This window comes from Amblyomma americanum, chromosome 5 (assembly GCF_052857255.1).
Source record: "Amblyomma americanum isolate KBUSLIRL-KWMA chromosome 5, ASM5285725v1, whole genome shotgun sequence".
Classification (NCBI taxonomy): Eukaryota; Metazoa; Arthropoda; class Arachnida; order Ixodida; family Ixodidae; genus Amblyomma; species Amblyomma americanum.
Window position 1 is genome coordinate 180,881,148 of NC_135501.1, and position 126,794 is coordinate 181,007,941.

General features: G+C 45.8%; 4 protein-coding genes across 4 annotated transcripts in view; 2 read left to right on the top strand and 2 right to left on the bottom strand.

Annotated features, from left to right (window-relative positions):
* Positions 1 to 2,275, top strand: part of LOC144134430 (uncharacterized) — a 3,399-nt gene extending 1,124 nt beyond the window's left edge. Inside the window, exons 2-3 of the mRNA XM_077667346.1 lie at positions 465 to 741; positions 2,086 to 2,275. Of these exons, the coding sequence (XP_077523472.1) occupies positions 482 to 741; positions 2,086 to 2,275 (450 nt within the window). The 5' untranslated portion in view covers positions 465 to 481. The remainder of the gene's footprint in view (positions 1 to 464; positions 742 to 2,085) is intronic.
* A 14,506-nt stretch (positions 2,276 to 16,781) lies between these two features.
* On the bottom strand, positions 16,782 to 45,524 carry LOC144134432 (uncharacterized). The gene is made up of 8 exons (XM_077667347.1): positions 45,357 to 45,524; positions 41,798 to 42,101; positions 38,632 to 38,788; positions 37,709 to 37,833; positions 35,716 to 35,833; positions 34,447 to 34,614; positions 32,642 to 32,773; positions 16,782 to 16,950 (listed from the first exon to the last, which is right to left on the bottom strand). Exons 2-8 carry the CDS (start codon positions 42,061 to 42,063, stop codon positions 16,783 to 16,785), a joined length of 1,134 nt encoding a protein of 377 aa, XP_077523473.1. The 5' UTR covers positions 42,064 to 42,101; positions 45,357 to 45,524; the 3' UTR covers position 16,782.
* Positions 45,525 to 54,136: 8,612 nt separating this feature from the next.
* On the top strand, positions 54,137 to 97,573 carry LOC144134433 (uncharacterized). Its single transcript, XM_077667348.1, has 13 exons — positions 54,137 to 54,181; positions 60,353 to 60,506; positions 61,892 to 61,942; positions 62,837 to 62,854; positions 69,371 to 69,561; positions 75,341 to 75,515; positions 78,469 to 78,697; positions 80,469 to 80,616; positions 83,440 to 83,558; positions 87,375 to 87,498; positions 89,636 to 89,800; positions 93,270 to 93,386; positions 97,342 to 97,573. The coding sequence occupies exons 1-13, from the start codon at positions 54,137 to 54,139 to the stop codon at positions 97,504 to 97,506; spliced, it is 1,701 nt and encodes a 566-aa protein (XP_077523474.1). The 3' UTR covers positions 97,507 to 97,573.
* A 5,178-nt stretch (positions 97,574 to 102,751) lies between these two features.
* LOC144134434 (uncharacterized) lies at positions 102,752 to 113,234 on the bottom strand. The gene is made up of 8 exons (XM_077667349.1): positions 113,177 to 113,234; positions 111,466 to 111,835; positions 110,370 to 110,526; positions 108,238 to 108,356; positions 106,581 to 106,698; positions 105,912 to 106,079; positions 105,311 to 105,442; positions 102,752 to 103,017 (listed from the first exon to the last, which is right to left on the bottom strand). Exons 1-8 carry the CDS (start codon positions 113,232 to 113,234, stop codon positions 102,850 to 102,852), a joined length of 1,290 nt encoding a protein of 429 aa, XP_077523475.1. The 3' UTR covers positions 102,752 to 102,849.
* Positions 113,235 to 126,794: the final 13,560 nt, after the last annotated feature.

Sequence of the window (126,794 nt, forward strand, 5' to 3'; positions counted from 1 at the left end):
AGCACCGTTCTTGCGTTCATTTATCACCCCAGTTAACGCTTTTGCAATGCCACACGCATTCTCCTGCAGTCGAAATGTCACTCCGTTGGGTTTCAAACTTGGAACAGCTACCAGTATGAAGAGTTTTTCTTATTATTAGAGGCGCTTGCTCGTTTACAAATGAACAACGTCCTGAAGCCGCAGAACACGTTATTCACTTGCTTTCAAGCTGAAAAAAAAGGAATAGCCGCCAAATGAAGAGATCTTGCTTGATTTGTTTTATTCTGTTATCTTTAAATTTTCAAGTCCATAAGTTTAGGTCACTTCCCAGTAAAAAAAATCATTACAACACACACTTCTCATAAAAGCACCTAAACACACGATGAGAAAAAGATTGATGGCCCCAAGCAAAGATAATATAGATGTTTTTTTCATTGAAATCTTTTGTTTTTATCCCATGTCTTGGACGGCGGCCCAACATGCAGGTCCGCCGATCACTACAATGCCGACAATTACAACGACACCGACGACCACTACTATGAAGCCGATCCAGCCTCCGCCACTGCTGTGCTCAGTGAGCTACATTGTGGGGATCCCTTCGCTGTACACACCGGACAAGACTTGCGATATCGTGATGTACACCCACGTCTACTTCGAGAGCGGAAAGGTGCTCGCTGTGGACAGCGAAGCCAGCTATGGGGTATTCAAGAATGTCTGCAGCCTTTACACTGACACCACCTGCGGCCTCTCGTTCGATATCCGGTATGTGTTTTGCAGAATTATTGGCAAAATGGTTCATTTTTCGAAGTCGTAATAGCGAGCCAGTAATAGGCATCGCTCATGCCCTTTATGTATGTACTTTCATTTGTCGCTCCCAGGTGCATTGGTCTCCATTATTATCGATAGATTAGACACATTTTGGTTACTCTCGGCACCGCGGATAGTTTTTCGTTTTTCAAATAAGGCGCAACATTGGCACATGTCATGCGGAATTCAATCTCCTTTGCCGCCGGAAACTCACTGGTTTTGTAAAGGTGCAAGCTTTCCCTTGTCCTGGCATTCGGCTTGTCAGGGGTGAAAGGCTTGAAAAAAGGATCTTGACGCCTCCTTAAGAAGACAAAGAAAATATTGCCAGCTGACAGCGTTTGTTAGGCCATTCGCTTCGCATTGCGGAAGTGCTAGGTTTTATTCTGAGTGCCGCCAAACACACACCAGTTTTCTAATGGGCGCATGCTTTCGTCTGTCCTGAACCAACCGAATGTATTAGTTAACTGCTTAACGGGTGGCAATTCTTTCCCTAGACGATCAGCGGTAGGGGCTAGGAGAATTTGGCTTGAGGACGCATCGAAAGGTGGTGAGATTGATTTTATGCCGTGGAGGCAGCATTATTCCGAAGCTGAACTGGAGAAACCTCCACGGCATCACTTAAGTTGCGTCCAAATCAGAAGAGTGGTTTGCCGCATATCAGGGTGTAATAAATTGCTCTTTACTGTTAACGCAGTTATTTGGTTAATATATCCTGTGGATGGGGAGGTTATATGTTTTTTTAAATTATGAAACATCATTTCAGCGCACAGAAACACACGGACAGACAGACACCACGGCCAAAATATTTTTTTTTGTTTTTTGGTACAATCGGTCGAGAGAAATACCCTGTTTCAAAGAAGACGTTTTTAACAATGGCCTTCAGTTGAAAATGCAGAGCTCTCAGAAGCAATCGTCACCGATGGATGGCGCAGATTGTTGGTGTCGGAGATTCCTGGGCTTGAAGATATTCAGCGGGTGGAAATGTCATATATCAAGCTGGCCACTCATTGAATTCAGCATCAGTGAAAACTAAGACTGCGGAATTGAGAACATCGCCCTGCTGCTAAAATAAGCTGTCGAGGCTTCGAAACACGTCGCGTGCTTTGCATGCAGATAGGTGGGCGTTTAGCTCGTACTATCCGCCGAGGTTGTAAACACTTGTAAACACTGCTGAGGTTGCAATGCCTTATCGAACTGCGGGTTTGTCAAATGCATTCTCATTACACGTACGGACTGGGCGAACTTACGGTTGCAAAAACAATTAAGCAATTACCGTTTCAATCTCATTTTCTTTCCCAGCTATTTGTCCGTGGACATATTCCGTACGGTGGAACTACGGGACGAGCTGGAGGCTCTTATGCGTACGTCGAGGATCAACCACTACGGAATCCTGAACCTTTACGGAACGCAAGAAATTGTAGGGAGATTCGCTGTGACGGCGGCTGCAACATTCAAGGCAAGTCGTTCGCGTAATTCGGTTCGTGCCTGAAAAAAAATAATGCGTTAGTTTGTCGCTATCTCTCCGTATGACAGAAACGAAGATAGGGCGCTCGGGGTCTTCGGCAACGCTCCTAAAAAGCGGGCACCCAGGAGCAGGAAAAAAGCCGCCGCAGTGGCTCAGCAGTTATGGCGCTTGACTGCTGACCGGAGGCGCGGTTTCGATCCCGACCGCGGCGGTCGAGCTTCGATGGAGGCGAAATTCTAGAGGCCCGTGTACTGTCCGATGTCGGTGCACGTTAAAGAGCCCAAGCTAGTCAAAATTTCGAGAGCCCTTCACTACGTACGGCGTCCCTCATAGCCTGAGTCGCTTTGGGACGTTAAATCCCCATAACGCAAAGTAAAGCAAATCAACAGGAGGAAAATCTCCATTGATGGTTATCTTTGCCTCTCTAATAGAGATTGAAAAATAAGCCATTGGTTGCACTCCTGATATCGTCGTGCTTAGGAACCGGCTTTGCTCACTTTTCGGTAGGCCCTGCATAAGCTATTAAACGGGGAATTTAAAGCACCCGTACTGGATTAACTATAGTAGGGCATAACATTTGGACCGTTGGTCAGACACACAGAGGGAAGTGAAGCGCTGCTTAATTGTACCTAAGTAAATATGTATATATGACTAGGTTTACTAGAAACTGCGCAGTCTGGTTTAAGTTACACGCGCAAGCTAATATTGCGCTTCTTGGAACGATTACATAAATACAAGATGCGAAAGTGGCGCGGGCGATCTTTCTGGAAATTATTTCACAGTAAGTAGAAGCAAGAACAAGTAGAAGTATAACAAAAAGCGGTTATTTTGGGCTCATGTAAAAAATCCTCTTTTTCGAGAAGTACCACCGAAGGGCGTGCTTATGAACGAGTTGTGTCCTACATCCCGATGACTTCAGGTTCCAGGACCTCTCTATCAAGTCTTATGTTCCCAATTTTAAATTCCAATGAACTTTACACTAGCTAGTAGCGCTAGTTCTCTCTGCATCTTCCTTACATCCTGTCTTAAGTCGCACTTTCCTTTCTTTAACATGCGATTACCACGTCGGCTCCTGTACTGGATGTGTTCAGAGTGATGAGCAGTCAGAGAAACAGTCCTATTCTTAGTCGAATAAATTATTGATACAACGTAACGATAGTCTTGGACAACTCGCCTGTCAGCTTGGTAATCAGCTAAAGCGGTAAATATTTTGCTGATTAATTTAACTAATACTGAATTACGTGACAGGTACAATCACCGGCATAAATATGAAATACCCGCATGAACGTGACTAAGCATCTGAGGGGTGGCATGCTGTTCCTGGCTCGCTTTCGTCATAGAGAATGCCAAACTTTCTTTAAAGCACAGTAAAGGCACGAAGTGACCGAAGCTAGTTCACCATTGTGCAACAGGGACTCTATTAAACGACCCCCTGAATGGGTGTCCTGCTGTCCCTACTTCAGAAAAAAATTTTGAATTCTTCGCTATACACTGTGTCAAAAATATGGACGTAGTAATCCGCCCAGCTTCCTGCTCTCTTCGTTTCTAACTATCAGACACTGGCGACAACACTGTCGTAAGGTAAGGAAGGAAGGTAAGGTAAGGAAGTATCCGCCGCGGTGGCTCAGTGGTTAGGGCACTCGGCTACTGATCCGGGGTTCCCGTGTTCGAACCAGACCGCGGCAGCTGCGTTTTTATGGAGGAAAAACTCTAAGGCGCCTGTCTGCTGTGCGATGTCAGTGCACGTTAAAGATCTTCAGGTGGTCGAAATTATTCCAGAGCCCTCCACTACGGCAGTCTTTCTTCCTTTCTTCTTTCACTCTCTCCTTTATCCCTTCCCTTACGGCGCGATTCAGGTACTGCGCGAGACAGATACTGCGCCATTTCCTTTCTCCAGAAAAAAACAATTATTATTATTATTATTATTATTAGATAAGGAATTGAACGCAATACAGCCAACAACTGACTTGAAAATTTTCTGTACTCGCACACGGAGATTTCTTTGGAGCATTTTGGTCTTGAATCTGGTGTAACGACTGGCATTCATGTCGTACTGAAAAAAATCTACAATGCCAGAGCTTTTCGTAGCATTGAACCTTCGCCGTTTGTAAAGATAGAACTGACTTTGTCAGGGAGCTAATAGTGGCGCCATGGCGCACCATTCTTACTTTCCGAAAGGGTTAAAAAAATGTTTGTTTTATTTTTATTTCACCAATGTGTCTTTTTGAATGGTAAGGGCTTTCGATTAAGGGTTAATAGATCGCAGGCCTCAAGAATTCTGCATTATATGTCCATCCCACAGCTATTCCTTTTAAAGCACAGCGATCTTTCGAAGCAAACAATGATGTTTTCATTTGCAGGGATTTCGAAAACTCTTGGGAGAGGACAGAGAAAACCACAAATTTATGTTCGCCATTGGATACTTCAGCTACGAAGGCAACGCTTGGGGCCAGCTCCGATACATCGCCGAGAACACTGCCTCGTAAGTGTGGCGCAGCTTAGCACAGGGACAAAACATAAGCGTACAGCCTGCAAGGAAGATATTGAAGGAATTAACTCCTGGGACACGATTCGACAGTTAGCCTCGTTGAGCGATGAACTAACATCGAAAGCGTTATCCACTTCGCTGTGGTTGCAACAAATCAGGGATGCAGAACAGGTATATGGAAATAAAGGCTATGTTTTGCCTAAGCAATCAAGTTTCAAGGAGCTGTGTTGCTAAGTGATAAAGTGATAGAAAAAACACAATTTTGTTCTTGCTGTGTAAGTTTGGACTGTGCATCCTTACGCGGTTTAATCCTTTATAGCATTAACAAACTAGGTAACTTGATGCTTTTACCATGCGGTGGAAATATACTCTGTCTGAAGTGGTGAATAAAATAAGTGTATAAAACACTTTAGTTATCGTTCTTATGCTGATACGTGAGTAAAAATGTAACGCTGGGAGTTCAGACGTTCTGCGCCATATTTATTTCTCGTACATTTGTGGTTATACTTCCATGTGGACTGCACTATACCGTGTGTTTCAGCGAACACATTCAAAAATTCGCAAAAAAAATTAGGTCTAGTATCATACTCTCTGCCCCGGCGGACACATTATGCCGCAAAACACATCTAATTACCCGGAAATTAACAAAAGCGCACTAATTAACTGTTTAATTATCTTAACCGGGTGGTTAGTCCCAGTTGGGAGTTTTATTCCGTGGACAAGACGATGTCATACCAGTTATTGAACAGAAAAAAACAATTTCTAGAGCCCTGCAGCGCGAAGAAATCCGACGTTTTCTGCTGCACGCGACCGAAACTGAGCACACGGAGAACGCCGGAGGTATGACGTAAGCTATGCGTCCGCTGGTGCGTGTGCGTGTGCTAACTTTCCTCGCTAGAGAACCTCGGCGCCCAGCTTAGACCGCGGCCGGTGTTATCGTCTGATTCGTCGCTCGGAGTAAGAAAAATTAGTCGTCGTCTGCTGCGCGGCCGTCACTTTTGGGAACACTGATAAGCGCACCTGGCGCTCTGCCTGTCTGTTCAATTCCGGAAAGAGTTTTTTTTACCTTTATTTTTGTCACCAAGCTCGTGAAAGGCATAAACGTGCTGTCCTCTTGACTATTTCTTTTAAGCGGTATCGGCTTGAGTGCTAAAATAAATGAGAATGACATTGTAGGTGAGAATATTTTAACTGAAAATATTGCAATGTTAGCACTAAGGTGCTCCCTTCCGGCTGGCACAATACGGTTGCCATGTGCTGGATCAGACGCGTCCCGTGCTGTGAGAAGTGCTTGTACTTAATTAGGAAACCTTATCCGCAAATGTTTAGCACTTTCTAGTTGTATAACAAACAGGAACTAATGAAATTTGTACCTTTTATGCGCTTAGTTGGTTGCAGCCTCACTTGTATCCTCCAGGAAATAACTAGCCCATGGGATGAAAAGAAGCCGTTTTCACATCACGTATTAAAAATGCTTGCCGTCCATTGCGGTACATAGTAGAATGCGGTATTTGATGAAATTCACAGCAGAAATAAGCAGCTCTCGGGAAATCTTTTCAGTTGATATCTAGATACGCTCCTTCAGGCATTCGAGGTTCACTGGCTTCGTATTGAAAACATCGTTCTTAACTTGTCCCCTGAGGAAGGTGTCCAGTGGTGACAAATCGGGCGATCTTGGAGACCCCTCCCCCTCACCTACCGCCCAAACCATTTGGTTCGGAAAGGTGATCTCCAGGAGTTGCACCAAGGAACAAAAAAAAATGTGGCGGGGCTGCGTCATGATGAAACCGCATTTTTTTTCAACCCAGCCAGCGGTAGCTCTGAGACAAATTCAGAGACGGCGCATTTTAGGACGCAGTCTGTGTACTTTTTCCCAGTGAGGTTTCCGTCGATGAAGTAAGGACCGACAATAAGGCCGTAATGAAAGCCACAAAAACATTTGCTGACCATCTTACTTGGTGCCTGTGCTAGCGTAGCCAATGTGGGTTTTTATCGCGCCAGTAATGCGCATTGTGCAAGTTGACATTGGAGTCCCTAAAAAATTGGGCCTCTTCTGTCCAAAGCACAGTGTGCAGAAATTCCGGGTTTTCATAACATTTAATTAGGCACCAGTTGTAAAAATTGAGCCGTTTCTGAAAGTCATTCGGTGTCAGTTCCTGGTGAAGACACACATGATAGGGGTGGCAGCTGTCTCTTGAATGTGACCTCCAAACTGATGGGCTGGCTCTGTACGCGTTGAGGATTTCCCTGACACTTGCTTCTGGCCTGACAGAACCGTACGCGAGGATGCCAATGCGAAAATCGTCGGTTGCGCTCCCTGCTCTCTTCCTTTTCTGTACATGAACTGATCCAGTAGACTTAAATTGATTAAATATCGATACGAACGTGGGACGAGTCGGCACACAGCTACCAGCAAGTTGGGCAGCATACAGTCTGGATACCAGCTCCACGTCGATTTGTGCGCTCACATAAGCGATTACAATGTCCGCCTGCTTGGCAGTGGAGCCGCCGCGGTGGCCGAGTGGTCATGGCGCTCGGCTGCGGACCCGAAAGACCCGGGTTCGATCCCGGCCGCTTCGGTCGAATTTCGATGGAGGCGAAATGCTAGAGGCCCGTGTATTCTGCGATGTAAGCGCACGTTAAAAAACCCCAGGTGGTCGAAATTCTCGGAGCCCTTCAATACGGCGGCCTGAGCCGCTTTGGGACGTTAAATCCCTATAAACCTAAACCAAACCTTCTCGGCAGTGGGGTTTTGGAGTTGCGCAGGCGCGGCCATTCTCACAATTCACGCAATGTGGTGTGACATTTTAATTTTAGGCGGCACTTCCACACATTCAAGTGATTTGAAACACTGGCACTGCAATGGCCTTTCACACGCGCACTTCCAAGGCAAGCACCTGAAATGCAAACGCCTGCGCACTATTGGGAAAATGAAATTAACACACGCTAACACAGCCGCATGAACAACAGCTCGATACCCCACAGCCATTGCTGCTTAAGCTCTCCTTGCCACGCTGACAAAGCTCTTCTTTTTCGGGCTTCGTTCCCGATGCGCAGTGATTATAAGAAAACAGAAGATCGACCTTATGAGTTAATTAATTCTTGAAGACGCACAAAAACAAGCCCGTCGGGAATCCATAACAGAATTGGCGCACACAACCACACAAAAACGCTTGCAGATGCGCCCATCAGGGCTCTCAAAATCGACGTTCTCGTAACTGACGATGACTATAAATTTCTTTACTCCAAGCGACAAAGCAGTCGCTAAGGTCGGCCGGGGTCTAAGCTGAGCGCCGAGGTTCTCAATACTCGCGGGCAGCTTTTTGTGGCTATGCAGTGGAAGCTACGAGGGCTGGGCGCAAGGCTTTCTCAAGCGCCCTCTTATCACGCTCTCCCTAGGTAGAGAGATAGGCATTTAAGCTGGCGGCGCGCACCCGTAGCTTCCGCAGCATAGCTACAAAAAGCTGTCCGCTACTATAGCGAGGAAAGTTAGCACACGCGTTCCGAATTGGGCGCTGCTTTCATTACGACACGTCACAAGCGGATGCTTCACTTATGCCATACTTCCGGCGCTCCTCGTGCGCACATTTTCTGTGGCGTGCGGGAAAAAGCGTCGGATTTCTTCGCGCCAGAGGGCTCCAGAACTTTAACTTTTTCTTCGTTTCAAAAACTGATATGACATCCTCTTGTTCACGGCATCAAACTCCCACTTGGGACTAACCACCCAGCTACGGCAATTGAAAAGTTAATTAGTGGGTTTTTGTTACTTACCAAGATAATTAGAGGGGTGTTGCTGCATATTTTGTCCGCCTGGGCAGGGTGTGTGATCCTACACTTAATTTTTTGCTGTATTAAACCCAATATTTTCAGAAATTTTTGAAAATGTTCGCTGAAACACCCAGTTACCCAGTATATATTAGACTGCAATCATTTACGGGCCCCGCGGAATGTACCTCATATTCATTATATGCGTAATAAGCGCCTTACCTGGAAAGTTCCTTGCTTAAAGCTTTCCCCTGGTGAGCACTGGATGTCAGGATGGAACACCGCTCGCGATGTCCGCTTTTTATGGTTTCGAAATCCCAATACACTCGTCTCTTGTGTTATGCCAGCGCATGCTAGGAGACCCCAGGTGGCATGAAATATTATTCGGCTGCGCACTGCTCGCTACTCGAGATAAGCTTGACGCAACTTACCAACCCTGTGATTATTTTCTTGGAAGATATACACCCACCTAGCTTCCTTCCCGTAATTGCAGTTATGATGCTAATTTATCTAATGATCGTGTTATAACAAGTGCCGCTGCCATATTTAGCAGCCGCTGGCTTACTTGCTTCGCCTGTCGTAAATCTTTCCCGGTTTTTAATTTTGTTGTGTTCCTCTCGGCTGCAGGGAGGAAGTTGACATCGTAGTGATAATAACCAGCGTGTTGACAATACCAAACAGAGAAGCGTGTCTGGCCCTGCCTGCGAACGCACTGAGGAGCCCGAATGAGAATGCGCCTGCTATGGTGAGCGCGCCAATACCACAAACGCCGTGTCGTTTGGTTTTATTCTTCTGAGTTTATTGTTTACTTTGGACTAGACGGCAGCCAGTCATCACTCTTATTCTATACATCGCTAAGCGTAGAGAGCTGGGCTAGTTGGTTCTGGATAATATTTTGAGACATCGTTCTAGCGCAGAAAAAAAACAAACGGACGAAGAGACTAGACACCACGAAAGCCGTGTTGACTACTCTCTTCATCCGTGTGTTTTTTGTGCGCTGCAATGATGTCTCATTACTATGCCCATTAACTACATAATCAAAAGTGAACGAAAACTGATGCAACCTAGCTTCTTTAAACACCTTTCGTCATTTCTATCAAAAATATACTTACACCTAAATATTGTGCGTTAGACTTACGGACGCTTATTATTTTTGCAAAACAACACAGGTCTCACTTCTTAGAGCATGTTCAGAGTCGGCACTAAGAGGGGAGTGGTTTGGAAATTACAGCGTCGAAACATGAGCAATTCTTAGGTGGCGATTTGGAGAAAGATGTAATAACCTGTTTCTTTGCCCATTCACATGATGCTGGAAAGCCAAAGTACAAGGGCATCATTACCTGCTGCAAAGACTACCTGCATAGCTTCCCTCTGTTTGGTGTATTATCATTAACTGTCTTAATCATTAGAATTCCCCGTAGTTGATCTAACAACAACTCTAAATCCGACTCAAATGATTATCTATCTTGCTTGTAATTTCTAGCATAATTCAAACAAACCGGTGAAGTCGCAATATGTACAGCTATCAGTAAGACTTCGACGCGTTCAGTCTAGGTGAGATTTATCTAGAAGCATCTGCATTTCTTTTTAGCATTATGTAAAGACGTCTACAAAGAGTCACAGAAATATCTAAACTTGCAGGCGTCACGTGGTGAGGTGCATTGTTTGCCTCCTGTGCAGCATTATCAGTGTATACCGAATCACACCAGGGACAAGCTCGCGAGATCATCCATGTCGTCTGTTTTAGCGACCATACCGTCGACATGAAGAAAGCACTCACGTGACGGTTGAGAGGAGTAGAGTATATAGGAGACAAACATTTGAAGTGAAGGTATTACTCCTAAACAAAATCACGAATACACCTTTATGAAAGTAAAAAGAAGTAAGCTGTCCTTTAGCGCACACCCTTCTGCAAAAGAGTGCATGCTAGGGGACAACTTAAACCATTTTTACTCCTTTATGTTTAAAGTGCAAAGATATCTAAAAATCCATGATGAAGCCCCATTCGCTAATGAGCTCGCTTCGTATTTACCCTGACGCAGCTTAGTGTTCGTGTTTATTATTTGGTTAATATTTTTAAGCATTTCCAACCGAAAAAAAATTTTGCCTTTTCATGACATGCATTCTAAGTAAAAAAAAACAATAAATAGATACCTAATAAGAGCGAAGACATATGAGGTGAGACATATGAGGTAATCTGTAGCGTTCTTCAGTAAATGTTCCTACACCGATCTCTTCGGATGGTCTTCGAAAGCGTGTTTGAACCCAACAGGACAAGTCTTTGCCGATCGCGCTGGAGGACTTCGGGACGCGTAGGCTCACCGTGGCTTTCTCCTTCCAAATGGGCGTGACCACGTTCTTCATGAAGACGCGCTACGACACGCCGTTCGACGCCCTCTACAAGGAGTGCATGAGCATGGCTGTCTCCGACTACTCGCAGGCAGGTGCCACCCACTTGGTCTCTTTGTTTGGGAGGGCACGGTGCACTTTCTGAAGAGTTTCAAATTTGTGTTGGTGAGGAAAGAAGCATGAACTTTCGCGCCAGTTCTACACGGCATGCGAACTATATCTCCGAGTGCAAGGTACCCGTTCTTATTTCGAAAGCTTGGTCGCGGGTTAATGACATCCTAGTCGAAATGGGCTTGGGCTGGTCATGTTGTGCGAAGGCAAGATAACCGCTAAACCTGAAGGGTAACGGAGTGGATTCCACGTGGCAGAAAGTTAGGTGGGCGGATGAGATTAAGAAGTTTGCGGCCATATACGGTGGGCACAGCGGGCAAAGGATAGGGCTAATTGTAGAGACATGGGAGAGACCTTTTCCCTGCAATGGGCGAAGTGAGGCTGATGATGATGGTGATGAGCAAAAGCCAGCAATGATGTTTTAAGATCACAATAATAGTGTCCTGCGGAAGGGATGGTGACAAGTGCAGCCTTGACAAGCAAAAATTATGGCACTTGGATACGGGAACAAACTTGAGTCCAATGCACTCTGTCTGCTTCGCCGGGCGAAGACCAATTTGGTTTTCACTCTTCACAAATGTTACCAACCTTGCAGTACAACATGTACATTGGGAGCTGGAGGGCTTTGAAGCGGCGTAGTGAGTAGGGGTGAGAGAACCACTATGACGTTGGTTGGTGGTTGTTGCAATTAAATGATAAAGGCAACGGAACTCTTTATTAAACTATTTCCCTCACTTACTAAGCCGATACTGCAAATTTTGCTGTTCATAAGTAAACTGAAAATTTTCAGGGACGTCTGCAGGAAGAATGTGTTTTACCACATTTGTTTTAATCACGCGCCTATCCACTAGCCGAAATTACTCACGGAGGACATCCTGTAAAACTGGGTGGCGCCCCTAGGCGCAAGAAACGCGTTCTGAATTGGTTGAACGTTTCAGTAGATACCGAGGATGTACTGTTTTTTCGTTTAAATAAACTGATTCAGAATATTATTCTGATGAAGTCTGTCCAAGCAAGGGACAACCAGCACTTTTTTTTTCATTTCATGGCCATTCTTCTCTTCTAGGCATGTCAGACAAGCCAAGGATTTCTTCATAGTGAAAAAATTGCGGTTGGCCTCAGCCTTCCGCAGTGGTTCCAGATATTTAACAGAACTGTTTTTCATTCGTTCGACACACTGGACTTCATGAAAGATAAGGTATGTTGTCTTGTTTACCCGCCTTGGTCACAACTGTCTGTGAATTCATTTTTAAGGTCCTAGGAAGCTGGCCGCTTCCAATCATTCATAAGCCGCCCTAATAGAAATGGTCTATAGACAGTCTGTAGACATCTTATAGAGTCTGTTGCCTTCCTATAGATATTCCTTTTTGTCTATTCATAGTGTATAGATGGTCTATAGACAAAAGTCTACAAAAGTGTATTGTTAAAAATATATAGATTGTCTATAGACTGCCTATAGCATTTGTATTGCCTATAGACTGTTCTCTAGGATTTTTCTATAGACAGTCTATAGACTTTGTAGACAGAAGTCTATAAGCAGTCTAAAAAGTTTTGTAAGGGCGGCTTCGTGATTAAGAATATAATATTTTAATTGCTCCCATGTGTGCAGGTAATTTTGAAAGCGGGAATGAGAAAAGCGTATAACATAGTACTGAGACCGCGAAGGCAACCATAAGAAAAAGAAAATTACCCAAGAAAGAGGACTACTGCGCGCGAAAGCAAAAATCAGATTACAAGGTTTATAAATGGTCTTGACTGGAGCATTAAACTATTCCAGCAGGCAATCTGCTCCAATCGCCGATCACGAGCTGGAGTTAAAGGTGTTGAAAATCGCTTGCCTCGAGCTTAATCCAACGGGATTTTCGACAGTAGTATCTTGCGTAGATAAACGATGAACTTGGCATAAAGACCAGTATTATTAAGTGAAAGTGCTTCATCTGCTTCTAAAAGGGATAATAACCGCCACAGTCCCATAGATTTGTGTTACTAGCTGAAAAATTAACTGTAAGTTTACCGTTGTCCTAATGTGAGTTTCAAAGTCAGCTAGGTAGCGTGAAATGGCAATGCCAGTTTATGACATCTGTGCAGCGGTACCGTTTCTTAATTGAGGGTGGTGGATGAGCCGGGTGACGCAACCGGGTGCTGTTAGTAATAAAAGTTGGGATAGACGTCATGCACCGTCACGTGCGATTAACTACATATCCATTCATGCGTGACAGACGCAGCGACAACGAGCGAGCACAGGAGAGGAAGGGCGGAGAGGGAAATCTCTAGATATGAGTGTCAACTTTGCGTTCGGGCCAATCGCTGACTTGCATTCCGGCCAATCAGTGAAGCGCGTTGTCACGGAGTTTTCTGTTACAAGAAGGAACGAGCATAAACGATAAACGTGAGCTTGAAAGTTATAATGCACGAACACGACGTTCTTTTATATAAAAAAACAGCTCATGCATAAGAGGGGCGAAGGCAAAAAAGTGATGCCAGTTCTTTTTTCGTCCCTCGTGCGCTCGCACTGTTCTCTTCTATCTTCTAAGATGCAGTACCGAGAAGCTCAATGTTAAGTATTACTAGGTGCGAATGTTGGGCGCATTCAATAATATTGAAGAAATAAGGAAACAGGGGAGTCAGAAGCCGCGTAGATCTACTGTTAAATACGCCTTATGTGAGTGGAACACAGGATTTTTTATATTACATGGGGGTTTGAAGTAGCACCCTTAAAGCGCAGGTATTAAAAATGGTGGTTATGTTCGAGACTGTTGTTATTTACAATCGTTCGCTACTTGGCTGAAATACGACGCTTGTCGCCTACTCATTTGTAGAGTGAAGTCCAGCTTTCTCGGGCAAAACTTTTGAAAATTGTAAAATTTTAAGGCACTGCTATAGAAAGATTGAAGGTAATGGTCCATTATTGTAATATGTAGCAAAATATTTCTTTTAAAGTGTCTCCAGCAATCGCATCGAACAGTTAAGACTGCCATAAAAAACCAATGGGGAACGCTTTTGACGCTAGTGAAAACGTGGACAGGAAAAAAAAAATACAATACTGCCTTCCCGTTATCTGCCGATACGTTGCCTGTTTCAGTGAAATCTTGCGTTATAAGAAAAAATTTACGTTGATGAACGGTTTCCCGCTGAAAAATTCTCTTGGCAAGAATTGCTGGGTATGGAATGCAGGAGAGCGATTTAAAGTGGCGTTCAGCCCAGCAGCGGCTGTGCTTCAGGTGCTGGGAGAAAGGGACGATCTCTTGATTAGTGGGCAGAGCATCGTTCATGAAATATTAGGTCCGCTTTCGTAACGCGGTATTGCCCTCGCGTGTCTTTCCAGGCCACGTTTGTCATGAACACACACAACAGGCGGCAAAACTTCACCTGGTTTCTGTTCAATGTGCACCTGACGGACAACACCGGGCGCTGCTTTGCAAGAGGCTCCTTCGAACGCGTGACGGGATTCAGGGACTTCTACCTGGCAGAATGGCAGAAGACTTCCAAAGGATAAGGAAGAGATAGCTCTGTTCGCAGTACCTGTAACTCCCGCGGATGTTTATGTATATTCCCTCTCGCACTACATTGAGTGTGTTGTGTTCAGAGTTCAAAGACAGACCCGCAGAATAAATTATGTATATTAAAAGTAGGTTCAATATTGCACCTCAAATACACGAGGTGTGTCCAAAAAGATGCAAAACCCAGCATGTGTATGGATAAAAATTACATTTATTTATCTTTAACACATCCACAGCCATTATTAAAGCACTTCTTTAGCATTGGAACCACATTTTTTATAGTGATCACGAAAGTCTCCCGCCGGTATTATTAACCACGTCTTATACTTCTTTTGTCCTGACAATATTTACTTGCAAATCGTCGTCCGTTGAGATATTTCTTCAGATACATAGCAACGAAAATCATTGGGCGCCAGGACGATGTCATACCGGGTATGCTCCCTGTGTTCAAATGTAGTCGGAATAGGCGGTGGTCCGTGCAGAGTGCAACGAGGCCTTGTAGCGAAGTCTACGTATGCCGCTTCTCATGTGTGCCCTCCACTTATTTTTAAAAGACCACCGTCATTTTTTACACTTCGGAAAGAGATGAAAAGTTAACACGCTTTATCTAACATATTTAGTATTCGGTTCTACTAAGACCCTTGGTGAAAACAGACAGCAGCCGCATAATTTTTTCATGAAGATCCTTTCTGCCTCCCGAGAATTCGCGGCACCCATTCGCTACATTCCGTTCATTAGCAGCCCGTAGACTGCACGAACCTATCCGTGAATCTTTGCCGATGGGAACCTAAATCACTTGAAATATTTTTTAAGCATGCTATTCAGAACTGCAAACTGCAGGGGAGCGCCATATTTTGGGCACGAAATACTCACTTTTCTGAAAACCGTTGCAGTGCTAAATGTATGGATGAGGCACTCATGGCCGAATTATTGCTCTAGTTTTATTTCTGTGGTAGGCAACAGGGCAAGTGGGTCTCAGTACGCATGAAACACTTGGCCATTCAGTATTCTTTGAGAAATATAAGTGCGAACATCTCCTATGCAGACGCATGCTTCGTGGCACTGGTTTTGTGAACCTGTACCTACCTTCATGAGTTGCGACGAGGTTTTCCAAAACGCCAGATAATAAACTTCACGTCAAAAACACACTTGAAATACTGTGTTCCTCCCACTGTATTGAACCAGGATTTCACATCTTGAGCAGCCCCGTTACATTCACCCTCATGAACCCGGATGGTAACCTGGGGGCTGTTTGCAAAACGTTTTCGCCTCCTTTGTTCCGCCCAACATGGCTTTCTAGCGTACAGTTTGAAGCATGAATGTATATACAGCCCATTTCCAGAAATCCCAATTCTTGAAAGCGGCGGAGAAACAAATGGTCTCTCATGTAGAAGTTTGGACTCAGCAGTACGTACCACTTCTAACAAAAACTTTTTTCCAAAAAAGTTTTTGGAACGCGATTCCGGACAATGGCGATGAAATCAGATAGATGCGCCTTCGGACGGCTGGCCGCACTGCATCAATGGCACAGCTATGGACCAAAGGGTTCTCATAGTTATAGCACAGATAGTGCTAGTCATTAGCAAATGGCATGCTTCCAACCGATGGCACCACACTGTGTGCATTGATTGCTACTGCTCTAGGCTGACACAAAGGGGTAAACATAGATCATCACCGTCAGAGTCCTTGATGAAAGCTTCGTTTGAGGACTGTGGAGAAGAATACTTGGCAGTATAGGCAGTGGCCGGCTTCCCCATCCAAGAACGAGAACGAGCAGTAGGGGCAAGCAGCCAAAACCATCTCTAAGGCAGACGAAACGTTGTTTTAACCTGCGTTTATAGGGTGAGCCAACCGGATTTGATACTCCATACTATTGACGATGACTACTAGTTGTTACTTCGTTGATGAATAATTATTTAAGAAATTGCTCTAATTGCTTGCTAAGAGATAACTACCAGTTGCCCGTTATTACACGCAGACAGAGAAGAAGAGTACGTAATTATCTAGGAGACATCAGCTGATGGTCGCATGCCCCAAACATCAGCAGGCCAAATAATTCACCAATGTAGCGAAAAAATGTCCTTTACCAACTGGCGTTTTGCGTTCGGCGGAGCGAAATTTCAATTAAAGAACGTCACAGTGGCTGAAAGTTCACAGTGCAAGGGAAGAAGCACAGGCGGTTCCTGTTCCTGTTTCCGTTATGTAGTATTCATTTCGACGCAGAAAACAAAAACAAAACGCACTGCCAGTAGGATGAAGCAACGTGCCGAAACGTGCTATGGAAGCTGGAATCGTTGCAACGGTCCGAAGCCTGCGTTTCATTGGTTCAACCGTTGCCATTGCAACCTGTAGAAGTCCCTAAAGCCCTTCACACGATCGAAGGGACCCCGGGTGAGGCAGCGTCCTGTGAGGTCCGTCAGGTGCACGTTGAACAGGAACCACGTGAAATTGGCCCGGATGCCTGGCGTCCCCATGATTACGTTGGCCTGGATGACAGCGACGCAAAACGAAAAGTTTTTAACGCTTGTACTGGCTCAACAAGTGAGAGAATATTCAACAGTACAACGAAAGTGTTAATTAATGCCATATTTCTATGGCCGATTTTCCCAGAGGCTCAGTCACGAGTTGACGTCATTGCACTCTTCCCATTTCTTTGCGCTGCAGGGTGAAATCAAGACATCTGGGAAGCTATAGATTTTTCTGCACACGTCAGAACAAAGAGCATAATTATCAGCAGCTGTTGATTAATGCGTATTAAATTGATATAGAAGAAGTTAGCGCAAAACTTAGACGAAGACAGAGAAGAAACACACAAGACGACTGTCTGTCGTCTTGTGTGTTTCTTCTCTGTCTTCGTCTAAGTTTTGCGCTAACTTCTTCTCTGTCTTCGTCTAAGTTTTGCGCTAACTTCTTCTATATCATGCTAAGCCAACTTGCCCGACAACACGCTCTTCTGTATTAAATTAAGTTTCATCTGCTGCGTTGTAAAGGCTAGCCGTCTTCTGCACAAGCCAGTGTGCAAGCCTGTATGCAAGCCTGTATGCAAGCCTGTGTGCAAGTCTGTATGCAAGCCTGTGTGGAAGCCTGTGTGTAAGCCTGTGTGCAAGCCTGTATGCAAGCCTGTGTGCAAGAATGTAGGCAAGCTTGTGTGCAAGCCTGTAGGCAAGCCTGTGCGCGAGCCTGTATGCAAGCCTGTGTGGAAGCCTGTGTGCAAGCCTGTGTAGAATCCTGTGTGGAAGCTTCTGTGCAAGCCTGTGTGCAAGCCTGTATGCAAGCCTGTGTGCAAGCCTGTAGGCAAGGTTGTGTGCAAGCCTGTGTGCATTGTGTGCCTGGTTGTTGCCAGTAGCGTGTGTGCGGTGCTACTAGGTACAAATCAGACGATCATTCTCTGTTATTTCCAGTTTTTCAAAATTTATTTAGGCTAGACCAATTGAATAGAAAGGGTACACAGAAAGAAAACAAGCATGCTCTTGTGTTACATCCTTGGTAGCGCTGTTTTCCAAACAAGCTTCTGGTCGCCTCTCAGGCAGTGCGTGGAAAGTATGTGGTGCTCATGACGCCGTGTGAGAATAATCAGTATACAGAAACAGGACGGTTTTCTATAGCTTAATTTAAATTTTTCTGAGTTGAAGTCCACTTGACAAAATAATAAAAAAAGTCTTCACTGTTAAGGAGGCACATGTCGTAGATAAAGAATAATTAGTATTGTCACGGACGCCGGTAGGACGTTCAATCCCTGGCAGAACAGTACCTGGCGAGCACACTGCGCAGAGCGTAGCCGGCAGGGCCTAGCACCGAGCAGAAGAGGACGAAGTCCGGCGCGCGACAAAGGTCGAAGACAGACCGCACGGGGGAGCCGGTAGCGTGATGGCTAAACTAAGTGCGGCATTGCCCCTCCTCTCTGGAAAGGCATCGACTCGATGCCTGACAGTGAGGGGAGCCACGTGTTGGTGTTAACAGAATCCCAGGCACCGAACGTGGTGAGAGTTGTCCTAGCGGGCATGGTATGGCTTGAGTCTTGCGACGTGCACAATTTCGGATGGCGGCGGGCGTCTGGAAGAACGAACACTCCCTTGCGGGCGCACTTCATACGTAACGTCGCTGAGTTGGCGGAGTACCTCGTAGGGGCCGAAGTAACGGCGCAAAAGCTTCTCGGAGCGACCGCGCAGACGGATGGGGCTCCAAACCCACACTTGATCGCCAGGCTGGAAAATGACTTCGCGGTGACGGAGGTTATAGCGGTGAGCATCGACTTCTTGCCGCACGCAGGTTCGTTGCCGAGCCAGCCGGCGGGCAGCCTCTGCATGGCGAACGAATGCATCAGCGTCGGCAACGGATGGGCGGGCAATATCGGGCAACAACATCGTGTCCAACATAGTCACGACTTCACGACCGTGTACCAAACGAAATGGCGTGAACCCCGTCGTCTCTTGAAGGGCAGTATTGTAGGCAAACGTGACGTACGGAAGGATTTCGTCCCAGTTCTTATGGTCGTCGTCGACGTACATAGAAATCATATCAGCGATAGTCTTATTGAGGCGCTCGGTTAGGCCGTTGGTTTGAGGATGGTAAGCTGAGGTCTTACGATGACTTGTGCCACTGAGCCGCATAACTTCCTGAGTAAGCGTGGACGTGAACGCTGTGCCTCGGTCAGTTAAAACGACATAAGGGGCGCCATGGCGGAGGACTATGCTGATGATGAAAAAGTCAGCAATTTCAGCAGCAGTGGCGCGGGAAGGGCTTTCGTCTCACATTGCCGGGTGAGGTAGTCGGTGGCAACCACAATATACCGGTTACCCAATGATGACGTGGGAAATGGGCCCAGTAAGTCCATGCCGACTTGGTGGAAAGGAATTCTCGGCGGAACAATGGGTTGGAGCAAGCCAGCCGGCTTGAAAGGTGGTTTCTTCCGACGTGACACTCGCGGCAAGTACGTACATAACGCTTGACAGTCGCAGAAAGCCTGGGCCAGTAATAACGGTGACGAACTCGTGCCATCGTTCGAGAAAACCCGAGGTGGCCGCAAGGACGCTCGTCGTGGCATGCCTGCAAAACGTCAGTGCGGGGCGCCATTGGAACCACGAGCAGGTAACCAGAGTCCGTCGGGGCGTAATTTCGTTTGTAGAGGGCGCCATCTCGCAAGCAAAACGACGACAAGCCATGCGCAAATAGACGAGGCGGTAACGAGGCGGTACCCTCAAGATAATCGATGAGTGGCCGCAATTCCGTGTCGTCCCTCTGGTGTTGAGCGAGGTCGGACGTGGTCAGAGCACCAATAAAGAGGGGGTCATCTTCGAGGTCATCAGAGCTGGACGGGATAGGAGCACGGACAAGCAGTCTGCATCGCTGTGTTTGTTGCCCGACTTGTAGACAACTGTTACATCTAATTCTTGCAAGCGAAGGCTCCAACGAGCTAGCCGGCCCGAGGTGTCTTTAAGATTCGCGAGCCAGCACAGTGAGTGGTGGTCACTCACGACCCGAAACGGGCGACCATTACAAGTAGGGCCGGAACTTCGTTATCGCCCACACAACAGCTAGGCACTCCTTTTCAGTGGTTGAGTAATTGGCCTCGGACCGAGACAGCGTGCGGCTGCCGTAAGCAATCACACGCTCAACACCATCTTGCCACTGGACGAGGACTGCACCGAGGCCAATGTTGCTGGCATCGGTGTGAAGTTCTGTATCCGCCTCCTCGTCAAAATGGGCAAGAATGGGCGTTGTTTGTAGGCGTTTGCGGAGCTTTTCGAAGGCGTCCTGCTGTTCCTGTGCCCAGACGAAAGGCTGATCGTCTTTTGTCAGCCGTGTGAGAGTCTCAGCCAGCCTGGAGAAGTCTTGCACGAAGCGTCGGTAATATTGCCGCGAAGCTTGCTTTTTGTCTGATCTTATCGCGGCAGGCACGCCGCATTATCAATTTTCTGGGACGCGAGACGCGACCAGAGTTATCTCGATTTTTCCTAGCCTCGCGCAAGTGTGCCTACTATGTTCTGGAACTTTCCTTGCCGCCTTTAAAATCGAGCACGGCTAAGAGCGGCGGGCATTCTGTTAGTCGACGACCGCCGAGCACGTTCGCTGCTATCGCCGCCGCTCAGTTTTCAGAGCTGTTCTTAGTGGGCGTAAGCCAGCCTATTAAAGTGTTCTCTTACGAGCTGCTCTGTGCCTTCCTCAAGACCGGACCCCAGTCGGTGCTACGTGACCCCGGCGGAGTTCCCGTCACCACCTCGTGACATCTGGTGGAGGTGCGGGGTACATGCACCCAACCCAACCTGGAAGATCCACCGTAGAGAACGAGAGCCAAGAAGATCCCGAGGTACGACACAGCCGCCGTCTTCAAGGCCTGCAAGCTCAGCACGGATTACTACCGGATCCTACTCGACAACGACAACAAGCTCCAGCGCCCACCATGACCGAGCCAGCGACGTCCACCCCTGTCATGCTCCACCAGCCACGGGTGCCTCCAACCTTCCACGGCTACCCTGGCGACGATCCGGAAGATTGAATAGACAACTTTGAGCGCGTGGCTACATTTAACAGGTGGGAAGATGACATGAAGCTCCGCTATGTTTTCTTTTCCCTTGATGGTCCTGCAAGAACGTGGTACGAAAACCACGAGACTACCTTGAAGACCTGGAAATTATTCAAGTCTGAAGTCGTGAAGGCGTTTACCAACATTCTCCGGAAGGAAAAGGCGCAGATGCTGCTGGACTCACGGATGCAGCACCCAAACGAAACTGTCAGTATGTACGTCGAAGAAATGCAGCGTCTTTTCCGCCGAGCTGACCCGAATATGACGGAGGAGAAGAAAACCGGATATCTAATGCGGGGCGTAAAGGAGTCTCTTTTCGCTGGACTCGTACGAAATCCGCCCAAGACTGTCGCCGAATTCGCCGAAGAAGCGTCAACGATTCAGAAGACCCTGGACGCCCGCACAAGGCAGTACAACCGACCACCACAGGTCTGCTCCAGCTTTCCGGACACGACGACTATAACCAGCGACTTGCGGGAGATCATCCGTGAAATCGCCCGCGAAGAACTACGCCGGCTGCTGCCATCATCTTCACAACCTCAAGTAGCGAGCCTGACGGAAGTCGTCCGTGAAGAAGTGCGGCATGCGCTTGGCTCCCCTTCTGCGACGACTGAACCTCAAGCTCCAGCCATGAGTTACGTCGCTGCAGTACGCAAGCCCGCGCCTCGACGTGCCACCCCAAGCCCTATTCGATGTGAGCCAGCAGTGCTGGACCACCGCCCTCCGGGCCCCGCCCACCCGACCTACGAACAACGTTCGGGCCCAAGGAAATGCGACACCTGGAGAACCCGTGACAACCGACCGCTGTGCTTCCACTGCGGTGAAGCCGGTCACGTCCTGCGTCACTGCCCGTTCCGACGCATCGGTCTTCGCGGATTCGCCGTTGGCGCACCACGACCACGCTTCGGCCAACATCCACAAGAAATCGACGACTACCAGCGCCGCGACGAATACGTGTCGAGCCGACTACCCTCGCCGCGAGCCTCCCGCTTCACGTCGCCCTGCCACAGCTACGCAGCGGCTGTGCGAGAAAGGTCCCCCAGCCCCCGTAGGGGAAACTGAAAACAGCAACCTTAGGAGGTGAGGTTGCTTCCCGGCAAAAAAAAACGAAGACCCTCCAACGACGAGAACTCACGGCGACGCCGCACCGACGACGACACGACGCCACTTAGAGACCCCCAGGCCACCGACATCGACAAGCCCCTGCAGCCGCAGTCGCAATCACCGACCAAGCCGTGACCCGACGCCGAAAGTTACGTGCAACGCAAGAGCAAGGACTTCCGATCTAGAGGTGACTGTCGACGGCCGAAACGTTACTGCTCTAATCGACACGGGAGCTGACTATTCCGTGCTGAGTGCTTCCTTCGCCGACCGGATCAAGAAAGTGACGACGACTTGGGATGGCCCGCAGATACGCACAGCAGGCGGACACCTAATCACGCCATCAGGAAGGTGCACTGCGAGACTGACTGTCAACGGACACACATATCCGACAGTATTCGTCGTACTTCAGAAATGTTCCCGTGACGTCATTCTGGGGATGGACTTCTTGACACAGCACCGCGCAGTCATCGACCTCAAGTCCAAGTCCATCACGCTTTCGACGGACGAAGCTTTACCTCCGAAAACGACCCCAGAGCAGTCAAAGGCCCTCAGTGTTCTCGATGAAGAACTAACCATCCCACCCCGGTCCAGCGTCATCGTCCCCGTCTGTGCAAGAAATTTCGAAGACGCAGAAGGCATCATCGAGGGAAACACGCAGTTGCTCTTAGACAGACGACTTGGCGTCGCAAGAGGCATCGCTCAATTGCGGCATGGAAAAGCCGAAGTACTGGTCACGAACTTCAGCGAAGAATACCGACACCTCAACAGAGGCACTACAATTGCGTTCTTGGACGAAGCAACAGATTTACTGGACGCCTTCATCATCTCCGACGAACCTGCAAATGACAGCCTAAAGCAAGACCATGCTCCCACGTTCGCCATCAACCCAGCATTACCCCGGGACCGACAAGAGAAAATCACCCTTCTTCTTCAAAGTTACAGCGAATGTTTCGCCTCGTCATCAAAGGTGCGACAAACGACGATAGCCAAACATCGAATTATAACCGACGAACACACCAGACCTCTCCGCCAAAGCCCTTACCGTGTGTCGCCGCGAGAACGACAGGCCATCCGGGACCAAGTAGAGGAAATGCTTCGCGACGACGTCATCCAACCTTCGAAGAGCCCATGGGCGGCACCGGTCGTTCTAGTGAGAAAGAAAGACGGTGCTCTTCGATTCTGCGTCGAATATCGGCGACTGAACAAGATTACGAAAAAAGACGTCTACCCCCTCCCGAGGATCGACGACACTCTGGACAGGCTCTGCCACACCAAGTATTTCTCGTCGATGGATCTCAAGAGTGGATATTGGCAGATTGAAGTCGACGAAAGAGACCGGGAAAAGACTGCCTTCATCACACCGGACGGACTGTACGAGTTCAAAGTCATGCCATTTGGGCTTTGCTCCGCACCCGCAACTTTCCAAAGGGTAATGGACACAGTGTTGGCAGGCCTCAAGTGGCAAACCTGTCTCGTCTATCTAGACGACGTTGTAGTCTTCGCAGCGAGCTTCGAGGAACACCTCCGGGGGCTGAAGGCAGTACTCGACGCAATCAAGTTATCCGGACTTACCCTGAAGCCTGAAAAGTGCCGGTTTGCCTACCACGAACTATTGTTTCTCGGCCACATCATCAGAAAAGACGGCGTGCGCCCCGACCCGCAGAAGACAGCCGCCATTGCCAATTTCCCGCAGCCTCATGACAAGAAGGCGGTCCGCAGATTTCTGGGATTGTGTGCTTATTACAGACGCTTTGTGAGGAATTTTTCGCGCGTCGCGGAACCTCTGACCAAGCTCTCCAAGGCAGACGTACCATTCACATGGAATTCGGCACAAGCGGAAGCCTTCAACGAACTTCAGCGTCTCCTGCAGTCTCCACCGGTGCTAGGGCACTTTGACGAAAACGCCGAGACAGAAATCCATACCTACGCAAGCAGCTTTGGTCTAGGCGCCGTGCTTGTCCAGAAAAACGAAGGAGTCGAAAAAGTAATAGCATATGCAAGTCGTTCATTGTCGAAAGCAGAAGCGAACTATTCGACTACTGAAAAGGAGTGCCTTGCGATCGTCTGGGCTACATCGAAGTTCCGTCCCTACTTGTATGGACGCCCGTTCAAGGTTGTGAGCGACCACCATGCATTGTGCTGGCTGGCTAACTTGAAGGACCCCTCTGGCCGTTTCGCGCGATGGAGCTTGCGCCTCCAAAAATTCGACGTCACGGTGGTCTACAAGTCTGGGCGAAAGCACTCCGACGCTCACTGCCTGTCACGAGCCCCTGTCGACACGCCGCCAAAAGACGATGACGACGACGCTTTCCTTGGACTGCTAAGTTCCAGCGACTTCGCACGACAGCAGCAATCTGATCCTGACCTACAGCGCCTGCACGATTATCTTGAGGGGAAGTCTCCTTCACCTCCTGCCCTCTTCAGGCGTGGACTATCGTCCTACTGTCTGCAACAGGGAATCGTCGTGAAGAAGAATTTCTCACCGAACAAGGCCGCCTACCTTCTCGTCGTCCCGAAGAGCCTTCGGGAGAAAATTCTGCAGGCTTCGCATGACGAACCAATGGCTGGCCACCTCGGGTGTACTCGCACCCTCCGCCGAATCCAAGAGAGATATTACTGGCCTCGTCTATCCTCCGACGTCGCGCACTACGTTAAGAGTTGTCGTGAATGCCAACGCCGGAAAACGCCATCGAAAAGACCAGCAGGGTTCCTGCAGCCGATTCGACCGCCATCAAGACCTTTCCAGGAGGTCGGTATGGACCTACTTGGCCCCTTCCCAACATCAACGACGGGCAACAAGTGGATTATTGTGGCGACCGATTATCTCACCAGGTACGCCGAAGCAAAGGCCCTCCCGAACGGCACAGCAGCAGAAGTCGCCAGATTCTTCGTCGAATCCATTCTTTTACGACACGGCGCCCCCGAAATACTGATAACAGACAAAAAGTATGGTGGGGCAGCCAGAAAAAGAATGTAAACCAATATGCTCCTGCCTGTGCCACTAAGTATAACAGGCTACTGATAACAGACAGGGGGACAGCGTTCACGGCGGAGCTAACCCAGGCCATTCTGCAGCACAGCCATACAAGTCACCGGAGAACAACTGCGTACCATCCGCAGACAAACGGGCTTACAGAACGCCTCAACAAGACCATCGCCGATATGCTTTCTATGTACGTAGACGCAGAACACAAGACATGGGACGTCATTCTTCCCTATGTGGTGTTCGCCTACAACACCGCTGTGCAAGAGACCACCCAAATGACACCATTTAGTCTCGTCCACGGGAGGGAGGCCACGACCACACTCGACGCCATGCTACCCGACGTTACCGACGAAAGTAACCTCGACGTCGCCGCCTACCTGCAGCGCGCAGAACAAGCTCGACGACTTGCCCGTGAGAGAATACAAGACCAGCAGCGCACCGACGCCCGACGCTACAATCTTCGAAGACGCGCAGTGCAATACAAGCCACGCGATAGAGTTTGGGTTTGGACGCCGATTCGCCGCCGCGGACTGAGTGAAAACCTTCTGCGCCGCTATTTCGGCCCGTACAGGATTCTTCGCAGACTGGGTAATCTGGACTATGAAGTCGTCCCTGACGGAGTTACAGCATCCCAGAGACGCCGCACACGCTCAGAAGTTGTCCACGTCGCCCGTCTGAAGCCTTACTATTCGCGCTAATGACTCTTTGTGTTTACATTATGAGTATTTATTTTGTATGCTCTGTATCTTTATGTCCGTTATCCCTGTTTTTAAGCATCGGATCGATGCTTCTTTAAGGGGGGAGTAATGCCGCGAAGCTTGCTTTTTGTCTGATCTTCTTATCGCGGCAGGCACGCCGCATTATCAATTTTCTGGGACGCGAGACGCGACCAGAGTTATCTCGATTTTTCCTAGCCTCGCGCAAGTGTGCCTACTATGTTCTGGAACTTTCCTTGCCGCCTTTAAAATCGAGCACGGCTAAGAGCGGCGGGCATTCTGTTAGTCGACGACCGCCGAGCACGTTCGCTGCTATCGCCGCCCCTGAGTTTTCAGAGCTGTTCTTAGTGGGCGTAAGCCAGCCTATTAAAGTATTCTCTTACGAGCTGCTCTGTGCCTTCCTCAAGACCGGACCCCAGTCGGTGCTACGTGACCCCGGCGGAGTTCTCGTCACCACCTCGTGACAATATGCGCAGAGGCCAAGAAACCGGCGCACAGCTCGCTTATCAGTGGGAGTCGGGAAGGCAGCTACAGCAGCCGTCTTGTCGGGGTCGGGGCTGACACCCTCAGGTGTCACAACATGGCCCAAAAACTTAAGCCGTTGGTACGTGAAGTGGCATTTTTCGGGTTTTAGAGATAGACCGGCTGATCGAATGGCCGTCAATGCTGCACTCAAGCGTTTGAGATGTTCTTCGTAGGTCGCAGCGAAAATAACCACATCATCAAGATAGACGAGACACGACTGCCATTTGAGGCCAACCAGGACAGTGTCCATCATTCTTTGAAAGGTGGCAGGAGAGGTACACAGGCCAAAGGGGAGCACCTTGAACTCGTACAAACCGTCAGGCGATATGAACGCGGTCTTTTCACGGTCACGTTCATCGACTTCGATCGGCCAGTACCCACTGCGTAGATCAAGAGAGGAAAAGTATCGGGCATGACGCAGGCGATCGAACGAGTCATCAATTCGGGGCAACGGATAAACGTCCTTTTTAGTAATCTTGTTGAGGCGACGATAGTCGACGCAGAATCGGAGAGTGCCATCCTTCTTGGCGACCAGCACAACGGGCGAAGCCCACGGGCTTGTTGACGGCTGGATAACCTCGTCGCGGAGCATTTCCTCAACCTGCCTCCGAATCACCTCCCGTTCTTTCGCAGACACACGATAGGGGTGGTGTTGTATAGGCCTCTCGCCTTCATCCACTACAATGCGGTGTTTAGCGACCGATGTTTGTCGAACTTTAGAAGTGGTCGCAAAGCAGTCACGAAAAGAGTCGAGGATCATGTGGAGGCGGTGTTTCTGATCGGCGGTTAGGTCGGGGTTCACGTCAGTCATAACGGGGGCGTCAGACGTCGATGCATGGGTATCGTTGAGGGAGCAGGCGCAGTGGGAGACTGAGTCACGAATTTCATCGAAATAGGCTATGGCGGTTGCTTGCGGCAAGTGGCGGTATTCGGCGCTAAAGTTCGTAACAAAAAGCTGCGTTCGTAGTCCGCGGAGGGAAGTAACACCCCGCGCAACGCAGACTTGTTGACTCAGCAATAACGACAGGTTACCTTCCGCAACCCCGTGAGGAGTGCGTGGGTTGGAGCATTCCACCGTAATAAACAAACTGGAGCGTGGTGGTAGCGTGCCATTGTCATCAAACACGCGAAAAACAGGCCTGTCGGGCTCGCTGCTGTCGGCTATGGCACAATGAGGTGAGAACGTCACGACAAGTTCGCGGAGGTTGATTATCGCACCGTGTTCCCGAAGAAAATCTAACCCGAGGATGAGGTCCTTCGAGCAATGAGCCAACACAGCGAAGCAGGCAGTGATGGTGACACCACGAATCTCCATTCTAGCGGTGCAGACGCCAAGCGGTGTCACCAGATGGCCTCCAGCTGTCCGGATGTGTGTTCCAGGCCAAGGTGTCAGTACTTTCCTCAGGACAAGCGTCAGACCACGACTCATGACGGAGAAATCGGCGCCGGTATCTACGAGAGCAGTCACGCGGCGGCCATCAACGATGACCGAGATTTCAGCCGAAGCTTGGTCACCGTCAGAAAAACGCTGTGTGAGGGAGGTCGGACTAGGGGATCGTTCTCGTGGTCGGGTTGGGGCGTCAAGCGGAGGCGTCTCCGTTCGTCGAAAAGTCGTCGGACTTAAGGGTCGTTCAGATTGTCCAATTGAGGCGTCAAGCGAAGAAGGCGTCTCTGGGCGTCGAAAGGTCGTCGCGGCGTGGGGTCGGAGATCGGGTCGCATGCTAACGTCGGTGAGCGGAGGATGTTCGTCATTATGTCCGGTGACGGCGGCCCTACCTCCGGGGGTCGCCGTCCTCAGTTTTCCCGGCGCGGGCTGGAGGACTGCTGGACGTAGGACTGGCGAACTGGTGAAGAAAACCGTCGAGGCGACGGTGACCTGGACTGACGTTGGGCAGTGGGTACAGGTGGGACGTTGGCCGCTAGGTACTGATCGATCTCGCGGGGTCGTTCACCATAGCGCGGCAGGGGTGCGTCGGGCGAAAAGCCGCGCAGGCCAATCCGGCGGTACGGGCAGTGACGACGGATGTGGCCTGCTTCGCCGCAATGGAAGCACAGGGGCCTGTTGTTCGGCGTTCGCCACATGTTTGCCTTCGTGACGGGTTGGCGGTCGTCTGGCAGCGCTGTCGTATGCGGGAATCGGTGGGACGGCGCGGTAGGGGCAGGAGAGTAGAACGCCGGCGGTGGTGGCGCAGGACTTCGCAATGTCTCGCTGTATGTCATCACATAGGGCGCTGGCGGTGGCGGCGGTGGAGTGGGCTGCACCGTGCGGCGTATCTCGTCACGGACAGCCTCCGAGATGGCGGTGACACTAGGAGGCTGCTCCACAGAGCGAAGCTTCTGCAGCTCTTCGCGAACGATGCTCCTGATGAGCTCTCGGAGGGAGGTGTTCTCATCCCCGGGCCTCGTCATGTGGCACTCCACAGCAGTGATGTTTGAGGAACGGCCGTAGTGCTCAAACCGCTGCTGCAGGGCGCGCTCCATGCCTGCCGCCTCCTTTGCAAAATCGGCGACTGTAGCCGGAGGAACGCGCACGAGCCCAGCGAGCAATTGCTCCTTGACGCCCCGCATCAAATGGCGCACCTTCTTGGCTTCCGACATCGAAGGATCAGCGCGGTTGAAAAGCCGGGTCATGTCCTCCACGAACATCGCCACGCTCTCGTTTGGCTGCTGCGCTCTCGATTGCAGGGCCAATTCAGCACGCTCCATCCGCTCGTTGCTGCTGGACGTATCCAGAAACTGGCGCCGGAAGTCTTGCCAGGTGTGGATGGAGGACTCGTGGTTTTCGAACCACGTCTTGGCGCCGTCCTGGAGGGAAAAGTAGACGTTCCGAAGCTTGCGGTCCTCGTCCCACAGATTAAATTGAGAGACCATGTCATACCCGTTCAACCAGTCCTCCACATCTTCAAACTTGTCACCATGAAACGGCGCGGGCGTACGAGGCGAATGAAGAAGCAGCGGTGGCGAACTCACAGTTTTCTGGAAGGTCTGGCTGGCCACCGTAGAGGTCATCTTGCGGGATGGCGCGGCGAGGGGATTGTACTCGGGAGCTAAGCCTTTCAAGCGGCGGCTTGACTTGTGGACAGGTGTCATGTCCAGGGGGTGTGGCTGAGCGCTGGAGGTTCCTGGGACCTCTTCGTACATAGATCGTACCCAGCAGCTGCACCAAATATGTCACGGACGCCGGTAGGACGTTCAATCCCTGGCAGAACAGTACCTGGCGAGCACACTGCGCAGAGCGTAGCCGGCAGGGCCTAGCACCGAGCAGAAGAGGACGAAATCCGGCGCGCGACAAAGGTCGAAGACAGACCGCACGGGGGAGCCGGTAGCGTGATGGCTAAACTAAGTGCGGCAATATGCCGCAAGTTTCACCCTTTATCTTCTGTTACATTAAAAGTAGCCTTTTTGGACATAGACGAGCACTCTTTCGGCATAGCATTGTCAGCGGTGCAGTGGAACAGAATACACCTAAGACATGCTAGCTAGTAGGACTTGGCATAGAGATGCGCTGACTACATTGCGGAAGGGAAGACACAAAACGACTTGTGCTATATGTGTGCTAAGATGTACAACCAACTAGCCCCTTTTTAAGCTTTGATAACTAGTAGGCTGGTCAATGACTACTGTATAGATGACTCTTAAGCTATTACTTTCAGAATTAATATTTATTGAGAGGCGGGTACGCCACCAATATCCATATCAGGTTTTACAATTTTTAAAACGCACTTAACCTCGGTTCTGTGATTCAACAAATTTTGCCTACATCGCGCCAAAATGCTTGCGCTTTTTAGAGCGTACAGGCACCCCTCTAGTGCACGCTACTCGCCGAAATAGGGCAAATGTGTTCTGATATAGCGCTGAGGGTATTAGCATGTTCTCGAAATTCTAAAAACTGATATGAATACCACTTGCGGTGGGCTATACGCACCTCAATAAAGAAGATTAACACTTTGTGTTGAGCCGCCGCGTTGGCTGAGTGGTTATGGCACTCGGCTGATGGCCCGAAAGACGCGGGTTCGATCCCGGCCGCGGCGGTCGAATTTCGATGGAGGCGAAATTTTAGATTCCCATTTACAGTGCGATGTCAGTGCACGTTAAAGAACCCCAGGTGGTCGAAATTTCCAGAGCCTCTCACTACGCCGTTCCTCATAGTCTGAGTCGCTTTGGGCCGTTAAAACCCATAGACCAAACTTTGTGTTGAAATGTTAACTACTTATTACGAATTAAACCATCCTAGTAGTCAACACGTCTGAGCGGTACTCCGATAAGCTACACCGCTGACAACGCTATGCCGAAGAATGTGCACTTGCAACTCAAAAATCCTATATTTAAATATTGCAGAACATGTTAGGTGAAGGAAGCGACATAGAGTGATACCAAACTGGTTAAACAGACACTTAAGAGAATTCAGAGTTGCCGTGTACCAATAGACTGCATAATTCGAAACATAAAAACGCTAGTTTACCTGAACATGAAGCGCTTACGAGGTATGAAAGGTCTTCAAATGAAATGAAGGTGTATCCATTAGTGGTCACATTTGCAAGGAGGCTGTAACGCGCCGCCATAGTTTTAAGGTGCATGAGGACTCCCATAAAAGCTGGACTCCTCATGAAACCTGGAACGTGGCACTTAAAGTGGGCGGCCTTATGCCTTCTCACAAGCAAGGAATCGTGTCTCTGCCTGCTTGTTTCAAGTGCGAATCTGAAGGGCTAGGATAAACCTCTATTTGCTTCACCTGTGCCTGAGGCGTTTGGCATAAATGTCACAATTGGACCTAGGGGTCAGATAATTTTAATGCGGTTTTCTCGACAATAATTGCGCCCTTCGATACCGGAGATAAACATGCCATGAAGTGAGCTATAGAGTCGATTATTAATAAGAATAAGTTGGCCTTGTATTTAGTGTGCCTTCAAGCGTGCGCAATTATTACGTGCTAACGCTATGTACGTCTTAGGTGCTTTTACTTCAGTTTGAACTGTGCATATGCGCAAGCACTAAAAAGAAACAACCTAAGCATAAACAAAGTAAGGGGAGGAGTCGAAACCAGCAACCATTGCTAATGACGGTATCAATTAAGTGCATGTCTTAGATGCAGCACAACACACACGAAAAGGCACTTCTTTGAATCCCATTTAAAACTTCTCAAATATTGGGCTCCCTTTTTACATTGTTGCAATGCCGCTCTTTGAGCTTTCTGTACAAAGGCGACCAGGAAAATGGCTCAAGAAGGAAAGATTTTCTCGTGCACGGAGCGTAGAGTGGTTTGCAACGCCTCAGCGCGCACTATTGACTGTGTGATTCCAACGGACACACCGCGTTTAAGCACACATGCTCGTCAATTATTTTGCGTAGTACGTATTCAACGAAGTGTAAAAAAAAACTTAAAAAAAGCAAATCGGCCTTTCTGAAAGGTCCAGTTAAACAGCCCTAATAGTAAAGCCACGTGCCTTAAATGGTACGAGAAAAAAAAACGGTCACTCAAAATACAAGTGGAGACCTTTAAATGTCGTGTTTATTTATTTGATTTTCTATGCTTTTCAAATGCCGGCAATTTCTACAACCCAGTATGGAATTGCTTGAGTAGTTTTGCAGCTTTTATCCCGGAAGATTGCATCGGCTTTCTCAACTGGAGGTGAAATTGAGAGAGCCAGCATAAAAAGCAGGCCAAGGAATGTGGGTAGTTCGTTCTCCTTATGCGGTAAGAATTTGATTAAGAGGGAATGTAAAGAACTTCGCGCGTTGGAGGAAAAGCAGCACAACCACCCAGCAATGGCCGTAATGATTGCCTGCAATGCAGTGGCTCATATTGTTTTTTTTTGCGTTTAACTGAATCGCAGAAATGCTCGCCCAAGACCCTGTCAAAATTATGTTCGCAATAGAGGTCGCTGTATGCCAGCCGCACTTAACACTTCATAGTCGTTTTTGGTGTTCTATCATACGCCTTCGTATTTTTTACTTTTCGCTTTTTTGCGCTTTGTTTTTGCGCCGCTGTTTTTATTGTGTATCCTCGCTTCACGTTTTAGTTCGTTCGTGGTACTTGCTATTAGTTATGAACGTTTTTTTGCTATTCGCTTCACCGTAAATATAGCCAAAATTGGATACAATTATGCATGAAAAAATATAATAAATTGTTTAAGGTACGCGGGCAAGAGGAAGAGGCATGACTTCTTGCTTGAATTAAGAACACTTAATGTGATTCCTGGTTAGAGCTACGTTAAGTAGGGCGAATGTGATGTGACCTGCGCTTATTTATTCTCGCTTGGGTACTCTTTCATAAGCCAGGCAGTAGGGGACCGGGGTGCGTAATAAAGAAAAGACAAATTCACCTTGTCCATCATAAACCGCAGCGTGTCAAATGTCTGTAAAACCACTTTGCCGGTGTCTGCGAAGGATCTGTTGCTGCTAAAACCAATGGTGATCCTCTCACTGTGAAGCTCTTGTGGAGTAACGCCACAGGCCTGCAAAAAGAGGCATGCATATGATTGAAAGGAAAGCGTAACATACTTCTTGAAAAAGAGGTTACTGCGCTTGAAAACACCAACAAGAAAAGCAGAAGTGGACAGGACGCCCATCCTGACCCATTATACTTTTCTTGTCGGTGTTTTCTATCGCAGTAACCTCTTTTTCTAGAACATCCACCAACTATCCCAACTTGCAGCCATACCTAACATACTTAGATTTCGCGCTTCTTGTAGCTGACTCCTATGTTTTTTTCTTCATTAATCGGCGATTAAGGAGTGCCCATGCAAGAAAGTGCTTCATTGTAGTCGGCATTATAAGCGTTCTTCAAAACTATGTAAGTGAAAAACGATGCCCAGTATAAATCATCTGCGACATGAAAGCTGTTCTTTGTCAGGAAACACTGCGATGACAGCGGCTAAGCCTATCCCCACGAGGAAAGGACGCTACATGTAACTAAACCTTGGAGCTCATATCCTCAAGGTAGGTACAGTGGGCCACTTGAAAAGCGGGGAGTGATGGTGGACGAGGTTCAATTAGCCTTTTGATGGAGCCTTAATTTGGAAATATCAAGCTTTCTTGGGATACTGAAATTTAAGTACTGAAAACAGCTGTGACATCTGTATTTATGGTCGTGTAATTAACAAAGCCCGACCGATAGATAAGTATTCGTTTTCATCTCTTTTACGAAGCCCTTGGTCACGGTTCTGCACTCCCAAATACACGCGTCATAATATTGCTGACACTCTTTTTTGAAGACGTTGCCCCCTGTGATACTAATCACTACTTTCGTAGACTGACTTCAAAGGCTTACCGCGAGTACCGACCACCCTTGCCGCTTCGAGATGCTGATGCACAAGGACCGTCATTTGATCCCCGTTTATTGTTTTAAGATTCGTAATTCCTGGGGACGTAAAACGTTCGCCAGCTTTTTTCATGTATTTAAATTCAGGGATTCTAATGTTTCCAAACAAGAAAATGTGCACTCGAACGCGTGGCTTTCAAACTCCTCACCACCATCGGCGAATCCCCTTCAAACCTTACATGAGGATGTTGAAACAGCGCAAAGGCGTACAAAGGAAGAAAATAAAGGATGTAACCTCAAGCTGGTTCGTGTCCCGTTGCGCTGTTCTACCGCTACGTTCGACCAACTTGCCCAGCAGTGCATGTTGTCTACGTTCGGATATTGAACTTGCCCATCAGTTCAAGTTCAGTACGCGCGGAGAAGCAATAGTTGCATCCCCTCGTTGAGGCCTGATTGGACTGTCGTTTGCCACAGTGAGTCCAAAGATCTCATGTTCAACATTCTCCAGCAAAAATTTTGAAAATTGTAAAATTGCAACACGATGTTAAGATAATATTGAAGGTAACGATCCATTCTTTCTTTTGTAGTGTTTCCATAAGTCGCATCGAACAGTCAAGACCGCCAAAGACAATCAATGGGCAACACTTTTGACGATAGCAAAAACGCTAACAGAAAAAAAGATACGGGACTGCCGTCGGCTGATCTGCGGATATATTTAATGCTATAGTGAAACCTTGCTTTATCTGAAATTATTGCTTTCATAAAGGAATCCCCGCTCAAAACTGCTTTTGTTCCGAAATACTCGGTGTGGTCATGCAGAAACAGGCAGCAAAAGCCTTCTGAAGCCAATCTGCAAAGGACACTTGCCGTCGAGTAGTCCGATATGGACATGCTGGTGCATTCTTTGTACAGGGCATCGAATGGGTGGGCGTGCCTTTGCTGCGTGCGGTAGAGAAGGACGCCCATTTGGAACGAGAAGGCCACGGTCAGTGAGGGAATCCCGAAGTTGGACAAGGCCATCGGGACAGCCTTTTCCTGCAAATGCGCACACAAAAAATTGGCGGCGGCTTAGGGCTGATTAAACCTGGAGTTACGCGATAGCTACAGCTGGCCGAGTGGAACTTGGTCACGTGACCAACCACGTGACGAACCACGTGATCAGCCACGGCGCCGCGCCGCAGGCAGCTGCTCCGCACCAAGTGACAAACCACGTGACAGCGTTGCGGCGTAGCCACAAGGTGGCGGCGCAGCCACGCTGAAGGCTCGAAATGCTACCGTGATGTAGCTATCGCTACAAAACCTTTCCCCAAACCCTGAGTTGGAGTTTCTTGTTGCCAAACGAAAGGAACTTTCCTGCTGGAATAAGAGAACCCGGGAGGGAGAATTTCGAGCAGCCAGCGAGGTAAGAGCACGGCTCAAGTCCTGTCCCTTCTTTTAACCGCGCAGTGTTAATCAGCTTTTGTAGCGTGGACTCCGTGTTTCCGCGCCGATAGAGTTAACACGCTGAGCTTGGGATTAAAATATTAATGTTCAGTCTCTCTGGAACAGGCCTTGTGACGGACTCATGCATGCAACAATGCAGTAACCGTAAGCCCTCAATATATGCTGAGATGTGAAAGAAACAGTTTTCTTCCATTTGTCGCTGATAATTCTCAGAGGGAATCTGCGACATTCTTATGTGGCGTCCAGTTTACGTTTGCTTTTGTTTCTGTGAAATTTTGAAAAAGCAGTAGACCTAAAAGAATGAAGACAGAAAGTTAATGGCTTATGGCGATTTAACGTCCCAAAGCGACTCAAGCTTTAGAGAACGTCGTAGTGAAGGGCTCCGGAAATTTCGACCACCTGGGGTTCTTCAACGTACACTGACATCGCACAACAGTACACAGGCATCTAGGATTTCGGCTCCAACAAAATTCGACCACTGCGGCCGGGATCAAACCCGCGACTTTGGGGTCAGCAGCCGAGCGCCATAACCACTGAGCCATCGCAGCGGCGAAGAAAGTGTCGTGGTCATGAAGTTTTTATTTGGCTTCTGTCTCCATGTGTTTTTTTTGTGCTACTTCTAACAATTTTAGTCAGCGAAATTCTGAAGATAAAAATCTTGACACATTTTTTACTTTTGTTGTTTGTGCTCACCATTGGTAGCAGCAGGGTACTCGGGCTCTTGAGTGCGTTGGCCGGCAAAGTGGTGCACGGTAACCGATTTGGTGACGTCAGAACACTGGTGATTATTACCACAATGTCGACGTCACTCCTGACAACAAAGGAAACGAAAAATTAGTAAGCGCGGAGCTTTGAAACTGAACGCTACATAGCAGAGTTGACAGCTCAGAGAACATCCAATCACATTCAATGTTGAGTGAAACATTAAACAAGCAACTTATTTTCACATCAGATAGCAAAGAGTGATGCTTTTCGATTATTCGTTCTAAATTTCTCAAGAAGAAACATATGTTTTGAACCGCTGGCATGGGAAATGTTTGTCGAAAGTGAATTCCAGCTATTCTAGACAATCTTTTTATGAAATTTTGCAGCCCATGTGAAGATCAGGCCGTGTCATCACTCCGGGTGTAGATGAGCTCTTCTCAGGTTCGAAATGAGCTCCCTTTCAAACGTGGACAGGACTAAGTGGATTGAACGCAGAAACACTCTGGACGAAGCGCTTCGCACAGTATATTGGTGTTCGCCTCAAGCATAGCCATATCCCTGTTTGCAAGCTAGCTCTGTTCGAATTCAACTTGAAAAACAGAAATACCAACTATCTTCATTCCCTTCTGTTTCAATGTTAACATGTGTTGAACCTCACTATGTCCTATGATGGTCGCTGCAGTGATACTTATTGAATATTTTATCCCTGAGGACGAGTGAATACCATGCTTAGTAATAAGCAGCTGTATCTGTAAGATTTAATTTTTCAGAAATACGAGGGGAACAGGCTGGATAAAAAAGATTGCTTCTTCCTCTCTCTCTTTCTTCGTGAAAAAAGCGGTACCTAGTCTTTCTGGTTTCGGGCTCAAAGCATACTGATTATTAATATGGAATTCGCAGAGATATTGAAGCAAAGATATGTTTTCTTTTGATGTCTTTTTTTCATATGGAAAGCTGCATGCTTGTGTGCTAATCTACCTGTACCTAGGTGTTCGCGTCGAATTTATGATGCAGCCGTTACGATGACAGTAATGATCAATGCAACAGCAGCACGAGTTTCAGAGTGAAGCAAAACAGTGGTGTGACCACTCCGGGAACACATCAATAGCTTCTTACTCCAGATAACAAAACACTGCACTCATGGACGTTTTCCCGGGTTATAAACAATGAAACCGCAATATTAGCCTGCTCATCCTAGAGAAAATTGGTTATGGGCGACTTGCATACATATTTGACCCTGACTGGTAAGTTTGGGCACGATTGAGTGATCTTTTAGTGAGGAGAGACGAAATGACGGAGAAGGAGATAAAATGAAGGACATGAATGATTTCGCTGTGCTCGAGGTTACATGGCCACTCCGAAGTACACTGATGCAGCGTTGCAATCTATTATTCTCTATAGGCTCAGGTTAAATCCTCTTCTAGAGATAACACTGAGTGGAAACCCCGCTGAGCGATAAGTTTCTAAACCTACTTCGTTTTCATTTGTGTTCATGTGGAAGTGACTTCCTCAAGTTTTAAAGCGCAAAATAAACGTGTATGTTCTCTTGTTCATTATATAAGAAAGGCTAGCTTGGAGGTAAAGAAAAGGTTATGCTTCGAAGGGTAAGGGTCCCTTGACACTCGTGGTCTATTAGGCTATCACTTGTTTGCAAGCACAACACGTAACAGCATAAAAGTGGACGGGAAAGTTAAAATGCACATGTGCGGAACATGCTGCGGAAGTCGTGCAAATACTGATGCTAACAAGTAGTCAGGTGAAAAACGAACGTAAACTCAGGTTGTACTCAATGCTATATTATTATTTTTTTCTGTCATGAACTGCGGAATAAGCAAACAAGAAGTTTTCTCTCCTTGTTACACTCTTCCATTTGCCCTCACAAAGTGTTCTACCCACACGAATAGCAACATACCTTATGAAATTTCCAGTGCAATTCTCGTGCTTAACCTTGTGCTAGTAATATTCAATCAGCGGTACTTACGTGGCGGTGTTCTCGGCGAGGTACGAGAGCGACGACACCGAGTCTGATTGGTTGTAATCGAAGTAGCCAAGACCGATAATAACTTTGTTCTTTTTTCGATCGCTTCCCAGCAACGACCGAAACTCCTGAAAAGCGAAGCGAATTTTTAGCCCCGTCTTTTTATTTGCTTCTTACGAACATCAGACCATTATGGCCATTCAAGAGGCCGAAGAAAGGAAACATACAATCATGACCAAGTTAGAGACAACAATTAAGGGGAAAGGTGAACAGTTCTGGTGACTGGGAAGCTGTTTTTAACTTACGCTTCAAATCGGATATTTTTCAAGGTGGTGGAAGAGATTAATTGTATGAGTTAGAGCTTAATACGGGCTCCATGAGGTAGGCCTGTAATGTTTCGTGTGGTTTTTTATTAAATCCAAGCTTTTTGTTAATAAAGAGGAAAATTGACTCTAATATACATTGCATTTGCCATAATTCAAGAGTAGGAACGGCGTCTGTCACCATAATGTTTGAAGGAGCGTCCAACCTCTAAAATTTATAGAAAAATCTAACAGTCTTCGTACTGATCTCTTAAAGCCCATAATATTTGAATTAGTGTGCGAGTTACGAGCCTGGGTTGTAAAGTCTTTATTAAATGAGAGCATCCATGCCAACTGAACTACATTTCGAAACATTCGCTGGAATGTTTGGCATAGCATCTCGGCTAGAGCGTAGGCATTTCCACTAGCGAATAGCCAGAGTGCAAAAGGTGCTAGCATGTAAGGTTTAAGCTCCATTGGGTAATAATATCTTTGACAAGTGAACGTACGCGCCAATATCCGGGTGAAAAGCAACAGTGTGCCAAACACAACTGGCCTTAAGAATAAATCCGCGAAACAGATATCCCAATCCACGTCACTCAAGAAAAAAATACACTTGCTTACCTTAAGTGTGGCACCCGCGTCCAGCGAGAAATTTCTGGCAATATCTCTCTGCTGGTAGATGTTCATGATGGCGTAGTGGTTGATTCGCGCAGTGCGCATAACGTCTGTCAGCTGGTCCCGAATATCCGTATTGGCGAACATCCTTGGGTGTAGATAGCTGAACAAGAATCACGAAACTTCCGTTTAAAAATTTTATCCTCTCCTTTCCTCTTGAACGCCATGTTGGCGCGTCATGCACACGTCACGCAACCTACTTGTCGTACAGCTCGTATCAATAAATAGGCACAGGGCGCCACATGATGTTAAGTTTTGTTCATGATAGAAATCAATTCTCTGAAATTTTCTGCCAAAATTTATATTTTTCCGGTAGCAAAAAGCGTGTTTACTGCTGACAATGTTTATTTTAATGATTCCATTCAGACTCCGTGCTCTGCGTTTTCATGTTAATGTCAGCATTTTCTAGGCTCCAGGATCCGTACCCCAAAACGTTTGCCGACACAGCGCAGATTTCATGCAAACTTGAACATTGAGGCGTGAGCTGTGTTTCATGCTTTGCCCTTTAGGGATTATAAAAGGTGAGTTTTACGTTGACGTAGCGTCTTTGTTTTTAGAACGCGGTAACCCATTAAGACAGGGCAGCTACACTTTGTCCTCAGTGCACGCTTAGAGGCCAGGTGCAAAAAAAAAAAACGGCAATAAAATCTTTTCTAGTTCTGTGTCAAAAGAGTGAGCACAGAAAAGCACATATGGCATACGCAATAAAAGTGAGTGCGTCAGGAATGTCTCCAAAGAATCGCACTTTTTAAAACCAAAAGACGTAAAAATTCGGCCATTACCAACACTCCAAATTATTCTGGCCAGCAGTTGAGGCCTTTCGGCGGCTGGTTGCACCCGTTACGAGCCGCAGCGACTGAGAAAAGAAGTATAGTCATTGATGCGAACGCCAATAGAAGGTGTTTACAGCAGTTGGAACAAACGCTCGCAGACGACTTTCAGCTTCGCGTCGCCGACGAGCGAAGGTGCTGCTAGTACAACTTTTGCGGGAACTCTTTTCATTGGAGCCAAAGAAACGACGTGGACTTTGGGTAGATTGTGACAAAACCAGGCAAGGAGGCTACCAGAACACCACGTAAAACACAGCAGATCTTCATATAGGATACTACAACGTTTGCGCTTTGCTCACTTCGGAAAGTCGGTGAGCACGTTTGTGTGCGCCTTGCTGGTTCGTGCGCCCAACGGCTACACCACGTTGCTCCGTGGTAATCGCGCCTGAAATTTCAAAAAAGTGTTCGACTTCCAAGCTTGAGGCTCTGGAGCCACATTTTAGCCTCCAGCCTGTCGCTAAACCTTGCCTGTCATCTAGTTACTCCTAATAAATCCGGCTTCCGGAGACCACTTGGTCTCCGTAGCTACGTAGATATTTCGTAATTTGCCTAACTGCGTGTCACACCACCAGGTGCACGCGTAGTCTGCTACAGAGCACTTTAAACGCGTGTCTAGCTTTATAATGAGCGTGAAAATTTGTCGCAAGCAGTTTCATGGTGCACACAGCACACTCATGTGCTTTGTACGAAAACTAATATTTCTTTGCAGTTGGCTCTTAAGCTCATCTGGTGTTCGTTATGGTCAAGTCATGACAATTTCCTTGCACTGAAGGTGTGTATTGATACGTTTGTTGTTGGCGCGAATCCTAGGATTCTAGTTTGTTTTATAGTATATCAGGAAGATTTTTTACGGCCTTATGTTTCAAGATTTAACCTTCAAGGTGAGAAATAGCTTGAGCAGTAAAAGCGATAAAACGGATCTTGAAGTACACTCTTACGCCGATCCATGTTTGAACGATTGTTTTGGGCTAGTTGGTATAGATTCATTGCTGCGAGGCAGCGCACAGAGACGACTGACAAGAAAAGGCACACAGCAAGGCGCTAACTATCAACTGAATTAGTCGGAAAAAACATGTCGAGAGCTCGCAGAAGCGTATCACATATGAACAGGCGATGACTCATGGGTTAGCAGTACCACCTTTGCTCTGCATGATAAAGAAATCACGCTTATTGACAGGTTTGCTGATTGGCCATTTCCACGTCGTGATGTGTAACCGCTTGACTTCCAGAACAGTGGTATTTAAGAGATGTTTTTCCGAATAAAATTCAGTTGATAGTTAGCGCCCTGCTGTGTGTCTTTTCTTGCCCGCCGTCTCTGCGCGCTGCCTGGTAGCAATGTACGCCGATCAACTTAAATTTTATTTTTGTCGATTATTATTCGTTAATTGTGACATTATTCAGTTTTAACGATTGGCAGAAAGTCCTGGGAGAAATTTATATGATGAAACACTCGTGATGTAATGCTGCGCTGCTAAATCCTCAGGATAATAAAAGCTAAAATGTGTTATACGACTTCAAAGTTCTACATGCAATAAAAAGGAATCATGGTGTTGTAGTTGTTGTACGTAGGATCTGAAAAGCTGCAAATACGAACTGGCTGTTGCTGTTGTCATAGCGGAGGGCTCCGCAATAATTAGGACCACAAGAGAGTTCGTTAACACGCACTGACGTCGCAAAGCACGCGGGATTAAGGCGCTTCATGTGTAAATAGAAGGCACAAAAGAAGGCAGTGTTCTGAAAGCGGATTGTTCAAGCAGACCCAGACAGTTATAGTACTACGTAAAGTGCCGATTCTTCTCACAGCAATTTACTATTCTTGTTTTAATGTCACTGCGCCGCAGTGAGTTTCCGTGTAGTTGTTTTGACGCACCCTTTTGTTATTGTCCTGTTTTAGAACAAACACGCCATAATTCATCATCTGTGGCATGCGCAACTCATTGGAATCAGTTTCTCTAGACGTTGTAGCATTCATTTAAGGGGTGTACTTTTGTATTTGCGATTCAACCCTTACAAAAATATTTTTAGGTAGTCCATAGACTGTCCATAGACTTCTGTCTATAGCGTTTATATATTCTCTATTGGCAAACCGTAGATGAGTGTATAGGCTATACAAATTATATAGACAGTCTATAGACAATCTATACAACACTTTTGGTAGACCTTTCTCTATAGACAGTCCATAGACTATGAATAGGCAAAAATAAATAACCATAGGAAGGCATTAGAGGCTATAAGGGCTCTATAGACTGTCTATAGATCATATTTGCAAGGGAAGTACTAACCGGACGTCGAAGGACAGACCGCACGTGCTCTCGGTGTACAGCTTGCAGGCGTTCCTGAAAGCCGCGTAGCTGATCTCGGTGTCCACTGCGAGCAGCATCTTGGACTCGACCCGCACGTGCGTGTAGATCAGGATGTCGCAGGCGCCGTCCGGAGGATATTGCGATGGCAGCGCCGCAGTGAGGCCCACCGAGCACAGCAGTGGCGGTGCCTGAGTGGCGGGAGTCGTCGTCGCAATCGTCGTCGCAATCGTCGTTGTTGTAGTCATTGTCGTCGTGGTCGTCTCAGGTTCCGTCGTCACGGTGGCTGCACATGTGGTTGCGGTGGAAGGCGTTGTGAACAAAGACTGAGTACAGTCTTGTCCAGACCAAATCTTACCAGCTGTTCTGTGGTGTATAGGCACCCTGAACCGATAGCGCGGGAGATAATAGAGGCTGCTGAGATAACCATGCTGCAAGATGAGAAAAACGCTAAAGGCGCCCGTGTGCTGTGCGATGTCAGTGCACGTTAAAGATCCCCATGTAATCGAAATTATTCCGGAGCCCTCCACTACGGCACCTCTCTCTTCCTTTCTTTCTTCTTTCATTCCCTCCTTTATCCCTTCTCTTAGGGCGTGGTTCAGGTGTCCACCGATATATGAGACAGATACTGCGCCATTTCATTTCCCCCCAAGACCAATTATTATTAGGATTCCTGTACTACTGCGACCTCGAATCCCTGACAGAAGCTGAAGCCCAATTTTTGAAGAGTTAAGGCCCGTATGTCTCATATCTTTTGGTTTTTTTGGTTTATGCGTATAAGTGACTGTTCCTGTCAATAAACGTCAGTTGGAAGTAAGCGCTCGTGTGTCGGCTCTCGTCTTTGTGCTTGTCTCTTTTAAGTTGCGCTCTATATATTTTTTAATCATGAATTAGCAACTAGCCCGCACCCTTAACCTAGTAAATTAGCCGGCAGTTCTTATGCAAACGCAACTGTGATGAAACGTCGTTCACCAAAAAAGCGGCACTAAAGAAATGATTTTTATTTGTACGAAAAAATCAAACGCTTGGCTTTCTACGAATTTTCTTTGGAAACGAAAGAAGAATTCAGTGCTGAGGAACTTTCTATTGAGAATAGACGATTTTTTTTTCTACTCTACAGGATTCAAAGTCTTGACGTGCATATGAAAAAAAAAGAGAAGACTCCTTGGTCAACGACTGGAAATGGATGTCAGCGTGGTCTAGTCTCACAGATCCGCCATTAAAATGTCACTGACGCCAGCTTGTTAACGTTTACGCAGTGATATTTCTAATTTTATTTTTTCGTGTTTCGAGGTGATGCAAGGTTTCTCTTAGACAAGATTAACAGGTTTGTTATTAGAATATCGTAGGGGAAGGCCTTGAGGTATGAGACAGCAGGTGGAATGGGAAAGTCATTTATTCGTGCATTATCAGCCAGCGCAAGTAGTTTACAAATAGCTCAATAAATGGAACTAGCATAGTGACAGGTCTGCTGGAAATAGCGGTTGTAACTGGTGCGCTTAAGATCAAATATCAATTATTTATTCCTTTAGAGCCTAATGCATATCCAACCCGCAAAAGTAAGCAGCACTCTAGTGCCTGAAAAAGCCTGCATTGTTGTGCTTCAGGCCAAAGATATTTAGGGCTCAGCTGTGAACGTGTTGGCGGGTAATGCCATCGTTTTCTGTAGTACGCAGATGGAAGAAGTGGGTCGGTAAACCGAAGCCAGGAATGGAACGTTGTCAGCGCCTAACTTTCATTACCTAAGACTGTACTGTTGACATGCGAGTTTTTGTGCTGAAGTCGGTTGTCTTGGAGAAAGACAGTTTTAGAAATGAATGAATCATGGAACCACAAGGAACAACCAGCTCGACAATGCAAGCAAGTTCAAACCCCTTAGACTCATTTTATTTTCTTAATGCGGTATAAAATCAGCGTATTTTTTTGGTTAAGCGCAAGCCAGTCATAACTTCTCCAGATTGTAGGAGTGTGCGATAAGGTCACTTCTTACTAAAGAAAATACTGTTAGTGCAATTTCGTTTTGATTAGGACAGCCTAAATATTTTAACATAGTAGCCTTCTTGGAGAGTTGGTGTGTTGATGAGGGGAAAAGGAATATAAAGGAGACACCACTAATGCATCAATTATGTCTCCTGTATTACGAAGTTTTCTTCGTGAACTTTGCAAATTACACTTCAGTTTCTTGATAAGTGTGGCTCACAGTGCATCGACACGGGCAATATTTGCGGACAGCTCATTGCTCTTTGAGAAAGAAGCTGGGGAGGAAATTAACATAAATCACTTACATGCGGAAGAGAATAACCACAAAAACGTTAAAGCCTCGAAGAGGCTGATACTGATTAATGTGCCAGGTTTCGTGCAAGTTAGGAACTCTAGCAAAAGGTCATGTAGCTTCGTGGCCGCAGTTTAAAGTGAGGAAGAGGGTGAACAGATTAGCAGCTTTCAGAAAAAAAAAACACGCTCTTTCGGTAACAGAAAAGCGTCAGTACCATAAAAAACGAAAACGCAGTGTTTTAAATGCTGCAATCATAACAAGTGTGGCGAAATATAGGGACTGCCCTTTTATTTCACATTAGGTTTGTTTTACATTAACCATATACCACATGTGGAGGAATAAAGGGACTTCGTTTCACATTAACCATTGACATTTGGTGGACAAATGCGGATTGGGAGCATTTTACTGACTTTTATCCGGTGTCCCACTGCCAGCTCTGGCGAGTGTGAAATTCGACTAACGTTGGTGCGGGAAACAACTTTCTTAGCTTCTTGGGCCGTTAGGCGACATAATTTGGGACATATTTTGGATGTTGCATCTGCTCATATTTATAGCGGTGTAAATTGCTCGGATATGTTAGCGAATAAAAAAATATTTGCTAAAAACTGTCCCAGTCCTTCAGCTGCCTTCAAATTCGCATGTCCGAACTTCAATTAACCAAAGTGCTGTCTGCACCTTGTGTTGATTACAGATTCAAATATCAGCATGCTCATTCACTTCTGAACAGAGGAGGGAAACATTCAATACCAACACAATATTAAGACTGGATATTCGCGAAATGCTTGCGGTGTGTGGTAGCGCCTCTGCGGTACTCTTTTTCTGCGTTTATTTGCATTGGTAGCTATATATTAAACTTCACAGATGTAAGCTGCTTCAGTGGTTATCCAAGATGCTAGTGAAAACATTTGCTAAATCTAAGCCTAAAATTCATAATTCTGATCAAAAGAAGCAGTCGCATAACTATTTATTTATTTACTTAAATAAAAAAGGTCTTTTATAGTGACGTACTGTTCGGAAAAGAAATTTTTCAGCTAAATTCTGTAATGTGTTACCGTACTTTATGCCAAGTAACGCTTCAGTTGCCTCGAAAGTTTTTTTTAATGCTTAACCTGAAGGACTTAATCTCGAAAAAAAAACACGTGTTGAAATACATGTGGTCGGTGCATATTTTTCGATATTGTATGTCATATAATTCTCTTACAAGTGGAAAATCTTTAATAGTACTTAAACTTGGGCAAGCAGTATTTTTTTCTCCTAACGACTTACTCGTTTGATACGGCGTCGTCTGGGTTTCCGGTGAAGTCCGGGGAGGTGTGATGGATGGTGTAGTTGTTCGGTCTCGCGGCACCTTCGGGAGAGGCTACAAACAACGCCAGTGAAGTGCACACAAAAAAAAGGAAAATTATAGTGCAAGTTACTTTGCAGTGTAAGATAAGTTAAAACGACGGCTGCGTTTTTGGGCTGTCCCAGAGGGTACTGCGTTTCAAGCATTCTTATTTTCCGGAACAAACACACTAAACGGGAAATTAATTATGCGAATTAGAGAGAACCAGCTGGTCTGCACTATGATGGAAAGCCCTGCACTAAATTTATCCGCTGCAGAATTTATTGGAATGCTCTGTTGCGCAGCCCGTAAATTTCACAAGGGGGGAATATAATGTCCGACTTTTCGACCCGGGCACCATTTGACCCAGTGTTGCAATAGTGCCGGCGCATTCTTTCGCCTTCCTCTCTTCCTATTGGGTTACCGTCCTATGTTCTGCGGTATGAATTCCAGCCTCCGGTCTTCCAAGTCTGTCGATGAGGCAAACCTTTTTATTGCCCTAGGCTACGCTTTATGTGTCAAAACGGACTTTATTCACGACGGTGCAGATTTTAGCCTTGTACAAAGTTGAAGTGGGGTTATGGTCAAGATTACTGAAAGCAGAGTAGCAATTCCGCAATGAGTCTTCTCAAGCTGAAAGTGAGATTGATGTTAACGATGAGTCCCTCTTGCGGGAGAATATTGCTGGCAGGGTAAGCCATTTACACTTACGGGCCCAGCCCGACCGGTGTTTTCCGGCACAGCCAGGGGCTCGTCGCTGGTAGAGACATGGCCTTCCCCGTCGTCGTCAAAGCCTTAAAGAGGAAAGACGAAAAGATAAAAGTGAACACCTCTTCAACGTCGTCCAGATCACCTGGTTCTTTTAAATCAGGATAGAACGGAAGTTTTCAGTTTTTACCTATATCATATACTCGGAATACTCTAAACATCTGCTTTTATCTCCTCCTTTTGTCTCATTGCTGTGCTAAGAATATTTTCATACATATTTCGTATTTATTAAAAATCACAGCAAAAAACAGTAATTTGATCAAATTAGTTAAACGGTCGAAGACGGACATCGTGTTTGTGTCTCTGTGGCACTATTCCTCTTCAGATGTATCCTTCATTGGAGGGGAGATAAGCGGACAGAGAATTTTTGCAGCCTTTATTCCATTCTGAGAATTTTATTACCGGTTACCGGGGGTTTCGGGAATTACTTTAGGCAAGTGAAGGTGATTTAATTTCAGCTTTCGCCACACAGTACCGGGGCGTTTTTGTATTTCGCATCCATCTAAATAGCGTCGCCGTGGCCTGTGTCGAACTCACGAATATCAGATAAGCTGCAGAACGGTAAAGCCAGTGGGCCACCACGCGAGGGTTTATTAACTGAAGATTGCAGGAAATGTGCACGTTTCCAAAAATTTACCCTTTGGAGCGTGTTGACTATAACTTGAAGCAGTAATATCGCCAGGATTGCTCCCTGTAGGTTACTACTCTATTTAGGAACACTTTAGACGAGCAGTGATCAGTTGTGTTAACATGACATTCAATAATCAGAATCCCAGCTTTATAAAGCTCTCCAATTCGCAAAAGAAACGAATGTTCGTCTTCGATCACTTGCAGTGCAACTTATTTTTCATTTTTCATATGTATTCGTAGTTGCAACCAGCGTTCTTTCTGTATATTGCACTACAATGTCATGTATGTAATGCTGTTTAGTTCTACGTCATTAACGTCAACAAGCGCTGTACTGTATTTTTTTCTTCGTGGAGATCAATTTATCAGCAAGAACCATGTGACAAGGTCACCAAATCGTGGTACTGACCTTTTTGTTACAAGTGCTGTATTATGTTTTTGTTTAGGAACATGAAAATGCATACGCTTCACTTTATAGAAAATAGGTATACGAAATGCACTATTCATTAACCTTAGTGAGTCACCCTATTGCTTTATGTTCGATGGCTGTTCAAGTTAGCAATCGTAATATTGCCAGTTTGCAGACCTTAGGGATAAGAAAGGTGCTCCAAGTTGCACAGAGCGTTGCAATGAGTCGGACGATTTCATCCACAATAACTGCTTGCTCCGACAGTAGACACGATGTGGAGTAACTTAGTAAACCATTTCCTTTAAAAAGCGATATCGATTTAGAGTCACTTGGGTCTCTGTTAGAGCCTAGCTACGTTAGAAACGGTAACTTTTTCTAAAAAATAGTTTGGGGAACTAACTTCGGAAAGTCAAAGCAGTCGCGCCGATGACGGCCAGGCTGAGGACGCCGACCAAGAGACAGCAGCACACATAAGACCAAGTCGTCGGGCTGTCACTGAATGCGCAAGTCACAAGAAGAAAAACGGTTTGGTAAAATGACTTGAAAACACATTTCGATATGCGGACATTTATGAGCTTGTGATGAGATCACTCATCAAAGCATTTGCCGTGCTCACGCAGTGAACATAATGCGTTAACAGAGAGGCTTTGCTCGCCTTGTCTCTTAGCTCATTCATGCTGTCAGCGTTTAGAAAATTGGAAAGGAGAAGGGTATAAAAGTTTTGGCCAATCAATGTAGCGGTGTTGATGCGACAGACACTTGCAGAGTGGTATTTCCTTGAAACAGCTCCGATCTAAGACCTAGCTCATTTTTAACAACATATTTAAATTGGGTTGCGCACTTGGGACTTTGAACCCTCCCCCCCCCCCCGCCCCCCAGCGCAGGAATTGTATTCCTACTAAAAAGAATTGTTGCAAAAGAAAGATGGTTTCCCAGATATTTTGTATGCCTTAAGAGAAAGAAGAATACGGCTAATCCTGATTAGTCGGAATGAACCGCTAAAGCTCTGGAGACCACGTGCCCAGGGAGCGCCAGTTTTCTGGTGTTTCGGGGATGTGATATCAGCAAAACTTCGTGCGAACTCATATCACCCATACGTAATATTACTCCTATAATTCCTTCTGGAAAAAAAGTGTTACGCGCAACTGCTGAACAAATGGGATTCCCATTGTTTCCCCTTCTTTTGGAGTGCCCCGTGGAAAGTGAGTCGGCCTGCCGTCCTATTGTGGCTACGAAATTTATGTCCCCCCTCTCCACTCCTTCCAGTGGCAAAGAAAAATTCGAGGGTCGTTTGAGATCCGCCTTGAAGTTGTGGCAGGACAGCCTTATTGATTGTTTGCTATTTTTATTAGTTAGTACCTCTTCTTAATCAGAGACACTCATTGCATTAATCATTAGGAACACTAAATCACATTATTTCACCAGATGGCACACTAAAGTCTACCTTTAACCGAATCGAATGAACGTGCCTCAGTGGTCTTAGTGTAGCGTCTTTGACAAGCAACCAAAGGTGCATGAGTTTGATTCCAGACTAACATTGCCAATTTTCTGTTCAAAGTAATTCTTTTCTTTACATCCTTAGAAGCCATGAAGAGACGTAATTCAGGCTACAGCCTTATAATCATTATTTATTTCAGGTTTTAATGATTTGCATTCAACAGCTCATTGTGGGACGTCAAGACAGTCTCCAGAAATCGGGATATTCTCAAAATGCCATAGTAAACAATTACGGTACTTTCTATGCTGAACAGGAGGTAACGCTGTCGCGTAATAAATATAGTAACTGCGTAATATTTAGAGGGTTTATAGTTTTATAAACCCATTTGGAGAGTTTATTGGGTCGACCGTCTTACGCACCAATTTGGCTAACTGAGGCGGCTGATATCATTTAAAGGCCCTCACGAATTTCCAACCCACGGGTAGTGCCCTATGCAGTTGCTCCCTCAAATGACAGCGTCCCGCAGTTGATTCTGGAGAGGTTAAGATTAATAAACCTCATTCAAGTAGAGCAGTTATATCCCTCTTCTCAGTCAACAGTGCGCAAGAACAGGCGCAGAATGAGTACTTACAAAGTAGAGCCTTCTAGAAGGAAACAACATGTGTAACATGACATTAATAAAGGGCCCAAAAGGCATGCTTTCAATCCAATCAACCATGCGCCAATGTTTTACGAAACTGTACTCTCAGGGTGAAAGACAATTTAGAACAAAAAATAACGTGAGACTTTTCGCGGACACTAAGGCTTTGGTCCAGTTCTGAATAGAGGGACATTATTCGCGCCAAACTGAGCAAAAACACGCGTAAAATATTTTATTTTACGACGCAGATAAGGAAGACGCAGCGCGCAAAAGAAATTTGCGAAGCTATACGTTTGTTCAAAAGCGAGCCAGCACTGTATAAGCACGCCGTATACAGTCCAGAAGCAGCAGCAACTGATTCTACTGTAGAACTTGCTTTCTGATGCACTCAGCAGTAATTGTCTGTTTCCGCTTTCTTGTTTTTGTATATTTGATGTTGCTTGCGGAATATAATACATAGCGCGATGTGTATTCTCACCGCTCCTGTAAGTGGTGCTTAGTTTTCTCATTTCATTCCAGAACTCTTAATCTTTAGGTATTCAGGAAGAATATTAAGAAATGGCAAAAAGTTTAGGAGAACCCCAAGCACGACTTACCACCTCAGATTTTTAGTAGTTTTATCGTGTTCTCATGCAAAGTGAAAATTATTTGATATCGCAGCTGGCACTCTTTTTCCACAGAGATTTAAAAAAAACGCAGATCATAGTTTAAGGCCGACCCCTCTGATGTGATCCTCGATATGAGCCTATATGATCTTCGGGAAAGCTGTCTACATCTGCCTGTGTCCTGCACATTGCAATCTTTGGCGCATTGTTAACAAAAAAAATTTTCTACCAACGGCTTGGCTCGAAGGCACGCACATTGAGATTTCCGCAATCAGCTCGACCTCTTGCTAGTGCACGTTGTCAATGATGTGCTTGCGGAACAGTTAGCTGAGCGGTTATCATTAAATCTAAAGGTAATAGGTTCGATTCCCTTCCAGCTCACAACACAGCTCATTTATTTGAGTCTTTATATCACCCGAGCATCAGCAGCGGGAGTCTTTAGCCGGCATACCGGAGTTACTGCGAAGCTATAAAGTGCCGCTGAATTCCAGCTGGCAATTACTGTAACCATATGAAGAGAAAAAAATCAGTTCTACTGCGCGGCCTTGAGACAATCCGTAAAAGAATCACGACAGCAGGAAATAATCAAAGGCTCTGATGGTCATGGTCGTACTCGACTCACCTTTAGAACTGGCCGTTATATGCGTGCTGCTTCCAGGGTCTTGGGCTGTAGAAGAAGGGCACGAATTAAGAAAGTCATCGCTCGAGAAAGTTGTGCACGGCAAATGTTCACGTACCAGAGGGGTCGAGATAGAGGTCGTAGTCCAAGGGTACCTCCTCCGCCGTGAGCAGATACTGGTTGTCAACTGCAAAAAATGTTTAGGGAAGCACGGTTGCAAGTGATTTATTTGTCGTCGCATAGTGACACTCTCTGTTCTTGTTACAAGGAGTTCCCTCCAGATTAGAAGAGTACGATAAACTGCGACGAATCATTTACATCAGCCTGAGACGCGATGTGTACACTGTTTACCCTAATTCTTTCATGCGCTCAGGATGTAAAAACATATAGCTACTGAAATCTCGTTTAAATATCTTTCGCAGCGTTCTGAACTTCGGGTTCCGTGCTGGGAGGTGTGTTATATAGAGAAAGTTATGAAATATTCGTGGCACAGAGGAGAATAATAAATTTCTCTTTGCTCTTTTTGTGCTTGCTTTTGTTGGCGCCACAGTTACAAGTACGATTAAGCGTCAATGAGGCTTCAAGCCTGAATCAATCCTCGAGAATTTTCTTCATTTTTTTAAATCTTTGAGAAGAAAAAATGGATAATGAACTTCACCAAACACGCTCACTACACAGCAGCATAAATAAGCCGAGAAAAACTACGCCACCCAACGTCCTTTCATGACTGCCACGCCTATTCAGTTGTTCAATATACTACCTACACCTGACTACACTAACTACAGGGTAAAGGCCTCTCCCATGTCTCTCCAATTAACCCTGTTCTTTGCCTGCTGCGCCCATCGTATGCCCGCAAACTTCTGAATCTCATCCGCCCACCTAACTTTCTGCCGCCTCCTGCTACGCTTGCCTTCTCTTGGAATCCTCTCCGTGGCCCTTAAGGACGAGCGGTTATCTTGCCTTCGCATTGCATGCCCTGTTAAAGCCTATTTCTTCCTTTTAAAGGCAATGAATCCCAACCACTTCTAATTTGCACTGGAACAAAATCATGTGTGTTACTGCAGAGGGCTAGCATTCGAACCAATTATGGGATAGCGCAAAACGGGATATTACGCTACATCAAGTTGAGCTTGTAATGCACTTTGGTCGTAGTCTTGATGATCTAAGGCGGTGAGTTACTTTCAAGAATACTAATTAGAGAACAGGCTAGAAGCCGGCAAGGTCAGAAATTTCTTTTTCCTACCAACTGCACAATTTTCTTAGGTAAAGGCATTGCGGCAGTGCCTGCGATATCGTCAACTCTTTAACTAGAGCTTCGGGACCAAAGGAAAGAAAAGGATTTGCGGTTCCTCGAAAGTAATTTTACCTTAGAATGCGATTAGTAACATGCCATCTACATCTATATTGCTGAATAGCTCCAAATATCCCTCCTAAAAGCACTAAAAGCTTAATAATATACTTTGTTATCAATGCTCCAGTAGGCTGCTTCGATAACAACTGGCACGCCAGGCCACTACCATCATACAAAACATCCTTTTTCGTGGCGAGCATTTCCTAAGCTTTTTACTTTAGCATTCTTTTATGCATGAGCCACATGCAATGAAACAAACGGCTGGGCTTTCATAGACCTGTTTACATGTACCCGAAAACGTCGGGTTGAGTCGGGGGTAGGCTTGGGCAAACATCATTCCAACTTGACGACTGCGTGTTTACATGAGGTCGATTTTGGCGAGTCGAGAAGGGTTCAACTGCTGCGACACAAGTTGTCGAGCAGTGCAATGTAAGCGAGCAGTGGCAGCCTCTAAGATCGCGGCGTGCCACCGCGGTCTTGGAGGCGCGTCAGCGCAAACAAAAACAGGTTCGCATTTATCTTCGCCCCTCAAACCAGGCGGACTCTTGGACTCGACAGCGTTTACAAGCTCATCGAGGCAGGGTCGAGTTGAGTCATGAGTCAACATACCCCTTGCGGAAGGGTTGACTAGACCCGACCCTCGACTCCCGACCCGACTCGGCGCGCGTTTATATAAACCCAGTAAACGGCTTTCGACCCCATAAGTCGACTCAACCCGACCATGTCGGGTTCATGTAAACGCCGCTCATGGCTCCTGGTTTCCACTTGCTGAACTTTCGTTTTGTCTGCCATGAGCATTCGGAAGTCCAACGACAAAACAAGCTCTGAGCTCGATAGTACACCTTGGGGGTAAAGATGAGGCAATCTTACCCATTGCGAACGCTTGCTCACAGGAAGGCCGAGATGGCTGTTGAAGGCAAAGAAGACGCAGCTGCGTGAAAAAACCAATTCTTCTTCTTCTTCTTCTCCTTAGTAAGCATGGCAATACCCACGCAGGGAGATTGGCCAAGGATCAGTAGATAATCCCAATGAGATATTTGCGCGGGGAAAAAAAGGCGTGAGAAGACTGAATCAAGATAAAAATTTAAAAAGTCAAATGAATTTAAAAAATATGAATTACAAGAAATAGAATCGAGCATTTGAGCATTTTTGGACATGCGAAAAAATTTTGTATACAACTAACAAGGTAATAGATCAGTTGCACTTAGGTAATCATGAAGGTAGCCGCAGACACTGCTTAACGGGAATTCCTTTGTGCTCGCACCGAACGAAAGAATAACTGGAAGAGACAGAGGGAGTCCTAACCTCGAAAGAAGGACCTCCAAATACTGTTCTATCTGAACGGCGAACCGCCGGCAAGAGAGTAGAAAATGATCTATTGTTTCAACTTGCCCACATGATACGCAAAGGTTTGTCGCAGCGAACCCATATCTGCATAAGTACAAATTTAAGTGAGAGATTCTGCATCGCAGAAGCATCACTGACATCTCAAAAAGCCTTGATTTGCACCACCGGATATTCCATGGGAACTTTAAGTGGTTGAAATCTACGGTATTAAGCAATTGATCACTCAGGTTGGCTGAAATATGTTGGAACCTCTGGAAACGTAAAGTTTCTAACAGAATGAGGTGAGGGACGGGATAGATTACAGGAGCGTTGAGAGCTGACCTTGCCAATAAATCAGCCACCTCGTTAAAATAGACGCCCGAATGCCCAGGTACCAAGACAAAGCGAATCTCACGTACTGTGCGCGGAACAAAAAACCTAAGCGAACTATTCAATAAAAATTTTCCCGAATTTTGGAGAGAGACTAGAACTGAAAGGCAGTCTGCAAGAATAAGAACCCGTGCTACATGCCTAGGAAGCTTGAGAAGAGCCAAAACAATGGCCAGAAACTCTGCGAAGAATATAGGAGCATAATCTGGGATACGAACGGAAAAGCTCCAAGCCAGCTCCTGCGAATATATCCCAACCGCCGCCTTCTCGCAGCTGCCAGAGGCATCAGTGGAGATAACAGTATGAAGAGGAAAATTCTGTAGGTGTTCAAAAATGAGACCATTTAGGATATTTGCGGGCATATGTTTCGCATGGGACGGAAAAATATGGTCATAATAGAAGATGGGGTCAGCCTGCGTATCTGCAACTTGTTGCAAGGAGATCGGATCAACACGGAGCGGGGCTAACAGATTCTGCGTGAACCTAACTTGCGGAAGCTGATAGCGTGGCCAATGATTAGTGAAAAACAGGTGTGGTTGGGATAGAAAAATGGGACTACGAACGCCGGGGGCCGTGTCGAAGGACCTGAGGATAGTAAGCACTGTTAGAAGTTGGAAGTGGGAAAAGAGATCGGGGATACGGGCTTCTAGAAAAAGGAGAGCGTTTGAAGCTGATTTTGGGAGCCTGAGGCTTGTCTGTAGGGCACGCCTTTCCAGTAAAGCTAATAGATGCAGCTTGTAGTTTGCGCTACCAGAGAACAAGACACAACCAAATTCCAGAATCGGTCTCATATAAGCCTTATAGAGCAACAGTAACGTGTCACGACGCATGCGAAACTTTTTATTGTCAACTCGTGTCAACCGGCCCAGAGCACGTTCCCCTTTAATAATATTATTCTTAATATGGTGTCGCCAGTCCAAACTTTGATCCTAAGTAACGCCTAGGTATTTAACCGACTCCACCTGCGGAATTGGAGTAGAGCGGTATACTAGCGAGATGTACAAAGGAGTGTCGGGTGGAAATACCAGCACGCCACATTTGCTGACATTAAGTGATAAATTAATTTGGTTCAACCAGAGTTCAATAGCATTCAGGTATGCCTGCAGACACTCGTATAGTGCATGAATATTTTTTGCTGATGCGAAAAAAGCTATATCATCTGCGTATACATAAACTGTAATGTTTGGATGAATGGGTATGTCCCGAACCAATATGTTGAAAAGCAGTGGAGACAAAACAGATCCTTGCGGCACACCTCTTGATTGAACATAGGTATTAGAACAGGAGATAGGAAATGAATGATAGGAGAGGACATAATATTAAAGGCTATTGGAAAGTGGTCACTACATGTACCTGAGTCTACTGTTGACCACGCAGATACTCCGACCCTACGTGATGCTATTGATAAATCTATAACTTGACGAGAAACTCCACGCATAAAGGTTACTGCTCCCGAATTGCAGCAGCGCACTGCATTCATAGACATCCATGACCAGAGAAGTTGGCCGCAGGTGTCAGAGCGACTACCCCTGACACTGTGGTGCGAATTAAAATCCCCTGCGATGACTGTGTTGTTTACTCCGCTCAGTAAGGTATCCAAGCAGTCTGTCCTGTGAACACCTACAGGAAAGTAGACGTTATCCATAGTTACTTTGGCGCACTCTGAAAGGGAGATTTCAACCGCCAACAACTCAGAGTCAGGGAGCATACCTTTCTGCTAGATAGATGCCCGGTGACATATTTTTGTAGAGATCATAGTTACCCCACCACCCCTGTCATTAATGTGGTCTACCGTGAAAACACGGACCTTTTTCTTTGAAAATGATTAAAGTGGAGAGAGCCACGTTTCTTGCAAAATCACAATATCTGGATTATGTTTATGAAGAAGTATTTGAAGATTCGTGAGAGAAGAAAGTACGGAACAACAATTCCATTGCAGAACTTTTAGACCCGCCATGATTATCGACTGATGAAAGAGGCAGCAACAGCCTCCTTCAGCACATCAGTCTGGGGGATTACTTTGGGGGGTCCTTTCTTTGCTTTGATTTGCGGAACAGCTGACTTCAAGGGTGAGGAAGAAGCTCGACGCTCCTGGGAAAGACAGAGCATTTCAACATCAGTGTTACAGATATCTACGTGAGAGACACTGCCAGGAGCGCTGTTGGCAGGCGGGATTTGGGATGCGTCAGGAGGCGACATGGAGTCACTCTTACCAGCAGCACAATTTGGGAGCGATGCAGGCGTCGCCGCCGAAACAGATGATTGAGAAGGCAGAGACAGGGCTGCAACAAGTTGAGATAAAGCCTCGGTGTAGTTGCACAGCATTCTCGCGACCACCACAGAAAGAGCCTGTTTTACTGAGGACACTGTCGAAGTAGTAAAACATGACTCTATATCTGCAACAGAGCTTCGTGCACGGCTTGCATATGTATTATTCTTCCGATACAGAAGTGCATACGCATCTGCTCTCGAGCATCGCTTCGCTTGAATTATATCTAGCAGACGCATACCGCAAAAGAATGTAATTCTCAGTACGCAGCTTGGCCAGGGGTGCTCACCGAAGGAACCTTCACGCCTAAGAGCAGACCGAGTAATTCCAAACGACGTTAGACAAACCCGAGATAACTCCAAATCCGCCCACTCTTTTGCACGAGGAACGTTTACAAGGGAAGTTCGGCAAATCTTTGAAGTACGTGGAAAAAAAAACGTATCAGGAATAATTTTTTTCTCCTTCAACTTGATTCACCTTCCAGTTCCTTATAATGTTTTTAGGCTGAGAATTCAGTGCGCAGGTGAGTGATGACTGCAGAAGTGAAAGTTGTTTCTATTGGCTAGTTAACTTCAAAGCGGAGAACAAATCTTTCGTTATTCTAAAGTATTTCCTTAAATTTTTTTGATAGAGAGATTTGTTCCTAGCGACAGCTTGCTCCCCACGGCCGCATTGCGCTTAATTATTATAATAACTGGCGCATTGTGCGTCAAGGTTTCGGAGCCTCCAACTTACTGATCGGATCTAGCTCTCCTTCACTAATGACCGCTCTTAAAAATGAAGATTTGAATGTGGGCATGGATTTCAGGAGTAATAACAAAAGTAATCCCACCATATTACAAAGTGGGCTGACATTGTTAGAAAAGTGTAGAAGGATAATAGAGGTTAAAGTGTGAAGACACTTCCAGCTAATAAAAAAATTCAATAAAGACACATCAACTTTATGCTAATTCGGTCGTGCTATAGTTTTCCTGCTATGATACTCATATGCGAAAGACCGTCCTCTTTAAAAATGAAAGCATGTAAGAGTATATGTGAGCATGCTTGTATGGTTTTATATGAGTATGAAAACATATGATTGAGATACGAAGGACGCGAGTTTGTTCCCGGCTGTGTCGTTCGCATTTCGATGAAGGTGAAATGTTAGAGGTCTGTGTACTGTGCGATGCCAGTGCAAGTTAAAAAAATCATAGGTGGGCGAAATTTCCGGGGTCCTTCACTACGCCGCCCATAGCCCGAGACCCTTTGAAAAGTTAAATTCCATAAATTAAACGTTTCAGACTATACGATTAGTGAAGACACTTGCTTTCGTGTATCGCACCCTACTCCTGGGCTGACAACAGTGCTCACTAGGTTGATTTCGCATATTTAACGTGCCTTTTAAGATTGTGAGCAAGGCACAACTATATCTGTAGCTGAGAACTGACACCTGGGAAACCCTTAGGGTATCTTACATTTTATTTATTACATTATTTCGTATGTCATAGGTCATGTCAAAAGCGGCTTGACCTAATCCGCGCGATACCATATAACGAAACCATACCACATTGGGTTTCATAATAAAACATTGGCGCACTTTTTATGTTACTTGATATTTTCAGCCTGTAAAGACATTTATGCCAGCTGCATGCCTAATTGAGAATAGAGCTCTGAGCTAGTACCTGTTCTGGTTGGTTTTAAGATGGCTTTTGTGTTTGCATGCCTGCATATAAATTTCGTGTGCGTTTACAAGAGCGCCGATCTACGTACATAATTCTCATTTCGGCGGAGTCAATTCAATAGGTAGTGCTTACCAGCCGGACTCGGTTAAGTTATAATAAAGCTGTTGTAGTTGGCGATAAGAACTGCAGAATCAGATCCCGCCGTCGCGGTGGCTCAGTGGTTATGGCGCTCGGCTGCTGACCCGAAAGGCGCGGGTTCGATCCCGTCCGCGGCGGTCAAATTTCGGTGAAGGCGAAATTCTAGAGTACAGTGTACTGTGCGATGACAGTGCACGTTCAAGAACTCCAGGTGGTCAAAACTTCCGGAGCCTTTCAATACGGCGTCCCTCATATCCTGAGTGGCTCTGAGACGTTAAACCTCGATAAACTACACTGAAAAATCAGACCGTTCTGTGAACTGTTGTCTACACATCAGCAGCAAGCCAGTGGAATCTGGTTGATAGTTCAGTCTTGCTGAGTGCCATTAAAATTATTGTGCTCTTGGGTTGAGATTAAATGCTATTTTTCATTAGGGACTATGACTTTTTCATGAGGCACTGGCTATAAATATTTTATTACGGTTTAAGACGTGTGTGCATGAGCACAATGCACCGTAAAAGCATAATTTTGGGCCTACAAAAGCACATTTTAATTATAACACTGAGCTATAAGCTTAAAAAAATCCAAAACGGAGCTGCAAGTTTTGTCCTACGTTGACATTCTTGAGGTGAAAGCTGTACCGATAAGAAACAAGAATTACTGGGTTAAAGTCTTTCTTCTAGAAGAAGAAAATTGCGCCTTAAACGGCTCTGTCAAATATTTCACGATAAAACCGGCATTCAAAAGAAAAAAATTATACAGGCCCCACTATGTCTCTTCTCGTATTGATCACTGCTTTCAGATTTTGGAATACCGTACCGGAACTAATATGTATGCAACTTCATTTTTTGTACGTTCTATCAGTGAATGAAATCGCCTTTCAGGTCAGCAAGTGTGCGGTATGAATGAAATCTGTGTTTTTTTTTCATCATTGTTACCCCACTACAGTAGCGCCTTCGGACTAAGCGGGGTAAAATTTAAATAAATAAATAAATAAATAAATAAATAAATAAATAAATAAATAAATAAATAAATAAATAAATAAATAAATAAATAAATAAATAAATAAATAAATAAATAATTAAATAACGAATCGTTCTTACAGACTGCCACAGGTACCGCACTACTTGCATATCTGGTCTCTGGCGCGCAGTTTCGTAAGGGTCATCTCTCCCGAAGATCATAGACTATTTCTTGACACATGCTGGTCATTCGCCTCCATAAGATGTCGGCGGGAAGTGGTAGCGTCTATTTCGCTGACAGAGTGCATTGAGTGTTGGCTGTAACGGCATCGGAATGGACGCGCTCGGTGACGTCATATCGCAGGAGCAGCGCACAAGCCAGCGGCGCTCGTAAGCGGAGGAGAACTAGCGCATGTCTCGTGGCTCAGATGTCTGTGTGCGCCAAATCGGGACTTGTTTTTCGGTGTCCAGCAGCAGCGCTTTCCATTGAGGAAAATGGAATCACCAAGCGCGAACCCAAATGCCGCTGCAGCTGAAAAAAACGACATGGGCAAATATTGTCCCTGATCATATATATCCTATGGTTGTGATAGCACAATATATTACGGGGATATCTGCTAAACGGCCGTACGAATTCTTAGGAAAAAAGAAGCCGCGTATTTTTTTCAGGTGTATTTAACGGAATGCTTGCATGTTCCTCAAATAATTAGATGTGGCACAACGCGGAAAGCGCAGTGCATAGAATTAATTGTCGCAACATTTGTACTGTTAGTTGGTCCACGCTTGAAGTCGATGGTGCGCGGTCATTTTGAAACACAAGAGGCGGCCAGACTTCTCTCGCAAGAATATAGCGACGTTCACCAACTTCTCTGACTTTCAAGATTGTCTTATGTTATGTGTTTTCGCCGTCTTACGAGGAAGTTTGCCACCTTTAATTTGAGAGTGGCCGAAAGCGGCGTGGAGTCTGTTCTCCGGCAACCTCCGACAATGCCTGCTACTTTCTCTGCTATCTTGTTATTTCGCGCCAACCCATGTTAGCACCAATAAATTTTCGCTTTGAGAACCCCCAGTTGTCGTCTTGCCGGGAGTCTGTCGTATCAGTGCACTCATGAGAGGCATTTACAAAAAAAAAAACAGATGGTTTTTTTTGTCACATTCGTTTCTTTAACTCCTGTACCCTTTTGGAGATTTTCTAACATTCCTCTTAAAATAACGACAGTGTTATAAAAGAGATAAAGGCTAAATATGCAAAAAGGAAAATAAGTAGCGTCGAGTACAGGAAAGAAATATGAGTAAGGAGCATTCTTCTGCATTTTGCGGTTTCTCTTTGTTGCCACTCTGTTTACTTTTAGATGTGCGTTGGCAGTTTTTTTTTTTTGTGAAACATTTTACATTTATTAGAGATAGCTGTTTATTTCGGCATCGTGTCCCTCTCACCTTCCAATACATGAACATTCTATACTACCTATTCCGATCAGTGGTGTATTTTCTTTTCTGAGAAATAATACCACTTGTCGGTATTTATCAAAGCCCGTACAACAGCACTTGGTAAAGCGCTGACCCGCCGGATAGCAGAAGCTATCGGGGTACTGCACAGTGTAAACCCCCCCCCCCCCTCGTTACTAAAAATAAAAATTTCGCTACCAACACCCCCAACTATCTTTGCGGTTCTTTTTTGTTTTCATCGGTAATGTGTCCTGCCATTAGAAGACGAGAAAGGTGAACCACAACCGAGCTCGAGCTTGACAACGCGTGCCACGAGCGTTCAAACCCCGGTTCCTCGCTGCGCGACCAGCCGTTGCTGCTCAGCTTTTCCCGCTTTCTTCGGTTCCCCGAGCTCGGTTCTCCATTCTCGGTTCCGCTTTTCGAGACCCACCTTCCAGCCATGGGTGAGTACAGACTGCGCCCAGAGTAGCGCACTTCGATAGGATGCAGCGTCCAGCGCTCTCCGGCCAACTATTAGCTCTTGCTATCTGCATATGGCAGTGGATACCAGAGCGGGCAGGGCGAGTTCAGTACTTATGCGCCTACAGTAGCCTCAACCCCAGCTGTGCTACAGGCTGACAGGTTTGCTAATCTTTTCGGTCTAGTTGTGCGCGCCCTCTTTTGAGTGTGAGTTACAACGCGGACACCTTTTTATTTGGCGAAGGCGCCACAGATCGAAGGTTTTTGTTGCTTGTTTGTATTCAAACGTCGTTTAGGCAGAAAAGGGTGATTCAAGAAGTTGTGACAGCAGAACTGACATTAGTGCCTCTTCCGCTGTTAGTGGTTCGCATAAAGCTGGCAGATTAGGCCTACCGCTCACCACCTTTGCACTCACCTACAAGAGTACTGATGAGAGCAGACATTCGTTCCAATCACTGTTCCTGTGTTTGTTGCGCGGAATACTCGTCGTAAAGAAACCCAATTTTTGTTTTAACTCTGCAAGCTAACTGAGTCATTTTTCTTACAAGCTCCTTAATCATCGTGCTTCTTCGCGGATTTCTTCTGAATTGCTGGGAAGCAGGAAACGCGAATAGAGCAAATCGAAAGTGAGCACTTCAGCGCAGCGGCATTAGTTCAGGAAAAATTACCACCTGCATACCGTCACAGAAGAATTCACATATCACGTGATAAACATGACGTCTTGTTTTCAGCAATGATAGCGATCTCGCAAAACAAAATTGCTTGCCGTTAATGTAATACGTTCTTGTAGTGGAGTTAGCATCTCAATTTCTTCTCTTGCGAATCTTTGTCCACAATAGCACAAAAAACTGCCATAATGGCATCTTCTATTAATACCAACCACTCTTGTTCTACAATTCCATAGTGCTTCCCTCTCCTTCCCCACTCCCTAAAAGCTAGAAGAAAAATATAATAGAAGAAAACTGAGATATAGGTATATGCCACTGTCCCAATGCACTGTGGTTCACTCATGGCACGACGCGGAAAAAAGGGCGAATTTCGCAACCGCTTAGCATCGAGTTCACCTCTGTCGCACCATCTCAGTCAGTTAGACACAGGAGATCATCTCATGCTCACCTCGGCAAATGAGTGGCAATCGAGCTACCAGTGCTGGTAAGCTGGGTGGGCAGGGAAAAACTTACCAAATCTAAGTTCATGACAGAACTGAGAAAGCGTGCTAATGATGAGAAATGCGTAACAAGACGATGCTGAAATTCGCCAGCCTCTATATACACTGCACTTTTTCTCACTGTGCACTTTTCCTACTGGGCATCGCCTAGATAACCTCCCTGCCCTTCCGTCCTTCTGTTTTCTCTCTCTTTCCTCGCAGCTTCCGAATTCGGCTACTCAGGTGTCTCCACCATGCAGTCTGGCGTGTCAAGTACGTGGCTGCACCCGTTAACGATACGGGTCTCTTACCGCGTTCTCCGTGGAAAAAAAATTTCATCCTGGCCCGCAGCCTGAACCCAGCACCACCGCCACTTTTGAGGACGGTTTAAGTGGAAGGCATTAGGTTAGGAGTGGGTTACTGCATGGCGCTAATTGAAGAGCGACTCCGTGGGCGCTCGGCAGCCTCCATTGCCTACAGCAGCTGTGGTTTTTGTTTAACGCTTAGCTTATTAGCGACGCACTGTCATGATGCGATACAGCCAAGATAGAGCTGTGATACTAATGGGGATGTGCTCAACCGGAGACTAGGAACTGGAAGACTTCGACTATAGCGAGCCGGGCTTGCCTCCTGCTACTGCTTGAAGAGGAAGTGAAGCAATGTGTGTGCGATACTGCTCCACCATTGCGGTGCTTGAATAATACGTATTGCATGCTTGTTGTCAGTGTGGTGCAAGTATAAAGCACCCGAGTGGGAGTTAATCATTAACGCCAACCTGAAAAAAACTCGTAACGTTAGAAAGGGAAGCGATGCGGGTCTCTGGCCGCGTTCTGCGTGGAAAAAAATTTCATCCTGGCCCGCAGCCTGAACCCAGCACCACCGCCTACCCGAGACAGTAGCGCTTCCATCTATGGTAAACCGGGCAACCAGCTGAGGTCACGGTCATGCTGAATCGATCATCAAATTGAAGATAGTCCCTAAACACAGTGTCCTGAAACCAGGTCTAAAGCTCTTTTGGGTTCCTAGCCCACCATTCTACATTTTATTCATACGATAAAGTTCCTCAGACATTGAGCAGTGTGCGGTCAGATAAGTGTTTGCGGGTGTACCTGGGAGGCTCGGTGCAGCAAGATTCAAACTTGTTCGTTCGGTTCCTCATTTTCACAGGTTTTCAGTCCGGATTATGTAAGTACGCATAATCGAAAGCTGTCGTTCTGTGAGGCATGTGAAATTTTAGTAGTTTCTACTATATAGCAAACCGAGATGATTGATGAAATTTTATGTTCGGAAAGATCACTGCGCGAAGAAGAATGAGGACTCAGAAAAGCTTATACTTTAGCCCAGCTGCCAAGCTTGGACGAACGGCTTGGGCCCCCCCCCCCCCCCCCCCCCCCAATCTTGTACGAGACAGTGCCATAAATTGTTACTGCTGCAAACTGTACATATTGCTTCGACTCTCTGCTTTTCACGTCCTCTGCTTTTCTGCTCCCGCGAAACGCTTCTTGAGTTTGTCTCAAAAAGCTAAGTCTCCGAGGGCAGTCTACAATTAATTATCCAATGCTCCGGTGTGTGGCCTCAAGACTAGCGCGAGGTGATGTCGCTATGCTGTCTTATAGACGCTCCACCGCCAGTCACTATGACCCTGTCATGTGAATTTTTATCCAACGCACTGGCTTAGTCGCAGAACATAGTTTACAAACGAATTAGTGTCTCTTTTCGCAATTAATATCGGAATCTTTCACATTACTTAGCCGCTCAAGAAGAGCAACAGTAAGTACATGCATTTCCCCGTACCATCCTCTACATTGATATTTTCAGTTTTCATTTACGTCGCATTGTTAGGCTTAGTAGAGATATGTCCAAAGCGAGTGGAAAGATGATGTAGGATCGTAAATGTTTATTGTCCCAGCTAAACGAGACTGGCTTCACGCTTAAGCGCCTCCTCACATGCGAGAGGTAGCCCAGCACGCAGTCCAGCGATAGACTAGTACGTAGTTTTTTATTGCAAAGCTTAATTTGTTAGCCTCGCTAGATTTTTCACTATAGTGTTTATAATGCCAGAATTCGAATGCGCTACTTCCTTATTGATCATCACGAGCAATGTGAAATCCGCTGTGAGGGATAATAATTAGTTCATTACCAAGGCGCGTCCTTCGCGTTCTAAACTATTTCAGAAACAAGGACAGTGGAAAGGTGTCGACATTATTAATCCCTATCGAACATTATAACACAACGTTAGTACTGCGCTTCGGGAGTTTTGTGTGGCTGTCAGCGGAAAAACCTTAGCTGTTTCTTGTCACATGTTATGACTTCTAACGTCATGATTACTTCTCTTTTTGTTTTCCCACGCGCTCTTTGTAGAGATGAAAACAAGTTCCTGTTCTTCGTTTGCTGTTTCGTCTTCATTTCCGGACTTGTGGGCCTAGTCGTCTTTCTGGTTGGCTTCTCCGGGGATTGTGAGTTCATGTCCACTCTAACTGCATTTAACAAACGACATGATAGGACATGCCGTCCATGCGTGGCAGTCTTGGGGGAGATCTGCTGCGCGTTGTTGTCTTTGGCTCCAGTTTCTGCCATGTAAACCGGGAACTGACAGCAAACTCAAGCCAAATTGCTGTCGTAAAATCGAAGCATCCCGCTGAGACCACCCCGGAAAAAATGATTCATTGCAGAGCGCATCAACTGCAAACGTTCATAAATTGCGGAGAAGAGATTTTAGTATCCACGAGAGTAGATATGGTGATTTATACAGCGCAAGGCGAAACTACGAATGAACAGACACTGGGAAAGACATACACGGGCGGTGAGTGAAATTTAATAGCGCCCGATGAACAATAAACTGACGCTTATAAGAGCAGACATGACCGGCTAGTTTGTGCTGCATGGTTAATATACAGGGTGTCCCAGCTAACTTTAGCCAGGGTTTAAAAATATGCCACGACACTCTAATATGACGCGACTAGATGCATGCTGCTGGCTATTGTATGAAGCAAGTCACTATTTTTGTATTGTGCCTAATTGCATAGCTACTCGATATTACTTAACCGACTTTGCAAGGAATAAAGCTAGACGAAAACTTCCAATGAGAAAGTTGTAGAACGGTCCACAAAACGTCCTATTGAACAGTTTCTAACTTTCCATCTAATAAGTATTACCTTTTTTTTCACTCACTGCAGATGCTCACGAAATACAATAAATACCACGTGACATGCCCGCTTGCGCGCCACGATTACAGTACTCTCAAATGTGTTAAGTAAGAATGGACCGATCATTTCGCCCGGTGTGCTGCCGCTTAAAAGGTGACAGGGCTATGAGGCAGGCGCTGCCTGTGCGATTTACGCCAGCGCCAGCGATAAGGGCTGCGTCTGCTTATCGCTATCATGAAACGCCGCAAGGGAAGCGCACCGCTGGCGTAAATCGGACAGCCAGCTGCTGCGTCGCTGCCCTGTCGCCTTTTAAGCGACAGCACACCGAGATAAATGATCTGTTCGTTCGTACGCGGAACGTTTGAGAGCACTGCAATGCGGAGCGCAAGCTGGCATGTCACGTAGTATTCTTTTGTATTTGGCGGGCATGCGCAGTGAACGAAAAAAAGCTAATTCGTAAAAGATGGAAAGTTAGAAACTGTTCAATCAGACGTTTTGCGGAAGGTTCTACAACTTTCTCATTGGAATTTCTCGCCTATCTTCATTGCTAGCGAAGCTCGTTAGTTAATTTATTATAATTATAAAATTAAGCCCAATAAGAAAAATAGTGCGAAATTCTCCATACAATAGCCAACAACGGCATCTGGTCGCGTCGACGTAGAGTGCCGCGGCATAGTTTTAAACCCTGGTTAAAGTTAGCTGTGACACCCTGTAGAGCACGAAGCACAACGACAAACGGACAGAAACAGTGAAAGGCACACATATGTACACGGGCGCTGTTCAGCATTCCAGTCCTTTTGGTGTGCCCTAAGCTCTGTATTCACCATGGAGAACCAGCTAGCCCATGAATTCGCCCTGGTAAAGAGTAGGTTCTAGGACGTGCTGGTGCAGTTTGAATATTAAGTACAAATATGCAGCGCGAAGACACGAAGACCGAAAAAAGGAACACGGCCGTAACGTTAATTTTCACCAAAGTTTTACTGTGGTACGATTGTGTTATTAATACCACTGTGTCCCTCCTGTCGAAGTGATGTTAGCACGGATGTTAACTAAAAGGGATGTTAAGCAGAACGGATGTTAACCAGATGAATAAGGATAGAATGGAGCGCACTTGGCAGGTTCTCTCAGATCACAAATGACAGTTTACCAATATCACGCTAGAAAAAAGTATATAACAACTGTGTATTACCGGTACTAACCTATGGGACAGAAACGTAGAGGCTAGCGAAAAGGATTCAATTTAAGCACAAGCCAGGGAGCTATGAAAAAGAAAATGAAAGCAGAACGTCGAACAGGAAGAGGGCAGAGAGGGTCGAGTAACAAAAGCATGCTAATGACATCCTAGTCGAAATCAAGAGGAAGAAATGGGCTTGGGCAGGACATGTAAGTCGAAGGAAATATAACCGCTCGTCCTTAAGGGTAGCGGTGTGGATATCAAGAGAAGGAAAACGTAGCATGGAGCGGCAGAAAGTTAGGTGAGCGGATGAGATTAAGAAGTTTGCTCGGATACGATGGGTGCAGCTGGACCGGACTGGTTTAACTGGAGAGATATGTGAGAGTCCCCTGCGGGCGCCGTCAGACTGATGAAGGTTAAAAAGGTTGGGTAATCAGTGAGGAATTAATTTTCTCTTTCTCTCAATCAAGATCAATTTAAAAAACCCGGTTTTTCTAATCTACATGCTGAATCCGATTACCCCTACACAGCACCGATATTTCCTTTTTATCCGATCCCACATACTTTCTAATATTTATTTCTCATCTTTAGGCGTACCGAATTACCATTTGTCCACTATTTGGCGGAGTCATTGGTAATTATGATACATTTAAGCACGTAATACATAAAGGTAGCCTAAAAACGGTGAAGTGGAAATTAGGCTTAGGCAAAAACTAGATGTATGCGTTAAGAGACAAGGAGGGCAATGTCGTTATCAATATGGATAAGATAGTTAAAGTAGCCGAAGAGTTCTACATAAATCTATACTGTAGCCAATGTAACCAGAACGTTAATGATAGAGATAGTAGCACACAGCAATCCATCATAACGCCCGTAACGAAAGAGGAAATAAAGAAAGCCTTAGGAACCGTGCAAAGGGGGAAAGCAGCTGGTGAGGATCAGGTAACAGCAGATCTGTTGAAAGACGGAGGGGAGATTCTAGAAAAAATAGCCACTCTGTATACGCAATGCCCTGTGACCTCGACCGTACCAGAAGCTTGGAAGAACGCAAATATAATCTTAATTCGTAAGGAGATGCCAAGGACTTGAAAAATTACAGACCGATCAGATTACTGTCTGTTGCCAAGAAGGTATTTACTAAGGTAATCGCTAATAGAGTCAGGGCAACTTTAGACTTTAATCAACCAAATGATCAGGCAGGCTTTCGTAAAGGATATTCAACAATAGATCATATTTACACTAACAATCAGATGACAGAGAAATGCGCAGAATATAACCAACTCCTATATATAGTCTTCATTGATTATGAAAAAGCATTCGACTCAGTGGAAACCTCAGCAGTCATACAGGCATTGCGTAATCAGGGGGTAGAAAAGTCTTATGTCAAAATACTGGAAGATATACACAGCAACTGCATAGCTACTATAGTCCTCCATAAAGCCAACAACAAAATTCCAATAAGGAAGGGCGTCAGGCAAGGAGACACGATCTCGCCAATGCTGTTCACCGCATGTTTACAGGAGGTATTCCGAGGCCTGAATTGGGAACAGTTGGGATTAAGAGTTAATGGAGAATACTTCAATAATCTGCTATTCACTGATGACATTGCCTTGCTGAGTTACTCAGGAGATTAACTGCAAATCATGAACAATGAGTTACAGCAGTACGGTGGGTCTAAAAATTAACATGCAGAAAACCAAAGTAATGTTCAACAGTCCAGCAAGGAAACAGCAGTTCACAATTGGCAACGAGTTGCTGGAAGTGGTAAAGGAATCCGTCTACTTAGGGCAGGTGGTGAACGCTGGTCCGGATCATGAGAGGGAAATAACTACAAGGATAAGAATGGGGTGGAGCGCATATGACAGGTTCTCTCAGATCATGAATAGCAGGTTACCAATACCCCTCAAGAGAAAAGTGTACAACAGCTGTATATTACCGGTACTCACCTACGGGGCAGAAACGTGGAGGCTAACGAAAAGGGTTCAGCTTAAGTTAAGGACGGCACAGTAAGCCATGGAAAGGAAAATGTTAGGTGTAACGTTAAGTGACCGGAAGCGGGCAGAGTGGGTGAGGGAAGAAACGCGTGTTAATGACATCCTAGTAGAAATCAAGAGGAAGAAATGGGCTTGGGCAGGGCATGTACTACAAAGGCAAGGTAACCGTTGATCCTTAAGAGTAATGCAATGAATTCCAAGAGAAGGCAAGCGTAGCAGGGGGCGACAGAAGGTTAGGTGGGCGGAGGAGATTAGGAAATTTGCAAGCACAGGGCAGGCGCGCAGCTGGCAACGGACAGTGTTAATTGGAGAGACAGGGGAGAGGTCTTTGCCCAGCAGTGGGTGTAGTGAGGCTGATGATGATGATGATGACATAGTGATCCTTCCTCAGAGGCCCTATTTAAGGTTTCTAGACGCCTCAACTTAATATTTGTCCAATCAAGACAAACCTGAAAACCATTTAAATAGTATTTTCAGGAAATACTAACGTTACATGCTTTCGGCATGGCGATCAGTCAGTCTGAAGCATAGTGTGTTAAAAGTAACCGTTCCCGTGTTCCTCCGTTTCCTTCATTTGGTAGCCATGGCTCATCTTACCTCAAAGCTATCAAGCTTTGTAGTCGCTAATATTACCAATTGGTCAATTTCCAAAAAGTTCATCAAGGAGATAATGCCACCATGGATCTAAGTTCTGGATAAATACCAGAAAAACTCTCGTAGTTGCTCTTCTACAGGATGTACACGTCAACGCGATAGTTCTCACTCCAAGCACAATCTATCAAGCGTTTAAAGGGAGACAACAAAGGCTGGTTGGTTTTTTTTTTACCTGAGAGACGCGCATCGCTTTCCTGTACCGTCATTTAATGAAAGTTGCCAGGCCACCCTTCTTTCTTCATGGCCTTACATTACGGCTCAGACAGCGTCCAGAAAGCTTAAAGTAGCAAAGGTGTTGGCAAGGTTTCCTCGTCACCCTTCCAAAATTTCAAATTGCAAAGCATACCAGTGGACGGTCGCTGTACAAATCCGAATCAAGCCTCATCTCTAATCCTCCCACTTCAGCACATACTGTATTAAGTAGAACTGCGTTTTGGCTTGGGCTTGTTGGTCTGTTACATGACTAGGGTAGGCAACCTAAAAGAAACTATGCCATGAGTACAAGTGTCTTCGATTTTCGATAAATGATGTATTGATTTCAGCACTTGTTTTGACTTTCATTGTTTTCACTAGTGTTTATTTGCGGTAACGTGCCTTGCGGCTATCATTTAAAAGCTGCTTGGCGTTCACAAGAAAGTACTGGAAGTTTAGTGCAAGTGCTGTCTGCATTTTCGTTTGTACTCGTCGTTTCCCGCTGCCTCCCTTAATCATCGACTGGAAATCTCTATTGCAGTCGAAGGCGATGACACAACCGCGTTTTTTGCTGGCGGTGGAGGCTCCTCCGGTGGCGGATCCTCCGGTGGCGGATCCTCCGGTGGCGGATCCTCGGGCCCCTCCGGCCCCTCCGGTCCCTCCGGCCCCTCCGGCCGCCCCGGCCCCTCCGCTCCACCTTCATCTCCTCCCGGCCCAGGAGGCCCGATCACAGTGAGTAAAGATGTGCTCGATGGACCCTTCCTTAATAGACCAATAGACCAACACCGTCCTTATAAGCATAGGTTAGGTTTATGTTTTATGGGGGTTTAACGTCCCAAAGCGACTCGGGCTATGAGAGACGCCGTAGTGAAGGGTTCCGGAAATTTCGACCACCTGGGGTTCTTTAAAGTGCACTGACATCGCACAGCACATGGGCCTCTAGAATTTCGCCTCCATCGAAATCCGACTATAAGCATAGGGGGCGCTCATGGACGCCGGAGGCGGACGTCTGCTCCTTCGTCCGCAGCTCTGTGCGGTTCGTTTATTATGTTGTTTGGAAAGTGCCTTTCTGGCTAGCTTTGCATAGACTGTCTAGTTAGAACGACTGTATTTGCGAGCAAATGTAACGTGCGAGGCTGCGTGTCGCACTGTTCAAGAAAATTCTAAAAGCAGACAGTGGGCACTGAAAGCAAGGAAACTATAGGGGAATGTTTCTTTTTAAATTTGTGGTGTTGGTGAATGAGAAATAGCGCATTTATTTAATGACTCAAACATAATTGATCATAAAATGGAAGAAAAAAATAAGCTGTGGTTTAACTAGTGTTCAACCTGGTTTGTGAGCGAGAGCTGTTGTGTACCGGGCAACTAGACGCGGCTTGGCGTCTGTTACGTTGAGTGCGTTCCGGACAACTTTGCTTCTCGCTTAATTGGAAAGTCGGTTATTTACACGCTCATAATTAAATTATTCATGAACGCCAGTAAATAACAAGAGGATACTTTTCTAGGACATCTGCGCATTTACTGGACGCGCGCCAAGTACTGGACCATCACCGTACATTGCTTGTTGAAGTTTCAGGAGTTGCCGCATGATGGCGCTACGACTGCACGCCATGCACGAAGGAAATTCACCGGAAACGTACTTCCCTACTTCAGTACATAACTCGAAGGCACGTTTCTTAGAGTTCTGTGCATTCACTAGACGCGCCTTCAATCACTTCCAAGAGCCGAAGATTCGTGGCGGAGTGCAACAAAGAAAAAAAAGTCGTGTCGGAGTGGGAGCGTCCACGTCTCGCATGCGAGAGGACCGGGTTAGATTCCCACCTAAACTTCAGCTTTATTTTGCTTTTTTATTAATAGAGGCCGCTTCAAGCTCATATCTGAGCCGTAACATGACGTTCAAGGTTTGTACTCGAGAAGTGCAGCTTTCGCCCTAAAACTACATGCCGCCGGTGGGATCTGAAGCCAGGACCTCCGAATTTCGCGTATGATGCTTTACCGATTGAGCTCCAGAAGTGCTATCTATCACCTAGCTGAAAGGCAAACCTTGCGGCATGAACATTTTTCACCTAGAGTACCCTCGCTTCGAAATATTGTCAGGTGTCGCAATAGCTCTAAGTGCTCGTTTTTCTGCCACTGCAAGAACTGCATTAAGATTTTTATTGTTTCATGCGATGGAAAACAGAGACCTCTTTGAAACAGTGTTATGCACATGGTGCAACCTGCACATTACCCATAAAATTAAAGGGCTTTCCTAAGCATGAAATGATTTTGGGTACCATACTCGGGAAATACACAAGAAAATTGTGCCGTCCAAGAGCATCCATTACCAAATTTTCTCTCCAAAAATTAGGAAGGTATAAGCTATTCTCAATTAAAGCCTAGTAAGCAGTTACAATGACTTACGCTACAGACCCCTTAGCCACCCAAGATGAGATGTGTATCGATGTAGTAATCGGTATTTTGTTGACAGTAGTGACCGAACAAGGTCGGGAATAAACGCATGGCGCCACTTTGGTGAAAAAACAACGTAATTAAAGTGGTGACTTTGGTTTAATTGCAAATGAAGATAGCCAGTGATAAACAAATTACCCCAGTTGCATCGCATTTGCTGCCTGAAAGGAGAGGGGGCAGTTCCTACCATTTAGAGTTAGGTGTTGGTCGAGGTAGAAAGGAAAGGTGTTAAGTTTAATAATTAATAATAAGTGGTTTTGGGGGAAAAGAAATGGCGCAGTATCTGTCTCATATATTGGCGGACAACTGAACCGCGCCGTAAGGGAAGCGAAAAAGGAGGGAGTGAAAGAAGAAAGGAAGACAGAGGTGCCGTAGTGGAGGGCTCCGGAATATTTTCGACCACCTGGGGATCTTTAACGTGCACTGACAACGCACAGCACACGGGCGCCTTAGCGTTTTGCCTCCATAAAAACGCAGCCGCCGCGGTCGGGTTCGAACCCGGGAACTCCGGATCAGAAGTTTAGTTTTCGAAAAAATAAAGCCTCCACCGCTTCAAGCCGCGAAGCGTCATGAAAACTGTGAGCGTTGCCTAGTTCGCACCTCGGGGAGCAGGCGAAGAAAGGAAAAAAGAAAAGCATGTTTTGGGGGGAAGGAATTGGCGCAGTATCTGTCTCGCATCTCGGCAGACACCTGAACCGCACCGTAAGGGAAGGGATAAAGGAGGAAATGAAAGAATAAAGAGGGAAAGAGGTGCCGTAGTGGAGGGCTCCAGAATAATTTCGACCACCTGGGGATCTTTATCACGCACTGACATCTCACAGTACATTAGTGCCTTTGCGTTTCGCCTCCATCGAAACGCGGCCACCAGGTCCGGATTCGTGCCCGAGAAGTCTGGGCCAGTGGCCGAACGCGCTAACCCTTGAAGCACCGCGGCGGGTGCGAAGAAAGTGGCACGCTCAACGAAGGCCCTGGTGCCTATATGGTCGGAAGGCTGCCACTTTCTATCAGCCGTCTGAGGCGCGTTGCCCCTTTCCTGCCATTGATTTCATTCTTACAACTATTTTTTGACAATAACAAAGAGAAGACTTTTTTCTTTCCTACCTAACTAAGGATGCAGAAGTTTCTTTGCTTCTTTTTCATGAATAAAAAAACAAATAGCGAAATAAAATTTCTTGATGTGGGTGACATCAAGAGGCCACCTTTGGTAAGCTAAACTCGTCCGTAACAATACAACCTTTCACGGCGAGTCACGCGTGGTCGACTTTTTCCTTTTGAACGACTTCAAAATTTTCACATGACGCTGCCGCCTGACTTTCTTTTCCCTCCATGTTGCCTACGTCTTTAAATTTCTCTTTTTCTTCCTGTTTTTAAGCTTCCATACCTGGAATTTTTTATTTTTTTAGAAAGCTAGAAAACTCTGAACTTTGCTGAAATTTGCACAAATCCAAGGTTTCATTAGTATGACAATGCATTTGGTTCCTTAGAGTGTCATTGAACGTAATGAAATTTTAAACCTATTCGTATTTTTCCAAGAAAGCGTATAACACTCCACACTTGAGAACGAGAGAGGTGCTGACTGTTTAGCGATGTCTTGTTGCTAAGGAAGCCTTGTTAGAAACAGGGATGTTTTCTAGTCGTTCACAGATGAGCATCTACAATGGCGCAAGAGTGTCGGCAATTCTGGTAATTTATGCGATATATCTGGGTCACTGCCTGTAGCTACAAGCCCTAGAAAATTTCTTAACAGCTGTTCACCTCTTCGAACACCTCGCTTCATTAGAGTAGAAAGTCCGTCCATGAAAACAAGAGATGCAAGTGAGAGAGCTGAGTAACAATCATTCTACATTCACGTGCATACATGGCATCAGTGAAACTCTTACGTGCAGATTAGAAGGCACACAAAACATTTTTAACGCGACAGCGTTAAAGGCACCATTGACCAGATTATCCGCTTTTGGCGTTGTCGGCGTCCGCCTTGTGGGCGAAAAATCACGAACATATGGCTCTGGCAGGTGGTCCCCAGAGAACAACTTAGCAGCCAAGGTGGGCCACCTAGGTCACCCCACATTGCGGCGTCATCACAACCTGCCCACCGAATAGTGAGCAAATCGCCCAACACAGCAGGTGGCACTCTGGGCGGCACAGGGAACACTGCTGGGAGCACCCGCTATCGCAGGGCAGTGGCGCATTGCTTAACCGCTGCACCACTGCGCCAGGAGGGGTATGAGGACTTTCAGGGATCTATGAATGTGAAGTAGAGAACGACCTTCTCCATATAAGGCATTAACCCATTACACTATCATGTCATACCCTTAATGAGGAGCGTAATTCTCCCCTCCAATTTTTATTGCCTTTCTGTGCCCTTGTAAACGTTACCTGATATGTGACATTGAGTGCGTTCATAAATTCAATAACACTGTCAGATATCTTGCTGTTCGGAAAACCTGTAAGAGGGTCGGCACCCGTTAGTATTAACCTAACTTTATAAGCTTTCATTTTCATGACTTTAATTCCATACCACTAATTTAAGGGGAAAAATGGTTGACTGAATAATTAAAAAAATGTGGGATTGTAGTTAGAAGCACTGTTTTCAACTGGCTATATCTCCATCCAGCTGCCATGTTACCTCAGTAGGTCTGCCATTGGGCTACTGAACCTAATATTCAGTGATGGAATACCAGAGCAGCTTTATTTCCATAAAGCACCTTGAGTGCCTTCAGGGGGGCGGATTCATTTGCGCCTTACTTCAAATTCAAGCGAAATGCAAAAAAGATGCCTCGAAAATTTAGATTTTTCTGCGCTACGAAGAATCCCAGATGGTATAATTTGATCAAAACCTTGAAGAAAGCGATCCCTGATACGCTCTTTCACGATAGTTCGTGTCTGAAGCCGAACACACTTAATTCATATAAATGTGACTGACGACAAAAACTCTAGCTTGCTTAGCTTGAAGTATAGCGCCTCAGAAGGAGATGCTTACATCTTTCGCTAGGTGCTTCTCCAGCGTCTATTACGATATCTAGCATAAAAGCTGTTGTGGAAACTTTAATGAGTCATTAAAACAGTTTTGAAGCTCATAGAACCCCAGAGGGCTTGTCCCGCTAAAACACTCACTTGTTCGCGCTGGAACTTCGCATAAATATGGTGTCTGATGGTCCGTTTTTTCTTCTACCAGTTTTCAGAGTACTTTCCTGATTCCGTAAGATTTGGCTGGCAGTCCGCATTGTAAACCCCAAAGCTTTATTAAAAAAATGGAGGGGACTTAAGTTTTGCCGTGAGGGAATGACGCGGCAGCGGTTAATGGGTTAACGCCCATATATGCAGAATTGGTAATTCTCGGCTTAACATTCGAATATAGATCCCTGCAAATCCTCATAGCAGTAATGGCAGAGTGGTGCAGCGGCTTAAGCGTTGGGGCACTGCCATGCAAGAGGTGCTGCCACTAGTGAGACTTGTGCGACCCAGGTTACTATTATCCGAGCAAAATCTCGCAGTCAGTCATTATTATATTTCAACTGCCACTCTGGTGAGTTTGCGTCTACAGTCCGGTGGATAAATTGACGACGCCGCAATGTCCCGCTACCGACGGCTGCTCCGGCTGAGAGGCTTCAAACGGTCGCGAACGACGACGCCGGATAATTTTTTCTTACATGAAGGTACTAACGTTCTCACGTTAAAACACGCTTCTGCAGCAGCCGTCTCAGCAGTGCACTCCTTTTTAGAGGGAGGTGGATTAAGCCCGATGACGACTAGTGCAAACTAGTGTTTGCGGCATGTTCCTTTTAGCGAGACATGGCTATGTTAGGAGAGCCGCAGCGCCCGTGTAGTCTCTTTATCCGGCATCGACACTTACAGTGCGGAATTGAAATCAGTTTTCACTGACTGAACAAAGCTGACCACTTCATGCCACTTGTGTGAAATATGAGCGCAGGAAATCCGGGGTTGTTGCCGAGAGAATTGTTAGCTGCTCACTAAGTGGCGCAAGATTAGGTAGACTGTTTCCTTTCCAAATAAAAGCCCCTTTATTTACTCCCAATTGTCTATTAAAAATCCTTCACAGAGTGGTCCTGGCCCAGTGTCTCCGGCTGGTCCAAGTGCCACACATCAACCAGGCCCAGCTGGTCCAAGTGGCACGGCCCCGCCGCCACACCCGCCTGGTCCAGACGGCGCGACTCCGCGGCGCCCCGTCCCGCCAGGCCCCGGCCCGGCGCCCACGACAACAGGCCATACTGCATGTGAGTGTTAAGGAGAAATGCGGCAAACAGACTCAAGAGCCTAGATGCCCCTCAAACAAAAGCAAGCAGTGTGGTTTTTGAGCGACTAGCGCAGTTGATAGTTTAAACTCCCAAACAGGACGCTCTTGCAGTCCAGGTCCGCAGAGGGGTTCGGGACAGGAACGACGCGACCTGATACTGAGTAGCGAGAACAAGAGTATGGGCTTTGACGAAGACTGTTCGAGTTATTTCACATATTTACAGTACTCTGAAGGTTTACGAGATACATACAGAATTTAGAAGACGTGTCATAGCATAAGCATGCGGGGGGTTGTATACCGTCTCATGTGCCTCGCTCCCCAAGGGGGGAATCTTGGCACTTGATGAATGTCCAATCAGGGATCCCTCAAGCCGACTTGAGGCTCCGCCTACCGCCGGGGGGGCACTGCTGCCCCCTCGCAGCGGATCCGATGGTGAGGGCCCGCACTCCAATGGGGACGTAAAGCCTCCTTCCACAAACGGTCACCGCTTCCAAAAAGGTCATTGTCCCAGTATCGGAAAAGGACGGGCTCACACTGGTCATTCGTATGACCATCCTTTGCCAACACATTTCTAGTATTGGGTGGATTACCTGTGATGCTAGGCAGGCTTCCATCCCCAATGATCGTCGGTAAAGATGGTTTGTTCCTTGTGTCACCGCTCTTCTCAGTACGGGCCTTTGTTTTCCCTCCAGCCTTTCGGATCTCCGACTCACTCCCTCCGCAATTGCGAGCGCCGCGTCGAAACGTCTTAGAGGTGGGGTGGGGACAGATCCTTTTTTGGCGACAAAAATGGCAACGGCGTCGCTGCTGCCGCTGCTTGGCGGGAGCCGGCGCCTAACCCTCGCAATGATGTCTGCTTTGTTGGCGGTTCACGGGTCACGTATGCTCTGGTCCGCGTTGCTAGTACTACGGTCACTACAGCTCGTCCGTCGCCAAGACGACGCCACGAAGTGGTTGTGGATAAGCGGTGCACCACAAATGAGCGTCACTATTCCAGTACACCTGTAGACATGTCCGCGAGGAAGCCCCGCACAGCTTGCAATGACCCTCGAAACGGAACATTACCGTCGAGACCGGCGTCAAGCCCATACCCCTAGCAAAGCAGTACATGGCTAACCTCCAAGAAATTCCAGGTGTTAGGGTAATAAACCAAGGCTAGAAGTACTCACTCATATTACACAGCCCTCGCTTTGATACAGCATGTGTCGACAGCTGGCTTGCCAGAACTAAGTAAGCCAATTTTGAGTTTTTTTTTTACATGGAAGCCACTCGCTTTCGAATTTTTCCCTGGAGGAAACTGCTCACGCCAGTCATTAAAGGAAACAAACCGCTTACGCAAATGAAAAGAAACCAGATTGATATGGTCTTCCCCTCGCAGTGAATGACAGCTTACTAAGACATTTATTGAGCCAACTTTGGAAAACAAACAATGGAGTCAAGCTGAAAAAAAAATTCGAGGCTTTCATGCGAGCGACGTTGGCTTCAGTGCTCCATGCTAGTGTTCCGCGCATCAGAAGATACAACTCTCATATCAATCCGAGCTAAAATGCTCTCATATTTCCTCCCAAAGTCATGCCCTTGAACCCAACGATCAGTAAACAATTAAGGTAACCGTATTTGATATAATTAGTAGCAATTTAAACATGCTTACCATGAACGGTTGCACTAGACTGGAAGTTAGCGACTTGTCCTTGCAAAACAAGCCACCACTTGATGCCTTGGACGTAACTGACACGCCGCATTTACATTTGCATAAACTCTTTCCCTACACAATTTCACAAAAGAATGGAAGAAAAAAAAACAGCTACTTCGATTGGCTACGCGGAAGAGTGAAACCTTACTCCGCTCCGTCGTGTTCAGAGGATCAGTCTTTTCGACGCGCCCACTGGGGTCGCGACCTGACTGCTAGTGCTGCGGTCCCGGGCTTGCAAAGGGCAGTGAAGATAATAAGTTATTTTCCCCATCGAGCATCCCCGTACTCCATCGTGACGGTGCGACAGCCTTGGCACTCCAGGAGCGTGAGGAGACAATCACTGGACCATGGCCCATGAGCAAAAGTTGGGGTGGCAATTTGAATTTGGCTCACATTTGGCTTCGTTCCACCTACTCGCCCTGAACGCCTTCGGAAAAGCCGCTCCGCTAGAGCAGGACGTGCCTGTCTTCTCCCGTGCTTTTGACCCGTAAGTCTTTATGCAGTGTTCGTCTTCAACTAGCTACGCGGAAGCATGTTTGGGGTGACGTTAGGCATTGCCGCCTTTGTATGGAGACGGCTCAGCCTCTCTCTTCGCAGACCCGTTCCCATAGAAGAACCTAGCTCCTGTTCTGTATCGGGAAATACGCTTTTCTTATTCCCTTCCTGCGACAAGCCCATAATTTTCAGCCAAAAATATTGAATATTTACTTTTTTATTTATTTGATACTGCCAACTGCCTCTTGGCAGTCCAGGCAGCAGTGAGTGAGTACAAAGTCGGCACTGCAAGTCAAAATAACAAAAACGTGAGTTACAAGGAACCATGAGAAAAATGCTTAGAAGTGTACAGACTATTGCGCCTGTAAAGGCTGCTTATACAAAATTACAATAAGGTGGACACTGACGCCATGAAAAGAAGGAAGAAGAAGCAACACACCAATGCAATGTTCAAGAACAGGAAACTGGTGATCCGAAAACTAACGCGCTTCATTGCAAAGATTGCACGGCAGACACAAAGGATTCGACCGAGGACGTACTACTGACTTCTTGCGGTAGAGCATTCCACTCTGCCACAGTTCTTGGGAAAAACGAGAAGGGGTAAGCGGTAGTTTTAGTCTGTGGCATCACAATCCTGTGGCTGTGCTTTCCTCTGGTTCCTCTTGTTTTATTAGAACTGATGCAGATGTCGGAATCCATTTTTGTGTGTTTATTAACAATATTGCCCGCATCACTCGCCCCACAGCAACGACGACGCTTCCTCCGCCTCCTCCGCTGCTGTGCACGGTAGACCACACGGCCATTCAGAAGAACGTGTACCCGGCCGACGGTCTCTGCGACATCCTCATATACACGCACGTGAGGGTGAACGTGAACAATTCTATCGAATCCATAAACAACGTGAGCTATGGGACCTTCGTCGACGTCTGCAATGGATTGACGAGTACCACTTGCGGGCTGTCGTTCGATACTCCGTAAGTACTCTGAGGTTTGAGAATCACCTCAGGAGATTTCTTACGCTTAGCGTTCATTTGCGTCAACTCAGTCTAACAAATACTTAACTCTAAGGCACTTTACTCTAATGCGGCGGCAAATTAGAAGGCGAAGCAGATGGCTGCTCTTTTCATCGTAAGCTGCTTGAGGCAGACCTTTTTGAATATACAGCTTTAGGGCCCTGTTCTGCAGCTAATCAGGTGGCATCCGTTGTGAGAGCAAAATTCGGATTGGTCGAAAAGGTGGCTACGTCACATGAGATGCGGCGGATTTCAAAAGTAAGTTAAAAATTAGAACACTGGTCATTACAAGGTCGCAACATTCATCAAACGTTATTGGATATATATATATATATATATATATATATATATATATATATATATATATATATATATATATATATATATATATATATACAAACAAATGCGCTGAAAAGAAATTTGCGGCAATTAGTCCACAATCAAACCCTTGACCCTCTGATTGCGAGCCGAATTCGCTGTCCATAGGCCACGTAGAGACATGTCCGCATAGCGTTGTTAAATCGGGGCTTTATCGCATGTCCCGTGGTTGGCTTGCAAAGTTGCTGGCATTGTTGCAATCGCTGAAACGTGCCGCGCTTGCCTAAGTTTTTAATTTTCTTGTCATAGTGTTAAAGTATTCTTGACTGCGTCTGTGATGATGACATTTCCATACGAAATACCTTCACTGTCCCGTATCTCAGCGGTGGTAACTTGCAGGCAGTTTTCGCCGCTGCTCAAAGGGGACCCGACAGTATGCGGGCGGCACACGACTTGGCCCACAGATAATCCTAATTGGCTGTACATATCTGAAAAATTCTCCGATTGGCTGTACATATCTGACAAATTCTCTAGATGGTGGGTGATAGTGGGATTGGCAAGATTAGCTAACAATGGCCTGTGAAATCCCTCCGCATTACTCACTGCTTTGAATGTCTGTCTCTGCCACTGTTCCAGAAGGCCAGTGCCCTCTAAAAAGTTCGCGAGTTACTTTCACACTAATCGGTGTTTAGATCGCCAGCCCTGAGGTTACGCGATACGAGAGACGTCATCCAACAGAGCGCTCATTCTCAGGTTGCCCAAGCGTGTCTCACGCTCGTCACAGAAAAAGCGAGCATGCTAAAAGAAAACAGTTCGCATCATCAACAGCATCGCAACTGTCGCACATTTGGGAGATGATGCAGTGAATCTTGTGATTAGAAAAAGTTTATTTCGCGAAAATTCGCACTAGAGAAGTGAAGCGGGTCAATAAAAAGTACATGAGGACAGAGGATTCATATAAGAGGATTGGAGGGGCGGGCCTATAAAAAATCACTGTCAAAAAACAACCCGATATTTAGCAGAAGACGCATATTGAGCAGGTTGACAAGCGCATATATTACAGTCAGATGTAATAATTGGTTTCATAGGTAGACTTTTTTTCATTGGACTATGGAAGCACACGAGTCGCGTTTCAGTAGAGTTAATGCTGATTAGATTAGTCGCAAACCAGTCCATGGCTCTGGTTACATTATTCTGTAATAAACTAAGTGCATCATAGTAATTAGTTGATGCGTCTTGCCGTAAAGGCACACTCCTCAGGCCTCCAGCCGTGTTCACTGCACTGAAACACACACGGCACTCGTACTCATTGCCTCGCTATATCTACCTCGCCCTAACAGAGTCTCCTCCAGCGCATCGTGTGCATTTGATGTACTCACTCCACTGACCAACGCGTCGTCTATCTTCTTCGCAGATACGCAAATGTAACGTTTGAAAGAGCGGAAGCGCAGAACGCTCTACGGAGGCTCCCGGCATCGATGAAGCACCTGGCCATGATGAACATCTACAGGGGAGGCTTGACACTGTCGCTTTTATCTGCATTTTTTACCACCCCCTTAAGGGTAAGCCACCGTTCCACATCCTGCTTTTCTTCGGGCCTATATTCAGAAGCTGGCCAGCACAGTACGCCGTGCCTGCACCAACCCTGGCGCTGTCTATCGTCGTTGCGTTGCGTTCCTATGGGGCTGCGTGTGGCGATAATGTGCAGCGTGTTGAATCCGTTGGATGCTGGCCGTTTCGCTTCCTGTACGTTATTTACCGGTAATTTAAATAGCTGAAGTTCTTCACAGGCATTTTTAGATTGCCCGTTACCTTAGAGTAGGTAAAGTTGCGTTTGCTTGGTTCACGCAATGGAAGGCCATTTGCTGCACTGGCTATATACTTGAATCTTCCCAAGAAACTGAGTCAACCACCCTCGGTGCGAACGGAAAGAATGATGAAATTACAACGCTGACCAGCTTGCTCTTCGTGTCATCGTGTTTACGGGAAAGCGGCAACGCAGATAGTCGTTGTCAATAAAACTACTTTACATTGTGTTTTGAGCAGTAATTTCCGACTACATACATGGCTTTACATTACAGCACACCACCAAGAATGAAAAATGAAAACCGCACGGAACACGTGCGAACTATAATCTGGAATGGCTTTCAAAGTGCAAAACTTCGAGCGAAGATTATCAGATTAAGATGAATACACTTATTCTGTTACTCTGCGCGCAAAAATACCTGGAAACAGCGACATGGAGGGACAAAAATATAGCGGAGATGAGGGCAGGGGGGGGGGGTGCGGGGGGAGGCATAGTTTATATATTTCTAAGTACTGGACATGTTTCCGTAAGGACTATTCTCTATTAGGCACTTTAAGCATAACGCGCACCGGTACCGCTTACCACGTACCGCGCCCGCTGATTGGTCCCGACGCGGCGGGCATGGCATGCGTGCTGTTGACGGGAACGTGGCGCCATATGGCGCCCTCGTGGCGAACTGTGAACGCGCAGTGGCGTCTCACGGTAGCCGTACCAGTACGCGCAATGCGAAAAGTCTGTTGCTGGCCTCCTACGGTGCTACGAGAGTAGTGTTTAGAACCCTAATTGTTTATCCCATAAAGAGTAGGTAACAGTAAACAAGCTGAACATGAATAAAGGGGAGCCTGACTTCGCTAGCCAACGTTTCGACAACGGGACGTGTTCTTCGTCTTGTCGAGACGTGGTTAGCGCAGCGGACTGAGGCTCACCCTCCACCCCTGTTCACGTAGGTTTGCGTTGTATGAATCCTGTCTTCCTGCCCTTTCTGTCTGGTGCATCCCAATTAAGAGTAGGTACACTCTAAACAGAAAGGAGTAAATTGTACTAAACAGTCCTATAGCACACTTCCTTTTTTTTTATAAAAGGACAGCCTACTCCAATATAGGCGTATTTATGCTTATAGTGTATGTGAAAACGGAACGCACAAAGATTCGAAAATGTGTTGTAGCTTGTATGTCGTAACCCCAAACATTTAGAATTATTTAGGCTTTCCGTTTTCATTAGCATGAAGTGTACGCAAGCGCTCATTGACTCTGAGAAGCCGCATCGAGCATGCAAAATAACTGAAGGCTAATTTTGCGATTGAAACAGTCTACCTTGGTAAAGGGCAAATAAACTTGTACAAAACAAATTCCTGTCGGGAAACTTTGAGCAAAAGGAAGCGATCGTAATGCAAACATTTCTCATCCGTGATATATCATGTTGAAACTGCCCTAAACCCTAAACGGCTCAGTATTGCCACAGTACGAATCCATCCAGTGGCGCCGTACCGCGGCCGAACTGTTTAAGCTGGGACTTGCCGTGCCTTGGGCATTCGAGGGGCTAGATGTTTGTCAACTTCCTCGCTCGAGCTCCATGCTGTCTTGCACGCCCAGCACGTCTAACTAAACCTGCTCTGTGTACTTCAACCGTTTATCGTTGACAATATATTATGTGCAGTGTTATTGCAGCGGAACTAAATTCAATCGGCAGCAGTAAGTTACGCGTTCTTTGCGGCGCTGACTCACTGCATCCGAATGTTCTTTTTGCAAGTTTCATAACCGAACTGATTTATGCTAATAGTTTCTTTATATTCTCGCATATGCGTGCTGCTTTCGCCACGGTGCCTCCTAATAATTTATATTAACAGACTGTCTCATTGCCATTTGCGCCCTTAATAACGAGAATGGCACTGATACATCTTTTGATGATATGGTCACTAGGGCGTACTTGCCACCAGCGCTGCCCACTACGTTGATCACAGGAAACGTTTAAAGGGAAGAAGGTTGGCGCAGCCAGTTGATTATAACAGACTGTCTAATGCATGACGTCAGCTGGAAGCTTAGAAGAGGGTCGTCCATTTCTCCGTCGTAAAACGTCGACTTTCTTCAAGAAATGGTGTAAGGAGGGCTGCTTAATGAAGTTGGAGCATGATTTGGAGCTATATATCTTCTCCGCGCATGAAGCGGATGTATTAAGCACACACACATGCAACGGTGAAACTTGTGCACATGGAGACATGCTTAATTAAGCGAGACGAGGAGTCGCTGAGTCTAGCTGCGTGTTTCTTTGCGTGATTGTTAATAAACGTTGCAAATGCCGCTTAATCCGACTCAAAGTTATGCTTAAGGGCATACTGCGTGTCTTTGTTGAGCGGTTGCTTGCGTTCATTTCTACTGCATCCTACATAAGTGCGCCACTTGTGTGCGGTCGCCGGATGGAATATACGGGTTCTTTCATCTAAGACTTTGCACACTTTTTAAACATAGCCCTTATGAGTAAGAAGAGCGCTTTAGAAGAGCGTGCCACCAATTTGAATAGCTTGTTCCCTCGCCCCATGCGCTCGAGATATGAAGAATTCGTTGTTCTTTTTTGTTTTCAGATACTGAACGGTATAAAAGGATCAGACCAAACAAGAAAACTAATTGCCGGCGTTGGCACCTACACCTACGAATCAGGCGGTTGGGCGGCGTACCAAGCCGGACTAGATTTACTGCTCTCGTGAGTTTTGTGGCACCAAAAATAACGACTTAAAAGAGCATCAACTGCTCTCAAGAAAACGCTAACTGCTCAGAATGAAAAACCTAACCCACTGCGCTATTGCGTCATACCCTTAAGGCGGAGTGTCCTCTCCAATATTATCTTTCCTTGTCGCCACCTGGGACCACCCTTTTTCTATCTACTGCAACCTCCCTGTCCGTCAAAATGATATCTAACTTGCAACTTCTATTCTATTGTGCGACGTACCAGCACTCGATTACTGGTGAACGTGAAATGTAACACGGCATGTTTTTTATTACGTTCACTGGGTCGTGTGTAACCCGCCTGTCGTGTCATTTATTGATATCATGTCTGACAAACAGTACCCAACAAAATGTCCCACAGCTTCATCGTGTGATGCAGTATTCATAGCCTCATGACACGAATAAATTACTTCACTGACCGGTGACCCATGCTGTAGTGAACGTGTTATACTTACAAGGCGCTTAATGCCTTCAGTTAACTAATCCCGACAGTAATGTTAATAACCATCCACCCCACACGGCTACAGTATTAAATGTCGCTTTTGAAACGCTTAAACTCTTTTCAATTATGGATATCCCGCGCGCCCGACCTGTAGATATGTAAACATAATACTTTTATATAGTATCTCTCTCCCCCTTATCCTTTCTGGCTGTCCGCTCACATCTTTCATTTCATCTCTCCACTCCTCCTGCTATCCCTCTATTTCCGCGGCCCCAGCTCGGGTGTTTCCCGCACCTATGGCGAATGCCTTGGCTAGCAAAAGTCCTTTCCTTCCTTTTTATTTTTACTTTGAATAAACGACTACTTTTACAAACGCTTAACCCCAATAACGTTCGATGGGTTACATACTGCGCATTTTAGGCACCGATCTGCGGAACGCAAACAAATGGAGTATACTGCCCTCTGTATTTAAAGTACTGCATTTCTGGAGGAATGATGAGAGGCTCTTAGCGCATGTTAAAAATAGTGGTCTTGAAGGCAGGCACGTTCCTGCACACGATCTATCGCTGCACAAAATTGTATCGTCAGTAGCAGCGGCCAGCACTCTGGCAATTCTGTGCTGCAGATCAAGCAGGCTTGAGGCCACTGTGCGATACGCCTCATTTTTTACTGTTTCCGAAAAAAAACATCGCCGGAGAAAAACACCTCCGGATAAAATATCCTAGGAAAAAATTGCCCCCCGGAAAGAACATCTCCGGAAAAAATGTCCTCATTTTCAAAGTATAAAACAACGTCCTCTAAACGGGTCCTCCGTACCCAACAATTCTGGACAAAAGCAATTTTTAGCGGGAAACTGTTAATGAACGCAATTTTTTCATATATGTAAGATTTCACCATGACAATCAACATAACCGCAGATCGCCCGACGGCGGTCTTTCATTTTTTTCTATTAACGTTTTTGCTATCGTCAAAAGCGTTCCAAATTAATTTCTTACGGCACTATTAACTGCTCTATGCGATCGTTGGAACCATTTCAAAAGAATGACTTTGCTATGTATCATATGAATGGACCATTGCCTCCAATATTTCCATAAGAGTAGATTTCTAAAGTTTTGGCCGAGAATGTTAGACATGAAACGGGTAAGAAAAATTGTTATTTTTTCTGCCGAAGATAAATGGTCTGAAAAAGAAATAGCTTATTTTTATGAAGAACTGATTTAAGTCATTAGTTTTTAAAATCCCACCGATAGTCTTCTGTCGCCAAAGCTTCGGAAAGCGCTCAAGCCCAAGAATTTTCAATGTGTAAGGATAGAGTGACGCGTAGATTGAATATTCGCTGCTGTTTAAGCAAAGAATGACCTAATGTCTGATCGAAAGCAGGGAGTGATTAACGTGGACAAAATTTCTGTGTTCCCCTGTTCCTGTTCGCCGCAGAAATTGAAATCTATCTTAAAGGGACACTGAGGAGAAATTGAAGTTGGCTTGTATTGATAGAATAGCAGCTCCTGATCACAAAAACGCCACTCTTACTGAAAACAAAGCTCTTGTAATGTAGAAAATAGCAAGAACCTAAATACAGGTGTCGCCGCCACAGGCCAATCTCGCAAGTACAAGCGTGATGACTTCCTAGGACAAGAGGCGCCACCTTGGAGGAATTTTCCTTACTTCATGGACGCCACGAATCTCTGAGGCTGGAAAAAGGAAGGTTGCGCACTGCACCGCTAGCCGTCACAAATCGCGGAGTCTGCGTTTACGTCGCGTATCACGTCACTCCGTTCTGAGACGTCATAAGAGCTTCCGTGTCGTCATAAGAGTTCCCTGAGTTTGAATCAGAGCGGCGGGAAAAACTTTTTCATCTTTGAATCCAAATTTCTTTGAAATAAATGCATCTTTCGCGCCCGGACAAGCGGCAACAAAGCCATGAAATGCCGAACTATCAGATTTTGCTAACAAAAAAAAATGATAAAGTTCTCCTCAGTCTCCCTTTAACATGAGCTATTAGACACAGCTCCTGACTTTTGTTCTTGACCTAGATGCATTTTACTGAAGCTTTCACATTAGATTCTCCTAAGCCTTCTTACTCTTAAAAAATTCCCTGTGCGTTCGAACAGTATGGTTGTGCGTAGCAATGAAGACTGCCGTAGTGATCCAATCCCTCAAGCTTTTCGTTTCCCACCGCTGATTTCCCCAGAGAAATGTTTCTTGTGACCATTCGTGTTATCGCTTTGGCTTCGTATATAGCAAATACTAAATATACATACAAGGCATACCGAAAGGTATACATTGATCCTGCCTCCGTATGGCGGCTTTAATGTCACATGAAAATAATCAAGTAACTATATGGAAAAGGTATTTAAACTATGGAAGGCATAAAGATTTCTAATACATTTCTGTTATCTTGTGCAACGCGTATCTTCAAAAATCTATGAATATTTTAGCAGCCTTCCATGGCACTACTGTGAGCCGCTCTTTGGAATTATGAGAATATGGAGTTCTTAAGATATGAAAAATTATATGAAAAATTCATATATTTGTTTAAAGAGACTATAAGTATTCCACATAATTTCAAAACGATTTCTATGCAGTGTAAATGACGTCGTACGAAGTCCGTAAGACTGCATACGTGCTTAAATACAGTCTATACTGACTCCATATGCTCCATACTGACTCCATAAAATTTTTTATAGAGACGCATGCAATCATAAAACTCGTCATATGGAAACTTTCAGTAGGTGGGAAGGTCCCTTTGCGTACCTATGTTCTAGTGCCTAATGACAAAAACGTTAGAGATCACTGCGCTAACCCGCAGTGCAGTAATGCGAAAGCACCGACGCCTCCTCACACTAATCGCCTCGCTTTGCTCCTCTTTGCTTCTCTTTACTTCGATACCTTACTGATCATAATTTACTTACTTTGGTTACGTATCGATCACTTATCACTGGTCATGTGATTGGCCAATTCGAGGTTTCAAACATGGCGGCACGCTTTGGCTCTGTCCACACTTCCTGGTTTTCAAATTTGGCGCTACGATGTAGCTCCGCCTACTTCCGGTGTTTTCAAATTTCGCGCCACTTTTGCTCTGGCCCCCGCCTCCTTTTGGGGCATTTTTGTCCCTAATTAACTACTCGCCCGATTTTAAAAATTCGTTTTGCGACATCAACCTCACGTCATCCTCCATTGATCACACCCATTCGTTTGGCGCTAATCTGTTCTGAGTTACAACTGCTGCGGACACGGTCCCTGTAGACATAGCCCAGTAATGCTTTCGCATTAATAACCTACCGTTCATGCTCAGAGTGCTCGCTCGAACGTATGCGTCAGTGCCGCTTCTACACGCCGCCAAACTCGCAGGTTTTCCTCCTACGTCGACATTGCTGTGTTACACACCGCCGCTGGACCCATACCGAACGAGCGGAGCTGCATCGCCCTTCCGGCCACCGCCTGGCAAAGTGGAAGTAACCTCCCCCCCACTTTCGTGAGTGCCCGTTAATACGTAGCCTCTTTTAGGCGTGGCGTAGTTGACTATTACTCTGTCTCACTTAATTCGCATATGAGGTTCGTTCATGCTGGTGCACTGCTCCCGTCTACATTATGTGAAAAATGCACAAACGTGAGAATTATGTGGCACTCGGGTTAAGAAACTGCTGCGTTTGTTTAAAAATTCTTAAAAGAAAGATGCTTATTGGAATTGACGCGAGGCCTAACGAGGACAGAAAAATAGGATGAGTGATGATTTGAAGTTGGTCGGAGAGGAGAGAAGATATGGGAAAATGTTTGCCAAAACACTAATCTGATTAAATGCCGATTACAGAGACTTACGCAGACTAGATGCCACCCACTGTGTATTGCAGCAACACCATGAAAAGGAGAAGAAAAGTAGTGACAAAAGTTTTGAAGTAAAGGACCTTATTCTCTGGATATTTTCAGTGGCAACCGTTCAGAGTTCGCGGCGTACGGTCGGCATCGGAGCCATTCCTGTTTTAAAACTATAGGGCTCTGAGCTCTCTTGATTGATTCGAATGCTAACGTTAAAGCCATCTGTTTCTACGAGCCATATGTACAACTAACTGGATCCGGTATTTTTATCGTGAAACGCGTTTGTAAATGAGATACCCGTTGACCATTCGTGTTCTATACTTCTGCTGGTATATAATTCAACTTTTGTTCTGAAAAGGGCAAAGAAGACATAAAGCTTTGGACCACAATGCAGCTATTGACAGATTCTTAAACAAAGTAGATCGGATGTCCGATACCTAAATCATGCAGAAAATACCACAAAAACGCCAGCGGTGGATACCCTCCGCTGTACGTTGACGTTCGGATGCTGATCTCAGCGTCACCAGTTCGACCCCGGCCGTGGCGGCCATATTTCAATCTCCTCGAAATACAAAGAGGGCCGTGTTTTCTGCGATGCCAGCCCCCGTAAATCTCCGCGTGTGGTCTAAATTAACCGGGAACCCTCGTAGACTGCGTGTCGCTTCGGGAGATAACACTACCCGATTCACACAAATTCGAAGGCTGTAAAACTGCTGATGCAGCCCCTTCGAATATGCAATTTCTCTTACGCTACCTCTACTCCGCACGGTACAAAATGTACCGATGTCGCCTTGCTTGGGCATAACAGGCCTACGAGCTATGACTTGTGCTTCTGCTTGATTACATGGGTGCTTCGTGTCTTCGCTTCGTTCCGTTCGTCAGGCTTTTCATACTCTGTGCACCACCTCCAATTTTAACCCTCCAAAAAAATTATGTAACGTGTGTGAAGCTTCCGCATAAACTAAAAGCATTGATCAGAGTAAAAGCATCGAAGTAATTGGAATAACCACTGCACATTTTTATTCCTTTCCGTATGTACAAAACTTCGTATTTACAAGGGGAGCTCGGGGATGCCAGAGTCTTCTGGGTCTTCTGGGTATGCAGGCTGGCGTTACGGCCCTTATGGACAGATGTAGAACAAAGTTATCGACCTAGTTTTTTTAATTTCCCACTGCACGTGTGATGTCATTCCTTCGCGAAAAAATAAGAGTACATCCTAGTATCGAACGAGAAAGTATCAAACATATAAACCTCATTTCAAAGTCGATGCGTTTTTAAATCCCCGCGATACGGGCGTACGTGACCCACGCCTCCGCTGAGAGTAAATGACAGGAGAGAGCCCCAGAGAAACGCATGTCAGCAAAACTTTTCGACAATCTTTCTCCTTTCAGAGCACTCATGAAAGAATGCCTTCGGAAGCAGTAGGCGAGTGATTTTTATAAGAGTTTTAGAAACTCGGCAAAACATTTGGAAGGTTATATATTTTTGAAATGCTACTAAAAAATGTCGGTTATGATGCAAGATTTGCTTTACGAATGTATGCTATTGACTAGGTGTGCCATTAGAAAGGAAGAGAAAAAATTGAAATGTAAACAAAAATCAGATAATAAAAATAAACATTGCTTTCGTATTGAAAGTACGTAAGAATCCTTAAGTGGGGCCTTCCGTAATTTTTATTCTACATTAAGCAGTTTCTCGTTATGCTTGACGTCCACAGTGGAGATCGATCAGGGGGCAAGGCACGTGGTTTTTCGTGTGGGCCACCTCTGCTTACATATGATTCGCTTGGACCGCAGGACGGAATGCTCCTCGTGGCTCAAAGGGCGGTTAAGAAAAAGATGCTGACCGCCTTCACCTTTGAAATGGGCGTCCTCACCTACCAGATGCGTGCCGCAGCTGGCAACGTATTGGAGGCCCTCTACAAGCCTTGCATTAGCGTGTTACGCGCTGAAATATCGCAGGTACGGCTGCCTTAACCCTTATATAAATGGTCTATAGGCAGTCTATAGACTTCTTATAGACTCCGTTGCATTCATATAGATATTTATTTTTGTATATTCATAGTTTATAGACTTTCTATAGACAAAAGTCTACTAAAAGTGTGTGGCCATAATTCTATAGATTGTCTATAGACTGTCTATAGGATTTGTATTGCCTATATACTGTTGCTAGGATTTGTCGGTAAAGTCTCTATAGGCTTTATAGACAAAAGTCTATGGACAGTCTATAGGCTGTCTAAAGAAATTTTTGTGAGCGTTGCTCTGCGTGCCCTCTACGTCCTTTACAGGAGGCCAGCTCTCCATCGCAGGGGACGAAGGGTGCGATATTTTAAGTTACAGGCCCCATGTCGCCGAATATCAGAATAATTTTAACCCCTGGGGCTCCTATAACGTAGAGTACTGTCCATAGTTGCAGAGGACCTCCCATAAGGTGACCAACGCGCTCCGCGAAGCGCCCCCTTCAATAACAGGCGAGGATTGGTGACACCTGGAGCATGCGCAGTGAGCGCGGAAGGTGAAGTAAGTCTCGCGTCGTCTGCTACGGGGCTCTCTTGCGGCTTGCGGAGGTCGAAAATTCTAAATGCTAAGGTTGAGCTAAAAACGGAAGCTGCAATAAGAATAATAGAGCATTTGTGTAATACATTGTTACTTAATTTTCGATTCTTCCGAAGCAGTTTCTCCGCGATAGAAAAGTGGTGTGTAGTGGAGATTTTTCAGCCATTTGTGGGAAGCGACATCTTCAAGAAAACTGCACCAGACACAGTGACACAAGGTACCAACACGCACTCACGCACACACACACACACACACACGCACACGCACATGCACCCGCACACACGCACACACACACACACACACACACACACACACACACACACACACACACACACACACACACACACACACACACACACACACACACACACACACACACACACACACACACACACACACACACACACACACACACACACACACACACACACACGCACGCACGCACGCACGCACGCGCGCGCACACACACACACGAACACGCACACTAACACACACAGACACACACACACAAGAACACACACACGAACACGCACACGCACACGATATCGCACACGAGCACGCACACGAACACACACACACGAACTCGCACACGAACACACATACACACACACACACACACGAACACGCACACGAACACACACACACACGAACATACATACATACACACACACACACACACACACGAACACGCACACGAACTCGCACACGAACACACACACACACACACACACGAACACACACACGAACACACACACACGAACACGCACACGAACACGCACACGAACACACACACGCACACGAACACGCGCACACACACACACGAACACGCACACGCACGCGCAAACACACGATTGCACACACCACGCACACGAGACCAAACTTGCAACTCTATTTCCAGAGACCAATCACCGCCTTAAGAAGCAAAGACAACGCATGCCGGTAGAACCAGAGCCACAGGTGCAGGAGCCGGCGGGCCGAGAGCTACTGTGAAAACATAGCAACTATGGCAGGCACAAAATGAAGCCACACCACAGAATGCTAAGCGCGCCTGATACAGAAACCAACAACTAAAGAGAACTACTATAACAGGGAATGTTATTTAGCGCTAAGGAATTTCCGTTTCTTTCTTGAGAAGGGCCACTGACGCCTCGTTACTCACGCAAGCGTCCTTCTTCCTAATTGGTTGGCAATTCGCAAATTTGTAGACGCACTTTTCAGAGAGTGGTGGTGAAAGGAACGCGACTCCCTGAAAACTTGTCCAGTCACTCTATAGGCCTCTTCACCTGGTATACTGACGTAACGAGTTAGCTTGCCCAGAAGGGCGCTTTCACCAGGGCTGAAAACTATTTTTCTGTGACATGCGACTTCGGTGCAGCATGTACGTAAAATGTGCTTGAAATAATTTTCTTGTAAAACCCTTCGCAATCGTAAGATAGTGTTATCATTTATTCACCGTAATACTTTCTTGTTTTCCACATATTGCTGATTCGAGTCATTCCGAAGTCCTGTTGTATGTTTCAGCCATAACCTCGTGCAAGGCTGTAGCAAGTGAAAATTAATAGGTTATTTTTATAAATAAGTATACAGAATCGCCATAGTATGATATATTTTCTTTTTGCTTAAAACAAATTTAGATTTATTTCTACAGATTGTTGTGCGTCCTCATGACCAATGCTGCAGGAAAGCTTTCTACGCTATCGAGCGTGAGTGTGCCGCGGCTTCATGTAAAAAAAAGACTACCATATTATGAAAGAGTAGAGCCGGACATCATTCACCGACGGACCACACTGAGCGGCACACATAAACAAGCAACTTCTTTTTTTGTTCTGTTATTAGGCACGCGTCAACGCACTGAAACCATCAAGCAACTCTGCCGATATTCGCCTTTGTTTGCATTTTGAAAGCTACGTATAGAGCCTCGTTCAAAATACTTGTTAACGCTAGAGCTGTTTTCAGCTCTACGATGGATGTCTTGCGAGACCCCTAAAAACGAAAGGCGCTTAAAAGATAGACGCTTCTATTCACCGGGATGCGGAGATGCTTCATGGTTACCGTGCTGCAAGCACTGCATGGCAGCTGAAAGCTGTTGAAAGTGTCGCGAAAACTTTTCCCAAGGGTGTACATCTTCTTCTGCCTAATTCTATTCATATAATTTCTTCACTTCGTTAGATATTATATAACTGCGAATGCGAAAACCTACTTTGCGGCGAGCGAGCATGCAAATGCCTTGCCAGCGTCTACCGAAAGAGGTGCAATAATTGCACAGAGAAATGCCATTGTTGCCCAATGAAATTGTGAAAGTTGCCGTAAGATTGCCTGGTTGTGAAAATGTTGTCCAGTGGTAGTCTGGGCTACAGTGGTAGTCTTCTCGCTTAGCGTTGCATCGCACGCGTCACTTTCCTAAGTTGACCGCCCCAAATAAGCCTCGGCCACCATTCTCGTGATTCGGCAAGCTGAGCATTCTTACGTAAGTTATTAAGGTGAAATCCTTTAATGCCTCATACACTCATGGTGTCCGGCGTCCGGTCACACTATAGCTGTCAATCAAATGACGTCATCAACCGAAACCGAGTCTAACCGAAACTTTCGCCAACATCCAACATTAGCCCGTAGCCAAGTTACTAGCAGTCAGTACAGCAGTCACAACTGCGGCGGCCTCGCACGGCGCATGCGTCGAGAGTGGCGCCACTGTCGCGTGATTCCTTTCGTCGGCAGACGCTCCCTGGCAGTCGAAGCAGCCGGGTGCCTCCTAAGCGCGCTCCCGTTTCCCAATCAACGCAGCGCGAGCGCGCAGAGGCAGTCGAAGTGGCGCAGAGAGGCTTGCGCCTTGCGCACTTTAGCTCGTCAAAGTGCCCCCCAATTTTTTTTTTTGCAGTCTTGTCAGGTCACCCCGATCGATATCGACCCGGAGCAAGTCTTCGGCAGCGTAGCAGTCATCGGAAACAACACATATTTCATGACCTTCGAGGTAACAAGAACCATGATTAGCAAGGTATGAGGCGTTTTCACCTTCATAGAGAACACTGCGGACTTGCCAATTTGAAAACATCCCTTTGCCGTGGACAGTGAGGTGTTCGCGGCTACCACATATGAGCATGTAACTTGGCGACAAAGCGCTTTCAATGATTGGTTCTATGAACTATTTGACCGTATAAATTACGCACCGCTGCCATGTCCGACATTCTTGGGCAAAAAAATCTTAATATATGAAAACTGTAAGGTACTGGTATAGAACATTGAAGGTAATGGTCTATTCTTACATGTAGCTAATTTGTAATATATATATATATATATATATATATATATATATATATATATATATATAGGGAAAAAATCCACTCATGAACTCTTTCCCGGTCAAAAATGCTTTTGGCCAGAATTTTCGTCTATGGCCCTCTAGCCGCAAAAGTGTTCACGAAGAATAAAAAGTTAGACGATTCAAGCTATTGCCAGATATCTTGTTGCATAAGGGGGCCTAAATTTTGCAGATATTCATGGTGGCACGCTTCTATGTGTATACTATAGAGGTTACGTTAGAAAGAAAAAGTGTATGATCGAAAAAGATACAGTACAGCCTAGAATAAAATTGCGGTCAGTGGGCGATGAAAGATTATATCTAGCTGCTGATTCAAAGCGAACAAAAGCACTCAGAAACATTCAAAAATATACAACCCAAAAGAAGAAGTTCACTCGATTAAACCTTAAGGCTCGTTATGACATACGCAAGGGAAACGAGGTGGACTCCAAGAGAACACAAGCGCAACAGGGGGCAGAAAGTTTCGCGGGCGGATGAGATTAAAAAGTTTGTGGGGAACCGTTTGCCGCAGCTGGCAAAGGACAGCGTTAATTGGACAGACGTGGAGAGGCCTTTGCCCTGCAGTGGACGTAGTCAGACTGATGATGATATCGAGGTATCCAACAGTTAACAGAAAACAAGTGCGCTAGGGGAACGTTCTCTCATATTTTGTGGGGATAACAATAGTGTAATTATTTTATCATCGAAAGATAACTGATTGGAAAGCAAGAGAGCGGACAACCACATGCCACCGGTGGAAACCGCACTCAAGAACTGCGATCTTACCCGTGCAAAGGAGGTTGCGCTTAGGAGGATCCGGGTCGGGGTTGCTCTCACACCAGCCATAACTCGGAACTGGTTTCAGTACCGAGAATTGTTTACTCGGCCAGGATGTCCGGTATGTAAACACGAGGACATTGAGGCCGACATTCATCACTTACTGTGAGACTGCCCAGCTCTCAAGCCTACAAGGATCTGGCACCTGATGGTAGCAGGTCTTTCACCAAGCAACCCTTCTTCATACATTGCCTGGACGCAGGGACCGTACCATCGTTCTCTACTGTACTTCATCAAATCAGCTAACCTTTTTCCATTATTTAGATCATTCATCGCACCTTCACCCATCATTGATGCCCTGGGGCAATAAATTTCGCTTAAAAAAAACCGCGATCTTCGCCTCCGGTGCTCGATGAGCTTGCCTACCATGGCGGCTGTAGTATCTTCTGCTTTCGGGGGTATATACGCTGCGTGTAACGTCGCCTTAATAGTGCTGACCAGACCCAGCCCCGTCCATAGCGGCGGTACGTCCTGTATTACCGCGACCGTCACGAGGCACGTAATAGAACAGAGGGGGCGGAACCTGTGCGAAGACGCTCTAATGTTTCCTATGGAAGCAAGACTTAAAGAACCGTGGCGTTCGTTGAGCTATTATTACCGCATTGTCTTCGTATAGAACTTGTGTAATGATCGCAAAGAACTTGCCTGGAGTTTAAACCAAGCGTACGGCGACAGATTTTTGTGAAATAATTTCCTGTCTAGTAAGTAAGGAGGAGCTGGTGACAAGTGACTGCGTAGACTGCTACATAGTTCTTTCCGGACAAGCGCCAAAAGCCATATAGCATATATTTTACGCTAGTCCTGGAGTTTTCAAAAACTCGGATATACCTGGATGCATAGTCCTCGGAAGCTTCGTTATCGCTGACACATAGTACCGGCCAGGGCGATTGCACAGTGCAAACAAAAATATCATCTATAGTTATTATGTAGCCGCCGCGGTGGCTGAGTGGTTATGGCGCTCGGCTGCCGGCCCGAAAGACGCGGGTTCGATCCCGGCCGCGGCGGTCGAATTTCGATGCAGGCGAAATTCTAGAGGCCCGTGTGCTGTGCGATGTCAGTGCACGTAAAAGAACCCCAAGTGGTCGAAATTTCCGGATCCCTTCACTACGGCGTCCCTCATAGCCTGAGTCGCTTTGGGACGTTAAATCACTCATAACCCTATAGTTATTATGATGTAGCGGTTTACGTTCAAAAGAAATGTTAGTAATGCGGGTAGGAATATTATAATCATCATCATCAGCCTTACTACACCCACTGCAGGGCAAAGGCCTCTTCCATGTCTCTCCAATTAACCCTGTCCTTTGCCAGCTGCGTCCACCCTATGCCTGCAAACTTCTTAATCTCATCCGCCCACCTAACCTTCTGCCGCCCGCTGCTACGCTTACTTTCTCTTGGAATCCACTCTGTAACCCTTAAGGACCAGCGGTTATCTTGCCTTCGCATTACATGCCCTGCCCAAGCCCATTTCTTTCTCTTGATTTCGACTAGGATATCATTAACCCGTGTTTGTTACCTCACCCACTCTGCCCGCTTCCGGTCTCTTAACGTTACACCTATCATTTTTCTTTCCATGGCTCGCTGCGTGGTCCTTAACTTCAGCTGAACTCTTTTCGTTAGCCTCCACGTTTCTGCCCCGTATGTGAGTACCGGTAAGATAAAGCTGTTGTGCACTTTCCTCTTGAGGGAAATTGGTAAACTGCCACTCATGATCTCAGGAATATACTTCCACAGAATTCTGCTCAGCCTGTAAAAGTAAGGTTACTTGGTTTCCTCAGGGGAAGTGGACGATATTCCGCCGTAATCTACGAAATTTTAAAGGTTAACATTTTGAAAATTATTTTATTTTTTCTTGACGACGATGTGTATCTTAATATTACACCTCCGACAGAAAGACTCAGTAGCCTGTTACTGACAAATAGCGCAGTTGAAAGGTCTCTTATCGTCGCCCATTAGCCCCGAGGCTTTAAGCCAATTTTCTGCACAAAGCTGTTAGTATCTTATTATCTCTGCCTATTAGTGAGAAAAAGTGAGCAAAAAATTGCTTGAGGGTTTAATCACATAAAATTCTCCCTGTTTTGGGTTGTCTATTTTTGCTTGTTGTTGAGTGCTTGTTATCACATTGAGCTTTGTTTTTACTTGTTTCGCTGTGCCGCTTTATTCTCCGTTCTCTCTAATAGCGCTCTGGAGGCAGAAGTCTTTTCATCGCGGCACACGGAGATAAGGTAGAGGCATATGGCGTTGACCACGTCGTACCAATCCGGAATTGGCTCGACAATGAAAACTAGAAAATGCTGGGCTATAAATTTTTCTTATTTGTTCCTTTCATGATTTTTGTAGCAATATTTGACTGTGGTACTCCTCTAATTTAGCCCTAGGCCCATACAAAAAAGACCTCTGGGCGTCTATGGAAAAAGCTATGTCCGTCTATGGCCTTTTCTGAACGTCTATAAGCACCCATAGAGGTGCTTATTGCCAGCTATTGAAAAATATATGCCACTAAAGCTTTAGCTTTGGGACCATACAATTGTCTTAAGCTCTGTATAGAAAAATATATCGGCCTGTATAGACAGGTATAGACAGAAATAGGAAAGGTCTATAGCTATTTGGGTCAAAATTCTATAGCCGGCCATAGGACATTTTTGTATGGGGGGAGTATAACTTGATGCCGCGCTGAACAACAGAGCTCAAGGGCCTTATTGTTTTTTCACAGAAGAATAAAGGGACTTGAGAATTCTTACGTTTAGATAAGTTGAATTCCTTCCTTCCTCAATTTTTGATTTACTGATTCCTACACCATGCTCTTATCCCCGGCCAGGCCACGGAAGTCATGAACTCACCTAAGGTGCGGGACAAGTTCACTTGGTGCCTCCTAAATGTGCATCTCACGGACTTCTCCGGCAACTGCCTTCGGAGGCCCTTCGATCGCGTGGTGGCTTTCAAGAACTTCACCCATACAGAGTGGGCAAAGAAACACGGGTGACAGTGTGCTCTGGAACGGCTGCTTCTCGTGCACCTAAGCGCTTGGCGGGACTCTGCACTTCTTGGTTCAGCGGGTATTAAAACAAAACAAAAATCAGTGTGTAATAACTATGCCGCTCTCGGGCTATATCGGTTGCCTCTATCAATATAAAGGAGGTCTATAGACAGTCCATAGTCTTCTTATAGACTATATAGTCTTCCTATAGATATTCTTTTTAACTACTCATAGTCTATAGATTGTCTATGAACAAAAGTCAACTAGAAGTGCATAGCCACAAATATACTAGCCTGTCCATAGGGTTTGCATTGCCTACAGGTGGTTCTCTAGGGATCGTGTATAGAGAGTCTATAGACTTCATAGATCGAAGTCTATGAGCAGTCTATACTCTGTCTAAAGAAGTTTTTGCAAGGGCCATTCCTGAGGTTAGCGTGATGCCGAATGCCCCACAAGCTAACATTGACCGGAAGAAAGACGACCCTGCATGACTTCGTGTCTCAGGTGCAGACTCAACAGATTGGCGGCGGAAATGTCTGAGAGTCTGGCTCCAGCGTTCGTGACTGTGTAAAGGGTTGTTTACCATTAAAGAGACACTGAGGGGAAATTGAAGTTGGCTTGTATCGATAGAATAGCAGCTCCTGATCACAAAAACGCCACTCTTCCTGAAAAAGTTCTTGTAATGTAGAAAATAGCAAGAACCAAAATACAGGTATCGCCGCCACAGGCCAATCTCGCCAGTACAAGTGTGATGACTTCCTAGGAGAAGAGGCGCCACCTTGGAAGAAATTTTGTTATTTCTTTTACCACGAATCACTGAGGCTGGCAAAGGAAGGTTGCGCACCACACCGCTAGCCGTCAGAAATCACTGAGTCTGCGTTTACGTCGCGTATCACGTCACTCCGTTCTGAGACGTCATAAGAGCTTCCGTGTCGTCATAAGAGTTCCCTGAGTTTGAATCAGAGCGGCGGGAAAAACTTTTTCACTTCGACTCCAAATTTCTTTGAAATAAATGCATCTTCCACGCCCGGACAAGCGGCAACAAAGCTATGAATTGCCGAACTATCAGATTTTGTAACAAAAAAAAATTGATAGAGTTATCCTCAGTGTCCTTTAAGGTGAACGCGTGGTCGTGCGCTTTGGAGCGCCAGTGCGTCCTTCACAGCCACTCGTCTAGGCGAAGAGTCAGAAGACGCAAAGCCCCGCCTACAGGCCATTTTAGGACCCTACGCTTAAGCGAAGGACGCATTGGAGCACCTAGAGCGCGGCCACACAGTCTCATGTCACCCTACAGTGGACCACACTGAAGGACGACCATGCTGCAAGGCTGCCGCACTTGCGTAACGCCACAATGGCGTATAGAAGCCCTGCACGTCGATACTCGCATTAGGTATTATATTCACAAAAAAGGAAATGTCTTCGATTGGGAAGCGATCGCAGAATTTTGCTGGTAAGTCAGGTCCGAATTTGATCTTTTCGGAGAAAGAGTGTGCAAGAGGTGCGATGCTTGTTAAGGATGGCATACGCGAAAAGAGTAGCACGCAGTAGCACATAAAAACGGCACATAAAAAAACAGCATGGCGACAAAACAGAACAGGGAAAAGACAGAATGCCAAAAAAAAAACAACAGCAGAACGGCATAAGAGCACAGAAAAAGAGACGGGAGGGGCAAACTATCAATTTATTGAAGCGGCAAAGCTCAACACGAATGGCAGCGACCTTTGAAGTTGAGGACTGCTTTCGCTGCTTCATTAACTAGCAGAGTAGGCTGTTCATTAAGGAACAGCGCAGATCAATGCGGTGTAGCGTGCTTGAACGGTGGAAATGACAGGACTAGGGGCTATGCAGCAGTCTCTACCACTTGCTACTATTACTACAACCCACAATCAAATGTCAAGACACCACTTGTGGTGAGCCCAGCCTCTCTGTTACTCGTTTCGCATTACTACTACATTCGCCGTTCTTTGCTATGCTGCCATTTTTACTCTCAATCCGGCAGTTTTTTGGGAATTGTCCGCTTTCTGCCATATTCATGAATGTTTTTATTACGTCTCATTTTGTGTAACTTTTGAATGCCTAGAAACGCACGGAGTTAGTATTGCTAAATGTTTGGTCCGTCAGCTCACTCAAGCTTTTTCCTTTTTCGCACTTGGAGGAAGTAACCTTTATTTTCACTTTCACGCATAATGTTTAAAACGCTTACCAAAGAAACGCTTAAACCATATAATCTACCCAACATTCCCGGTATGGGCGAACTTCTCCGAGAAATGCGCTTAAGAGGATGTCACCCCTTTTGCCTCTATGTATAGGCAAAAGGGGTGACATCTTCTTAAGCGCGTTAAGGGGGAGGCTGAGCTCCGGTTTTCACGCACAATCGCTGCCCGAAGCATATGAGCTTTGCACACAGCGACAGTGTCTACAAAATTGTGTGAATGGACATCATATATTTCTTGCTTGGAATACTGCATCGGAAAAACATTGATCAAAAGGACCTCGAAACGAGACGTTGAAGCTAAAGTGACTTTCGACTCACTTTCTCTTGACTTGAAACTCAAAATGACACCTCGCCGGAAGAAAAATACGAAGCAAACCCTCTTAATATCACACTAGTGCAAGAGCGAAATGATTCAAAGAACGATGGCTATACATTTTTTCACTTTGACCGACGGGACGTAGCACCTATCGGTAACAGCTGTATTCGTTGTCCAACACTTTTATTCAAAAAGCGCCGCCATATAGGAGGTCGAAGCGGTTGTCAAGTCAGTTGTTTTAATTTGGTTCAGTTTATCGTTTGATCGTACACTTGGTGAGAAATTTAAGCTTGCGTGTAGTTGCAAAACGCGTAAAGTGTTGCACATCACAGTTCGTTTTGTTTCCTGGCGTTCTTCCACAAAACGCTTCAAAAACATCGCCACCTTACTTCAGCTTGAGGACATCAGGGCCATTACGAACAAAGTAGGTGGACTAAGTTAATTTACAGCCGCATTCCTCATCTGCAAAAGAAATACTACGGTGCCTGAGCAATTTCAGAATTCGAGACAAACTCAGGGCGAAAGGTCCGACACCGGAGGCCGGAACAATCGTTACCATTTTAGTAGAACTCGTAAAAAAAAAAAAAATTGGCGGTGGTTTAGCTCTGGTCCTGGAGTGACGCGATAGTTACAGCTGGCCGAGTGGAACTTGGTCACGTGACGAACCACGTGATCAGCCACGGCGCCGCGCCGCCGGCAGCTGCTCCGAACCACGTGACCAACCACGTGACAGCGTGGCGGCGCAGCCGCCGCCACGCTGAAGGCTCGAAATGCTACCGTAATGTAGCTATCGCTACAAAATGGTAGGGCTTTCACGTATTCAAAGACAGCATGCGTGCGAAAACATTGGCTTCTTGGTTTATTTTTCTAGGCCGTCGGCACGTCTGGCGACGAAATTCAGGTTGAGCCGCCCTGATCAAGGTTAAGCTGATCTGATCTGTCCGCGCCGCAGATGGAAGTTGATGAAGGCGACGATGTGCAATGTACAGCGCCAGTGTACGTTGCAGTTTAACCCCAGGCATGATTGGCTGCGGCGATAACATAACTGCTCTCGTGCAGCGGCCAGCGAATCTTATGCCTGTGCTACACGGGTACGTTGAAATGACATTCGAGTCGAACGGCATTCGAAACTTCGAATGACATTCGGACTGGACGGACCCGCACGGTGCTACACGACTATTCCAAAAGCATTCTAAAGCTTCAGTATTCTGCCGCCAAGCTATAGGGGCGCTGCTGCCGGCAAGTTTTGTTTTGAACAAATATAGCAGCAACAATTAATTTGTATAGCTACAGTCCGCTATAAAATTGCTACTTTTAAAAGTAATATGTCATTTCTAATAAATTTTGCTATTTAATCATCACTAAACGCCTCTATTCTAACAGAGGTCCAAGCCCATAGCCCTGTCATTTTTTGTGTGCGGTTTGTTGGCTACAATTGGGCTCTATCTCCTGCGTGTGTCGAAAAAAACGAAAAAGTGCCATAAACTTCACTGAATAAAAAAAAGCTCACTTAAAATGTACACACAGACGCACAGACGCACACGCACATAAAATAAAAAGACAAAACACAGCAAAAGCAACAGCACAAAGTAGAAAAACTGGCACCGGGCCAAAATGGCTGCCTTTCTTTCGCACGATGGGTTCCAGAATATGCGGTAAATATTTGCTTGCTAACAAAACTTCTGGAAAAGATCCGTGTAGTGTATATAAATAGCATTTAGAATTTCATCGTTTATCGAACGTATTTGCTCTTCAAAACTTATGATGCCACCTATGGCGCGAAGACGCTGCGGTAGAGAGTAGTCGCGCTTGCGCCTCGAAGGCATTCCAAAATCTCGAATGTCTCCGCGGAGCTCCGTCGACTCGAATGTCGTGTGAACCGAATTCCGTTCAAAAACGTCGTGTAGCAGCGCAGGTTTGGCAGTCGAGTCGAATGACATTCGTTTGGAAGGCATTCGAAACGCCCGTGTAATACAGGTATTGGCTGTTCGTGCCGCCGCGAGTTCTAATCCAGTTGCGGCAAGGTCAAGCTCAAGAACAAGATAAAAGCTTTAGAGATGGCCCGGCTTTTGCAGTTTTGGTCGTGAAGTAGAGCTTTCGCGGTAGAAATGGCACCTATGTCAAGATTGCCGTGTAACTGAACTGCACTTGACAAATGATAATGGGAGCTATTCTATTACATTCCCCGGCCTCGCTCGTATATTCACGCGAGGTCATATGGCACTTCGCGAAGACTATGCAAGTTGCTGATTTAGGCATTGTCAGGTATGTACACGGCGTTTAACACTTAAGAGAGAACCTGGGAACGCATGGCCGCAGGTATTATTCCGTGAGTTGCAACCACATGCCGCTCAAAAGCTTTTGTCGTGCTGCTGGTTCGAGAGAAACAGTCTGGGGAGGCCCGTCACTAACCTTGGAGCAATTTTTCTCAAACAGCAATCGGCGGTGGCATACTCCTGAGTGCGGTCGGGGCTGCTGAGGTACATCACGTTATTCGAAGTCGTAGTCATGGTTTCGACCATGACCATCATGACCATGACCACGAGCACCAAAGAACAGCTCTGCATGCTTCTACACAACACGTATTTAAAATATTTCAGATAAATAGGTTCGCACAGCCGGCTAGTCACCAAATTGCCTGAATAAATGAAGCCTATCTCGCTTCACAGTTCTTTCTACTTTTTTTCAGCCCTTTTCACTTTTCGCTCACGTCTCCCCTGGCTTTTAAAACAGACACCTCGCCTAAGGAGTGTGTGGCAAAGCACGCGCTGACGTCGACCTCGAGTCGTACATGTCCCAAATGGCCGAAGCTTCTTTCTCATGGGTTCCGGCGCCTCCATTCTTTATGGAAGAACTCCCTGAATCCCATCAGCCGTTCAAACGGACCATGAGGCAAGCAGTGCATTGAGGTGTCCGAAAGGTGCACGTTGAACAAGAACCAGGTGAAGTTGGTCCGGATTCCTCGCGTCTGCATGACGAGCTTCGCCTGCACAAAGTGGGGACTTTAAGTAAAGGTAGTGTCTGGTTCAGTTTGCACAATAATAAATTTGTCAGCAATGTCCCCTAAGACGAGGCCTAGTAGGCGGGAAACTAAGCGGAGAAGACGAGCGCGACCTCTTCCAATAGTCGCATAATCTCGAGTGCCCCGTAACATACGAAGACGCAGCATGAACTCAAAGCAATAGGACACAGGCGAAAACTTGAAATATATTTCTTGTTGAGAACTCGGAATATCATTAGACTCCTTTTGCGCATCATACAATGTGCTCATAAACCAATTTTCCCGCCCTATATATTTTTCCGCCATTTTAAATCCTTTCCGTTCCCCCTCTATTTGCCTTTTCCTACCTTCTTGATGACGTCATCTGTGCCGTCACACTGGGTCGACCAATAAGGAAATGACGAAATCAACCGGATGCCACTTTTTTCCCCGATGGATCTTCTATTGCTACCGCAAATAACATATAAAAAAGAACTAAAGACTAACAATCAAACGGTTTGTATCTTTGCAGCCACCGATACAAGTGGATTTCCTCGCTTTTTATAAGGACGAAGATACAAATGATTAGCTGCGCGCCAGTACTTGGTCGAGCAGTGGGTGTCCTGGATTTTCTTTTCTGGTTATTTGGCGCCTTAGCGTTTTATGGAGGAAAAACGCTAAGGCGCCCGTGTGCTTTGCGATGTCAGTGCACGTTCAAGATCCCCAGGTGGTCGAAATTATGCCGGAGCCCTCCACTACGGCACCTATTCTTCCTTTCTTCTTTCACTCCCTCCTTTATTCCTTCCCTTACGGCGCGGTTCAGGTGTCCAAAGATATATGAGACAGATACTGCGCCATTTCCTTTCCCCAAAAAACCAATTATTATTATTATTATTATTATTATTTGGAGATTTTACTGGCTCCGGTACTTAGAAACGGTGCCAATGTGCCTTTTGGTAAAATTTGTGAATTTTTGCTGCGCTCATATGAAATAATGTCAACTGCAAAAAACGGGGGACAGAGGGCAATGTTAAGTAAGCTAGTTTCGCCGGCACCAACGGTAAATGACAATTCCCGGGGTGGCTTAGAAATGAGGTCGAGAAAATTGAGTCACTACCTTACAAACATTTCTTGAGACAGTCTATAGACTGCCCATACACTTATGTTTATAAAGACTATAATAGACAAACCCTACAGAACAGTCAATAGCAAATACAAATCCTATAGAGAATCTATAGATTTATGGCGATACACTTTTAGTAGACCTGTCTATAGACATTCTATAGAATATGAATAGAAAGAAGAAATAACTATACGAATGATTAGCTGCGCGCAAGAATGTAGTCGAGCAGTGGGTATCGTGCATTTGCTTTTCTGGTCATTTGCAGATTTTACTGGCTCCAGTGCTTATAAACGGTCTACTTACTTACTTACTTATTTACTTAACTATATACTTTCTATAAACCTTTTCAATAAGGGCTGGTCAAAGACGGCCTGAAGTCACGTGTAATCAGGGGTTGCAAAGGTAAATTAAAGAAAAACGGCTTGGCATTGCGATTGCTGACGTACTGGCACACATCGTGGGGGGCAAATTCTCGTAAGCTGCTCGATTCAACTCTCTTTCGGCTCCTGTCCCTTGATGGTTTTTAAAATCGGGATTATGTGAATCGCAATGGAGGCGTGTCTCACGAATAAAGCAACAAAGCACTACTATTGAACCGATTGCTTCTCGGTCCAAAGAAAAAAAATTCTGAGGGCACTTAAGTCTGCTTACGTGCAGCAGTGCGAAAGCATGGAACTTTCTAGAACGCGGGTTCATTTCCACGGCGCCTGTAGGCATAGCATTTTTTCCTCTTTTGTTTAATTTTTATTTTCTTTTTAATTTTTATTTGCTTATTTTTGGTTTTTGTGTTCGCTTTGCTGTTATTTGTTTTTAAATATTCTATTTACTTTTATTTTTGTTTTCTTTATACTTATTTATTTTTATTTATTCTTAAAATTTCTTCTTGAGTTTCCTGCTTCAATGTTTATTTATTTATTATAAACTTCTTTATTTTTGTTTCTTACTTATTTCCTAACATATGAATAATTAACTAATGACTAATCAACCATCTTAGAGTATAAGAGTTATAGCGATTATGTCATTGACGACGTCATATTGTGACAGATTTGAAGGACGGACGGACGGACGGACGGACAACGATGAGCCATTAAAGGCTTTCGCCTCAAATATGCCACGTGCGGTTTTATTTCTAAGAAGCTAGTGGTGTTGGTCCCATAGAAACAAGAATTATCTCACCTTCTCCTTCATGAACCCCGGCGTGTCGTAGGAGAAGAGGTCGACCTTTAGGATCTTAGATTGCGACTCCAAGTCGCTTGTGCCAACAGCGATCCTTTCACTGTTCATAAGTTCTTCTGTTCCATCGCATGCCTGAAGGAGGGTTAACATACATCCATTACAACAAACGAATTATTTCTAGTTGCTCAGTACTTCCTTTATGCGCATTTCAAGTAAAAAAATGCAGAAAGTTTGTAGTTTTACGCGTGAATAGAGAAATGTCAGGAAAACCAATAATACCGTGCGTATTCGTGAGAAGGATGAGTGGCGGTTACAACGGGCAAGCGGGTCAGAAATTTTAAAGGGATAGATACTGAGAGAGAGAGAGCGAGAGAACGTTTCTCCTTTCAGAACCTTCTTGCGGTTAGACCTTGTCCTTTAATACCGACACTAGCGCCAATTCTTCCCTTAGTTACGTTCCCAACGGAAGGTGGACGGAGTTACGGCTTCAGCGGAGGTTTCTCAATTAGCCCGGACGGAAGTGGTTCGCGCTTTCCTCCTCCTGCCTGAAAGCAGCGAGATACTAAGGGGGTTGCGCCGACGGCCGACGGAGGTAACTTGCCTGTGTGTAGTCCGAAACCTGCTTTGACTTGCACGGCTTGTACATGTTGGCGGCGGCATCATCGGCGCGCTTAGCCATGCGGTATATCAGCACTCCCATTTGGAAGGAGAAGGCAACGGTCAGCCCTTCTACCCCGAAGTTCTCATCGGCCATTGGCAGTGCCTTTTCCTGCGAATATTCGGTATAGAATTTTACACACCATGATACGTTTATTTGTTGGTCGTTATAGCAGCGGTGGCCACGTATTTGCCGATGACTATCCTCTTTCTCTCAGGTATCTGCAATTAGAGTACGTATAGCAATGACAGTGCAGCGAATAAGGGCGGCCGCACGCACTGCAGCTGGTCATCAGCGGATGTTGCATACTCACTTCCTGCGAACATCATGCGCTTTGTTCAGTTTACTGTGCTAATAAAACGTCAATACTAAATTAAAACAGATTCTGGCTAATTCTGATTTCGGAAAATACCAGCGCTCGCCGCGGAGTTGTGCGTTTCCGGATACCTTTTTTCTCTCTTTGGAACAAATGAACCTTAGGAATATTTCACGCTGTTCCCAGAAACACACACTTGTTAGGTACAAGGACAAATGCATGTGTGCGTTGTGCTAAATGCTCTGCAGCGCCAGGATGGGGTCTATGCAGTTTGGGACTTTGCTGGCTGGGCTCACCATGGAAAGTAACAAGTTGGACTTGGTCTTCCACGCGTTCGGCGGCAAAGTGGTGCATTCCCCGGCCTTGGTCAACTGCAGAATGCTGGTGATTATCACCAGGATGTCTACATCGGTCCTGCGCACGGATGAACGGCGACACATGAGTAGAGTATCCGAAAAGAATGTCTTTGGATACGGCTTCGCGTACACGCTAACATAAAAGAACAAGTTTTGTTCGCAGATAAAAAAATGGCTTACAGTGGTCAGTGAAGCACTATATTAGTAAACTTTGTTCGGCATCAGTAACAAAGGCAACGTTAAATCTGTCGCTTTCTGCCCAGAGCAATGCACATAATTGCGGTAGTTCCGCAGTAAGTGTTTCCGTGAGGAATTGGTACGTAGACCTAATGCAATGCTTCCAGAAGTTTAGTTTCTTAGTCTAGAGCAAAGGTGAAATCATCAACTGGAAAAGCCAGCGCTCGCCGGCGCTCGGGGTGCTTACGCTTACTGTCATTGTGCAGACAGGCGGAAATGTGAACTTTATTAAGCGGAGGGATTCGTTTGAAACGAATTATGCGGGTTTAACGTTGTTTTAACTGGATATTGAAGGGCAAAGCTTCACTACGGTAGGTAAAGCAGTCGACGCGTAGGCCGGAGAATGACCTTGAATGACCTTCAGCCTACCCACGTTAGCCGCGTATGACCATATGTGGTACAGTTGCGGTGTCGAACCCATGACCCTTACCTTGACTCATAACCTTTAGTTGATATTTACCTCTGACATTAGGTGACCTTTAGGTTGACCTTTGACCTTAAGAACATCCCATGGGGTGATGTGAAGCCACGTGATGACAATCGATGGGGGTGTCGTAAAACCATGTGATATTACGCCATAGACACGTGGTCGTGTGGGTATATATAGAACGGCTGTCGCGAGCGTGTAGCGGAGGTGCCATGCACGAGCCTCAGACGCTTCGTTCCTGCTTTTCGCTGAATCCCAGGGTTAGCCAAGTTAAGCCGCTTCCAATTTTTTATTTGAAAAAGGCTTTGTTCAAACTTCATAACTGTAAATTCCATCTTTGGTAGTGAGTATTAATCTAAACTCTCATTCCAACGCCGCTGTAGCCGCCGCGGTGGCTGAGTGGTTATGGCGCTCGGCATCTATAGCCCGAAAGACGCGGGTTCGATCCCGGCCGCGGCGGTCGAATTTCGATGGACGTTAAATTCAAGAGGCCCGTGTACTGTGCGATGTCAGTGCACGTTAAAGATCCCCAGGTGGTCGAAATTTCCGGAGCCCTTCACTACGGCGTCCCTGATAGCCTGAGTCGCTTTGGGACGTTAAAACCTCATAAACCATAAACCATCTTCACAAAAATTACTGTTTCCTTTCAGGGCATGTGTTGACAGAATCCTTTGCGAAAATATAAACATGCAACCGCTTAGCACTAACGGCTTAAAATGGTGACGTTGACGTGGCCCATGAGAAATGGTAGACTCCTACGATGCGCATAGTTCGCGACACGAAGACACATCAGAAACTGTGAACGAGAAAAAAAAAACTCATTTATTCGCATGCTTTAGCGTTTCAGTTCGCACAGCGCTGTTTCCCACACATACACCTGCACATGTACCGCCACATACACCCACACATACATTCCTTCTGCACCTTACTCACGTCGCTGTGTTCTCGGCAAGGTATGAAATGGAGTTAGAGCCGTCCGGGTACTGCCAAAAGCCAATTCCAATAATAATTTTTCCTTCACTTCTGTCGCTTCCAAGGAAATTTCGCAGAGTCTGGAAATGCAGTGCGCGTTTCGTAACTATACACTTTTTCCCAGCGGGTGAGCAAGAAAAGAAGCAGGAACAATCCGACAACTCTGAATATGTGGAGATACCGTACTCGCTACAGAATTCTACAGAATGCGCTACTGGACTCGCTACAGAAGAGTTTTGTCGAATTCTTTTAATTTTTTGAGTGGCGGAGTGATATCCAGCCAGATGCTTCTAAATATATTCTGAAAGAGTTTGTTGGAGCAAAACAGTTGTTTTCAAAATCCGTGATTTGCCCTTCGTTGGAATTTATTTCAAGTTACGCTCTTCCTCGGTATCATTGTAATAATTAGCAGATAGCAGCGGTGCCCTGCCTTGGCAGATGTTGGTGGGTCTAAATCCTACACTCGCTTCTGAATCTTCATAACTAAGAGTTTCAAGGATTTTCAAGGCTTAAACAAGCACCCAAAGATTTATGGCGGGTATAAAGATACTTTATTCTCGACAACCAAATTAGCTTTGCGAGCGATTTGATCACGCAAAGGAGTAATAAAAAAAACATTTCGTGCATTGAAAGATGAATGTCGTCGTAATGTCCCGACATGCCGGGTAGCCTTGTCGTTTTCAAGTTTGTAAACACGATAAGACAATATGAAGTATTCTAGGCGCAAGGGGCACTCGTTGCCAGCAAGGGACGCTTTCGCTGTGTTTTTTTCCTTGATTAACTGTTTAAAGTACGAAATTGTGAACTCAGACTTATTAGACTTAGTTATCTCTGGAAGAAATATTGTAAGAAGTATGCGGCGAAAGTTATACTTATTTATTTAGTGGTTAAAAACCCTTCACTTTGGTGTCACTTCAGAATTTATGAAATGTCTTCTGTCTTTGCTACTAGCGGTCGTTGCCAATAAAGCGGTGAACTAATATAGCATAAAATGTTGCTATATGATCCTTTGCCCGAATACTTAGCTTTAAAAGAGTTAGATGTTGGGCTAGTTGGATTTGTGACAAATTATACATATTTTTATCGCAACCAAGACAGGGACAGAGAGAACAGAGACAAACACGAGCACTAACTTGCAACTGATTTATTGAGGGAACCACGACGGCATATATAAAACCACAGGCCTGCGCAGACGCTGCCAAACAAGACACTTGGAAACTGCCAAGGAAAAAAGTCATCGCACTAGGCGAGATAGGAAATTGTCTTCAGCGTTATACAAGGCAACTGAAGTGTCACTCACGCAATATGATCCAGATTTTATTATAAAAAATGCCTGCAAGGTTTCGCGAGCGGTTTTTTGCTTACTTCTGCCTAGGACTGACACGCAACGGAAACGTGGTTCACAAGCTCTGCAAGCAATGCAGTGGCCAACAAGATTCGTGCGCTCCCTATAAGCCAGGTCTCTTTTATGCTCCCTGAGTCGGTCCTTAACGCATCGCCCCGTCTGCCCGATGTACACTTTGCCACAAGACAGGGGAATCTTATAAACAACGTTCATGGCGCACTTAATAAAACATTTTTCGTGGTTCTTTTGACTGCCCCCTTTTTTGCCTTCGCATGTGATGCGGCCGCAAAGTTGAGCGAGTTTCCTGGGTGCTGAAAAAACCACCAGCACGTCAAACCGATTTGCCACCTTTTTTAAGTTGTGGGTGATCTTGTGGATGTAGGGAACCACTTCCTCTCTGTAGTAATAACCAGGACCCTCCAGTAGTAATAAAACCTTCGTTCCCTTTCGACTTCCCCTTTCCACTAACTAGTTTTCAGTAATATCATCCTGTCCCACATATATACTGTTAAAGCCTCTGAGGGACATACACGTTGTCTCAAGACCACCCAATCTCGTCCTAACAATTAATAGGCCACGAATTTAACTGAAAAGAACAGTAACAATTTTTCAGCGACATTTGTCCAACGGCACCTGTTTCCGCTGACTCTGCCACATGCATAAGCCCTGAATACACCTACCATTGTAGACAAACAAGCTCTCCTTTTGTAATCGACATTCTTCACTACACTAAAAGCAACCACCTTACCTTGATAGTAGCGCCGGCGTCCTGCGCGTACTTTGTGGCGATGTCTTTCTCTTGGTGGATGTTCATGATGGCGTAGTGGTGAATAAGACCTGCACGCTTCCAGCCTGTCATGGTGTCACGCGTTTCTGTCTTTGTGAACATGTCATCTTTTAAATACCTGTACAAAATAGGCGAAATTTTAATTACTTACTGCGCCTATAAACGCTAAACCTTGCGCAAGCTTCTGCACATCTTGGTGACGAACTAGCCTTGGCATTTCTACGAAGCTGCCGACTCATAATGTTAACTTCCAAGTATTATATTACTTGCATTTTTGAAAGCATGTTTTGAGGTGTCTATGGTTGACTTTCTCGTATCACCGGCAAAATTCCATGAATTTAATCTTGCATATTCCTCTTTAGAAAAAAAATGGCTTATGTATCGGTAAAATATTTCTCTAATTCACTCTTGTTTCCACCGCTGATGCAAGTGTTTTCTACGCAATCGTTTTTTTTGTCCCACACTTAAGATATGCGCACCATCGTGTGGGACCAGACATTGGCAATCATATCCTATCTTAGATAAGATATCCTTGAAATTGCAACGAAAGATATCCTGTGATAAGAAGCTTCGTGCCTGCCTTCGGGAGTGAAATTACGTTAACAACCTAATTAGAGTTGTTTCCAGTAATTCTCGTATTTCAGTGTTACAGTTTGAGAACATTGTAACTCTTGGTTCGAAATTTTGTGCACGCTAGTTAAAAATTACCGTTCACGTTAGATCTTGGCAAATTAGCTTAATGGTTTGCTTGAAACCTGGAAAAACTGTTGAGGCATTAATACATTTCAATTGAATTTAAACTGTGAGGAGCGAATCCCTTCCCTTACGGCGCGGTTCAGGTGTCCGCCGATATATGACACCGATACTGCGCCATTTCCTTTCCCCAAAAACCAATTATTATTATTATTATGAACTCAGAATAAACTGCGCCTTGAGGGCAGCACCCTTGCTTAATACATGAAACTACCGGAACCGCAGCTGATGTCCCTTTAAGCTCTTTAGTAAATGCTCGCGAATGTAAGACTATTTAGTGGAGTTACTTCTTGCACAGACTTACCGGACATCGAAGGAGAGGCCACATTTCGTCTCCGTGTAGAGCCTGCATTCGTTCTTGAATGATTCAAATGTGATCGCTGTGTCCACAGCGAGGATAATCCCGTTGCCCACTCTCACATGCGTGTAGATCAGGATGTCGCAGGCTCCGTCCGGAGGGTACGACACGTGAAGCGCAGACGCGACGAACCCCACTGAGCACAGAAGTGGCGGTGGCGTCTTGGGCTTCTTTGTAGTCGTTGTCGTTGTCGTAGTCGTAGTCGTTGTTGTAGTTGTCGTAGTCGTTGTTGTTGTTGTTGTTGTTGTTGTTGTCGTAGTCGTCGTCGTCGTGCTCGCGGTGGTAGTAGGCGTCGTAGTGGACGCGGTACTCGAGGCTGCACGCGCGGTTTTAATTGGAGGCGTCGTGAGCCTCCAACATTTACACCGAAATAAGTGACTACCATGAGAATAAATTCCTATTCATACCATCACATTATCTTTGTTTCGCCGAAAACTCTTTAAATTTGTTCGAGGACTGATACTAGAAGAAGCATCAATTTTGAGCGGAATCGTTTATGTGCTTGCAGGAAGCTTATAATTTGCTTTGGTACTGAATAATGTCATTAACGTGAAACAGTGTTTTAACCTCCGTTAATCTAAAAGAAAGACTTATAAGCTTAAATGAACTACTGAGACCTTTTTCGTTAGTTCGGAGGAGGTGAGGTAAACTAAATTTTGCCTTAAAATGCGAGAAGGAAAAACCGTAGAGTTACACTAAATAGTGAATATCCAGACATGCAGGCATTGCTATATACTTATTTCCCGAGATGGCATTTCTCGGTCAACGTGGGTAACTTCTTAACCAGAATTTTCCCTTGATGCCCATTACTGATGTTTCGATGGTGAAGGAACAAAAAGCATTTTCTATTATAAAGCAAGCAATTGAAGGCAATGAGCTCGGCCTAATAAGTGCCTTCAACGGTCGAGTCTCTCTGTATATGGTTGAGCTATACCGGCTTGCTTGTGCGCTACGATATAAGCGAACAAAATGTTAAATTAAGGCACTCCCTCTGGCGCGACGCAGATTAAATGCTAGTGCAAACATTATAGGAGATATTACATAGTAACATGCGATAGCTTTACGCAGTGACCATACCGTACAGTCCTATTCTGACCTTTCGGACCTAGTCGAACAATATACGTGTTCCCAGGAATCTTTGCATTTATGCGATGCAGCGCTGCCAAACTTTACATTTGGGTGGCTAAGATCTGTAGCCTTCTTTCGCTTTTGACAATAAACAACACTGTACTACGAGACCTAAATAGCACGTTTGCAAGAACGTCATGGCATCACAGATCTGGGTTGTTTGGTGTTTTCTGTAGAGCCATAAAAGCAAAATGTCATTTCGTTGAAAGAACACGTAAAAAAACTGCCGAAGATCGTAGCCACTAAACGGTCTTATGTACTGCACTTGGTCCTTCATAATCATTTCTGTGTAACTGCAGCCGTTCAGCATAATTGATGAATTGCTGTAATATTTGGAATGTGTTCCTGCTGCTGGCATGAAAAAAAATTCAAGTAGGCAGGAAGGGGGTCCGGGAAACTATAATATGGCATCCATTGCTCGGCGCAAATTAAAACTTGGTTCTTTTCACATTGCAGTGCATGCCCCAACGATCCGATTTGCGAGCGGATATGTACAGGTTAACGTATTCTTGTGCACATTATCGCTTACGCGCGGTTTTTTCAGGTGTCATACTTTTGAGTCGGCTCCTGGCAATCACGTCTGGCATGTTCAGGGGGCATAGGGTTATTAGAAAAGCTGACTTTCGCAATGGTTCTTTTAGGCCGTACAGTAAGGATCAGCTGTAACACTTTGCTTTCAAAAATTAAGACGTGGCTCAGGCATAGATCTAAACATGGTGCTGTGATAGGACAGTTCATCATATACATCAAAGTAATCTTGAAGCGGCAAAAATGAGCCCATCATCCCCGGCAAGTCTTAAATACTTCGGCGGCCTAATAAGCGGAGGCCAAAAGAAAAGATTTTTAATCATGCTTTGCACCAGGCCAACTGGTGAATACAAGTTGGGTTTATTATCGTGCAGACGGCCTGCCATTGCGACGTGCGTATCAGCCATTATATAATTCGTAAGTCAATACTGTCCCCTGGATTTTGTTTTAAAAGCCTCACTAAATTCGATGCAGCTCGTTACTGAGACAACCGGGGAGCATGGGATGTGTACGAAACTATACTTGCCTCCCTACATGGCCATCGGTACAACGGTGATCTATAGGCTGTTATCAGTACGGCTCAGCACACGTTTTTAACAGGAACTGTCGTACATAGAAAGGGGATTAATGTAATCATCGGCACCGACGCTAGTAGAGCTGTCGTCAGCTGAACCCAAAGAATTTTTTTTAGGAGAGCATAACTTCTTTATAAACCAGTATTCTATGCAAACAAAGTTTCATTTCGAACCTGTTACCTTTAAAATGTCACACTGAAAGCCTTACGCCAGGTGAGCCAAGATTTGTGCGCAAAAGATTTTCATTTGTTGAACAGTTTTTCAAAGGTTAAGGGTCCAGCAGTGTCGATTGCACTCTACTATTGACGGGTGCAAGTGTCTAACTCTTGATAGTTTTGAACGGAATGTAGCTGAAGTACGGATCACCCTAACCTTATATCGGGAACAGTGCACGATTCATGGTACAGACTTAGCCATTATGAATACCATTAACAGGAATCATCAGGAGAGGTGTAGTTCGCCGGTTTTACAGTACATGACGCATGACAAGAGCGTTACAAGGCATTTCTTGCTGTAGAATATGTGCATAGTGCTAGCAAAGGTTCGATCTGAGGACCACTTCTGCTATGCGGTGTGCCGTTAGACTACTACGCTGCTGCGCGGCGCTTGCAATGCATGTGGATGCATTACCTTACAGGTTTACGGTGAAAGATGGGGTAACCTTGCTGTGAAAACGTTTCATGCGGACAATTTTACAGTTTCTTTCGAGAAACATAACATTTAATAAAGGAAAGCCCAATCCTTGTTTTCAATTTTTGAAGGCGGTAGAAAAGCTCTAATGGATTGCATATTTTCCCGAAATAGTGCTTTTATCACATCAATGCGCTCTTAAATTTCCTTGACTCTGGAGATGCCTCTCTTTATATTTCCAATGGTTATGTAATCAACGATATGCGATGAATCGAGACGCCGATTCCTTTGATGTCCGGGTAGAGGTCACCCATAACATAAAAAAATTGCCAGGCGACTCAGTTCCTTTTTTTCGCTCTCAGTGCAACACGAACGGGACACAAGACGAAGGACTAGCACAAACAGGCGCTGTTTGTGCTAGTCCTTCGTCTTGTTGCGCTGTGAGCGAAAATGAACACTTACCAACTCGCCCAAATTTCCGCCTTGACTCAGTTCCTTATCTCTGGGATGAGTTATACAAAAAGAAAGCGATTCCTTGCATTGAAGCGGATTTGGCAACAAGGCTAAGCGGCGCTGGCTAACAGCTGCCTCAGATTACTAGTGACGGAAAGTAAGCTACACCGGCAATACCGGCACCGATGCTCAGCCTTCTTCGGCCTGGTGAACTCACTCATCCTGCGTGTAGGCCTCGTCCTTGGGGTGGTTGTCGGTGGCGGTGCGACTGGTCCACGAGTTATCACGACCACCGACGAGCCATCACTCTTGCGGTGTCGTGCATAGGCGCAGACAAAGTAAATTAGACCGTGCAGTGTCATATTGAGACCTAATTTACGCGCAGAAAAAAAGCTATTGTCTGCGATATACTGCACGTGTTCTAAGTGGCTATTCTTTATGGGCCCTCAGAACCTACAGTAGGCATACTGAAGGGTGGGCTTACGGGATGCAGGTAGTTTTGTCGAGCGTCATCAAGGCGGCGGGATTTATCCGAAATTCGGCAGCAGCTGACTAAAAACGCCCACGTAGTAATGAGCCGCATAGCTTGCGGCTCACATCTCCTTCAGAGCTGAAGCAACAAACGTCACTTTATGTTCGATATGTATTCACTCGTACACATTTTCAGCTCAGCCTTCTACATAAGAAGCGCATTACCGTTTTTAAGGATAGACTGACGACGACTCCCAACATATTTTGATAGAAAAAATAGATTCCGTTGATCCTTCAGCGCATGTAAATGCTTTAACGGCAGCAAAAAACGCAATTCTTTCTGGGGTACCCGGGTTTAAAGTTTTCCCGTAATTCGATTCACGTAACGACATCAAGAATCAAAACAACCGCGTGCTCTCTGTAATGAAGTTAATGGCGGTGCAGTTTATGCTGAGTTATGGGCGCCAAAAAAAAACGAACGGGAACTTGTGCCTTGAAGTATCTTGAGACGCGTCGTCGGTAGTTCATTTGCCCTTCGCGAGTTTTTTTCAAAGCGGTATTATCAGCCAAAACAGCGTCTTTTTCATTCAAACGCGGCCAAGGTATTCTTCTGCCTCTCAGCGAAGGGTCTCGTGCGAGTAAAATCAAAGAGAACAATTTTCGATTGCACATAGTTTGCTTCATAAGCTGAGCTTGAGGATTCTGCTGTCGGTGTATTCCTTTTATGAGAGCGCATTCAGGACAAACAGACAGCAGCTTACCGGCGGCTTTGCGGGTACATCTTCCTGTGCATAGCCGGTCGCATCGTCGTCCTGATCGCCACCTTATAGAGAGAGGGTGGAAGAAATCGGCAAAAAAATCGGTATTAAGACGGAATAAGTTGCGGGAAAGTTATTTCAATACTACGTGTTCAGAGAGCTGTAAATTCAGCGCCAAGTAACGCGTTTAATTCGTCGCTGAAAAATAACTGGGATATGATAACTCACCATGCTGATAGTGGTTTCGGTTCAGTTTCTTACAATATTGAAACCTAAAAAAGGCAGCCGTCATCGCGCTTATATATTTATAGTTAATTTGTTAATTTACGCCCGCACATGTATACATAATTCTAATCACGGGTACATCTTACTTGGCGGCCGAGGATATGGTGGCTAACGGTTAATGAACTTGCGGCGTATCATGGCTCACAAGGCACGCAGCATTCTTGACGAATACAACCGCTACTCATAGGCGCAGTCCAATGGAGATGTAGAGCCCGCATCAATTATTTTCCAGGAGGCCACTGAATTTGAAGGCGCGATACTTTGCTGCTGGACAGGGCAGGGGTTAAGAGGACACGAGAATATCAGACACAATTAAAATTTTCTGAAACGAACTTTTTTGTCAGCAACAATGAGCATGATTTCTATGCTGAAGAGCCCAAAAATAAGTAGAAACTTTGGGCACCACCTCCGTAATTGCTATAAGGCTGCAACGAGGCGCAAGTCGTGCGCAACCCATTATGGTAATCTGCGCAACTTCAGTAATGTTCAAGTTCCCCTTTGGACAAGTTCAGGCATGCAAGTTCACAACGGTGGCGCTCGTGCGTGAAACAACTTTGAGAGATTAAATATACTTACATCATATTCGCGCAGATTATCATTTAGGCAACGTGAAGTCTGCGCTAAATAAACGTAGCACAACTAAGCGGACTACGCTGGCAATGCAAGTTTCACCATGCCCGTATTGCTTTGCATGCCGGGTAAAGCACTCAAGGTGTTCGGCTTTTAAAGCACTAAGTTTTGCTAGTTGTCACGGCGCAGATAAGACTGAAAAGCGAATTTTCTGACATATCGGTCCCTTCTGGGAAGCCCAACAAATAAGAACAAATTTTGAACAGCACTCGGTGAACGCTTTTTTTTTATATGGCTGCGACAAGGCACACTAGCAAACGCCGCGCTACGCAATATGGCAACTGGCGCAGCTACACCTGTCTGATCGTTCAAGCATGCCGGTTCCCAACGGGTGGCTCCCGCGCGTGACTCTTTGCGCAGCCAGCTTCGCATCACCTACCCACATCACGTTCGCGCAGATTAACATTTAGGCAACGTCCAGTCTGCGCAAAATACACGTAGAACAACCAAGGGGTATACTTAGGCAACCAGAGTATCACCGTTTGGCTTTTACAGGACTGGTCAAAGCACCAAGTTTGGAGAGGTGTCACGAGGCCGATAAGAAAACCTCGAAACCAAATTTTCTGGGATCTGATTCCCACCTGCGCAGGTTTTTAGCCGTTTTATGTTTGGAAAAAATATTTATTCTTTCTCTCTTCTTCACATTGAGCGACTTCAACTTTCCTGCTCCTTTTATCTCCTGTCGAAGTCTTTCCACTGCGTTTATGACATGAAATGAAGCGCCAGAGATTCGGTGGCAACAGACTGACTGTGAGCGCGAAGAGGCCTTGATTGCAAATTAGCGGGGAGCGATAAATACGTGTCGCCGTCGTCGCAAATATTAGGTTAAAAAATCCGCCAAATTATTGCTGCAAGGATCAGAGGGTCATGTGGTATTTAAATATTAATATGCCTATGACATTGCAGATGAAGGAGGGGTTATTTGTAGGTGTAACAAGCTTTTTTTTATACGAGTAATAGAAGACCATACTAAGAAGCTCACTCAGAGGTATCATTTACCTACTAAAAGTGCTGAATTAGCTTAAAAGACTAAAATTCTCTCCATCCCTAGCACATTATAAGTAGTAGTTGCCATTTCTCAATGCACCTATTTCTGCATACACCGCCTTAACTGCTTAACGGTAGACGTAAACGGTAGTATGTCTCCAGGTGGGTACGAAACTACCTGAAGTAGAATACCATGAATCTTTCAAACATCGTGCCATTCATCCTCTCCGTGTGGGACGCTTTCTCTCTACGTGTCCTTTCTCTTCAAGTATTGTCGTCGCTGCTCTAAACTCAAGCATAGACAGCGATTCGATAACTTTGTTTTATAGCGACAAGAAGTTTCTTCTTTACCGTCTTTTTTATTACATTTTTCGTTTTGCTATTTCTTTCTGCGATAATGTTTTGTTCCACTTCACAAGGGCAGACATAGCTTCTATTACATGAACGCTCTATAGAACAGTTGCTTAGTTTCTATGAGTAACTCGAAACGAAAAAACTCACCACTAAGTGCAATGGCAATCCCAGCTCCCGCAATCAGGCAGAGGAGGCTGATGATGACACAAAAACCAAGTATTGTCCTGTTCTGTGACTTTTCCCTGCAAGCACATGTCGGTTAAGTTCTTATCCCTTATTATTGTGGCTTGTTTCATAATGCTACGCTACTAAATTTTGGTCCAACGTTTTGGGGCGTTCTACAAGGTGAAGCGAATTTTTTTTATGAGACTAATTACTCATTAGCACCCACAAAATCGCAGTTATAAGGTTACAAAGGAAAACTTGCAGAAACAATGAAGTTAAAAGAAAACTTCATCATGGTCCGAGGTTCGAACCCGTGACCAACGCCTCACCGGTGCAGTCACTCCACCAACTGATCAAACCGCAATGGCTAGGAAATGGGAGGGCGGTTGCGCATATGGTATCAATTTTTTTTATTTATTCTAGCATGCGCCAGATGCTGCTGTCAGCACAGACTTAATGAGCAAATTGAGTCGTTGCGCTTGGATGGAAAATACCCCAAAAATATGTTATGTCTTGCTAGTGGCACTGCAGTGACAATGGGTACCTCTGGGGCATTTCCTTCACTCTGTCGAAATTTTGTTGGTGAACTATTTTAAAGAAATATGGGTAGATAGTTACCTTAAGGTGTACAAGAAAGTGCGTTATCGACTGCGTTAAATGGGTTAGAACACAGGATATTTGGTTGTTTTGTCATCGTGAAATATATCCACCTCGCAGATGATTCACTATTTAACCTCACCATCGCAGCGAAACAATTGTAGTAGTCTCAATACTTACCCGGTTTCGTCTGCACGGAAATGAGAAGCGCAACATGTTCTTAGCGCCACTCTTGAAACATCCAATCAATTAAGCGTTACTGTTTGGAGCGTGTCACTAGCATGTGAGGTACACTTGAGTTAGGGCGGGGGTGTACCACCGGCTTCGTTCGCGTCACAGAAATTTAGTGATAGAGGTGACGCACTCACTACTAAGACACAAGCTTTTTTTTATCATACTTTTCAAGTTGACTGGTTGCAGACGACGTTTTGACATCAATTACTGCCTAACAAAAACTTCCCCGCTAAAACATTTTAAAAAAAGGCGGCGGTCGAACGACCCTTTCCACAAAGGATAGCTCTCGGAGGCTTTGTTGATAAGATAGCTTCGAAGTTGTCGTAAGCAGGTGAGAGTAAAATGCTTCAAAGAGACCACACTCGAAGCCCTAAAGCACAGGTTGATAAAAACCATACTGCTAATATGAAACACGATCGCTGCCTAAAGTTCCTTTGGCTGTTGTATGTAGCACAGAGAAAGGTCGAATTAGGTCCTTCAAGTTTTACCTGGTTACATGATCTTGGTCGAAATGGAGTCTGATGACCTAAAATTAATGTTTATAAGCGTAACTATATTTTCTTTAGAGATTTTCTTAAGTGAAAGGAATGCGCTCTGAGCATGGGTTCTGCATGTGTTAGTGTTGCCACCGTCCGTATTTGTACTCGCGAGATATGGCACAGGATATGAATGTCGCAAAGCGCAGAGGGGCTGACTTTGAGTTGTTTGCGAAGATTTTAATCTGACTACAGCGGCGAATAAGTAGCTCATATTTTTTTTTCCTGTGACCTACGGCTAGTTCTCAGCAACATTCTATATGCTTGGCAAAATAGCTGGTTTCGTGGTATAACTCGGATAACCGTTCGCAATACTACGGGCTCAAATCCCGGCCAAGTACTTTTTTAACCAAATTTTCTTTGCTAGAAATTCCAACTACTTATTAACAAATGCATATTGCCTTTAATCAGAGGAAATTAGATGCCACAACACTTACTTTAGAAGGACTTCTCGGAGTGCTGACTAGCAAATAAAAGGACATGACACTCATGCCGTAGCTTTGGTGAGAGGAATGACAAAGTTAGCTGCCCCTACAATTAAACGAAATGCTATCCTTCCACTAATATTTATATATTTATCGAGATACCCACAGCGCCCTGAAACGGGCATTATTGGAGAAGGAAAAAGACAGAAATGGTACAGGTAGCACAATTCACCAACAAAAAAATGTTACGCTATGTTCAAAAGATAACGCAAGATACGCAACGTATTCAAAGAAAGTGGATACAAATGCTAAAAAAGAAAAGGTTCAACACAACGTATATACAAGAACTGGATACAAAAACTACAGTTGCGAAGTTGTTGCTCTAGTAGTTGATTTTCTGAAAGATTTCATACGCCGGGCTGAATCGCAAATAGCGCTGTGCGGTGTTACATATAATTAAACTGAAGCCCACAGTCCTGGTCCTTTGTGACTCCCACGTAGGCAGCTGAGCATCGGACAAGCCCTCCCAAACTCGCGTCGGTCTACAGTGCGGAGTATGACAGCCCAAGACTAGACCGATAGTGAGCGGCTAGTGTTGGTCCTGCGCCTATGCTCGCGTAACATGCACTGCACATAACTCTCCAAAACTGGAGCGATGAATAGCCTTAGTTTCTAGATGATGTTAGGACGGCGCAAAAACAAAGGACTAAAGAGGCACAACAACACAACAGGACATTATGCAGAACCTGTGCACCATCTAGCCTAAGCCAAAGTACTTCTTGAATAGCCTTAAGTAGCAGGAAAGCAGCTCGCAATAGCGCGATGCTGGCGAAAACTGCAGAAATCACATTGCCCCCACATGGGCTTCCTTCATGAGAGCATCGCCGGCCCAACCTCTTCTTCCGCATTGGTTTTAATGCGTAGAAGAACACCTGGCGCTGTATTAAAGTAACGATCGTTAGTGGAGTCAACATTTTATACTTGCCTTTAGTGAAGTATCCAGTGCCTGCGATTGATAAGACAAGCTCAAAATTATGACGTGATTACTCTGACAGCTGTTCAGAAAACTGCACCGCAATTGCTTACGCACCCCAGCCCGTGAACCGGGAAAACATGGAGTAATTCGTGTCACCTGAGAAGAAAAAAAAGTAAAAATGAAACTGCAATTCCTTCTCTTCCTTTTTACTGCTCCTTGTCACACAGTATCCCATCTTTAGGAGCTGATGATGAAAGAGCCACATTTTTTTTAGCTCGAATGAATTGCTTTAATTTTTAAAAATTAAAAGGCGCAAGGTTACCTAAACGCAGCTGGTAAGCTGCTATTCTTCGCGACTGCTACAGAACCTGCCTAGATATATGCCTCCTACCGACTTTAGCTTCATGACTGTAGCAACAAACTTCTTGTAAGACTTATGGCGTTCTCAGTGATTTCATTATGACTGAAGGGTAACTAGGGTAACATTCATGCATCGATGGGAGTCCTCGTACTACACGTGGCGCAATAGTGTTTCGGTTAAGCGACCCGCCGCTCCTCTGCAATAGCAGGTGCTGCCACCAGTAGGCCCTGGGAGACCCAGATTCTCTTCCCAAGTAACCTCTCACGACCAATAAGAAATTTAACGGCCGCGTGCACGGTGTTCAGTTTCCTCAGTATCCATTCGCCAGATCGAAAGTGGCCAGACAGACATTGGACAGGTAACCGACAGACAGTGGCGAAATCGCGGAGTGGGAGTCCTAACGCTAGAGCACTGATAGGCGACAAAAATCCTGGTGTTCCAGAGAAACAATGGTTATTGGAGCATGGATTCAGCAAAAATTCATCAAGGCAGTCATGTGATCCAGGGATGCAGCATGGCTCAGCGTGGAATATCGTGCAGTAGTAGTTACGGTGGCAACTTAAGATAATTCAGTGCTAAAAGCATTTGACATCAATGCCTTTACCATAAAGAACTCTGTCTTAAAGGCCTTTGACCAGAAGGAATTTATCATGAAGGCCATCACCCTTGTCGTGTCCGAGCAGTAAGGACAAGGCGGGCTTAAACATAATTGGGTTTATTACATCGCAGCACCGGGACGCACATCTGCGTATAGGCGTCGGTCGTCGAGTCCCCTGCGCGTTCCAGTCCCTTGCGCGTTCCGGCTGCTAGCGCATGTGGCGCCATCTGTCACGCAAGCCGTTCACCATACCCTCCCTCCTTTATGAGAGGTCCAGGTGATTTGGAGGTTTCACGGCACGTCCACTTCTTGTCGTGAACGTCCCTGGTTGCGGTTGCAGAGGCTGGAGGTGACTGCTGGTGCGACGAGTTATCCCGCTTGTGGGTTTTACCACACAAGAACGCGGAGAGGGGGCCGGGGCAATCACAGTCCATTTAGCAGCCGTGCCGTAGTGTATGCGGACTGCTGTGCTCGGCAGCAGGCGTTCTCATTAACAGACCCTGTGTCGGCGGTCGTAATCAATGCGTTGTTTTGCCCTGTACCCCTGGTGTCTATTCCGGTAAGGGCGAGCGTTCCAACGCGGTCGGAACTCCGTCGACACAGCTGGCACGTAGGTTCTCACTCGGCGCCCCATGAGTAGCTCAGCCGGAGAGTAACCTTCGCTAGCTTGCGTGTCACGGTGAGCTCACAGCGCTTTGTTAATGTTCGGCGATTTCCTGAGGAGCCGTTTTGCAGTTTGTACGGTTCTCTCGGCCGCTGTGTTGTTTTGGGGATAGTACAGGCTGCTTATGATGTGCTGTGTTCCGCATTCCCGAGTAAATAACTTGAATTCAGCAGAGGTAAATTGGGGCCCATTTTCCGATCGGATGACAGCAGGTGCCCCAAATCTAGAAAGATCTCCTCGAGTGCTTCCGTGACGTGCTGAGTCGTTGTCTTTTTCAGCTTCTTCAACTCAAAGAACCTTGAGAAGTAGTCCACATCTTAAAGGTAGTTCTCTCCGTTTTCATTGAGAAGGTCTATTCCAACCATCTCCCATGAATAATTGAGCAGCGGAGTGTCGAGTAGTGGCTCAACACTAGGTTTTCGATACTCGGGGCACACTGGGAAACGGGAGACATAGTTTTGAATGTGTTGGCCAATGCTAAGCCACCACACAGATTGGGTGGCACGAGCACGACATCGGCCTATGCCTTGGTGGCCAGTGTGCAGGCATTGAAGCACTTCACTTTGCAAACTCAGTGGTATAACTATGCAGTTTTCTTTAAACGAGAAGGCCCAGCACACGTGCAAGTTCGTGAGAAGCAGTGACGTGCGGCTGTATGGGATATGGCAGTTACACTCCTTCAGGCCAGGACGTCGTACAGTAGCTTTTGACTCTAACTATCCTAGGGTGCTGGTCCTGCGCTGTCTTGATCCTTTCAAGCATGTCGGCTGATACCGGAAGTAGTTCCATCATGAGTAATTCATACTCTAGGACTGCTGCATCAAGACTTCTTGGATGGCTGGTGTCCCTGTCAGCTAATGGTCTGCGTGACAAGACAGCTGTGTGGATCTCCTTGCCTGGTGTGCGGGAGATTCTGTAGTCATACTCCAGTAGTCTCAATCGCAGGCGCTGCAAGCGTGGAGAGAGTTCTATCGTTTCGACGACAGTAGTGGCACCAAGGGCTTATGGTTCGTTTCGACATGAAGTTGTAATCCAAGGAGATATGGACGGAAATGCTAAATGGGAACACGTGGTTGCCAGGGCCTCTTTTTCAATCTGCGCATAGCGCTGTTCGGTTTCGGAGAGGGACTGGGTGGCATATGCGACCGGTAGGCGTCGTCCCAACGTCTCTTGTAGAACTGCCCCTATAGGCCGTAAGAAGAAGCGTCAGCTGACACCGTAAGCGTGCTGTGGGGATCGTAGAGGGCCAGTATTGGTGTTGTCGCAAGGGCTGTTTTGATGGAATCAAAACGATCTTGCTGTGCCTTGCCCCAATACTAGTCGACGTCATGATGAAGCAGATCCCGAAGCGGTTTCGTCAGCTGTGATAGCTTAGGAAGAAACGTACCAAAGTGGTTGACCATTCCAAGATATGACCTCACTTCTGTAACATCAGTGGGTGGTGAGAATTAATGAGGGCTCTGACTTTTTCAGGACTAGCCCGTATGCCATCAGCCGTGAATATCTGTCCTAGGAACTTGATTTCTTTTTGCTGAACCAGCACTTCTTGTTAAGAGTTATACCAGCATCCTCAAGCGGTAGGAGTACTTTCTGTAAGTGCAATTCGTGCAGTTCCTGCGTTCTTCCAAACACAATTATGTCATCCTGAAGACAGGCTTAGCATCTCTCTCTGAAAGAATTAAGGTGCAGTCGGTAGGCCGAACGGCAATCGCAGAAATTTATTCCTACCGAATGGCGTTAGGAAGGGAGTGTACTTCTGCGAGTCGTGTGCTAGTGGAGCTTAATTTCAGCCTGCTTTTGCGTCTAGCTTGCAGAACCACTTGGCTCCAGCGAGTTTTACCAGGCCTTAATCGACAGTAGGCATCAAAACTATTTCCCTGAGGGTGCAGCTGTTGAGACCACTGTAGTTGATACAGATTCTCAGCTCTCCACCTTTCTTTCTTCCTACTACAATCGGTTCACATCATTCTATGGCTCGGTCTATCGTTTCAATCACTCCGAAGGTCTCCATGCGTTCCAGTTCTCGTTTAACACTTATCAGTATTGGGAGAGGTACTCTCCTCGGGTAGGTTATGGCGTAAGGCTTTGCGCCAGGTTGCAGAGTTATCTTGTACTCAGTACGGATAAGTCCTAGGCCTGAGGTTAGCTTTGGGTACTTAGGAAGTCTTTGCCTTACAGTCTTTTGCCTCTGTGACTTCGAGAAGGTTTTGCAGAACATTCAGGGAATTGATTGCGGGTCTTCCCAGAAGTCCCCAGTGTAAGTTGTCTGTCACAGACACTTGTTGGGTGTACTGTCCATTCCACTCTATGGTTGCCTCAAGTTTTCCCGCAGTGGAAATCTTGACTCGGCCAGGTCCCAAACGTTTTTTGGTTGGTCACTGCAAAGATCCCATATGCGCTTTCTTATAGGCAATAATAGGAATAGCCATCACTTCGGCCCGTGTATCCACTTTGAAAAGTACAGGTTGGCCGTTCACTGTCGCTGTGATGGTCCATAGTTCGGAACCGGCTGTGTGTGTTGCTTCTCCCAAGTGTACCTCTTCGAGAGTGGCTTGGTAGACCTTCTTCGCGTCCGTAGTCTTCGTAGACAAGCACACAGATGCAAAATGTTCCTTTCTGCCGCACTTTCAGAATGTTTTATCAGCAGTTGTACAGTTGGCGCGGTAGTGCGGACGCGTACATGAACCGCACAACTTGCAATTGCCGGTTACGTCTCGTTGATTTGGACTGCCACGTAGCGGGCGTCTCTAAGGTTTTACTCGGTGTACGAAAGCGCGAGCTTCTTCTACAGCTGCGATGCCTAACTGACTTTGCGGTCGCAATTCATTCTGCTGAATTTTGACCGTCTCAAAGTTGCGCGCTGTCAATATCGCAGTCTCCAGGGTCAGTTCTGCATTCAGTTACAACTTTTCGCTGAGGTTTATGTCGATCAGCCCAACCACCAAACGATCGCGAATGAGCTCTTCCTTCAATCTGCCGCGCTCAAATAACTCAGCTAGCTTGTACAAATTCACGACAAAAGCGTCGACGGTTTCGTGAGCTTTCTGCTTTCGTTTGTTGAACTTTTCCCTTTCATATGTCACATTCGTGCGAGGAACAAAGTTTTTCGTGAAAGCGTGGCTGACGGCGTCGTAGTCTTGCTTCTGAGCGTCCGTAAGTCTCAACGAAGCCCAGACGTCTTTTGTTTCTCCACCTATGGCGTAGATCAGCGTGTTGACCTGTGTTTCGACATCCTGTTTCTTTAAACCCGAGATGACGCGGTAGCACTCCAATCTTGTGGACCAACACTTCCAGTCCTCAGGTCGACGGAAATCAAGTTTCCCTGGTAGTTCGACCACAAACGTATTCAGTAGTGGAAGGTGCTGAGACACCAACGCTGGTACAGCTGTCGTTGAATGCGCGGGATCCGGCGTTGCCATAGAGTTCCCGTCAACGTCGTCAAGTTAGGATTAGCTCCGCAGTGACCGCTGCGACGCAGTTTCTTTACGCGACTACTTTGCAGTATCACGCACCATTCTTCACCAGTTTGGAGTCGTGCACCACCACCGCTGCCACCATGTCGTGTACGAGTATTAAGGACAAGGCGGGCTTAAACGTAACTGGGTTTATTACATCGCAGCCCCGGGTCGCACGTCTTCTGCGTATCGGCGTCGGCCGTCGAGTCGCCTGCGCGTTCCCGTTCCTTGCGCATTCCGGCTGCTCGCGCATGTGGCACCATCTGTCAGTCCTGCCGCCCACCACAACCCTACATGTCTTCGACATAACGGCCGTTTGAAGGCCTTAATCCAGTTGAAGGGGCAATGTGCCCACAAACCGATGGGCAGGGTGGTGGCCTGCTACAAAGCAGGCTTCAGACACACATGTATGTCCGAAAACAGAAGGTGCGGTAAGTGTTACTGCCGCATTAAAAAATTACGGCA

Excerpts from the sequence above, each read along its gene's own strand:
- LOC144134432 (XM_077667347.1), bottom strand. The coding sequence starts at position 42,063 with ATGACTACAACAACGACGATTGCGACGACGATTGCGACGACGACTCCC. Across the intron at positions 32,774-34,446 it reads CCATATCGGACTACTCGACG|GCCTGTGGCGTTACTCCACA; the intron begins GCAAGTGTCCTT and ends CTCTTTTTGCAG. Across the intron at positions 16,951-32,641 it reads TGCGGTTTATGATGGACAAG|GCCAACGTAATCATGGGGAC; the intron begins GTGAATTTGTCT and ends GCTGTCATCCAG.
- LOC144134433 (XM_077667348.1), top strand. The coding sequence starts at position 54,137 with ATGGGACTACGAACGCCGGGGGCCGTGTCGAAGGACCTGAGGATA. Across the intron at positions 69,562-75,340 it reads GCCCAGGAGGCCCGATCACA|AGTGGTCCTGGCCCAGTGTC; the intron begins GTGAGTAAAGAT and ends AATCCTTCACAG. Across the intron at positions 87,499-89,635 it reads GTAACCTCCCCCCCACTTTC|GACGGAATGCTCCTCGTGGC; the intron begins GTGAGTGCCCGT and ends CTTGGACCGCAG.
- LOC144134434 (XM_077667349.1), bottom strand. The coding sequence starts at position 113,234 with ATGCCAGACGTGATTGCCAGGAGCCGACTCAAAAGTATGACACCTGAA. Across the intron at positions 110,527-111,465 it reads GGCCTCTCCTTCGATGTCCG|GTATTTAAAAGATGACATGT; the intron begins GTAAGTCTGTGC and ends TATTTTGTACAG. Across the intron at positions 105,443-105,911 it reads AGGTTTCGGACTACACACAG|GCATGCGATGGAACAGAAGA; the intron begins GCAAGTTACCTC and ends ACCCTCCTTCAG.